At 29.9% G+C, this 144,179-nt stretch overlaps 8 protein-coding genes and 1 non-coding gene across 10 annotated transcripts; 5 read left to right on the forward strand and 4 right to left on the reverse strand.

The window, feature by feature from the left end:
- Nucleotides 1–11,692: 11,692 nt before the first annotated feature.
- Nucleotides 11,693–11,765, reverse strand: TRNAA-AGC (transfer RNA alanine (anticodon AGC)). Its single transcript has one exon. It is a non-coding gene; the product is annotated as a tRNA-Ala (tRNA).
- A 12,859-nt stretch (nt 11,766–24,624) lies between these two features.
- Nucleotides 24,625–28,782, reverse strand: LOC109816353 (inositol-3-phosphate synthase). Its single transcript, XM_020381334.3, has 10 exons — nt 28,508–28,782; nt 28,350–28,418; nt 28,118–28,253; nt 26,470–26,717; nt 26,157–26,383; nt 25,954–26,069; nt 25,496–25,672; nt 25,217–25,405; nt 25,058–25,120; nt 24,625–24,965 (listed from the first exon to the last, which is right to left on the reverse strand). The coding sequence occupies exons 1-10, from the start codon at nt 28,693–28,695 to the stop codon at nt 24,846–24,848; spliced, it is 1,533 nt and encodes a 510-aa protein (XP_020236923.1). The 5' UTR covers nt 28,696–28,782; the 3' UTR covers nt 24,625–24,845.
- An 18,697-nt stretch (nt 28,783–47,479) lies between these two features.
- LOC109816372 (2,3-bisphosphoglycerate-dependent phosphoglycerate mutase 1) lies at nt 47,480–51,731 on the forward strand. Its single transcript, XM_020381362.3, has 8 exons — nt 47,480–47,940; nt 48,210–48,439; nt 48,808–48,926; nt 49,028–49,184; nt 49,315–49,416; nt 49,524–49,643; nt 51,037–51,111; nt 51,235–51,731. The coding sequence occupies exons 1-7, from the start codon at nt 47,736–47,738 to the stop codon at nt 51,085–51,087; spliced, it is 984 nt and encodes a 327-aa protein (XP_020236951.1). The 5' UTR covers nt 47,480–47,735; the 3' UTR covers nt 51,088–51,111; nt 51,235–51,731.
- A 2,050-nt stretch (nt 51,732–53,781) lies between these two features.
- BST1 (DNAse I-like superfamily protein) lies at nt 53,782–58,298 on the forward strand. The gene is made up of 10 exons (XM_020381335.3): nt 53,782–54,247; nt 54,351–54,453; nt 54,562–54,636; nt 55,123–55,210; nt 55,337–55,441; nt 55,897–56,455; nt 56,830–57,023; nt 57,138–57,246; nt 57,471–57,619; nt 57,780–58,298. The coding sequence occupies exons 1-10, from the start codon at nt 54,095–54,097 to the stop codon at nt 57,997–57,999; spliced, it is 1,755 nt and encodes a 584-aa protein (XP_020236924.1). The 5' UTR covers nt 53,782–54,094; the 3' UTR covers nt 58,000–58,298.
- A 112-nt stretch (nt 58,299–58,410) lies between these two features.
- On the reverse strand, nt 58,411–59,805 carry LOC109816348 (putative ETHYLENE INSENSITIVE 3-like 4 protein). Its single transcript, XM_020381327.3, has one exon. The coding sequence runs from the start codon at nt 59,803–59,805 to the stop codon at nt 58,411–58,413; it is 1,395 nt and encodes a 464-aa protein (XP_020236916.1).
- Nucleotides 59,806–67,575: 7,770 nt separating this feature from the next.
- LOC109816361 (uncharacterized) lies at nt 67,576–72,386 on the forward strand. The gene is made up of 5 exons (XM_020381344.3): nt 67,576–69,275; nt 69,410–69,487; nt 70,029–70,234; nt 71,094–71,317; nt 71,450–72,386. Exons 1-5 carry the CDS (start codon nt 68,258–68,260, stop codon nt 72,114–72,116), a joined length of 2,193 nt encoding a protein of 730 aa, XP_020236933.1. The 5' UTR covers nt 67,576–68,257; the 3' UTR covers nt 72,117–72,386.
- A 626-nt stretch (nt 72,387–73,012) lies between these two features.
- ACX2 (acyl-CoA oxidase 2) lies at nt 73,013–78,008 on the reverse strand. The gene is made up of 7 exons (XM_020381338.3): nt 77,419–78,008; nt 76,773–76,888; nt 75,164–76,044; nt 74,337–74,516; nt 74,078–74,244; nt 73,866–73,989; nt 73,013–73,371 (listed from the first exon to the last, which is right to left on the reverse strand). The coding sequence occupies exons 1-7, from the start codon at nt 77,847–77,849 to the stop codon at nt 73,216–73,218; spliced, it is 2,055 nt and encodes a 684-aa protein (XP_020236927.1). The 5' UTR covers nt 77,850–78,008; the 3' UTR covers nt 73,013–73,215.
- A 3,453-nt stretch (nt 78,009–81,461) lies between these two features.
- LOC109816370 (DNA-directed RNA polymerase subunit beta) lies at nt 81,462–84,198 on the forward strand. Of its 2 annotated transcripts, XM_020381359.3 has the most exons (5): nt 81,462–81,647; nt 81,820–82,423; nt 82,703–82,756; nt 82,878–83,062; nt 83,616–84,198. In XM_020381359.3, exons 2-5 carry the CDS (start codon nt 81,847–81,849, stop codon nt 83,703–83,705), a joined length of 906 nt encoding a protein of 301 aa, XP_020236948.1. In that variant the 5' UTR covers nt 81,462–81,647; nt 81,820–81,846; the 3' UTR covers nt 83,706–84,198. The 2 variants fall into 2 exon arrangements, with proteins under 2 accessions (XP_020236948.1, XP_082925383.1); XM_083069257.1 differs by having other exon boundaries at nt 81,462–82,423.
- A 23,071-nt stretch (nt 84,199–107,269) lies between these two features.
- Nucleotides 107,270–108,538, forward strand: LOC109793444 (Integrase-type DNA-binding superfamily protein). The gene has a single exon (XM_020352916.3). The coding sequence runs from the start codon at nt 107,462–107,464 to the stop codon at nt 108,206–108,208; it is 747 nt and encodes a 248-aa protein (XP_020208505.1). The 5' UTR covers nt 107,270–107,461; the 3' UTR covers nt 108,209–108,538.
- Nucleotides 108,539–144,179: the final 35,641 nt, after the last annotated feature.

A 144,179-nucleotide genomic window follows, 5' to 3' on the forward strand; every position in this document is an offset into this window, starting at 1 on the left:
TTCTCTCTAAAACTTCTCTCTAGAACCATAACTCCTCACGGCCCCCCCTTCACCCCTATTTATAGGCAATCCGGAGTGGCCAAAACGGCCCGTACCGATACCGGAACGGCCCGTTCTGAACTCCCAGATCACGCACAAAATCCACGCCCAGAACGGCCCGTTCTGAAAATAGAACGGCCCGTTCCGGGACTCATCCAGAACGGCCCGTTCTCCCTCAGGAACAGCCCGTTCTCCCTCCGGAACGGCCCATTCTCCCTCCGGAACGGCCCGTTCTCCTTCCTAGAACGGCCCGTTCTCCTTGCCGAAACGGCCCGTTCTCAACTACAATATGTAGTTCAATTCAGTAGTGTGGAACGGCCCGTTCCAGTTTGGGAACGGCCCGTTCTGGGCTACTGAATCAGCCTCTTTTTTTTTTTTTTTTTTTTTTTACAATGTTACAATACTCCCCAACAAATAAGAATTTTCGTCCCCGAAAATAGGCTTACCTGAAAAGAGGAATGGATACTGTTCCTTGAACCGACTCTCTTCTTCCCAGGTTGCCTCACTAGTAGCTGCATCCCAAAGAATCTTCACTAAGCTAATAGACTTGCCTCGAAGCTCTTTCAACTTGTGATCAATTACAGCTACCGGTCTCTTCTCGTAAGTCAAGTTTTCTCTAACTTGCACCTCATCCATCTCTATCACGTGACTCGGGTCTCTGATGTACTTCCTCAACTGTGAAACGTGAAACACATCATGCAGGTTGGACAGAATCGGAGGTAACGCCAACTGATAAGCTACTGGACCTACACGACGAAGGATCTGATAAGGACCAATGAACTTCGGTGTGAGTTTCTTGACCCTTACAGCCCTTCCCACTCCAGTAGTGGGTGTCACCCTGAGAAACACATGCTCTCCCTCCTCAAACTCTAGAGGTCTCCTCCTCTTATCAGCATAAGACTTTTGTCGATTCTGAGTAGCTCTCAACCTCTCCTGAATCTGTCTCACCATCTCAGTAGTCTGAAGAACTAACTCTGGACCAACCACTACTGACTCACCCTCCTGATACCAACATAATGGAGTCCTACACCTCCTGCCATATAGAGCCTCAAAAGGTGCCATGCCAATACTCGCATGATAACTATTATTATAGGTAAACTCTACCAATGGCAACACCTCCTCCCAGCTACCCAGATGGTCCAACACACAAGCTCTCAGAAGATCCTCTAGTGACTGAATTGTCCTTTCCGACTGACCATCTGTCTGTGGATGATAGGCGGAACTCAACCTCAATCTCGTTCCCAACGCCTGATGTAGAGTCTGCCAAAACCTTGAAGTAAACCTTGGATCTCTGTCAGAAATAATACTGGAAGGCACTCCATGCAGCCGTACTATCTCTCGGATATATAACTGTGCAAGCCTCTCCAAGGACCACCTCTTGTTGACAGGAAGAAAATGAGCACACTTTGTCAACCTATCAACAATCACCCAGATAGAGTCACTGTTCCTAGTTGTCCTAGGCAATCCAACCACAAAGTCCATAGTGACACTATCCCACTTCCACTCAGGAATCTCCATCAACTGTAAAACCCCTCCGGGCCTCTGATGCTCAATCTTCGCCTTCTGACAAGTCAAACAAGCGGCTACAAACTCTGCTATCTCCTTCTTCATACCAGGCCACCAAAAACTTTTCTTGATGTCTTGATACATCTTAGTCATACCAGGATGTATGCTAAGACGACTCATGTGTCCCTCCTCTAGAACAACTCTCCTCAACTCTGAATCACAAGGCAGACAAATTCTACCTCTGAATCTTAGAATCCCATCAGTACCAAGCTCAAAACCAGCTGCCCTCTCAGTACCAAGTAATCCCAAAGTCCTTAACAACTCTGGATCCTGTAACTGTTTAGTTCCCACCTGCTTCAAGAACTCATTAGTTATGGTGATCATACCACAGCTAATGTGATCCTGAACAACCTCCACCTCTAGTCTCAAATCTCGGAACTGTTCAATCAACTCCAACTCCCTAATCATCATAGCCGACATGTGAATGGATTTCCTACTCAATGCATCAGCTACCACATTCGCCTTTCCAGGATGATACATCAACTGGAAATCGAAGTCCTTTAGAAATTCCATCCACCTCCTCTGCCTCATATTCAACTCTTTCTGATCAAACAGATATTTCAAACTCTTGTGATCACTGTATACACTGAATCTCGCACCATACAGATAGTGCCTCCACGACTTCAAGGCAAATACCACAGCTGCAAGCTCCAAATCATGAGTAGGATAATTTCTCTCATGGGTCTTCAGTTGCCTCGAAGCATATGCCACTACTCTCCCTCCCTGCATCAACACACAACCTAACCCCTGGTGAGAAGCATCACAGAACACATCAAAATGCTCACCAGTGTTAGGTAACACCAAAACTGGAGAAGTGGTTAACCGTCTCTTTAGTTCCTGAAAACTCTGCTCACAAGCGTCCGTCCAAACAAAAGGTTGATCTTTTCGAGTCAGTTGAGTCAAAGGCATTACTATTCGAGAAAAACCCTCAATGAACCTCCGATAGTAACCCGCCAACCCAAGAAAACTCCTAATCTCTGTAGCAGTCATCGGACGCTCCCACTGAATCACAGCCTCCACCTTGGCTGGATCTACTGCAATCCCCTCTGTCGATATCACATGCCCCAAAAATCTCACCTCGGACAACCAAAACTCACACTTGGACAGTTTGGCATACAACTGTCTCTCTCTTAACACCTCCAAAACCGACCTCAAATGCTCACGGTGATCCTCCAATGATCTAGAATACACCAAAATATCATCAATGAAGACCACCACAAATCTGTCCAAGAACGGTCTAAAGATCCTGTTCATGTAATCCATGAACACTGCTGGAGCATTAGTGACACCAAAAGGCATCACCACATACTCATAGTGACCATACCTAGTCCTAAAGGCAGTCTTCGGTATGTCACTCTCCTTCACCCTAATCTGGTGATATCCGGATCTCAAATCAATCTTTGAAAACACTGAAGCTCCCCTCAGCTGATCCATCAAATCATCAATCCTTGGAAGGGGATATTTATTCTTTATCGTTAATTTATTCAGCTGCCGATAATCAACACACAAACGGGCCCCACCATCTTTCTTCTTCACTAACAGTACCGGAGCACCCCAAGGAGAAACACTGGGCCTCACCATCTGTTTCTCCAACAAATCCTCAATTTGTGTCTTCAGCTCTACCAACTCAGCTGGAGCCATCCTATAAGGAGCCACTGATACCGGTCCTGCACCTGGTACCAGATCAATGCTAAACTCAACATCACGCCTGGGTGGCAATCCTGGCACATCATCTGGAAACACCTCAGGAAATTCACTGACAATCTCGATCCCAGCGATAGCTCTCTCTGTCTCAATACTCAAAGTTGCAAACAACATGAAGCACTCAGCTCCATCCCTCATCAACTGCTCAGCCTGACCCGCTGATACCAACACCTCATCCTCCAACTGAGGAAACATCAACTCTCTCCGAGCACAATCTATAAGGATGTGATGGGCAGATAACCAATCCATCCCTAAGATTATGTCGATATCCACCATGGGCAACACAATCAGGTTCACTCGGAACCTCCTACCAGACACCTCTATCGGGCATCTCACACACATCTCCGACGTCACCACAGAAACTGAAGCCGGAGTAGACACAAACAAATCAACATGCAAGGAAGATACTGACAAACCCAATCTCTTCATACAATCAACAGAAATAAAAGAATGTGTGGCTCCAGAATCGAATAAAAATAAAACATCCTCACCTGCTGCCTTCCCCTTTCCCTTCACTAAGTCTGATGAAGTAGAAGCCTCTGCACCTGACAATGCAAACACTCTCCCCGCAGCTGTAGGTCTGGGTGGCCTCGGGGCACTCCCAGATGAAGTCGCCGGTGTCTGACAATCTCTAGAGATGTGGCCTGGCCTACCACATCTGAAGCAAACATTCCCCGGAAGGGAACAATCTCTCACCATATGTGCTCCTCCACATCGATAACACCGTATCGACTGTGCTCCGCCCTGAGGAGTAACAGGTCGAGGTCCCCTACTAACAGCTCCTCTCTGAGACTGTACAGGTCTGTCATAAGGTCCCCTCTGCTGGCCTCCCCTCCTGGACCCAGATGATCCCTCCTGAACTCTAGCAGCCTTACCGCTGCTACCACCACTCTCCAAACTCTCAACAGTCTTTGCCTTCTCAACCAAGGCAGGAAACTCTACTATGGACATGGGGACTATAACCCTCTTCAGCTCGTGCCTCAATCCCTCCGCAAACTTTCTACATCTCCAAGCCTCAGATATGGCCTGAGAGTAGAAACGAGCTAGATGCTCAAACCTCATAGCATACTCAGAAACAGACAAGCTCCCCTGATGTAATCTCGTGAACTCTGCCTCCTTAGCGTATCTAACGCTATCCGGGAAATATTTCTCCAAAAAGACCCTCCTGAAGCAATCCCAGTCAACAGGCACACCCCTGCTCTCTAACATCTGCCTGGTGCCTCTCCACCAGTACTCAGCCTCGCCCCCCAGCATGTAAACTGCATAAGCCAACTTTCTCTCATCAGAAGATCCTAAAACACTAAAAATCTTCTCCATATCCCTCAACCACTGATCCGCCACATCAGGATCTGAATCCCCTCTGAACTGAGGAGGCTGACATCCCCTGAACTCTGCTAAATCTCTCCCCTCCTGAGAGACCACCGGTCTAGCTGCATCAGCCGCAGCTCTAGCTGCCTCAGCCGCAGCTCTACCTGCCTCCATATGAGCAAAGTGAGCACTCTGCTGCTGCATCGCCATGGCTATCATCTCCATGGCCCTAGCAATCTGGTCATACTGGGGTCTCACCATACTACAAGAATTCAAACATCCTATTAGTAACATAATACCCCCACAATTCACCAAAGGCTAACACATATCAGAGATATGACACAACAGAAACCTAGAAGGATCACTCCCCACATAGTATCCTAAAAGACTCGACCGGCTCTGATACCATAAAAGTGTAACGACCCGCCACGGTCTCTACACTTAGTGGAATCGTACTACAACTAGTTAACTAAGAGAATATTAAACTGGATAACACATACATACAGGTATAAATATAAAGATCGAAATAATTAAGTTTCTGTATATAAAATATAGCACCATATATGTACAGTCATCCCAAAATATTCCTTAGTGTCGGTCAAGCACTGACAAAAAAAATGTTACCCAGAATGGTAACTCAAAACACGAGACTCAGCTCCTCGTCTCACAACGATCATCTCTACTCCCAAGCTATCCCTGACCTGCTCCCATACCAAGTATGATCATCGCAGTTCCACCACATGGAAAACAGAAGGGTAAGCTAGAATTCAAAGATCAATAATACAAGTACAGAATAAAAATTCTATACTACACATGCATCCCAAATCCTGTCCCTAAGGAACCTTTCATCTCAATCAATCATTCATTCACCAAACATGAAGTCAAACACCACACTTCATCATATTAATAATCATGCAATGAATGCAACTCATGACAGATAGGCATACATATCAATCATCTAATGCGTCGTCACGCATACACCTAGGAGATCTCCATAACAATAGAGCTGTATAAGTGACATTCCATCCTACCGAAACCACCCCAACCGTTTTCACGCCCAATGCGCCCGCTCGGTCACAGCTAAACAGGATATATAATCCTCACTCGGGTTTACTCGGATGATGTCACTTACACACTTGGAAGTCCAGATCCACCGTCAGGTATAGCACAGCTGGGTACGGGCTTACCACGACCTTGGCATGCATTAACCAAGTCAATTGTGGAGTTCGCCCACCGACTATCCGCAAGGATCCACGCACCTTCCCGAGTACTTGGTTAAGGGAATAACCCTCGACCTCATACCCCGCTCCAACACTAGCTAAGGACTTAGAGGAGACTCACCCAACCCAGTGGCCTATCTGAGCACCACTCTCCCAAATCCAGTGGCCTCCCAGAGCACCACTCTCATATATTAGTGGCCTATCCAAGCACCACTCTCAAGAGACTCTATGTGAGCTCTTCCAGTTCGAAATATTTTTCCTCTCCTCAAGTCCTAGGCTAGACTCATGCCATAGGCATCACATGAAATCATGCATCATACATCATAATGGTCTGCCCACCATCATGATCAACAACCATACACATGTCATAAGACATCACATGCAATAATGCATCATACATCATAAATGGTCTACCTACCATTATGATCAATACATACCATATGAACGTATCATATTCAAACATTCATATATATCATCACAAAGCATACATATGAATCACACCTCACCATACATCATATATCATACATACATGATCTAAAACTTCAACTTTAAACATGCATAAGCATCAATTCATTCATAAATATATTCAAGCACAGTGCCGTCAACTCGCGCCTGGCCTAACACCAACCCAAGAGCTCTAAGCTCTTCCACGCCTGATACGCTCAACCTGCGCCCAGCCTAAAACTATTCAGAGAGTTCAAAATTCTCATCCAAACTAACAAATTCAGCCACATGCAAACAATCTAGCTTCCCTTACCTGAAGATTGGCTCAGATAGCCAAAGACTGAATCAAAAGTATAATTTCCCCTCGAGGCTCAACTCGAAACTTCAGTCCTCCCAAAACAAGCTTTCTAATCTGAAATTCAAGAAAAGACAGAAGGAGTTATTGATCTAGAGGAGAAAAGGAGTTAAACAGAGAAATTTGGGAGAGAAAGGAGCTCACTGACCCAGAGACCTTCTCTCTAAAACTTCTCTCTAGAACCATAACTCCTCACGGCCCCCCCTTCACCCCTATTTATAGGCAATCCGGAGTGGCCAGAACGGCCCGTACCGATACCGGAACGGCCCGTTCTGAACTCCCAGATCACGCACAAAATCCACGCCCAGAACGGCCCGTTCTGAAAACAGAACGGCCCGTTCCGGGACTCATCCAGAACGGCCCGTTCTCCCTCAGGAACAGCCCGTTCTCCCTCCGGAACGGCCCATTCTCCCTCCGGAACGGCCCGTTCTCCTTCCTAGAACGGCCCGTTCTCCTTGCCGGAACGGCCCGTTCTCAACTACAATATGTAGTTCAATTCAGTAGTGTGGAACGGCTCGTTCCAGTTTGGGAACGGCCCGTTCTGGGCTACTGAATCAGCCTCTTTTTTTTTTTTTTTTTTTTTTTTTACAATGTTACAAGCACAAGCACGGAAATCTAGAGTAATTAATGAACAGTGACGTTACCTTTTGACCTGAGCTATTTATACTGACAATCGTGGGCCCTTGACCTTATGGGCTCTGTAACATACTTACCGTATTAGGTAATACTTCTTAATCAGCTAATTTAACCCTTAATCATTTATTAAAGATAATTAATAAAGATAAGCCGAACCAGGTGACTGATTGACAATCGGCCACCTGGTTCGGCCATTCGGCGGCCGATAAGAGGGTGGCTGAACGCCAAGCGAGAACGGTTGTGATGGACTAGTTTGAAGTTTGAACTGGATACCATTAATGTAACATGCTTATAAAGAAAATATTCAATTATCTCGCAGAATTGTGCTCTACAGATTCAACACTTTTATTCCCTTCAAAGTTCAAATTTTGTATTAAACCTCCTCGATTCATGAGGGTACAATTATAATTACGGTCATAGTATTCTATACATTTCTTTTATAAGAAAAAAAATCACTTATTTTTCATTTCCTCCTTTTTTTACGAATTAAAAAAAGGCATAAATAAAAGCATTAATAATGTGGCAATAGAAAAATAAAATATTTGTTACTATTAGTCATTCAATTATTCTGTATGAAATTTGAAATCCTTCCAAAAATTCTACACAAATTAGTGTCAATATCATGGATGGAGTTAGGATCTTCTCCATTTTCTTTTCTCTTTATTTCTTTTATTATTAATATTTTAAAAGTATAAATGTAGTTCATTCTAAAGTATGCATCAAATTCATCAATTTTATTTTATTAATTTTTTCAAACAGTTTAAGAAATGGAAGAAATACAAAGAAAAATAAATGGAGAAGATTCATTTTTATGTGTTGTAATTGGTGATAAGTTAAAATTCCATTGAGAGATAGTTGTTGTTGTTTAAGTTATTTATGTTGTCATATGTATGTTGAATTCTTTTTACAAACTTAACATTTCTTTTCTTTGTAGTTAAAACTGTAATTATCATATTTTATATGAAGAAAGAATGAGATTAGTAGGATAATTTAGATAATAGTGAATATTGATGCAACATGAGCAAACTTTGCAACTCACATATGTGAGGCAGAAATATATATTTTAATGTTATATCTATAGAATGTTGACACTTTATGAAAATCTCCAAAAGGTAAAGGATGCTTCATCAATTTGTTTTAGCAGAATAAAAATAAAAGGTTGAGATTATTTATATGTGAGGCACCGCATTTTTATGATTTAAGTTTCATTTTCTTTGAAAATTCAAAAACGATAATATTTCATCTTCAAATTTGGAATCTTTTTGAAAATGTTTTTTTTTTATATTTTATAATAAAAATTAAAAGCATTTTCACCCAAAGATTTTTATTTTCAGTGAAATGAAAATAGAAAAAAGGCATTACCAATTAGGCCCTTGATATTTTAGGATTTAAACACATTATTATGTAATAATTTTTTTCCAAACCAATATTGGTAGATACAAATCATAACGACTTGTGTCTCATAATTAAGATATTTAAGATTTGAATCTTGATATTAAATATGCAATAGATTATTTTAAGAAGAAAATACTCATTTTATATGACCTCACGATTCCCAAAATAAAGTAGTCACTATTTCTGAAGGTGAATATTCCATACTAATATCATGATTATAAAATAAATATATATAAATTTTTCCAATTATACTTTTATGTGTAATTAAGGCTAATTTAAGTGGAACATTAATGTTGTTTTGAGTGAAACATTATATTATATAGAAATATAAATAAAGTAATTGAAAATATTGCAAACATTTGTAAATTAATAAATGAGAGTAATTTAATGTAGATATATATAAATTAAATATTTATTAATTTGTTTGCAAAAGACTTGAAGAAACCAGAGTTTTGAAATGGAGAGAGTAAGATTCGACAACGTTTATTATTTTTTGCACCAGTGCTGATTGAGTTCTTAAATGATCATATAGTGGGCTCCATAACTCACACACACACTCTCTTTGTTGTTATTCTTTTAAAAGAAAATTATAAAAAAAACGGCTTTTTTATACCAAAACTCTTTCTTCACCTAATTGTTGCCTCATTCCCCTCCGATAGGAGAAAGAGTTAAAAATAGATTCTTAACTTAACAACTTGCATAAAAATCATCCGTTGAAGATGGTCTAACTAGCTAATAGTAGTGCCATTTCTGGCAAATAATTTTTTAACAGAGTTTTTTTTTTTATTTTGTACAATAAATAATTATTTCTTTAAAATAAACCGAAACAAACATTAATTGTTGTTTAATTAGAAGATGACAAAATACATACTGTTATATATTATATATTAAAATATGATAAATGATTATGTCGTTTGGATTTTAAATTTTATATGTGAATAAAAAAATTAATTAAAAATATTATTTTGATAATTGAAAAAAAAAAGTATTTGAGAAATCAACCCCTCTTGTCAACAAAGAGAGTGACCAAAGCTGCCTAAGCCCAACACGAAGTTGTCGTTATGTCCCTTTTGAGTGGGATAGTTAGACTACAAAAATTTGGGCCTACTTCAAGAATAAGGCCGACTAAATGACTTATTGATTTGGGTGTGATCAATCATCAAAGTGGTTGATTTTTCACCATTTTCTTAAATTAACTAATATTTTAACTTGTTTGTTGTATAATTTTTTTTTGTATAATTCAAATTTATAATAAATCAATATATATTTAAATATATAAATTATATTTTAAATTTATAATAAATGATTTAAATGGTGATATTAAATTATTTTTAATTATTGACATTTTTTTTTCTAAAATTATTAAAATATAATTAAAATAAAGATAAAAGACAGGGTTACCATCCCAATTTTTTACCAACTAGTGTACCATTCTTGTAGTTTTTGACTAATGTACTATTTAGGTACTTTACGGACGAGTGTACCATCTAGGGATTATTGATTAAGTATCATGTTAATAAAATGTTAAGTTAAGATATACTCAAATTATAACCAAGGAATACTTCATCCGACTTGATGACTCAAGCAAAAATTAAGGAGCTCTATTAGTAAAATATGGATCCGGAGAATCATGCAACAGTTACGATAATGATAATAATGACTAATTCATTACCAATAAGAACATTAATGATATGATACCATTTCGGGATTGAGACATAAAAATAAGATTTTTTGTGCAAGAAGGTTGGCCCTAATATGTAGATGTTTTCCAACAAAGAGGAGGGGAGATTAACTAGTGTTCTAGGCTTGGATAGTCGCTAAGTTTTTTGATGATCGTCCTCCACTCCTCCATAACGAAATAACAATATATCGAATAAAATAATATTCATAAGATTCATTTTTTCATCAAAATCATGCAATCACAATTTGACTACAATTCAACAATTCTCTCAACATGTTCAAGGACCATCAAAACTTACCATACACAAGCTCTACCTTAAGGTTCATTAATATAGTCATGAATTTAATGAAATCAAACAACATTCAACTTTACTCGATCAATAAAGAATCAGGTTTTATCTTCCCTTACTTCTAAACTCACAAGAATCAAATGAAGAAGAAAAAGAACTAAGTTCCCAAAAAAACTCCACACAAACATCGCACTCACGTCAATTCTCAACTTCAAGGGCATCGAATCACTACTATGCTACTCAATCACAATTCCCTACCCCCTTGAGAAGGCTAGTAAGAGAAAGGAAAAATTCAAGATCTAGAATTATTCTTTATAAAATTTTTCTAAACTTTCTAACGAAATGAATTTATGAAGCTCACTTCTAATGAAAAATCTTAAGTACCTTACTCTAATAATTCAAACTTGACCTCTATAACTTTACTTAGAAAAATTTCTAAATGACTAAAACTCATGAGAATTCTCAAAATTTCAAAGTTTCTCAACAATTAAACAATATCACTACAACACATAATAACTTAATAAAATCAACAATTATTAAGAAAATGCACAATGTCACATTACACTAACTAAACAAAATTTAATAAATAGATAAAATAATAAAATAAAATTTTACAAAATTAGTCCTATAATTAAATTTTTTACTAAAAATAATGTAACACAATAATCACTTTCTAAAAATATATTATAAATATATATATATATATATATAATTAATATTACGTCAAAAAATTAACACATTGTTTATTTTTGAAAATTATATTTTTTTTTAATATGACATTTATTAATGAGACGGATGAAGTACATTAATTAATAAGTGTTCATTTAAAAAAAAAAAGTAAATAAAAATGTACTCTTTTATGAAAAAGCCTGATCCATGACGACATGTGGGTCCTAATCCTAAGTTCACGTAAATTTAAGACCTTTGACAATATCATTTGTAACGATGACTTATACAAAATTCCATTCAAAATGTCATGGATTTTTCAAAAATAAATTCTTCATCATTTTTTCAGCAAAAAAGGAAATATAGAGCAATAAAGGTAAAAAATTTGATGGAGATGCAGGGTATCGATCCCCGTACCTCTCGCATGCTAAGCGAGCGCTCTACCATCTGAGCTACATCCCCGCAGTTGCAAATATGCATAACATATAAAACTTGTAATATATTTTACTCTAGTGCATGAAAAGATATCGTCCTCTCAACTCTGGCCGAAAATAAAAATAATGTTTTGATGTATGATTGTATGTTACTTGTTGGGGGGTTAGGGATGGCACAAATACTCACACTTGTAAGTATTTGTGAATAAAATTCGTTACGAATAATAAATAAATAGGTTAATTGGGTATCTACAGATAATGAGGACAGATAATTTTTATCTATTTATAAACGGGACAAGGACGGGTATGATGATATATATATTCACGGATATCCATTTAATAATATTTCTTAAATATCCTAATTATCTTTGTACCATATAACCCTAAAATTACACTCTTTTATCTTATTTTTTTTTCTATAGCTGCATAGTCCACACATTAGTCATTATAATAAGATTTATGTATTTTAAGTTGTTTACTTTTGTTTGGAATTATGAGATTAAATTATTGTAATGTGTTCTCACATAAGACTTTCACTTGTAAGATTGATGTATTTTAAGTTATTGATTATCTTGCATTTTTATTATTATTTCAACAAAATTAACGTTAAATACAAGTTTAAAATTAACATTAAATTTTTATTTTTAATATTTTAATGACATTAAATATAAACTTAAAATTATTTCTAATATAATTTTTTTAATTTCTTAAAAATTTTATAAATATCCATGAATATTCACGAGTATTCAAAAAATTTATAGATACTCACTTAATAAATACTCGCACGAATATAAAATAAATATGAGACCAATTTTTATTTTGTAGGACGGAGACGAATTTACTATTACCCAACCCGACGTCCCCATTGCCATCCCTATTGGAGGCAGAGAATGTGAGTTTAATTTTAATTAAATTAATTGTGCCATTCTTTCACGTGCAACAGAATAAAAAGACATAGTAATGACTAAGGCCATGTAAATTTCAGGCTACAATATGAACGGTGGTAACCTTGAGTATACAAAATATCAGGATGATGTCGTTTCTTAGATGGGAAATAAATCTGACACATTATAAAATATATAAAAAAAAACTCATCTTTTTCAACTTTAGTGTAAACATCGTACTAAAGAAAAGAGAAAATAAAATATAAAAAATAAAAAAATCAGATGATCAATGAATCCTTTAAGAAAAATTGGAAAATAACTTCATCACCGACAATTTTTTTTACTTTTATTTATTAAAGTATTATAATAAATTAATTTAATAGATTATTGTAAAAAAATTAAAAATTCTTCCTAATTAATATTGATCTATATATGGTGATGACTATTTTAAGATATTTTAAACTTTAAAAAATTTATAGATAAGATGTTATAAAGTGAAAAAATAACAATATTATCTATATTAAAACTAATTATCACTTTATAAAATTTACAAAAAATTTAATATTATTAAAATTTTATAAAATTTTATTTTGCAAATATTTTTAAAATATCATTGATGTATAAAATATTATTAAAAATCTTTAATAACAAATTAAATGTTAATATATCACAAAATTAAATTAAAAACATTGACACATAATAAAATAATATTTTTTAAATGTTGTGAAAAGCTGTTTTATTGATATGAAAAAAAAAATTGAGAATATTATAGTTGTTCTTAACATCTTTCTTCACAATAGTTTCAAATCGAGTCGGATCTCTAACATGGAAGAAAATCAGATAGTTTCATGGTTTCATTGTGACTTAAATTTTCTCCTGCTTGAGTTGCTGCAAATTGAAAAGAGTGTAACTTAATTTTATGTACCATAATATTACAAATAAATTACTCTGTTAATAAATAAAATTTTATGTTAGGTATAACTTTTAAAATTAGTATAAAATCAAACTTATCATAAAGACAATATCTGATTAATAATGCATAAAAGCTTTTCGCATTGTAGTTGCATTTAAACTAAATTCAACTGGTTGAAAAAGCTCTAAATATTTATTTTTATTGATAAGTAGAACACACAAATATCGTCTCTCTTCGTTAAAAAATATTTTTGTTGCTACTAAAATTGTTTTGGAATGTGGTTCTTTCGGTTCGGCAATTTTGTTCCACACAATTAATCTAATAAGTTGACATATATTGAGGGAGGAACAAATCATATTTAAAATAGTAGGGTAATTGATTGATCTGTTAAATTCCGACTGGGCGAGTATAAATAATTCGAAGACCAAACTCGTGATTGATCGGTTAAATTCCGACTGGGCGAGTATAAATAACTCGAAGAACTCGTGATTGATCGGTAAAGTTCTGACTGGGCGAGTATAAATAACTCGAAGACCAAACTCGTGATTGATCAGTTAAATTCCGACTAGGCGAGTATAAATAACTCGAAGAACTCGTGATTGATCGGTTAAATTCCGACTAGGCGAGTATAAATAACTCGAAGACCAAACTCGTGATTGATCGGTTAAATTCTGACTGGGCGAGTATAAATAACTCGAAGACCAAACTCGTGATTGATCGGTTAAATTCTGACTGGGCGAGTATAAATAACTCGAAGAACTCGTGATTGATCGGTTAAATTCCGACTGGGCGAGTATAAATAACTCGAAAACCAAACTCGTGATTGATCGGTTAAATTCCGACTGGGCGAGTATAAATAACTCGAAGACCAAACTTGTGATTGATCGGTTAAATTCCGACTGGGCGAGTATAAATAACTCGAAGAACTCGTGATTGATCGGTTAAATTCCGACTGGGCGAGTATAAATAACTCGAATACCAAACTCGTGATTGATCGGTAAAATTCTGACTGGGCGAGTATAAATAACTCGAAGACCAAACTCGTGATTGATCGGTAAAATTCCGACTGGGCGAGTATAAATAACTCGAAGACCAAACTCGTGATTGATCAGTTAAATTCTGATTGGGCGAGTATAAATAGCTTGAAGACACCAGAATTTGAATGATATGTTTCTATCAATCCACTTAAAATATAACTCAGTTTATTTTTTCCCATTTTCCTTGAGATCGGAATTTGGATGATCACCCTTTACAAGACATGGATTATAATTTTTAGTTTATTTTTTCTCATTTTTCTGAGATCGGAATAGGTATTTTTCCGGTACCATGGTTAGCTGAGCCCCTACGCCTTACAGGCTCGGGGCTGGAAGGCAAGTGTACCTTCCCGGTCAGAATCCGATCTGACCTCACAATAGGTATTTTTCCGATTCCATGGCTAGTTAAGCCCCTACACCTTACAGGCTTGGGACTAGAAGGCAAGTGTACCTTCCCGATCAGAATCTGATCCGACCCCTCTACATGGGTGCACTCGGTCAGAATCCGACCTGTCTGCTCTACAGGGGTAACTCGGCCAAAATCTGATCTGACCCTCCCACATAGATACTAATCCGATATCAGGGATAAAATCTCATCTTTAATGACAAAATATTTTCCAAATATTAACGGTTATGAAAATCTCTGCACTCACAGGGCCCATGAGGCCCATAAACAAGAAAGTATAAGACCTAAAACCCTAGAGCTAAGCGGACAGATTACACTTTTGAATGCTCTGACTGGGAGGCTGAACCTAGGAAAAAACCCTAGTCCATCCTTTGGCCGGAACAATAATGAAACATTTTCTATCTAGGGACAATACTTTAATTTAGATTGTTCTTGTTAGAAGAAAAAAAAACTTCTTTTCTTTTACACACAATAATGATGATGAGAAATATATTAAAATAACATTATAAAAGAAATAGGAAAATATCACATAAATTTATTTAATGTGTTTCAGTCCCTCATGCCTACGTTCATATTAATGTTCATTATTTATTTCAAAATATGTTACATATATCTTGAAAATCCTCCCTTCAAGTTTTGTAGATTAAACTTAAAAATCCTTCCTCACAAGTTTTATGGGTGAAACTTGAAAATTCCTTCCTCACAAGTTTTCTGGCAAAACTTGAAAGCCTTCATTCACAAGTTTTCTAGCGAAACTTGGAAACCCTCCTTCATATGATCTCCTCTCTCATTTAAGGTAGTAACTCCCGCTACAGGTGAATGGTTCTTCTCATCTAAAGAGTCTCTATTTATTGACCTTACATCACTATTTTAAAAAAGAAAACAAGTCTTTAAAATAAATACAATATATTTTAATTCTAAATAATATTATAAAAGAATCAATATTTTTTAAAATCTAAATAATATATTAGAGATTTGAATTTAAAAATTTAAATTATTTTTCCAACAGTTCTATACTAATCTTCTTATTTTAATTTATTGTTACTTATTTTCTTATATTGATAAAAAAAATTATATTTCTGTTTTCCAACAAAGATTACTAATCAGATGAGGGCACGAGGTTATATGCCAAAAATTGTTGTAGCTGAATTATTATCTGGCATGATAGTTAAAGACTTTAAAGCAAAATGTTATTTGCATAAATTTGTTTATATTATCCACTTGTTCTATTAATGATGGTAACAGACATGCATTGATTTGTTAAAAATAAGTTTTGTTGATCATTTTGAAAATATGTAATTAAGTTTTATCCTGATAAAAAGATATTAATACCCAAAAGGTTGTTAGTAATCAAAAGACAATTCACATAATATAGAGAAAAAAGTGAGCAACATATTGATGTGAAGAAAAAAGCAACCAAACAGAGCAGAAAAGCAATTCTTTTGCACCCTTAAATAGTTAAATATCTATGACATATTGTACCCATATTAAAAATTTCAGAATATTGTCCATAAGTGAAGTGAAGGGGATATCCATGTGTGATGCCTTTAGAAATGGGCCACGTGGTCCAATTGTATCATCTCTATATATGCTCTTGACGCGTTTCAACTTAGAAGGACAGTGATGTTGAAACCAGGGATTAGGGCATAATGGTGTCTACTGTCTCCCGTGTATTATTGTTGTTAGCGCAGCACTGGGTTATTTGCTTCTTATACTGCTCATCGCGATAACGTTGTTTGGCATTACCTTCTAACATTAACGGAAAATCATAATGGTGTAAATTATTGTTTTTTTTACATTGAAATTTAATCATAATATGTGACTCAGATAATAATCAATCTTAAAAAATTGCAACATTGTATTTTGTTTCGTAAATTATTGTATTTTATCAATACTTATGTGTTATAGTGTTTATTATTAAAAGACTTTTAAGATTTAATGAATTCTATTGAATTTTAAATTTAGAGAATTTCTCTAGATAGAAATCCAATTTGACTATGAGAAAAATATATATAATATTTTTTTTTAAACTTGAGTCTCAAAAATTTATTTCTCTGAAGAAACTTAAAAGGAAAGTAGTGAGAGGCATTATGGAAATCAAAAGTGACATTTATTTCTTGTCTCAATCCTTCCTTAGGAATCTTAAGTTGCTTTGGCATATTCAAGCTCAAAGAGTTGAGAATCCATGTCAATGAGGAGTGTTCGGAGTTGCTGGAAGTCATATTCTTCTTCTCTTTTTCTCTTAAATTTTTTACACTTTGAGATAAAGGAAGTTAAATTTCAAAACTTTGTGGATTTGTGAAGCTAACTACATGATGCTTGATTCTACTCAATTCGTGACTGTGTTGGTTAATTTTGTTTAGATTGAATATTGATATTAAGGTATTATTGCTTATGAAGTATGTTGAGGAAGACTTGATGAATTGATGTTATTAATTGGTTGCATGTTGAAGTTTGTGTCATTTATAAGTTGGTGTTGATATATAGATGAGTTTTCTTGCATTGTATGTTGGGATTTTCTAGATTTTAGGTGGATTGAACCAAAAAACATTGAATTTGTTAAGTGTTGAATTCACATTGCATCGGACGAAGCTTCAAGATGCTAGGCGTGACTCATGTTAGAGGCTTCTACCTCACTTATGTCAGACTCATGATTGGTGGCGATGGACATGAGATAGAGGGAGGTCCTTGACTTGGTAACGTTGAATGTGGTTTGAATGGTTAAGTGGTGTCCAACATGGCCAAGATAAAACTATTTACCTAAACATTGTCAAGTGTTGGTGTAGTGACATCGAGTGTGAGTCATGTAAAAACTCTTTACTTGAAATGAGGTCGGGCGTGAGATTAAACCATGTCAGGCGTGAGAGTAACATGGGCTCTCTATCTTATCCACATTGAGCGTGGGTAGATTAGTGTCAAGCATGGGCAAGGTAGGGATTATCTGCCTCATGTCACGTCAAGCGCGGGAAGTGTGATGTCAAACATGGACTACTTTATGGATATGTGTTATTTGTGTTGTTACAAGTTGAATATGTATAGGTTTATGGAATCTATTACACGTTATATGTTGATTAAGTTGTACTATATACCTTATGTTGATGTTTGATGTAGAACCTTTATACATTGATCTAGTGTATAAATGATTAAATGGTTGGAAGTTGTAAGTGAGGTGCAAGTTGAAATGTTGAGTAGTTGTATTGAGAATGTTATGGCAATAAAGTTGTACTATGTTGATCGACCTAGGACTAAAAGATAAGTTTTTGTCAAATTTGCATATCTCTTTTATGATAATATTGTGTTGTGATGATCCAAAAGCCTAGTTTGTCAAAAACCCTTATTGGAAAGTTGACCCTTGAAGTAGATAGTTGAGTTTTCTCTAGAGCCTTAGTTGATGAGGTATTTACAAGCGACCATTATTAATCTGTATGTGGGCAAGGTCAACACATAAGTGTATAAAGCGACTAAATTAAAGTGAAGTACAATATTAGGTGTCAAAATCCCTAACTAAGTATTGGAAGAGCATAGTATTTAGATGGTAATCGATGGACTAATCCCATAGATAGTTTAGTTATGTTAGCTAATGATGTGGTAAACTCATACCCAAGTTGTTTAACTACTACAAGAATACTAGACTTTCTAGTTTAAATGGCAAAATTTGAGAAACTACGTTATGTTGTGGATTTTGACAAAATTGATTATTGATTTAGTTGGATTGAAAAGATCACGTTGTTGATTTAGTAAGAACAAGCCACTTAGACTGCTCACTTATATTGTAAGAAATCTCTTTATTGAAATACATGAAAACACATAAAGTTGATTAGTTGTGCATATGCGGTTCATACTGTTGAGTTGTGTCATGCTTATGTTTAGTTGTGGTTTTGTATATATTTTGTTAAGTTGATAAACTACGTTGTGAACATGATGTGTTGATTATGCAGTGTTGTTCATACATTGTATTGTTAAGTTGTAGGTTAATATTATGTTGAAGCATGTTGAGTTGATTATGTTGGTAGTATAGTAGGATTTACTTTTATACTATTTATGTTGATTTCTTTTGAATATTAACTTACTCTTACATGTTTTCATGTAAATCAACCGTAAAGATAGGCATGTGGAGGAGTTTTCTTTTGAGGCCATATGAGAGGATGTTGGAGTTTACCTTTTTGAGCTACGTACTCTAATGTACCAACTGTAATATGTTGCTTGACAGACCAATATGATTTCTCTCCATAGTGTATTCAAGATTATTGTAGATATATATACTTGTTATATGATTTAATAGTTGATAAACTTTTGTTGTGTATATATTATGATATGTATATCCAAGTTTTGTAAGTATGTGAATTCTAGATAATTTTTTTTTGTTACTTATAGTTGAACCATTAAATGTAAAGATCATGATGGATCATTACAAAAATTATATCAAAATTATTTTTTAATTAATTGATAGAGTAAAATATTTGACACTAATAGTATGTCTATTAAATTCATTATAATACGCGTTTAAACATCAACTCCTACCACTGAACCACACACTTGAGGTTATCAATAACGGCTACTTTAATAATGAGTAGATGTAAAAATAATTAAAATTATTTGACATAGTCATACTTTATATTAGGCTATGCCATGCTAGACTTTTTTAAAAAGGAAGTTCAAGGCAAGACTATTGTTGACCCTATTCACTTATTTAATTAAAAAAATATATTTAAGTCGATTAAAAAGCTTATTTGACCTAACAAATTATTATATTTAAATAAAAATAAATAAATAAATAAATATTATTATTATCATTATTATATCAAATTTGTTATCATATATTAAAACCATATATTTATTTATTTTAAATGCAAAGCTTGTTAACTTACGTAAAAAAGTAAAATTTATAAGTTTAGGATTTAAATTTAAACGATATATTTATTTATTTGACCTAAAAAATTATTATATTTAAATAAAAATAAATATTTGTTATTATTATTATTATTATATCAATTTTGTTATAATATTTTAAAACCATATATTTATTTATTTTAAATGTAAAGCATGTGAACTTACGTAAAAAAGTAAAATTTATAAGTTTATAACTTTCTATATATATTTAGATATCTTGTTACATAAATATGCTTTTAAATAAATTATTCTTATGAATATCATATTAAATCTTATTTTATATCATTCACACAAATTAACTTGATGTTTATAAAACTAAAAAAAAAATTATACTCTTTTCTATATATTAAATTATTAGAAAACAAGTCCTTCATAAATGGATTTGTAAATCAAACCAAATTTTTAATGTTAAGTAAAACCTTTAATAAAGGGAAAAAAAACTTTTAACAGATAAATAAATTAGACTTAAATTATATATTTTTAAATTAGCGTCACACTTATACCTAATAAAATTTAGTCGAACTTAATCTATTCTCTCTTAATAATGAAGAACTTTGAATCTTATTATCCTACATTATTACATTTTTTGTAATATGACAAAGTGGAAGGAAAGGAGAGGGAAAAAGAATGAAAAAAAATCATATATTTAAAAAAGAATAAAAAAACTTTTCTTTCTTTCATACTTTTAAAAACAAGAAAGCAAAAGAAGTAAAACAAAATCATGGGACCTACACTTATATTTTTGGCTAAAAACTTAATTTGGTCCTTATAATCTTTTTTTGTTTCAATTTAGTCCCTCATTAATTTTTAGTCTCAATTTGGTCCCAAACTAATTAATTGGTTTCAATTTAGTCCCATATTAATTAATTGGTTTCAATGTGGGACTTTCCGTCCAAATTGCTTTAACGGTGTTAACTTTTGGCCACGTGGACGCCACGTAGATGCATACGTGGATGCCACGTGGATCAAATTTTTTTTTAAAACACCTGGACCCGGAACGGCCCGTTCTGAAACCGGAAAGGGCCGTTCTGGGTGCACTTTTGGTGTGTTAATTTTGCATCCGGAACGGCCCGTTCCAGGTGCAAAATTAACACAACGAAAATGCAACCAGAACGGCCCGTTCCAGTTTCAGAACGGGGCGTTCCGGTTTTATTTTATTTTATTTATATATAAAATATTAATAATTTTATAAAATATATATTATTAATTATATTTTAATTATGTTATTATATCTAATAAAATAAATATATTAATATTTTTTATATTTTATTTTATTATGTTTATTTTATTAATTTTTATCATTTTATTCTTTTAATCTTAAATAAGTTGCAAAAAATTATAAAGTGATATTTAAATATTTCTTCAAACAGAAAGAGAAAGAAAAAATTATTACTCTATTTATAAGATAATTATATTTTATAAAAATAAGTAATTTTAAAATTTTTACCATAAAAAAATATTTTTCAAAATTATTATATTTTTTAATAAAATTAATCAAGAATATTGGTTTAATTGCATTTTATATCTCTCAAACAATTGTGCAGTTTTGTGATCTCCAAGATTTTAATTGCATAATTTTAGTGCTTAAAGAATTACAATTGCGCGATTTTGGTCCTTCAATTTTTAATTGAACAATTTTAGTCCCTCGAATATCATAATAGTATGATTTTTGTTTCTCCCATTAAAAATTAATAATTTTAATATATATATATAATGTTTTAAAATTAAATAATTATTTATCTATTCAAATTAACATATATTATAATTTTTTGTAATGTATCAAATGATATATATTTATTATTACTAAATAAATAAAATTTATATATTATTAATATTTTAATATTACTAATAAATTAATATCAGCACATATCAATCAGAATCTGTTGGAAATCAGCATATATCAATCAGAATATTCAATTCTTATTTGTAAAGATTTAATGCTAATAAGATCAATTTTATTTCCCCTCCTTTAATTATTTAGATACAGCATTTATAGGGAGAATTATTTCCCAGATTTTTAGGGATAGATTAGTGTGCAGATTTATTCCCTTGTATTCTATTTATACCACTTTTGTATTTTTACCAAATCAGAGAAATATACATTGTATTTTTCCGCAATATATATATATATATATATATATTAAAATTATTAATTTTTAATGGGAGAAACTAAAATCGTATTGTTATGATATTCTTTATTAATTTTATTAAAAAATATAATAATTTTGAAAAATATTTTTTTATGGTAAAATTTTAAAATTACTTATTTTTATTAAATATAACAACATAATTAAAATATAATTAATAATATATATTTTGTAAAATTATTAATATTTATATTTTTTTTAAAAAAAAAGATTAAACCGGAACGTCCCGTTCTGAGACCGGAACGGGCCGTTCTGGTTTCACTTTTTGTGTGTTATTTTTGCATTCGGAACGGGCCGTTCTGAATGCAAAATTAATACACCAAAAAAGAAACCAGAACGGCCCGTTCCGGTTTCAGAACGGGCCGTTCTGGGTCCAGGTATTTTAAAAAAAAAATTTATCCACGTGGCATCCACGTGGTATCCACATATGTATCTACGTGGCATCCACGTGGGCAAAAGTTAACTCCTTTTAAATAATTTGGACGGAAGTCCTAAATTGAAACCAATTAATTTTTATAGGACCAAATTGAAACCAATTAATTAGTTTGGGACCAAATTGAAACCAAAAATTAAAATGAGACTAAATTGAAACAAACAATTAATATAAGGGACGAAATTAGTATTTTAGCCTATATTTTTTTATGAGTTGCATATTTCTTTTCTCTCATTCTTTTTTCTTTCCTACTAAACAATTATGTCCTTCTTTACTTTTTCTTTAAAAAAGCAAACAAAGCGGAACGAGATTGGTTCACTTTAAAACAGCATTCAATGTCAGGCGATTGGTAGCTACACTGTGGACACAAACGTTCTACACACTTCAAATGATGGAATAGCTGGTCCCAAAATTTAACTCGGCTGCACAAAATAGAATTCGAACCGTGACCTTGCTTAGAGATGAATTAACCCTTACCGTTAAACTACTTGAGATTTAAGTATGCGTATTCTGAATAGCCATCGCCCTTAATTTCTTTTTCTTTTTATGGGAATTTTTATTTCATTATCATACGACGCTGCAATAAACCAAATTCGCTGTAGGCAAATTTGCGTGAACAATTGGATCTCTAAATCTCTAATGGTAGTGAGGTTAATTACACTTTATTATTTCTTTTATCAATAAAAGTTACAACTCAAACGAAAATTAAATTTACGATGGCGTTTGAGTCGCTTTTCACTTTTCAGTTGTTTGATTTTGGTTTTTTTTTTTTTTTACTTATGTAATTTTGATTTATCTGTTAACTTTAACATTTTTTGTTGTGCAAATTTTACTTTTTATTGTCAAATCATGTAATTTTGATTTATAAGTTATAATTCAATATTTGATGAAAATATTAATATTGTTGGATAATGAAAGGTTTTAACAATTTTGATTGTTGGATTTTGGTTGGGTTGGCTCAATCCTAAAGCTAAGAGAACTCTTACTTCAAGTCTCGTTCAAAATAAATATTTTATATTAATAATTTATATAATATTTTTAAAATTCTATAACTTAAAAGCTACTTTAAGCCTCATTTTAAAAGATATACACATATAAAAAAAACTCATTTTTAGATTTATTTTAGGTCCTTTCAAAAAAAATAATAATAATAAAATATATATATATATATATATATATATATATATATATATATATATATATTAAATCTAATAGTATGTTAGACCCACGTAATGTTAAATAATGCAACTTTAATCATTATATTAATTTGACATCTAATATTTAAAAAATTTCAATTCTTTGGTTTGAACTCATTACCACGTAAGTGAAGACAAGCAATAATTCGTTCAGTTTTTAGGGTGTAAACACCAAAAAGCTTTTGCTGTTGTTGTTTGTATACATAATAACTAATAAGAAATTCTTTTAATCCTAACTTAAAAATATTTTTATACTTAATATTATTTGTAAATTGTTTAAATGAGTTAAATAAAAAATAGGCTTAAATATGTTTTTAGTCCCTCAAATTTAGGGTAATTCTGTTTTTGTCCTTCAAATTTAAAATATTATTTTTAGTCCTTATAATTTCAAAAAATCTTATTTTAGTTCTTATATTCAAATTTTGTTAAAAAATTTATCAAATATTTTGCATAAAATCTACCTATTAATGTCCTTATTAGTGAAAATATCACATTAAATCTGGTTGATATTGCATAACTGTCTTAATTAATCACTTTCAAATATGTTATTGATAATCTAAAGGATTAAGAAAAGACACTTGTAAATTACAAGGACTAAAAATAATAATTTTAAATTTGAGAAATCAAAAATAAATTTATTTTAAATTTGAGGGATTAAAAATATATCTAAACCTAAAAAAAATATAGAGATGGGCAATGCGCATAGTGGTGGGAACATTCTCTAGTTTGAAAAATATTTTTGGTTTTTTGGGCAGTAAGGCAGTAACTGCCATAAACGGCCGTAACTAAGTCACATACCAAAAAAAAAAAAAAATGTTAACGATCCTTACATGTAAAGTATAAACTCAATTATTTAGCTTTGTGTGGGACTCTTATTGGTTATTGGAGTATATTTTAATTTAATATGTGGTCCTTGAGAAGTGGTGCCCAAATTCTTCAAAATACAGAAAATAAAAAGGGTAAGGAAGAGAAACAAGAATATACTAAGCACAAAACACTTGGTATTATTTTACATGCATAGATAAGCCACAGCCTGCTATCAAATAAGCTGGCAGGAACAAAACGAGACAGATCCTACGATCTGTAATTTAACATTTGCTTGCAATACATAACAATAACACAAAAGAGGGGTTTGGAATATGAGTTAATTTTGGACACGTTCAACTTCACTATCCCAAACCCAAACCATTACTCTTTCTCGTACTTCACTTGTATTCAAGGATCATGTTGTTCTCTGGAGCTAATCCAACACAAGCTCTCATGATGTTTTCCAGCATAGCTCGCTGCTTTGACAATGCATTCACCACTGGGGTACCAGGTGGAACCTGTAATATTTGTTGCCCTCACAAGTTATGGAATCAACCTTTCACAAATTTATAGTAAAATAGAGAATTCATTAGTTAGTTGCTAAACTTACAAGAGGGGCCTTGGACAGGTAACTGAGGATGGTCGCAACTGGGTGGAATGAGTGGAACTTACCCTGTTAATTAAAGCCACAACTCTTTGAGTCTTACAAAGCTGAAAATAACATACATACATGCAAAGATTGGAATGATTAAAGCAACCTATAACAAACCTCATCCTCAGCTTTAAACTGGATTCGAGTGCTAAGCTCAGCAAGAAGGACAAGGTCCAAGATGATAGGAGCAGCTAAAAGTGAATCCTCACACGTGTTGTGTAACACAATTGTGTTCTTTCCACCCATGAATATTTCTGAAGTGTACTCATCCATGGCCCTCTTGCTGTCCCCAACATAAGGCACATACTACAAAACAAACAAACAAACCAAAGACTCAAATAAACAACCAATTAATTATATTCGAAAGAGAGGAAGAGAGAGTAAAAATAAAATTACCTTAATAACAACAACATGGTCTGGGTGTTCGCCAGGCTCATAGAGAATGGCATTGCTGTTAACCATATCATCAACAACGTTGCTCTTTGAGATTTCCTTAGAGCGGAAGGTTTGAGGAGCCGAAAGATTCATACCATCATTGTTTCCCAGATGGTTGTAACTCACTATTGATGTTGGCTGTTACTCATCACCAAGACAATTCAAACATCAATTTTACTTCCTCTTTAGCCACAGCCCACACAACATATATATATATATATATATATATATATATATATATATATATATATATATATATATATATATATATATATATATATATATATATATATATATATATATATATATATATATTATATTAATTAAAGTTTAATTATACAAACACTTAACAAATGTACTTAACTAATAAAAGTAGCACTCGTGACACGACATTAGTAAGTAAAACAACAAATTTGTACCTTGATACCAGCCCCCACAAGGAAATCCACCAACACAGACTTCATTTTGGTCTGACCACTCTTAAAGTCATCTCCTCCAATCAAACTGTTCCTCTTGATGGCCAGATCGATCAGGCCTGGTGACAACACAAGCAAAGTTCACAAATTTTGCAGAAATAAAATGAAATTAATAAGCCACATGAAAATAGTAATTAATAATAAACCTGGGACAAAGGTGTTCTGGGGGCTTCCGTTGATGAAAGGAACATTTTCCATGACACAAGCAATGGCATACAAGGTGGAAGGGGAAATCTCAGCCTCGTTCCTGTCCAATGAAGCCAAGAGGTTCTCCACGGTGTCGTTTAGTCCCACAACGACGTTGCTGTACCTCTCTGTGTTGGCTGTCCACAGGACAACCACCCTGTCAACCTTGCTTGTCTCCTTAAACTCCCTAAATTTTCATCACACACGTAGGGGAACAGATTCAGATTTTGTAGATAGGATATATTATTATTTTTATATTAAGGTTGGACCTACTTAATGTCTTTTATGATTTGTTGAACTTGTTCTTTCTTCGTGCCCTTGATAACGTTGTTAGCACGGTCTCCTTGGTTGGCAGCAATGAAATCTGGGTCATAGATTCCGGGGAGTGGAACCATGGATTCCATGTAAGGCCTCAATTGTTTCTGGAGGTCGATATCAAAAACCTTGGCCCTGGCCATGGCATCAGCCAGGTTCAAGTTACTGATATCCCATCCCCCAAACACAATATCATCAGGGTTTACCTGCATCAATTATGACATATCAACAAGTATAATTAATTAAAGAATTTTTATGTTTTTGGACATGTTAGAAATCACTAGAGTTCATGTCACTAATGTTCCATCTTATGTGAAACCCACATGTTAGATGTGGGACTCACCGACCATACGTGTATCTTGTCCGGAATAATCCAAGTTTCCTGTTGATTATGAAAGTATCGTCCATATAAAGGTGGTTCTAAGCAAGTCCTTATTCTTAATCATTACTTCTATATCATCATAATTATAACATGTTGGTTTTAATATTTAATCTATTTTATTTATAATATTTTTATATTTTATATTATTTAGTAATAAATTTAAGATATAATTTTTTTGAATATTTTTTATTATTAATAATTGCATCAAAAGTAATAAGATTCGAACGAGAATCATGTCATGTTATCTCAACCCACTATATAATCATAATAAATAATAAATAAAGGTTTTCATGTACATATTTTATACTTAATTTTATCCTTGATATTATTCTTTTATAAATCACTTTTTTTTAATTTTTTTAATGTAAATTTAACTCAACAAATCACTTACATATATACCTTTTAATTAACCATCCATTATTATATTTTGTTTTTATTTTTTATTTTAAATAAATTAGAAATCATCTTCAATATATTTTTTTAAAACAAATAATATGAATTTAAATGCCTTGCCCTACATGAAAATCTTTGTCTAGATGGCATACAAAAAAAAAATTTAACGATCAATATTATAATTAAATTCTAAATTTAATAATAAATATTTTTATGTTCTTAAATATTATTTAATACTTACTTTATTAAGTATTAAAGAACTAAAAATAATTGGCAATATTCATCTCCATTTATAAGGCATTATTTGTTTTTGTCTTCAGTGACCCACACCTCACTTTGTGGGTCATGTGAGACTCTTTTCTCCGGAAAGAATGACAATTAGACTCACGGGACAAAGCAAAATAAACATTTTAAAATAAATACATGTGAGTCTAAATCAAAAAAAAAAAAAAAAAAAAAAAAAAAAAAAAAAAAGAGATTCAAATATGCTGATCTACAATACCAAAAAAATATATAATGTATTTTTTTTTCCGGGCTTCTCTTTTTAATCAAGCAATAATAATTTAACAAAAAATCATTTAATAATATTTTTAATTCAAAATTTAACTGTAGCATTATGAATTATTTTGATATTTTGTTCAATAATTAAGTTAGATTGAACTGATTCTTAATATGTAAGTTGTACTAATGAAATTTTAATTAAAGAATACAAAAGGAGTTATAATAATATACTTTAATCTAGTTATATTTTTATGAGTGAGAGTTATTGAATTAAAAGTAGAAAAAAAGAGAGTGATTTCATTCAAAAGAGTTGGTACTTGGTATATATACCATTGGAAGCAGGCTCTTGAATGGGGCATATATTTCCTCTCCTTGGAAAGACCCCACTCTGATAGCTGATGCTTGGGTCAGCGACCCAAAGTAATTGGCTTGTTGAATCTTGTCCTTAGTTGCCCATGAAATACCCCTGATATTCATAACATTATATCAATATATCATAGCCACAAATAATAATAATAACAAAGAACAAAGTAATGGTAATAATTAGGAAGATGAAACTAACTCTCGGTTAGCAATAACACCACCAGTGAGGGTTGAACCATTGTTTCCACCCCACCCCACAAGCATTACCCTAACATCCAACAAAAAAAATTAACCATATCAACAAAAAGAAAAATAATCTAAATCAAAAGGGGAGAACATGCTCGAGAAGTAACTAACCCTAGTTTAGGGACATGGGTGTTGGTTTTAAACTCATATTTAACAGTTTTGGGTTTGACAACCCACTGATAAGCGCCATTCTTGTTCTGGTGAACAAGTTCAGTGGTTTCATAGTTGTACACGGACTGAATCTCAGTCTCTGTGTACTTCACGTTAGGACTCTCAACCTTGAAACTCTCGACGAACATTTTTGTTACTAAGTAAGGCAAAAAGAAAGAAAAGCTTTTCTTTTTTTTCCTAGAGAAGAAGAGTGGTTGTGTTGTGCAGTTTGACGTAGAAGCAGCCTGAATATATAGACGAACCGCGATTGTATGGTACTGCACGTGTCTCCAAATGAGTGGTTGTGCGTCCCAAGCTCATACAATAATTGTAAAAAATAAAACTACTCTGAACTCTGAAGGCAGTGGTTGAGGGACCCGGTGAGCGGTGAGGTGACCCATGGTAATAACGTAAAATATAGCGGTATAAATTCCGGTGAGTCCATGAATTGTATAGTGGCACGCGTTTCAATGCTTCACACCATCAGATTGCAACGTTCCATAGTCTGCCTCCTTCACATGTTACCAATAACTTATTACCTTCCATTGTTCACTTCGTAAAATCAAAATAATTTACAACTCGACAAAACTCAGGTTTCAGCCTTACACACCCCGATCATCTTTCTTCAACTTATCACAAAACCAAATGCATTTTTCTGTAGCTTCATTTCAAGTAAATATTCTACATATCTGTTTTTCAACAAAAACAAAACATTAAATAACATGAAATTTGAATTTTCATAAACATAATTATTTAAAACATTAATAACTAATAAACATGTTATATATATAGTTGACTATAATAATAATAATTTATATAGTATTTTTTAATTTAAAATTATATATTTAATTATATAATTTAACCAATCTACAAATTAATTGTTCTGTTTAATTATATTAATTTTTTTTAAATTTCTTTAAGGCATGATATTATTTTTCATTGAAATTTATAGGTATAATATATATATATATATATATATATATATATTATAATATGATTATTTTTTAAAAAAATAATTAAAATCAAATTATGTGACTTAGTTAATGACCTATTAATTCAATATTCTAATCATTTTGAATTTGATCAATTCAATTTTTAAAACATTCTTAACGTATTTTTAAGATGGAGAATATTAAGTCTTGTATTTTACTTCCTATCCAAAATTAAAATAAAGTGTAGTATTTTACAAAAAAATTTCGCACATGCTATAGTTATCCTTAACAATAATGAAACTACATATATAAAAATGGAACTCAAAATTACTTATTAAGCTATGTACTATATGATTTACGCACTATTATAGTATTTACAAATTTATAATATTTTTTCTAAAATCTTTTTTAATTTAATTTAAACATTTATAGAGTGCCAATTAATTTTTTTATACTGTTATTGAATCAAATATAATAATGTATTATAGCATTATTGGCTTTTATAGTAATTGTATTATTTTAGAAGTTATGTTTCGTGTAATTTATAATTTATTAATTGTGAAAATATAATAATTAATGAAAATTAAACACTTTATTTTCGAATGCAAGACATTTATATAATAAAAAACTCATATTTTATTATTAAAAATAAAATTTACTTAATTTGATAAATCACACATTAGTGACTGACATTAAAAATCGATACTGAATGTTGGTGAGTTATCAAAGTAAAGTTTGCTTTATATTAAAAAAAAAAAAGTTTGATTTTCATTTATACACAAGTTTTGTCTTTTCACAGTAAAATTTTAAATATTTTATAAAAAAGATCAAATATTATATATTTTAAATATTTAAAAAAAGTTAACAAGATTTTGCGTATTTTAATATTATGTTTGCTAACCCATTTATATCATTAGTTCTATAATATGTAAAGCAACTCATTTCTCTCAACCTTAGCTTTAAAAAGCATCTCCCTCTTTTTTCTCCCTTGTTCAAGAGGCTCCTTTCCCAAAAGGATAGGCCATTTTGCCTATCGTCCAGTCTTCCATTGAAAGCTTCCCCATATCAAGACCTTTAAACTCCAACACCTTTATTGGTCTAACTCCCATTTCACTTCATCCTTTTCAACCCAATGTAAGATGTTTCTCTCATTCCTCTACTTATTGGGATGCACAAAATCTCGCTCAAGTCCTCATTCTCTTTTCATTATTTTATTCATTCTCTAGATCAAAATGGTTGGTTCTATTGGCGAGATTGGAGATTTTTGGTCACCATTATTTAAGAATATTTGGAGAAAGACTCAACATTCAAGGCTTTGGCTAAGGGAACTTCTTGATCCAAGTCAATAGGGACTTTTGGGATATTTATCTTCTTTTCTTGTTGAAAAGTTGGTTGATGAACTTTTTCTAAAGAGATTGAGCCCTTGAAATTGTGTTTTGGATGAAAGTCGGTTGCTTGATTTTTAAAGATTAATTCTTTATGTTTTGCCTCATTATATCACGAAATATGACACTATTTTATGTGCTTTATGGCTAATTTATATGACGTCCTTTGTGTTAGTATGGTTTCTTGATAATTTGACGAAGTAGAAAACTTGAATTTTTACAATTTTATAAGCTTTAATGGGCAAAAATGAAACATTGACCACATGACACTAACTTTTATGCCTGTGGTCAACCACCAAATAGTTCCTAACATTTCAAGTTTAAGTGTTATTAGTAAATAAAGAATATTAACATTAAAAGGAAAATATTAAATAAGGACACATATTTTATAATAATACAATATTTATTAATAAAAAAATATTTTTATTAACATTATAAATATAATATATATTAATATATTATTAAAATATGTAGATATATGATATAATGACACATAATATATATTATTTAATCTCATTCAAAATCAAAATTAAAATTATGTGTAATTATATGTTAAATGAATATATATATATATATTAATTGGATATATTATATCTATAATAATAATTTTTTTATGTTATTGTATATAATTTTTTTAATATAATCACGATCCTATGGAGTATGCTAGGTTAAGTTTATATTGAAAAAATTGTTAAAAATGTAAGATTTAATGAATAAAAAAAGTAGCTAAAATAGGTTATTATATATATATATATATATATCTCAATACAATATGATTAACTTAATAAATTTGATTAAGAGCCATTAAAAACTAAAATAATGAATAAACAACACATTATTTTTAATATTAATAAGAATTAATCTTAAAAGTATCAAATATACCCTTCATATTTTAAGATAGATCTCATAATTATTTGGATAAAATATCAAATATATCCTTCATATATTTTAAGATAGACCTTATAACTACTTAGATAAAAGGTTCAGAATTTTTAATCAATTTTATCATATATATATATATATATATATATATCCTTCATATAATTATTTGGGATTTAATCAAGTGAGAGAAAATTAATTTAAGGGTTATATTTCCACCTTCTCACCTTCTCACAATAAAAATTTCTCATTTGATACGCTCCCTATATATATATATATATATATATATATATATATAACTTTATAATGCACATATTACGCATATCAATCGATAAATAGCGTGATGTAAAATAAATTAAATAATGCTTGAGGGGGATTAATCCCTTGTCGAGGAGTGTCACGTGCGTGAATGTGGTTGTATTATTGGAACCCGTAGTGGCATGTACTACGTTGTTCGAGTTACTCTACACAAAAAGGTTGAAGAATGTGGAGATTTTATAATAGTTCTTAAGACTAATAAAGAATTAATAATAACTAGATCTAAGAGGAGAACCACATGTAAAGTGAAACGATAATAAATAAATAAATAAATAACTATTTTATTGGTAAACTGTAATAAGAATATAAAAATATGTATTCAATTTTAAAATTCCATTTCAAATAATATAGTATTATTTCAATGGTTAGTATAGATATTTCATAATATTTAATGTTAATTTTAATTAAAATTTAAGTATTGAAAAAATAACTAAAGAAACTAAAAGCTTATTTTTTCAAGGACAACATATTTAAAAATATTGGTTTAATTTAATATAAAATTCATAAAAATACGTGTTGTAAAATACAAAAAGTACATGATTGCATGATAACATATACATGTATGTATAAGGTCTCTTCTATTTTCAAAGAAGGAATTTATATTTATATTATAAGAATTAATTGGATGGAGGCACTTTATATATCTAATAATTATAAATAAAATATTAGAAGATTATATACATAAAAAAAATTACGTATAATTATTTAGAGTTGATATAATAATTTCTTTATATATTTGAGAGATATAATATTTCTTTAAAAAATAGAGACTAAAAAATGAAAACCGGAAACAATTATATATATCTTAATATTTTCTTTATAATAAGTATAAATAAATTAAATTATTATGATATTTTGATTTTTAAACTACATACAATTTTTTATTAAGGACAATTTTATTTCAATTAAATAAAAATAAATTTAAACAATTACACACCAATTTCAACTTGTTCCATGCCATTCTAATTACTTATTACCAAACTTGTTTTTGAGAACTAATTTATTGACATGATTGAAAAGTGGCTTTATTCTTTAAATTACAGTGAGAAGGTTAATTACCATATATACGTATTATATAAATAAATTATTTTCTTGGGTAATTTTTAATATTTTAAAAATTTATTATTTAACTTTCTTGTCATCAACCGACCATAAAGAAAGTTATTTTACATATAGCACTTTCTAATGTTTTTAAAGACTCTTAAATATCTCTCTATATATTTTATATCCATTTTTTTAAAGATAGTTATATTCTTATATTATGATTTAATTTTTTATTAATATATATTTAAGGATAAAATAAAAATATATATTAAGAGAAAAATATCCACTTATTCTATTCAATAATTTATGTTTTATATCAAATTTTAATGATTCAACCATTGAATTAAAAATATTTAATATATATATCAAGTATGTAAATTTTAAAAATTATTTAATACTTAATTTTATTAGTTCAAGTTGTCGAATAATCACAAATGCATTTTATGCATTAATTTGAATTAATGAAATATAATATCAAATAGTTTTCAAACTCTTTAAAAATTTGCAAACTTTATATATGCATTAAAAAAATTAATTCAGCAATTGAATATTACAACAAAATGGACTTTTAGTAACAATAAAAATTGCTGTAAAATTTTTTACCAGCATTTTCACATTAGTCATTGTATGCAGTACTTGTACGATGAGTACAAGTACAAATACTCTTTAATTACCTTATATATAATCGATATGGGGCTTATAAGACGAGGTTGTTATCTACTTATATATTCTTTAATTTCCTTATTTTTTAATTGTCTCATCTCCTAATTAATTATTTTATAATCGATGTAGGATTTGAATTTTTCCCAATACATCCCCTAAAGTTTAGCACTATTGAGTTTGGTAATGGTAAGTAATATGATACTCCCTCTGTTCCTATACATAAGAAACATAGGATGAAAATCACACAAACCAAGGAAATGTCATTTTAGCTATTAATCGTAATTAATATAAAATTTAAATTTTATTACTAAAATATCCATACAATTAAATACTTTAATGACACTAATATGGAAAATTGACCGGTGTCTCTCTCTTAATAAATTGAGGGTATAAAAAGATTTATTGATTAATACAAATGAAAATATGACTATGTTTCTTATATTTAGGAACAAAAAAAATTATATTTTTGCTTCTCATATAGGAACAGAGATAGTACTCCCTCCGTTTTTTTTTTCATAGTCGTTTTGACAGTATTTTTTTTGTTTTTGTTCATTGTCACTTTTCTAAAATCAATGACTTATTAATTTTTTTCTCATTTTTACCCTTGATGATTAATGTATGTACTATTATTTATTCTTCAACCACCTATGTGAAGTTAATGTTGCATGAGGGTAACATATTTTCAACAATATTATTCATCCATGATTTTTTTTTCTTTCCACAATATTCATTATGGAATTAGGATACCAAAAGACACAATTTACTTAAAAGTGTAATTAAATGGAGTAGGTTACAATGTAGTATATTCTAATGATCAATGCATTAATTCATGGACTTCTAAAAAAGTGCATAACGACAATAAATGTACACAAATCAACAGTCTCAAGACTTGAATGCAAAAAATAAATAAATAAAGGGTATAACAAGAAAGTAAGTAATAAATATTTTTGAAAATTAAAATATTAATCATTTCCTTAAGTCTCGTGCAAAAACCTTAAACGACTATGAAAAAAAACGAAGAGAGTACCAACTTATAATAGTTAGTTATAAGTCTAACTTCATCCTACAAAATAAATATGTAGTGAAAATTATCATCATTTATATACTATTTAATTATTTTATTTTTAATCGATGTAAGACCTAAGTTTTTCTCAAAAAATAATTGTTACTAATAGTAAATTCTGGTGTAATATAAATACATTTTTAGTAATTATTATATATTAGTTATTAATATTTTTATTAGATAATAAAATATAAATAATTAATTTATTATCGTTAAATAATTATCGATAATAATAAATTATTTGATATAAAATATAAATTATTAAAGTAAAATAAATTTGAATAAATTTATTCTTAAAATAAATAAATCTCTCATTTTATTTATATATATATATATATATATATATATTTATTTATTGAGGTTGTTATAATAGTTTAATAAAAGAAGTTTTGTGTAATTTCATGAAACATGATGGATGTGGATCTAATTAATTTGAAGAGTTAAGTTCATATCATCTATCGCAAAAGGAAAAAAAGGGTTTAAGAAGGGATGGAAAAGAAAATAGTTGAGAAATAATTAATGAGAAAAGAAAAAGGAAAATGTATGTAGGAAATAATTGATTGATTGATAAATTAAAATGTATTATTAATGAATATTGAATATTGATCGATTGAATGAAAAGAAAAGTGTATGTAGTCGTGGCAGCAGAATAGGGTGTCCAAGTATGCGTTTGGGTGGGGTCCAATTGTGAAAAGAAGAGCCTGGAATTAGACAAAGACAAAAACAGTGAGCGTGACTGTTGAGTGGACTCAGTAAAATAGCAACATGTATTTTGGACTACTCTGGTGCACGCTCCATTAGAGGGCGCGTGTTGGACACTCGTAAAATGTTGGTGGGTCACGGACTGACAAGTGTCCTACGGACACGTGGTTCAAAGTTAATACGAGCGTGAGTGGGACTGCGTGAAAGGAACGTTGGAATGTGACACCTGTGGAGAAATGCAAGGTGGGACCTCCACCTTCTCACACTTTTTAACCGTTCTTTGTTTTCTTTCGGGGAAAAATAACCGTTTCCTTTCCTAGGACCACTTTAGTATTATCTGTTTCCCTAATTAAATTCATTCAAATTAACTCCTTTTGCGTTAAATACTCTAAAATAAATAAATAAATTATAACTCCTTCTCATCCAATCTTGCTCCAATACAAAATTCCCAATACATTTCAAACAAAATTCCCACGCACAAAAAATATACATAAATTATAATAGGGACTTTTATGTTATTTTCAAAGAATTTAGTTTCATTATTCATTTTTTGAATTTAATTAAATTTGACCATTCTAAAATAAATATTATTTTTATTTCCTGACACAATTTTGAGTCATTTTTCATTGATCCAATATTTATCTACATGAAAATTATTTAAACAAGTGATGTTTGAAAAAAAAACTACAAGTATGATTTTTAAAATAACAAATATTTTAGCATGTGAAATGGGAAAGATACATTTTTATTTTATACAACTAAAACTATAATAAATAAATATTTTAGATATATAAGTTATACTATAGTTATATTTTATAATAAATAAATAATTCTGATAAAATAAAATTAATTTTAAGTTTATGATAATATATTTATATTGCGATGTAAGGGTATAATAAATATTGATATTTTTTTAAATATTAAAAAACTAATTTTAAATACAAGTGATGGATTGAAAATATAAAAAATAAAAATAAAATTCTTAAAAACATTGTTGATAACAAAATAACTAAGAACATGCTTACTAAATCATATATATAACTAAAAATTATATTTGAATATAAAAATATGTTCAAAAATTTATATAAATAAATATTTTAAATAGATAAAAATATATTTTAAATTTTTAATAAATAATTTATATAATGATATGAGATGACACCCCATAACCATTAACGAATAAGGAGTTAATGTTATGCTGGGAATCCTCAAACTAAATATCATTGTCTACTCAGTAGTTAGTCAAAATTTAGTAGTACTTGATTAAATTTAATATTTTACTTTTTGAATTAAAAGTCAACAAAAATACATAAAATCTTTTTTACCATAAGAAGAAAGATAAACACGTATAAAAAACATATTAAGTTATTAAGTTAAAGACACTTATATTTTTAATTTTAAAATATATAATAATAAATTTAATAATATGTCATGTATATTTATTATTTGAGATTTAAAAATTAAATCTCATTATTAGTTAAGTTTAATTTGATTCAAATATTAAAAATTTAAAATTAAAATAATTATGTCAGGTTGTGTTACTTTAAGTTCATGTACGAATATCTGTAATTCAGTTGTTTAACTTACAATTTTTATTTTTTAATTTGTTTTGTAGGAAATACTCACGTAAAGATCGATGAATTGTAATATTTTTACATATTTTTTTATTATAAAATTATGGACTAATTTTGTCCGGTCAACTCTTATGAATTGGAGACTTTAATAAGAAAAAAAAATAAAACATATAACAAATTGGGCATTTTAAGCAGTCAAAAAAAATTAATGAACCCATTATCAGGTCATAATTAAGTTTAGACACCTTAGAAAAATATTGAAGGAAAATTTCAGAGACACCATTATAGATTTAACATTTCAGTGTTATTTTTTTTATCACATAAATATATTATACTGTCATTTTATATTAATACGAAATTTTATCTATTTCATCATTTAATATACTATACAACACATACATTATTTAATCACGGATCAGTACATCCACAAATTCAACAACTAATGTAATTTTTAAAATATTAATTCAGTCAATGGCCCTTCTAAAATAGATATTTTATAAATATCTTTTTCTCAACCAGATATATTTTAGAGAAAAATGTATTGAAATCCATCTTAAAGGATTACGTGGCAATTGACGTTACTGAATTGTATACATGAAAATCTTGAATTTTTATTATGTGGTATCTAAACTAGTATGGGAATTACATGTACATCCTTCTGAATCTAAGGATTACGAGCCTATTTATTTGTTTTTATCATTTTAAAAAGTTATTTTAAGAATGCCGACTTATATAAATTATTTTTTGATTTGGTTATGATTAAAAAATATTTTGAAAAAAATGATCATTACAACTTTTTAGAAATTGTTTACATAAATTTATTAAACTAATGAAACCTAATTTTTTTAAAAATTAAACAACTCTTTTAAAAAAAACTTAAAAGTATTACCTGAAGTAAAAGGTGTTTTTCCGTAGGAAACAATTATCTTGTTGAATTTTGAAAATGCTTTAGAAAGGTGAACGTGGGGTGGGGCTACGGGGAAGATACTGGTGGGACAAACAAAATCTGTTGGATAAGATGTAAGGTATGGAATAATTGTAACGCAATGGTTGCAAAACAAAAGAAAATTAAAAAAAATTATATAAATTTTCATTTTAATCCATAGCGACTAATTTCCTCGTTGGAAGCACCTCAAAAGATAGGATAGCTAGTCCCAAGATTTAATACGGCTGCATACCTAAGACAGGATTCAAACTCTTGATCTTGCTTAAGCGTGGATCAATCTCTACTGCTGAATTAAACGTTTAATTTTTTTTTTAAGTTAAATTAGGCTCGAAGAAATAAATACATAAAAGAAAAGTTAGGATAAAAAGATAATTTTCACACATCATATATACATCAATTTTTACAATATTATTTTGTATATTTATCTCTTTCCATTATTAATAAATAACTCCTTTATAATAAATAAAATAATAAAAATAAATAAATACAAAAAGATTATTATTGTAGAAATTATTGTACAATTTTATTATCCAGTGTGATTTGTGATGGCAAGTAATTTATTTTTGAAAAAAGAAAAAAAGAAAAAATTAGGGAGTTTGACATGGTGATTGATATGGTTTAACGTCTGTTGTGTCCGCACACAGAGTGCACCGAACTTGAGAACCTCATTCAACTTCCGAATGTCGACCACATGAATCATCCGCTAACTAATAACCAATAGACAAAAACTTCTCGAAAACTGATTTTGGCGCCACCTACACGTACATCCCTTACTCATCGCTTATCAATACTTTAACCACCACTTATATTCAAATTATATACTCCATGCAAATAATTTCTCCTAAAATCAAATTACAAAGATCAACTCACTCAACTTTTTCATTTATCTTCTTCTATTGACGATCCAAGATCCTACTGGGACAATTTATTTTTCAAAATAAATATTTTTAATCATTATTGTCATGAAAAATAATAAAATGTGAGAAATATCTACTTGAATAAAGCATAAAGTATTAAAAAGCTAAAAATAGAACAAAGGATAAGAAAGATACCGGTTAATGAAAGACAAATTTTGACAACGAAATAACAAATTGGATTCGGATGTTCAAATACATAAAATTAAGGTGCAAAATAAAATAACTCTCTATATATATATATTAATAGGGTAAAAGTCTTTTATTTATTATATATAATAAATTTATTAATTTTATCACAATTATTTTTAAAAATTATATAAAAATAATTTATATAAGGGTTAATATTTAACTCATGTTGTATTGAAGTTTGAAAGCGAAAGATAAATATAAATAAAATTAGACTAGATATTGACAATGAAAAGGTACGTAGAGAGTAATTAACTATGTATAAAAATTTAAATTTAGTTAATTTATTTAATTTCATGGATCGAAGTATCTTCCCTTTTTAGTGTTTTTGTTTTTCAGAGATCAATAACATACATGCTTGGAAAAGTTTTTTTTTCTCCATAATTTAAGTTGTTTTTTTTAAAGAAAAAGTTTTATTTAAATACACCTAACCTTAAAATTCAAGGTCTTAATTTAGTCTATTATCTGGTACAGACTTTTTAATGGTTGACATGACTCATTAATCTACTTAGGAAAATATTCTTATTAAAAGAGTTAAAATATTTTTTTAAAAAAGTGATAATTATTATTAACAAGGATTAAATGGAACAAAATGAGTTAGTTTTTTTTTGTCCTTTTACATGTCTTTCTTAACTCATTTAATTAAAGACTAATCTTATTCTTCATACTGTAATTTTCATTTGTTCATCAACTTTTTGCACAAGATAAAAATTGAACACGGGTTTTTAGATAAATAAATCATCTATACAATGTGTAATTACATACATAATATTTAACAATTACACAAATGATTAGACGAGTTTTTTCTATGAATTAATATTTGATTTATTTGCTAAAATAAGTATATATATATATATACATTTAATATCTAACTACTTTTAATAAAATTGTTTCCTAAACAAAATTTATGTAGAGAAAAAATAATAATTTAACATTTGAATTTGAACGAAAATGTCTTTTCACGACAAAGAAATATCTGCGTATAATGCAAGCTACAGGGCCCCAAGCCCGTGAGCCCAAAATAATTTCTGACGTTAGGTCATAATTCATGAATTGCCAATGTCGACTGGACTATGTTCCACTTTTTTGTCCATCAAGAAAAAAAGAAGAAGAAGGAAGTTTTAGTACACAATTTCCAAAAAAAGAAATATCTCGTATCTATACTAATATATAAAAAAGGATATCCTTTTCGCTAACTACCTTGGTCTCCACTTTTTTTTTACTATTATACCCTTTTAATTTAAAAAGTTAGAAAAAAATATTTTTTAATCAAATTTAAGAACTTTAAACTAATAAATATATACTAATATATAAAAAGGGATACTACTTTCAATAATTATTTTTGTTTCCATTTTTATATGGATCATTTTATCCTTTATTTATTTCTCAATAACTACTTTTTTTATGAGTAACATCTAAATTTTCCTTTTTTATTTATTTATTTTTTAAAATATAATCCAGGCACGAAGTGCCTTTTTCTTGCTAGTATATAATAGAAGAATTGAGAGTCTGAGACACTTCGTGCCTCTAATAATTGCACACGGATAAATATTAAAAGTTGTAGATAATTATTTAGAGAAGATATAAGAACTTTTTTTAATTCAAGAGGTATAATGATTTACTAAAAAGGAAATCAAAATAGTGATTACCAAAATATATCCCCTATATATATATAATTTTATGAATTTATGTTTTTTAATCTAGTATATATAAATTAAAATAGTTATTATGAACAATAGTATTTTTAGGAAAAAAGTTATGAAAAATATATTTATTATAAATTGTAATTATATAAAATATATATTTATTATGTACATTCCAAAAATTTAAATATTTAAATATCTTTTTAGTTTAAATTTATGAATACAATTCATTAATACAAAATTAACACACAATTTATTTTTATAATTTCTTCTACATTTCAACTAATATTAAATGATGTTTAAAGTAATCATTAAAGTGCATTTTTTTTACATTTCTGGTAACACTACACATTTTTACTTATTATTAGTGATTTTATTAAATGTGTATTGAGATTATTTGTTGTTTAATTCTTGAGAAAACTCTAGAATTAAGAAATATCTAAGGAGTTTTAGTCGTTCTAGAGTGTCTCTAAGTAGAAGTCAAGTTGGATGTATAGGAGGAGGATGTATAGGGTTTCTTTTAAGACTTTGGTTTCATAAGTTTATTCTAAAATAAACTTAAAGAGATAGTATATCGAGAAGGACTCTAGAGTATGAGAAAGCTTTTTCTTCCCTATACCTTTTTAGGAGTGTTATGATCCTTCCTTGAAGATCTTAAGTAGTTGTGTTGTTGATTTAGAATCGTAGTGTTGTGAGTCAAAGTAGCTTCACAGAGCTAGCTCGAAAACTGTCTTCTTCTTCCTTTTTTTCTTTGATTTTGGTAATTTTAAAGGTAAGGGAAGCTAGACTTGATCTTTGTTGATTGTGGAGTCTTGTGTTAATAAAGTTGTGTTGTATATTTCTCTTATGAATTGTGGTTGAGTTGAATCGTGTAAAAAGATATGATTTGTTGAGTTCTTGCATGTTTACGACTCTTCACTTTGCCTTGAATTGTGGTTGCATGTTGTATTTTTGGTGGGAATTGAATTACTTATGTTGTATACACATATGAATTGGTGCAATACATGTTAGTGTTGTTTGAGTTTCAGATGGTCTTAAACCAATTCATGATTCTTCGAAATCACCATCATGTTGGGCGTGCATTAATGGCATTGAGCGTGGCTAAAATCAAAAGCTCTCTATTATGATAACATTAGGTGCATGAATGGTGGTGTCGGATGTGAGGAGAGATAAATGTCTCTAACTTGCTCACGTCAGACTTGGGTTGAATGGTGCTGAGCATGAAAAAAGGGAAATGTCTATAACTTGATGATGTTAGATCTTTATTTGATAGGTGTCTGGCGTGTGATCAAGATAAAGACTATCTACTAGACAATGTTGAACGCCAATTCAGTGATGTTGAACATGAGTTAGACATGAACTTTTTCTCTAAAATGGGGTCGGGCATGAATTTTGGCCACGTCAAGCGTAAGAGCGACGAGAACTCTCTGTCTCATCTATATTGAGTGCATGTAGTTTGACATTGGGCATGGGCAAGTCCGAAAGCTCTTTGTCTTAATGACACTGAACACTGGAAAAATGGCATCAGGCGTTGGTTGCCTATTTAAGTTATGTTATTTTTTGTTAAGTGTTAAACATTGTATGAGAACTTACATGTTGTATGATATTATTTATTTATACATTGATGTATATATAATTGATTAAATCATTGGAGTATAACATGAGTTGTATGTTATATTGTGTTGAGTAGTTGTGTTGAGGATGCTTAAGGAATGGAGTTGTGTTGAGTAGATAGGCTTAGAGTTATAAGAGAGGTTGTTTAAAAGTTGGATATTCCATTTTGAGGATATTATTGTGGTGCTCTACAAGGTCAATTGTTGAAAAACTCTTCTTAGGAAGTTGACCCTTAAAGTGAATTGTTGAGTGTCCTCTAGGACTTTAGCTGATGTGGTATGTGTGCAAGGTCAAGGAATATATGTATGAAGTGACCAATCGAGTAACTTACAAGGTTAGGGACCAAAATCCCTAACTAAATACTAAAAAGGCGTAGTATTTAGAGGATAGCCGAAGAGTTAATCTCATATGTGGCTTAATTATGCAAGCTAGTATCGTGATGTACTCACACCCAAGTTGTTCTATCTTGACAAAAATATTAGAATTATTAATTTAAATAATAAAATTCGAGAAATCATGTTGTTGTAGATTTTTTTATCCAAATTGGCTGTTGATCTAACTAGATCGAAAAGATCGCGCTTTGTTGGTTTAATAAAGTCAAATCACTTAAATTGTTAACTTGTATTGTAGGATATCTCTTAGTTAAAATGTGTGATAACACATATAATTGATTTGTTGTACATATGTGGTTGAGTTGATGAGTCGTGTGATACATATGCCATGTTGTAATAATGCTCGAGTTGAATAATAAGTTGTGCATGTGGTGTATTGATGTTTTTGTTATCCACATGCTATGTTGAATTATGATGAGTTGGATTATTGTGTTGTTCTAATCAAGAATCACATTGTATTGTGTTGATAGTTTGTAGATTGATTTTATGTTAAAACATGTTAAGTTTGTTTATGTTGATAGTATAATAGTTTCAATCTTATACTAGTTTTGTTGATTATTTTGAATATTACTTTATCCTTACATGTTTCCATGTAATTGAACTATGATGATCATACTTGATATGAGAGCAAAATAAAAATAGATTATTGATGAAGTTAATTTGAGGCCATGCCAGTGATAATGGTATTGATATTTTGAGTTACTCTAGTGTAAATAAATGTTAGTAGCATTGCTTGACTGTCAATTATGATTTTTTTTTTTATATTTTAGTGCAAGATTATTATGTGTATGTGTTGTGTGTAAATATATTATGATATGTATATTCAGGTGTTATAAGTATGTTGATTCTAGATAATTATATTTATATTATCTATTGTTAATAGTTGAATTATTAAGTATAATAACCTATTAAATTAGTATATTATTCATTAAAGTATATCATAGATGATTTTCACAAGGATAAAAAAAAAGTGGTTATTATTTTTTTTTATGAAATCCATTTAAATGAAATATAAAACTAATAACTGTTTTGGTTATGTAATATCAAACTTTTTTTCTAAGAAAACTGATATTTTATAATTTAGTTTGAATTAATTATTTGATTTTTTCAAATTTATTTCATGACTTTCAAAATTATTTTTATTTTATAACTAGAATCTAATAATTAAGTTTTGCTTAGTTTTTTTTATATATAATATTAATATAATATGAACACAATTATAAGTTTGAATCGTAAGTTTCAACATGATGTTGTAATTATATTTCATAAAAAATATTAACTTTGTCACAAACAATAAAATTAAAAATTAAAAATAAACCCAATAATGATATGTTTCATCAAAACTATTTTCAATTGCATTATTGTCCCACCTACATAAATAAATTCAATTGTTACGAAAAAAATCAGATTTTTTTATAAAGATACAATAAAGAAATAATATATATATAGAGAGATAATGTGATTTAATTTATTTAATTTTAGTTTTAATAATAACTAAAAAATTCAAAGTAAGAAATGTAATTTTTAATCTTTTATGTTTGATGGCCTTTTATTATTTCATGGTGACTTAAAACAAGTCACTGTTTTCACATTTTTTAACTATTAGCGGAGGAAACACTCCATACTTTTTAATTATATTTGAAAAATTAGAATTAAAATAAAAAATAATAAAGTGAATAGTGAATAGTTATGAAAAAGTATGAGAAAGTTACTGATTTAATGGGGTTTTAAAAATAAGAAAAAAATAAAAGAAGAAATGATGAAATGAGTTGTTATCGAAATGTGAGGATTAAAGAGATTATTAATCATGTGAGAAAATACATTAAAAGCTTTTTTTTTAATAATTTTTTTCTAAGCAATTGAAGAAATTTAATGGTCTAATTGAAAATAAATAAAAAAATTTAAAAAGAAGTATCCATTTATATGTTGATATAAATGATTTGGATGTGTTGGTAACTTAAAATCATTCAATGTAATAATGAGTGAGTTTTAAAATAAAATTTAAGAGATTTTTTTATATTTTAACTGAGAAAATTATATGTTAGATTCTGTTTAACATATACAACTCTTTTTATAAAAATTAAAACAAATATCTGTTTAGTTGAACTGTTGAAGTTCAAATTTTAACAGCCTCATCCTGTGTTAAACTTAAAAACAGAGAGAAATTTAAGCAAATAAGTACAATAATAAATATTAAATGGTGATAATATAAAAGAGAGATATAAAAATTATGAAGGGTAATGAGATGTTTGTAACATTTTTTTTGTTCGTCCCTTGAGTATCCTAACGCGGCTGCATACACAAGGCAGGATTCGAACCCTGACCTTGCTTAAGCGTGAATCAACCCTTACCGCTTGGAGTTACGTGATATTTGTTTTTGTCACATCACAATTATCATTTGAATTAAATTAATCCTAATATTCTATTGACTCCACTATATTCCTGGCTCCCCCCACGTTGTTCTGCTTTCCTTGTTGACAGGACACATTTTACTCTCTGCCATCAATTGAACTTTCTTGGGGTATTAATTCTTTCTGACAACCATAGTTACGTACCAAAAAGGAAAAAAAGATAGTTACAAACCTCAAGTCCTCAACCTTCTCCTAAGATTTAATTAGGACTTGTATTTGGCCAACCTGAACCGGATGAATCACAGGCATAGCATAGCATACCCGATAGCTTTGATCATCAAATCCATGCACTATGGTTTAGGAATGGAACAACAAATTATAATAGAATGATTTGCAGTACGATAAACGGCAATGGCATAGAACCTGCTAAAGAATGGCGTTGGGCGTAAGAAATAATGGAGGTGAGGGACCTGGAGGAGAGAAATAAAATATTAAGGAGTTAGAATTTGTGTTTAATTAAAAGAGGAGAGGAAAATGATGTAACTATTGTTTTTCTTAACAAGGGAATAAGAAAGATTTTTTAAAAATAATTTATTTTTATATTTTTATAATTTTAAAATTAAAATATTTTAGATATTATGTTTAAAATATTTTAAAATTTCATATTTTTCTTCTAAATCTCTCGACATCAAATGGAAATTAAAATTATGAGTTATTTTATTTATTTTTATTTTCTTTTTTTTTTCGTCTCTTAAAAATTAAACTAAACAAAAAGATATATAAAAAACTTTCATCTCTCTTCCCTTTCTCTCAAACCAAATAGTATGTAAAAAATTTCAAATGGAAACTTTCCATAGGTGTCAACCTCCTACAACATTACATATCTCAAACCTCACCCATTTTTGCATATTTAAGTAGAGTAATTTGATTTCTCACACACAAAAAAAAAAAATCATTTTCTCTATCAAATTAATGTTGTTTGATTCTGGATTTGATCGAGCTCCTTCATATTTTGAGTTTCAATAATCTATATATATTTTGTTTTAATTGATTTAACCAATTAAAGTGCTTATGAAAATAAACCAAAAAAATTTGAAAAATTTGTCAACTGAGTTAGGACTTAATTTTGACAATCAATCAACACTTTTGTTTCCCTCCTTATAAGTGTATTTAAAAGAGATATCTTACAAGAGATCAAGAAGGACTTTAATTTTGGAAATTAGAGGAGCATACATATGAAAAAAAAATAACTCTTCATTGATGAGTAACAACACATATATCAAGTTTGACTCACACATAACATAAATGTAGTTGAAATATGAAGATCATGGTAAACATTTAACAGTTATACATACATATTAATTGAAACATCATAATAACCTATAAATCCTTGAATTATAATTGTCATGTTCATATTGCAAGATTCATAAATATTGCATTATCTAAAAGTTGAATTGGAATAATCAATTTAACTTATATAAATAACTTTTAATGAAAGTTTTAAATATCTTAAAGAAATATGTTTTTAATATCCAATTCATCTTTATCTTGGATAAGGTAATTATTTCAATGATCACTCTTGATATCTATTTAAACATTTATTCATCATACTATAAAAACAGTAAATTAACAAACACTTCTAGAGATTTTGTAAAAATACATATAACCTATCTATCTATCTATCTATCTATATATATATATATATATATATATATATATATATTATTTTATTTTTTTACTTTTACAATAGCATTTTTTACAAGGTGACATAGTGCTGTGTTTTCAAACAATTAAGAGATCAATATAATATATAAGTAATTTCATATTGCCTAAATGATTAACGAGAGTCAATATATAAAAAAAAAATCTACAATATCATGAAATCTAAGAAATGTCAATTTAATTTATTATATAAAAAGTTTAACTTACCATTGTAATTGATTCTTATAATTATTATTATTTTATTCAAATTAGATAGGTCCAGACACTTCGTGCCTCTAATAGTTATACACAGACAAATATTATAAATTATGGATAGTTATTTAGAAATAATATAAGAGTTTTTTTTTTTTTATTCAAGGAGTATAACCATCCACTAAAAATTGAAAACCTTAAGAGGTGACTACCAAAATATATTCCTTGTATAATATGTATAGATTAGTTTACAACATTAGAAAAAATTAAGAAAAAATAATAATATAAGTTTTTGATTATTTATAAAAAATAATAAAAATGAAAAACTAGATTCTTTTTCCCTCTAAGTTTTTTTTTTTGCTCATCTATTTATCTTTCAATAACTTTTGTTTTGGCTGAAAGGAAAGGATATGGCATATAATTTTTGATTCGCATTAACAACACGGAACGGCGTCGTACATCCCCAACCCTTGCCGAGACTTTCTGACTATCACGCTATCAATCAATTTCTTCACATTCTTGTCTTCTTGTCCAACCCTTGTCACTATCTTTCTCTTCTGCATTTCTTTCTCAAATATACACTGCATACTCACATGCTTCAAAATTTTCAATTCCACGTGTGCAAATAGGGTTTTTCACTTACGATTTCGCCATTAGCAAGACGTGATGGCTGCTGCAACTTTTAAATACCAACCTACGAGACTTCTTGGTTCCGACGTTCACGTGTTCGCGCCTCCATCTTCTACAAACTTCGGAAGGTTCTTCTCAACGCGCAATACTCGCCACCCTAAATTGAATCTCATTCATGCTTCCATTTCTCACGCCTCCCTCGTTGACCCTGCTCCACTCTCCATTTCTAATGACTCATCAAGTAAGGAATTATTTTCTTCATAACTCTTGATGCATGCATAATACAACTATCCAATCATGAGTTTTATTGAGGAGAGTGACCACCTAGTAACTCAACAAACTAATATAAATAATGCTAACTTTAGCTACGTTATTGATATTACAGCGTATATGTGATTCATGTTATTCAATTTGTGAGCTATGTGTTTTGATTTGATTACGAAAAATCCGGATGGTCACGGTGCTCTGCTTTATCTTATTAGTGGTGGGTGTTGTGACCTTGTTTATTAGCCGAGACTGAGAGTACTTTGATATTGATTCGTCATGGGGAGTCTTTGTGGAATGAGAAGAACTTGTTCACGGGATGTTGTGACGTGCCTTTGACCACGAGAGGTGTAGAGGAAGCCATTGAAGCTGGTAAGAGGATTAGCCATATACCGGTTGATATCATTTTTACGTCTAAGCTGATTCGAGCACAGATGACGGCTATGCTTGCAATGACTCAGCACCACCAAAAGAAGGTATCTTCAAGTAGTTCACTGGTTTTTTCACTCATTTGGTGCTTCCATTTCTAATTTGTTCATTTCCTCTATTTTAAGTAATCGGAAAACAAACTTAATTGTGTTTTCTATGACCAACATAGTTGGTATAGGTTTAATCAATATATGCTATAGTTTTTAAGCAAAGCTTTGTTTGTGATCTACTTGTAGGGAAAACCATTATCTGTACAACATATTACAATTCTCTAATCTTTAAAAAACAAAAAGGCTTATTTTCCTGAACTATTAAGATTTAAGAAAGTATGGTATTCATAAAAATACTGGTATTTTGTACAGCTGTTAAATATTTTTAGAACCTGGATTTTTTTAACTAAATGTTTACTTTATAGGTTCCTATTATCATCCATAATGAGAGTGAACAGGCAACAACTTGGACTCAAGTTTACAGTGAAAAAACCAGAAAGCAATCTATTCCAGTTATTACAGCTTGGCAGTTGAATGAAAGAATGTATGAAGATATTAATCTTTGCCTATGTTTCCTGTTCATATGATATGTTCAATGATTTTTAGAAGAACAGAATTACCCTTCTTTATTCTCCACTTCTTAAGGTACGGGGAGTTACAGGGTCTTAATAAGGAGGAGACTGCAGAAAGATACGGGAAAGAGACGGTGCACGAGTGGCGTCGGAGTTTTGATATTCCTCCTCCCAAGGGTGAGAGCCTGGAAATGTGTTCACGGAGAGCTGTTGCCTATTTTGAAGATTCTGTAAGGGTGTTATTTTTCTTATTCGCTAATGTAAATGTTTCTATTGGATTTGTATGACATTGATATCTTGCTTGGGGTTGAAACATTTTAAATTTCTATGAGAATTGATACCGAAAAGCATGTGTTGTAGATTGAACCCCAACTAAAGTCAGGAAAGCACGTGATGGTTGCTGCTCATGGAAACTCATTGAGGTCTATCATCATGTATCTTGAAAAATTAACCTCTCAAGAGGTAGCATCCTGCAGTTCTTATTAGTGCCACCATCTCAATTATGTAAATTTTTCTTTGGCATTAAATAAAATAGGACTGGGTTTAACTTTAACTCTGTCAACAAACAGGTCATTAGTTTAGAATTATCAACTGGGATACCGTTGCTTTACATATATAAAGGGGGGAATTTTATCAGTAGAGGAAGTCCTGTGGGGCCTACAGAAGCTGGTGTTTATGCATACAGTCAGGTATGATCCCTTTGCCTGGTATTTAATTTACCTAGTCTTATTGTTGAGCTGAAATTATCCCTGAATACTTGTCAAATTAATGAAGGATCAATGCTATGTGAGGAGGGTTGGTGATATTTGGGAAACATGAAAGGACCACATGCTTCTACGTATGTGATGGGGTCATGTGGCTTAGTTTGTTGCAGCTTTTGGTCTTTTTTACTTTTTCCTGTTGGCTAATAATCACCTGTATTTATGATCTGCGGAATTGCCTAAATTTTGTAGTTATATTATTATTTAATTTTCATAAATATAAGAACTAAGTTATGTGCTAATGCACAACATCTAACAAAAAGCTTATAGCTTAATTTCCGTTGGTGGCAATACCTTTAAGATTTGGTATTTGGATGTTATATGATCATTATGATGACATCAGAGGTTCAATCGTCCACCAGGTCTCCCATCTCCCTCGGCTACCTAGGTTCAATCTTACCAAAAAAATATATACCATGTCTCGTTTAAGAAGTGGGAATCATCTTCATGTATATAATTAAGTCAAGTATTTTTCATTTCAAGTAAAAAATCAATGTCACAACAAATGGGGATGGATCTAGAAAACATGTATGGAGGGCCAAAAGTAACAAAGTTGACAAGCATAGTTGTATTAATGGGTCACAAAACTACAATATTTCTTTTTAATATATAAAAAACCGCAGTCTGTATATAAAATTGAAAAGCCAGAAGTCCTTTGACTCCCCCTTCAATCCATCCCTGATAATTTTTTTTTTTATTGGTGGTTTTCAAAAGCAAGCTTGAAACTTTACACATCCTAGCAATGTGAAATTTTAATTAAATAATTGAACATGTTCTCAAATGGAAAACAATAATCTTTTCCATTACCACCGAGCACCTAGATTTGATTGTGGGTGGTTGTTCTAGCTCAACTAGGGTCTTGAGTTTGAGTCCCTAGGAATGCTGCTGATTTGAAAACATGGAGGGAGAGTTTGTTGTCCGTGGCCCTACCCAGCTCAACCTAGATTAGGCTAATGCCTAATGCGATGTCCTGATATGAGTGGTCCTATTTTCGTTAGATGCCTACCGGAGGCAATGTATTATGTAATGTACTGCAGTCCATTTGCTGACAGATTTTCCCCGGATGCCTCTTGAGATGAGATATATAACCGTGGACCTATTTGTTGAGTCTAACAGAGATTATAGCCTAATGGAAAACCATATAATCCATTTCCTTCGGGGTTCAGTGAGATTTTTTTACTGATGTTTGGTTTGGGATATATAAGATATTATCATGCTTTTTCTGAATAGTTGGCAGATTGCGTCTTATTTATTTGTTATATTCATTTTGTTGAACATATATGATAATACCCTTGTTGTATGTTGCTATTTGTACCTACAGAGTTTAGCTGTTTACAGAGAGCAGTTGGATGAAATGTCTCATTGTTATTGATCTTGCATGTGAAAGATCAGAAAGGTATTCTACAATACCCGGTGATGATTTATACTTCTAATGTCCACTTTAGTCAATATCTTAAATTCCCGTATAAGCTGGATTATACTGAATGTTGATCACTGAGCATGCTCATTATATCTGCAGGTATACTTGTCGATATTCATTTTTGGTGGATGGCTTTCTGGTTTGGGTATGGCCTTTCCTATTATTGACCAAAATCCGTGACAGTTTCAAATATGCGAACTTCATGGCAAAACATGGGAACTCTGAAAAATTTTCTGCATTGTAGCAACGCGATAGCCTCGAAACAATTCGGGTTATAGCGTGTTTGCTTCCGAGTCTAAACGTGAAAATTCACGTTTTCAGGAAGTAAAAAATTTCAACTTCCACGTAAATTTAATTCAAAACGTGGAGAGAGAGTCAAGAATTACGTTTACAAATTCAAACCAAACACACACTTAGAGAAAGTGAAAAACAGGATTAGTAAATGTAACACTAGTCTTGAACTTGCTTGTGTCTGAATGGAAGTGAGCTTATAGGCTATACGTTATAGGTATAACTGCCATGTTTTAGAACTTACTGGGAAATGAATTCACGGTAAAGGAATGAAAACTGTATAAATGAATTGAAGTATTTTGTGACCATTATTCTATATTTTCTCAAAACAATTTTCCATATATTTCCTTTAAGCATTGCGTGGCGAAATTATAGTTGGGAAGAAGAAAATATTTGAAAAGGAAAATAACAATGATGGAAAAACGATCTAATTTGAAAACCAACAAAGAATAAGTTAAAACCAGTCAAAACTCAACAATTGGTGATGGAGAACTTATTCGAATCGTTCAATTTTTACTTTAAATGTGTTTAGTCTCGGTGAAGTTTATGAAATTTGTTTTTTTTTTCCTTTCCCTTTTTTATATTGGTGAAGTGATATTTTCTTTTAATTCAAACAGTTATAATAATAATGGTACTAAAATTCGAGCTTAGAATTTATATTACTTCAAATTTCATTAATATACTAACTCTAGTGATTATATAAGTGAAGTAACATATATCTAGTGATGATGATTTTAATGTTATCAGAGATTCACTTATTTTAAAAGTAAGTTTATTTAAATTTATTCTATTTAATAACTCATATTTTACATTAAATTTTAATGATTTAATTATTGAATTAAAATTTTTTTAATACATAAATCAAGTTAGTAAATTTTTAAAGAATTTGAAATTTTTTTGATATTCTGTTTCATTAATTTAAATTAATATATAAAGTATTTTATGATTGTCTGTCAATTTAAATTAATGAAGCGAAATATCAAATAATTTTTAAAATTTCTAAAACTTTGCAGACATAATTTATGTATTAATAATTTTTAATTTAACGGTTGAATTATTAAAATTTGATATAAAACGTGAGTTATTAAGTAAAATAATTTTAAATAAACTTTTTTTTGGAAAGAATGAATCTCTTCATATATATATATATATATATATATATATAACACTACTTTACAATAAGAAATAAAAATAATCTCTCAACACATGATAGAAGAATATAATTTATCCAAATTATATTAAACAATTATATATGTTATAATTTTAATAATATTATTATTTTTGAATAATTATATTATTATATAAAGTTGTAGCTTCAAGGCTGCAAGTAGTGAAGATATTACATATAGTGGATTCAAATATATAAAATTAAGAATAAAATATAAAAATCTAAGATATGTATTTGTAATGAGTAAAAATTTAAAAGTGTAAGTTCAAAGATATAAAATGAGAATACAAAATATATAAATATTAAAATATTTGTAAATATATATATTTTTAAATTGAGAAAGTTCACTTGTACACTTTGATGAATATGTAAGTCTGTCACTCATTATATATCATTATATATAACAATTCTTTAGAATTATATTATTTATATAATATAATAATTCTTTAGAATCATATTATACATCAAAACTGAAAAAGTATCATTCACATGTCATTGTATTTGGTGAAACACTATAAATTGAAAATTTAAGCAATAGGTCTATTTTCGAGGCAAAACAGTTCTAAAATGCTCACGTGGCATTGTATGTCTTCAATTTTGGCTTACAAGGCTTACCGCCGAAGCACGTCAAAATGTTACTGATATTTCACGATGTCGTTGTTCCAAGGGGATTGAAAATAAACAACACATGCATTTTTTTAATTGAGTTGAGTATTAAATCGCAATTAAAAGTAATATTATCTTACATTTAATTTAGACCCCATTCAGAAGAAAATTGTATTTATATTAATCTATATTAATATATCTATACTCTTTTTAATAATTATCTTGATTTTTATATTTAATAAATTATTATATATTTTTATTATTAAAAAATTAAAAAAATATTTTTATCAAATCTAAAATTTAAATTCAAGATCTTAAAGTCAAAAGATTAATTATAATATCAATTGAATTAATATATTTTTATTATATAATTTTTTATTATTTTTAATAAAGACACGTACTCTCTTGTCTCTTATAAAAAAAGCACATTTTATTTTCAAATAAAATACTTTTTTTCTCCCCCTAATTAATTTTTGTTTTTTCCCCTTGAGGGTTGCGAAACTGGCAAACTGCGCAACAGAATTGTACAACATAAGGGGGTATGGTACCCTGTATTGCTACTACATCTAATTTTTGGCTTATTTTGTGAACCATTATCCAACCGTTTCATGCCTCTTTTTGGCTCCCTATCGCCCTCAACCTTAAGTGCTCCGAAAGCCCTGCCACCAATATCTCATCCTTTCAAAACCCAAAAAAAAACAATGACAACATAGAATATCTCGATTCATTAGTCACATCCAATTAGCAAACCAAAAATACATTCAATAGAAACTTTGATAAGAAGGAAACAAAACTTTGTGTTCGCTTTATTTTTTTTTTTCTCAATGTTGGACTCGTGGATGTGATGAACTAAATATATCATATTAAGGGCATGTTGCAAACACGAATGAATGAATGTCTTCGTTTACGGGTGCACGTTCAAAATCAAATGCTAACTCTAACTCTGAAATGACCAAAGCCAACGACGTTACCCTCAGCCCCGTCAACTCAAGCGTTTCATCAAACTCGCAAGACACTAGTGCCAATAAGAATGAGAAGAAAAAGAAGGTTTTATTATTATTATTATTATTATTATTATTATTATCATTCATTTCTTCCATGCATTGCAACGGTGCATTCTTCTTGACACTGTTTTTTGTTTTGGATCAAGTCTATCCTTCCAAAGATTTTCGGATCAAAGCGAAATGGGAGAGGCTCGGAAGAAGATGCACTCAAACCATCAAGTGCAGAAGAAGGAGATGGATTTACTCTTGGTATTCATCACAATATGATTTTTTTTTAATCTTCCTATAGAAAATCTAAATTTCCATGTCGCAAGGGTTGGCCGTACCTTTCTTTTTATAAATGTTTCATGTGATAAGATTTGGAGAAGAAGATCGAGACGAGAAGAAAAGCATTTATGGAAGCCTCCCCCATCATGAGAAAAAGTTTCTCAGGTACGATTTATATATATGCATGCATTAAGTTGTGTGGCACAAACACAATTTTCACATTCTCTAAAAACTGAATAACATAATTGCTCTAATCACAATTTTTTTCTATATAATATTATTAATATCAATATCAATATATCCAACATTGCGCCTTTATTTACATTAATAAAAAAAATGGTGGGTCAACTCTAGATTCTGGATCCAACTTGTACCTATCAAACAAGACGAAGTTTTCGTCATGTCATCATGTATTATTTTGGTAGCTTACCTAACAACAATGAAATTTTGGTTATTGGTAAGATGTTTTGTAATCAAGGGGAAGATCGTAACGGAGAAAAATCAAAATTTTATTGTTTGACATGGACTTAAACTCAAACTCTCCTTGTCTCATCTTAAAAATTGTACACCCACTGCAATTATAGATTGATTTGTCAGAACGTGACAACATTATAAAGTAAACCATGATATTAATTTCTTATCTACTCGCAGAAAGGGAGACTAGCCCTGGGATTGAAGGCCTAAACTTGTCCAATTTTGAACGCCCTATGGCTCCGGAAACTGAACTTCAGAGTTTCAGGTACGTGGGATTTCATTTTCAGTTCAAGGCTTCAAGCACATTTTTATTGTTGTTTGTTGCATATTGTAGTCAGACTCCATGCAATCTTCTTTTTCATGTTTTGCTCTTTTATTACGTGGATGGCAGGATCTTTGTTGCGACGTGGAATGTGGGAGGAAAGTCACCAAATTATGACCTCAACCTCCAAGATTTCTTGCTAGTGGAGGGCTCCGCAGATATTTATGTCTTGGGGTACGAACATGCAATAAGGAACATTTTAACTCAAGCATTACAGTTTAAATATATGGTTGTTATTAATGGAGAAAATTCTAATTTTATCTTAATTATTGTAACATTATACTCGGAATCACTAACCTTATCAATTTATGGTACCTAGTTAGACGTTAGGAAAACTAATAATTACAGTACATAATGAAAACAAATCACTCCTGATACGATCAAACAAAGGTACAATTAAAGATACAATCAGAATTTTCTCATCGGTTATGATCAAGACATAAATCCAACCAAGAAGTGATGCAAAGATGTTATTCTACCAACAGCAATGGAGATAAAGAAAAGAAAGTTGTACTTGAAAATTCATAAATCCTTATGTCCTGTCTGTTTGAATGCTTTTGTTTCTTTCCATTGGTTTCTTTTCAAATTATTACAAATTAATGTTACCTGAAATACTTTGTATCTTTCAGTTTTCAGGAAATTGTTCCTCTGAGTGCTGGGAATGTTTTAGTAATAGAAGACAATGAACCTGCTGCAAAGTGGCTAGCATTGATACATCAAGCACTAAACAGACCAAGAAATGAGTATAGTGATTCTTCTGACTCGGGAAGTGGCTCCAAAGCGCATAGTAGCTCGAAGGAGACGAAGTCCCCTGCAAGTTTGAATTTCTTTCAGAAGCCTTCTCTTAAAGTTATCAGTAGGAACTTCAGGGCAGAGGGTAGCAGCCTCCTTAAGGCTTGCAATTGTCCTGTGGAATCTCCATCAAGGGAGCGACGGAGAATAAGAAAGTTTAGTGACCCTATGAACAAGTTAGATAATGAGATTCGTGGTGAGGACACCGTGGAAGAGTTGCTTTCAATTGCGGAAATACCCTCTTCTCCTAGCCAAAGCAGATACTCCCTTATATCAAGTAAGCAAATGGTTGGGATTTTTCTCACCATTTGGACTAAGAAGGAGTTAGTGCCACACATCGGACATCTTAGAACAGATTCTGTTGGGAGAGGAATCATGGGTTGCTTAGGTAACAAGGTAAGCACAATCATATTATATTTAGTAAATATATATAGAAAAACACTATAAACACACTTTTTAATGCATTCTTTACGATACAACCCTTTATTATTGACCAAAATATATTGAACATCATAAAATTGCAGGTCTCAATCTCATTTTTTATTTAATGAGTATGTAATTTTGTAACTTTTAATAAATTTTAATTATTAATAAATAGTGTATTAAAAATAATGTGTCAGATAGTGTATTAGTAGTCCTTATGTGTGTATAACATGTCACTCAACATATTACATAGTTCACTAATTAATAACAATGAAAGTATGATTTGCTATTTTGGTCGCGAACTACGAAGGCTAATAGTGAAATATGGAATCAATAATTGATTGCAGGGGTGTATATCAATGAGCATGTCATTACATCAAACGAGTTTTTGTTTCGTCTGTAGTCACTTGGCTTCTGGGGAGAAAGAGGGCGATGAGCTCAAGAGAAATGCTGATGTGTCTGAGATCCTCAAAAGCACACAATTCCCTAGGATTTGCAAGAATCCTTGCCGTCGAGCGCCTGATAAGATCGTTGACCATGAGTAAGTTATTATCGCATTAATATTTGACTTATGAGTTAATAGAATCTTCTCTTATACAGCACATAATTTGCACTAGCCATCATGAATTCTAATCACTCTTAGCCTGTTGTGCAGTCGGATAATATGGCTGGGAGATTTGAATTACCGAGTGGCTTTGACTTATGAAGAAACAAGGGTTCTGTTGGAGGATAACGACTGGGACACTTTGTTAGAGAAAGATCAAGTGTGTCCCTGCATTCATATACTATCATATTATTAGTACAAATCTACAATGGTTATATTAATATAATTTAATTTTTATTAAACAAGGCATACATTCAAATCAAGACAAGTCTAACAACTAGCTTTATTTTGTGTTTGTTAATATATGAATTTTTTTTTAGTACTGTGTACTTTCTTTGTCACATAGGTAGGTAAATTGATTGAGTTGTATTTCATTTTGTTCAGTTGAACTTGGAAAGAGACGCAGGAAGGGTTTTTAACGGTTTCAAAGAGGGTAGGATTGTTTTTGCTCCCACTTACAAGTATTCACATAATTCAGACTCTTATGCTGGTGAGACTGTCAAGTCAAAGAAAAAACGCCGAACACCCGCATGGTATTGCACTTCTCTTGACTCTTATTAATAATATATATAATATGATGTATACGTATAATATAAGGTCAATTAAATATGAAGTGCTAGCTAGCTGGCTTTTCAATACAGATAAACCAAAACGGTTGACATTAATTACTCTCTTCAATTGAATAATTTTCAGGTGTGATAGGATATTGTGGCGTGGCAACGGCATTGAACAATTATCATACATCCGTGGAGAATCAAGATTTTCTGACCACAGACCTGTTTGTGCTGTCTTTTCTGTGGATGTGGAAGTAAGAAGCAGAAACAACAGGTTCAGGAAGGGCTATTCCTACACAAGCCCAAGGCTTGAATACGAAGACTTCATACCTCAAAGGCATAGTTTTTATGATTATTAATTAAAGCCTCAAATCAAACTTGTATATTTCCTTAGGGTCTATAGAAGAATGATTTGTCACCTCTCTTTTATTTCCTTCCTATTTTATCCCGCACTCACCAAGGTGACCAGAGCTAGTTATTAGAATCTAACAATATAAGAGCAAAAGATAAATTTACACAAGTGGCTAAGGAATGACTCCAATTTGTTATTACTCGTAGAGGTCGATGTAAATAGAGTTGAACTATTTATTATGGGAGAAAAACATGAAATTAAGAAAAAACAGTTACAGTATTTGTACAAGCTAAAGACTATCTTGTGTTACATTAGGAGACCGTGCCTTATTAATTAATATTTAATTAGTCATTGATCTCTAATTAATTAGTACCAACATATATAGCAGTGAACGATCCAAAAGGAAGAAGCGAGGAGCTTATTTGTAAGTTAAGTCCCAAATTGAGGTTAGTTCTTGGCCTTGTAGGGTATCTTGCTCATGATTATGATTCAAGTCTATTTCCATCTGATCCAGTGCAGCTTGAAACTCGAGATCTTCAAGGGCATTTAGCCATAAGCCTCCATAATCTTCGGGTGTCTTTCCTGCAATCTCTCTCAACTGATCATTCAGATACCCAACAATGTTGTTCTCATTCTGATTACCTCTTGCTACCATGTTCATCCAATCGTCCACACTTGGAAGTTGTGTTTCATTGTTAGGATGATCATGAAGGAGAAAAGGACTTTGGTTATTGCGGTAAGCACAAAGGGATTCATGGTTCATCCTTGAGTTTTTGTCAGGAAATCCCATATCCAATTCACTTTGTGGACACTGAGAGTATTGACAAGCATATAGCTTATCAAAAGCGGCATCTAAGTCAAACACACTCTTCCTTTTCTCATTGCTGCCGCCTAAATTGGGGCCATCATTCAACTCAACTACACAACTCCCTTCATGTGAAGTACCAGTAGAGCTTTCACGCTCGCTCTCATCTTCATCAGATGGAGATATCTTGAGGCACTTATTGGTAAGTTGTAGCAAAGCTTCTTCTTGGTTCATAACCTTGGACCAAGTTGCTGTGTCCTTGGCTGTCATCTTATCTTGCAAAGTCTTGGACTGAGTCACCAACCTTTTAAGTTTGTCCACATCAGGAGACATGTGTTTGATGACTGCAGCCAAGAGAGAGACTTTCCAAGCCTTCTTGAGGTCATGGGGCTTCTTGTAGGGAGGTGGGCCATGTTCTTGGGCCAGAAGGCCTTGTTGACCCCACCAACTTTCTGTCCCTGTGGGCCACCAAGGTGGAGCCAAGCCTCTCTCAAGAGGGAACCTTCTTTGGGGTGGCATGCAATGTTGCATGAGAGCAGAAAGAAGTGAACTCAAAGTAGTGTCTTGCAAGTCATTAAGGAGGTGTATATAGGAAGACGGATCCAACTCATTCGTCTCAAGGAGTGGCATGTATTTCTCAATGGCAGTTGGAGCATTCTGATCAAATTTGACTTTTTCTTTCCACCACTCACGCAAGCTGTCAGAAGAACCGGTCACTGGCTTACCCTTCTCGGGGACAATTCCATACACAAAACCTTGAGCATTGCAAACTTCCATTATCTTCACCATGTACTTGAGGATTGAATCTTGTGCTCTTGACATCTTCTTCCGCCTAGATGCTTCTTGTTTTGCTTCTTGGTCTGGCTCTTCTTTGGGGCGTTTTCCCTTTAGCTTCTGCAGCAGGATCCGATCCTTCCACATGCGCTTCTTAAGCTGGTCGTAGTCGATTTCTTCCTCTTCATTTTCTTCTTCATCGAAGGGGTTGATTTCTTCGTGAATCTCCACCATGATTTCTGTGAATATATTCCTCCTTGCTTCTTCAAAAGTCGGTATGAGAAAAAGGTGTTTTGGTCGTGCTGGAAAAAAAAAAAAAAGAAATTGAGAAGAATGCAAGATGTGCACAAATGTTGATAAAATATGTGTAGTTATTTATATGCGTGCATGAAGGTACTAGAATGGCGGTGGTAGAAGGGTAAGATGGAATCGGAAACTTAAGCTTAGGAAGTTCAACTAATAAATGCATGAACAAGTCAAAGTAAGTTCAATTCAATCCACCCCACTCATGCTTTTTCTTTTTCGTTTGAGTGTATGGGAATGTGTGTGAATGAGTATTCAAACACACCCTAAATACAATAAGGGATGAGGACAAGGAAGGGAGTTTCGAAGGTTGTAAGTGTTGCAGTGTGGACAATTACCTGAGGAAATGGAACTGTGAGTGCTGTGAGTGCCGCGTGTTGGCCATGCGAGGTTGTGTTGGAGGGTACTATTAATGCACATTTTGAATGCAACTTCTTCTATATCTAAGAAGTGTATATATAATATAAGTGACGTCATAATAGCATATGCGTAACTGCATGGAAAATTTGCATGATGTTGATGGTGGTGGCCATGGAATGTTTATCATCAAATAGATCATCATCATAATCACCATGAGCTGGGTACACTAGAGGTCTGATTCGTGTGCAATATGATATGAGCTGTTTTTTTTATACCAAATCTTCCTTGGTCTTTTATGAGACCTGCATGTGTGTTTTGAATGATGTAATCTCCAACGAATAGTTATTATTATCACTTTGCAATAAATAACTATGGCTCTTAGATTTCGCGGGGGGACACAACTTAACTGGCGAGGGAGAGAAAATAACAGAATTAAGTAAGGAAGATGGTGTAACATCATAACGCAAAAAATAATTTTCTTTTCTCTTCTTTTGACAACATGTTTATAGCGTGTTTGGTTACAATTTTTGTCATCCAACTGTGTAAAAAAAATAAACACACGATTTAATACGCACGTCATCAAATGAAAGTTCAGTCTTCCTTCACTCCATCTGTTGTATGTGCTAAGATTCTGATAGCTGAACCTTTCGGCCCAATCGATGAGCAAGCTCGCGAATCACTAATTATCAGCCCAAGAGAAAGGATCCAAAACCCATTTGGGTTAATGACTAGTTGTCAACCCACAGCTATTAAATTTGAAAAATTCTACACTACCATTCTTAATTGAGGGTGTTAAAATTATCAATTTCATTCTAAATTTGTTATTTTAATGATTTATTTATATAATATTATTATATTTTTGAATTATTTTTATATTGTTTTTGGTATTTTATATTTTCATTTTCTTTTTAAATTATTTAGTCGTGTTATTCTCATTCTCTAATTTTTTTAATAGTATCATTATATACTTAAATGGTTTATTTTTTAGCATATTTTTGCCTTTTCACTTTAAGTTTTTGAATTTTTGTAGTGTAAATTAATTTTTCACTTCTATTATTTGTTAATTATTTTCTTTATTTTAGTATTTTTATAGTATTATTGCAAGCTTATAATTTTAATTTCTATAATTTTGTCCTACTTTTTATTATATAAACACAATCTAGATTATTCATTTTGTAACAACTCACATTAAATTTTGTTAGCAATATTATCTTTTATGTTATGTTATTATAATTTTCAAAAATTTCTTATGAAGGGGGATTACAAGTTTACTACACCAGTACATTGCTCCTAGAATGTAGGTAACCACTTTGTATATTTAATCAGGAAAATATATATATTGAAATGGATATCAAGAATTTTTTTTATTTTTTTTTACCAATTGTAGTGTTTGGAGACTCATTCTCTCAAATTAAAATATTATTTTTACAAGGAGGTTTTTCTCTCTATTATTGTACTTTATCACTTACTCACTCACTCATGAATCACTATAGACAATTTACTGGTGAAAAAGTTTGTGTAGTATACATAAAGTCATATATTTAAGCTCTATTGTGATCAATTAATTTTTATAGATAAAAAAATAGATAAAAGAGTAAATAGAGCCTTTGGAGTACAAATAGTACCCATGAACCATGAGTTCATTCCTTGCTACTACATAATGTGTATATTTATAGGTAGCGTAATTATTATTTCAATATAAGACCAAAATCTTGCGATATGAGATTTAATAATAATAAAAAAATCGGTTGATAACAATCTAAGTGATTGCCAACAATCCTTTGGAATATAACTAGAAAAAATTTACTAAAATCAATTCTTACCTTGTGCCTATAACCAAGAGAGAAGACAAAAAAAGCCTCACCCTTAATTTCATGCAAGCCTAAAGCAATAAACTTGAGAAGAAGAAAAAATCCAAGCTTCTCAACAAAATTTCAATGTTGAGTTATCTCATAAATTTTCAAAATACAATCTAATATTGTTTCTACATTATTATTATTTTCTCAAACTATTTAAGTAGAGGAGAAGACATTTATTATAATATTTTTTTAAAAAGTATAACGATGAGTACATATGGTAGGATGTTGTTAATCCCATTTTATTTAATTTATTCTCTCAAACTTAATTAATATAATTTTACTTATTTTTATTTTATTGTTTTATAATTCCTTGTTAATTTATTATTATGATGTTATTATTACAAATCATTCACTCAACATTCTCGATGATAATTGTTAAATATGTTCATATTTGTTATCTAATTTAGATAATTATTTGGTATATTTTATACTTAGAGTCCTATTTTTGTCAAAGATTTGTATTCTAATTATGTTCAATTAATTAGTAGTGTTCTCTTAGTTTTAGGTCTTTTTGATATTTTTTCTATTAAATTTTGAGGTATAGGAAAGAAGAGTTAATGACAAAAAATCACATTTTAAATGACTTCATGTTCGCTTAAAGCAAGTCATTTAGACTCTCAAAGCGAGCCAACTTAGAAGACACCTTGAAATAACATGAAGAGTTCTCTCAAGCGAGTCATTTGTGCATTGTAAGTGAGCTAATATAACAATGTAAACGTGATACATTATCAAGTTCACTTAAGTGAGTCAACTTGCGCAGAAAAAAGTCCACTTACGACATTATAAAATGAGTTTGAGGGATGTAGCTACTTACTTTGTTTATTGGTATTATTTATATAGATTGGAGAGAATGAAAGTAATAGCCTTGTATTAAATGAGTTTGTATTTGTGAGTAAATTCTTTAGTCACAAGCAGCTAAATTTTATGTTGTTGGGGATTGAAGTAACTACCTTACTTCATGTAACTCTTTTCTATTCTTATTCAATAAAGGCTTTTATTTAGTTAATTGTTGTTCTTCTATTGTTAAAGCATGTCTTGACTTAACTACCCTTTACATGATCCTATGTAATTAATTGATGTTTGAGAAATCCCTTTAAAATTACAATTTGAAGAATATCACTAATAACACTTATTATAAGGAATAGAATAAGTCTTATTAGTCAATTTTTTTGCCTTAGATCTTAATATGGTTATTTAACAAACTTCGCCAAGGAATCGAAATCAATTATTGACATCTTTTATTCATTAATTTTTAATTCTTATTTTTAATTAATCTTTTTATTGCTTGAAACCCTAAAAACACGTTTTTAATCAATTTGTGGTATAAAATATTTTTATGATTATTCGTCAATTTAAATTTAATGAAACAAAAAATCAAATAGCTTTCAAATTTTAAAAAATTTACATACTTAATCTATGCATCAATAATTTAAAATTTAATGGTTGAATCATTGAAATTCGATGTATAACATCGGTCATTAACACAAAGTAAGTTTAGGTAGATTTACTCTTAGAGTAAACGGATTTTTCTTCATATATAAATATATAAATATATATATATATAAACTAATATAAAAATATAATTACTTAATAATAATTTATTTAATTATTTATTTAAATTGTATTATGGTATTATAACTAAAACTCTATCTAGCCTCATTTTTTCTTCTTACAATATTGCATCTTGCCATCTTCACCCATCCACCGTGTCGTCGTATTGTCGCTTGTGTCTCCACCTTGTGTTATCGCTTGTGTCTTCGTCGCTCACATCTCCAGCCCGCATCTCTGTCTTGCATCTTCACTCGCATCACCTCGCATTTTACTTATATCAATGAGTCAAACATGAATAATTTAAATATTATCAATTTTCTTAGTAACTATGACTTATTTATGAATGATACAATTGAAACACAAACAAAGTCTAAAATAGAGTTATACTTGAAAAAAAAGTTTTGCCTGAGAGTATTACTTTTGACATTCTTGGATGGTGGAAAACAAATGAGATTAAGTATCCAATTTTGTAAAAAATTACTAAGGATGTTTTGGCAATCTTAATTTGTACAGTAGCTTTAGAATCTACATTTAGTATAAAAAGTTAATTTTTTAATTTTCATCATTTTAGACTCCATGAATTTACCTTTACATATTTGTTTTTTTGAAATTTATAGTATAAAATTTAGTCTATAATTTTAATCTAACTAATTTTTGTATAATTTTTTCATAGGTCTCGGAGAATATTGTTGACATGATCATGATGTTGAAAATTTAACTACTTTTATTATGTTGATTTTTTTAAAGTTTATTTACAAAAATTGGATGTTTTATAATTTTTATTTATAAAAATTGTTATATTAGAATTTTGTAATATTAAAGACCTAATAAATTAATATTATGTTTGCTTGTATAAAATGTTATGCCTAGTAATTTATTCACCTTATATATAAGTAAAATACAAGTCGTGGGTGTCAATATGGGTACACATGTATTCAATGGATACGGGGATGAGAATTAAAATTACTACCCGCGTGGGAATGAGATTCGATATGATTATTATCTTTAAACACAAATTTGAGGATGAATATTATATGATCCTACCAAAACCCTATCTATTGTCATTCTCTTTCTTATTTGATTTAATTTTTATTTATCATAATTATTCATAAATTAAATACTAATATTTTAAAATGATTTATCAATAAATAAAAATAAATTTTTAATTATAATACAAATGATTTATCATAAATATAAAATATAATTTATATATTTAAAAATATTTATCTACACTTATTTTAAATATAATTTATATGTTGAATCATATATATTATATATAATTTATTATAAATTTTAATTAACTTATATAGAGGACTTTTAATTTTTTTAATTTTTATCTAATCCATTTTTTTTACTTTAATTATTTATGAATTAAATTTTAATATTTTAAAATAAATTATCAATATATAAAATTAATATTACATCATAATAAAAGAATTTTATTATAAATTTTAAATATAATTTTTTTATATATTTAAAAATATATATTTATATAAGTTTTAAATAGAATTTATATATTATAACATAATATTTATTTATATATTTAATTTAGCATAAAATTTAGTATATATAATAAATATTTAATCTATATATTGTAGAAATTAAAATATTAGTAATTTTAAAACTAAAAAAATATAAAGAAGTAGGGCAGCGGTGTGTTCCAGAAAGAGAAGCGGATTTTAAGGAGCCGTTGGCAAGCCTCGGAGAAATCCAACTCCAAGGCCATTTTTTCCTTCTGACAACCAACCTTTTTAATCTGCTAACAACTGCTACTTCCTTTTTATTTATATTGTTTTACATGAATTAATAGATTTAATATTTTTTTTATAAAATAATTTTAATGCTTTTTTATTATATATTTTTTTTATTTTTACATCATAATAAATACATATTAATTAGTAATACATAAATTAATTAAAAGTTATATGAGATTTAAAAGCATAATTTATAACATAATGATTAATGTTATTTTCATAATAAATAAATAAATAAATAAAATTTTACTAAAAATCCATCATATAAAAAAAAAGTGTACAAAATAATGCATTAATTAATATTCTTATTCATTGCTTCTCTTTTTTCCCTCTCTCGGTTTTCATCGCACGATTAATTCTGGAGAGTGATGCTATTGCTTCATGTTTGTTTGGACTTTGTCACTTTTTATTTTATGTATGCGTTGTGGTGGTTGGATGAGAGTGAAGTGAATGCTTCCTTCTTTGGACTTCTCACTTTTTAAATTTTATGTGTGCTTCCTTCCACTTTCTCACTCATACATTCACCCCTTTACTTTTTTTTATTTATTTATAATTTTCTTTTCAATTTTAATAATAAGTACTTTTTAAGATTGAGTTGAGATCAACTATATATATATATATCATCCATTTTTAAACTTTTACTTCCTAATTAATAATCGATTTGAATTTGAATTTTAACATAAAATGCTATTTTATTCTATTAGGACTAACTTGATAGGATCTGAGAAAATTAGTTATCATTTTTTATGAATTAAAAAACACCGCATTTTTACCATAATAAAGTCTTAGTCATAGCGCTTATTTATTTTATTTTGTATAAATATTATAAATTTGTCTTTAAATAATATGAATGAATACGATAAACACTTTACTCTCATGTTAAATTTTAATAGAGAAAATTTATTCCTACCTTTTCTTATTTTTATAAGTTCTAAATAAGGATCACTGTTTCATTTTACTAATTAAATTAAAAAACATTTTTCACGTATTTTAGTTTAAAAATTAAAGTTGGTGTATTTTTTATGACAAGTTTAAATTATATTTATTATTATTTTAATCTAATTTAGTATTTTATTTTTAATTATATTTTAATAATTATTTATTAATAATAAAATCACTGAACAAATAACATTTTATAATATAATATAATATTTTTATTAACATTACTTGATTTAAAATATAAAAGATAGGTTTGATAACAACTCGACAGATCGGTACATTTACTACTAAACAACTATTACATAACGGAAGATAAGCTATATGTATCAAAATAAGAATTTATAATATAATTAATGACTAATATCATATACATAGAAATCATATACAAAATATAGTATTAAGAGTAAAATAAATCTAAATGCCAATTAATTTATTTTAACCAAAAATTATACAAGGAGGTATTTTTTAATAATATACTGAAATAATTATGAGTGTCAATTAATTCTTTTAAAAATATAAAATTATTTAATTAATTTTAAAATTGATAAACTGATGTGACTTTAAATATTATCCAACGACAATAATTTTAACCAATAATTTAGTTTATGTAATGCATAAACTAAATAATTATTATAAGTAATTAAAAAAATTATAATACATTATATATATGAATAAATATTATATTTGAATATATAAATTATATTTAAATTTTGTATAAATAAATATTTTAAAATATTTAAATTATATTTTAAATTTATAATAAATAATTTATATTATAATATATTTAATTCATAAATAATTATGATAAATAAAATTTGAATTAGTTAAAGAATTAAAAAAATTTAATAGCCCATTCATTGGATAATTTTTTAAGAAAATATTTATAGATGTTTGTTTTTAATATATAAAAATTTGTATATAAATTATAGAATAAAATACTAGAAATTTAGAATGAGTGATTAATTATTTTAAAAATAAATAATATTTTTATAATTTTATAAACTAAATTGATTTACATTTATAATTTTAGAAGTTAATTAAATATACTGTTTTTCTTCCTCAGTGTCAATGCAATGAATGAAAAAGTAAAGGAAAGCAAAGCTAACACACAAAATTAACCACAAGCGTGTGGGGTTGATTTAAGCAAGAAAGTTCGAATCCTGCATCAGTCCCGTTAAATTTTGGAGTCAACTATCCCATTCTTTAAGCTACTTCTAACTTAGCGAGGAGATTAGTCACTGCTATCAACGATGGATATTGCATAACGGAGAAAAAAAGTAAAAGCTAACACACAAAACGAGGTTCACCAGTATAGTAAGTAAGTAGTAACTGCTTCAGAATCACTGGAAGCGGTTCACGTTTTTTTTGTTTGTTTCTCTCTTTGCACCTTTTTTCCATCTCTGCACAACGCTCATTGCCGCAGAATCTCTGTAACAAGGCCATTCCATACACACACTCTTAAATCATAACCACACTTTTACGCTTATTGATGCCTTTGATTTCATGGCGTTTACCTACCCTTATTGCTTCCCCTTTCCCTCTTTGTTCTCCGTGATACCAACTCAATAACTCACCACCACCAATTGTGTTTCTTTTCCCTACCTAGCTCTAACAAAGGGTCTTGTCCCTTTCCTACTAACCTAAAGTCTCTCATTTTTCACTGCATCACCATGCAACTTGGGTGGCTACTGTAGCTCTGTTCTCCACAATAAAGTTCACATTTTGACCAAGGAGGTTTTGCTTTTCCAGCTGTCAACTTTAAGGTTTTATGACATTTTAGCTTTCCTCTTGGGATGTTGTGTGTGATTTTGTGAATGTGAAGCTCTGAAGAAACAGTAATGGGGTGGAGCGAGGGGTATAAAAATAGAGTCTTTTCTATGAATACTTGGTGAATGGATGTAATTTTGTAAAAGGGGGGAAATGGGTGCTACGAACTCAAGAGCAGAAAAAAATGAGGCTTTGAGTTTGTGCAGGGAAAGAAAGCGGTTCATCAAGGTGGCTATTGATTCAAGATATGCTTTAGCTGCTGCACACGTTTCGTACATTCAATCTCTTCGAAATGTTGGCATTGCTCTCCGCAGGTATGCTGAGGCTGAGGTAGTGATGGAGTCATCTCTGTCTATATCTGACAAAACCCCATCTCAAACTAGTTACCCTTCTCCATCATCACCTTCACATGTTGCTGAGGTTGAGGTTTCGGAGTCACCTTTTCACAATGAGAGTCCTCGTTCGCCACCTGTGGCCACCACTCTTAGTTACATGAGATCAGGGGGTAATTCTGCTGTCACTGTTAAGATCAATGCTTATGGCAACAACAACTATTTGGAGGATGAATCCACGGTGGTTCCAATGCCTCCTCCTCCACCACCTCCTCATGAGTCGGGTGCATCTTGGGACTTCTTTGACCCTGGGGAGGACAGTGAGAGCTTCAGATTTGCAGTGCATTGTAGCGAGTCCAGAGGGTGTAATGATGATGAAAAGGGTGATCAGTGGTTCAATGTTGGTTCAGATGGGCATAGCATGATGCAGCCCAACCTGGATGAGAAGTTTGGTGGAAACTTCAGTAGTGCTGCAATGGGAAATGAGTGTGGCAATTCTTATGCACACTGTGTTGATCACTCAACTTTTTCTAGAGGAGTTGAAGGTGGCAAACAAATGGTTGATGGAGAAGTGAGAGAACTAGAGTTGGCAAATGCTGTAAGTGATGTAAAGGGTGTTGGTGGAAGATCCAGTTCAAAGAGGGAGAAGAACATGGCTGGGAAGAATGTGTGCACAGAAAGAGAGGATCCTTCAGAGTACATTACTCACAGAGCTAAAGATTTTCTCTCTAGCATAAAGGATATAGAGCATAGGTTCGTTCGAGCTTCTGAATCTGGTAGGGAGGTCTTGAGGTTGTTAGAGGCAAATAAAATCAAGGTTGGATATTCTGAGGCAAAAGGTAATTGCTTGAAACCAGATTCTTTTTTCCAGATGCTAAACTTCATGTGAATTTTGTATGTAATAACGCAACTTAAAGCTGGTTAGTCTTTTTTCAAGCATTACTACTAATCTGCTTCTGACTTCTACTTATAGGAAAGTCTTCTACCATGGCTTTGTTGTCGACTTTCCAGCCTGTATGTTGTGGTGGAAAGGCTTCACCTGTTTTCCAGGGTAAGTTGCTTGAATTCTTTAAATAGCCATTGGTTACTAACTAATTTAATCTGAATGATAGATTTACCATTAAATATTACATCCTTGATTCTTTGAATTAGGCTTGTTACTCTTGAAGATTTCTAATATTTCATTAGCTCTTGTTTGATTCTCCATTTTTTGACAAATGAAATGAAACTGTTCTGGACATGGCACAAGCTTAAAACTTTAAGCTGGTATCATGAGGTTGGAGTTTTCGTTTGGTTAATAAATAATGGTTAGCAGTACAGTAAAGGTGAGCTATGCGGACATAAGCTTTTACGGTGTAATGAGTTTGGAAATATAGAGGTATATGTTGTTGTTTTGTATTTGATGTAGTTTGGTCTACCTGTAAGTTCTTTAGCTAGAGCTACGGGGTGTCAATATTTCTAAACTTTTTTTCTTGGTTAGTCTTTACTCTCTAACATTCAACTACGAGGTCACTATTTTGTTTGCTGATCAAAGCTATGTTTCTTGAAAGATGAATATTTAGGATGGACTAATTTGTCACCTTTTTGTGCAGAACCTGCTCAAAAAATTATTAGTTGGAAAAGGACAACATCTTCTCGATCATCCTCATCCAGGAATGCTTTGGCGGCAAAAACAAAGGAAAATATTGACGACAGTGGAAGTGACTTTGTTGAAGAGTCCTGTATGATTGCTGGAAGCCATTCATCCACCCTTGACAGACTATATGCATGGGAACGAAAACTCTACGATGAAGTAAAGGTATCTCAATTAGCATTTAAATTAAAAAAGTAAAGGGTTTATGATGAAAACATTGAAGTATTTAAATTAAACCATGTTTTAAATGAATGAACCTGTCATTGCCTGATATCTGAGTATGCTAATTTACATATTAAGCCATTGATATCTATTATGTTCAGAATATCCAGTCAATCACGATCTGAGTTCGTTGGACATTTTCCTATAGTAGTTGCCACATTGAAATCATAAATCTTGAATGGGTATAAGATGTATGAAAAACTATTATTCCTTGGGCAACCAATGCCTTATCGACTTTGAAAATGCACAACCAACTGTGTTCATTTGTAGTGCTTATTTGCATTAAGGCTAATTTGTTATCTATCTTACGGTGTTGTAGAGAATACTTGATACTAAAGAAGTAGTTTCAGGCTTTATTTTTTCATTCATTATTCATAGGGAATCTGGAGTAAAAAATAAAATGAGGTTGACTAAACTTTTCTTGCATTGATTTACTGCACACTCCATTTTGATCAAATCTTAGTGGAATTTACCTTCAATACCTCTATACTTTAATTCAAGCTCTGGAGGCTTTCATGCAATTTGTCAATAATAATTTAAAGTAAGTGATACCTCTTAAGTTACTTGAACGGATGGGCACAGGACACAAATAACTGTTACTTATGGAAAAGAAAAACTTAAAAGTCAAAAATATCTACCTATAATATGCAATTATTCCGTTCTCTCCAATTTTAATTCCTTTAGAAGGGACTCAAGGTATTCTTTTATTATCAATTTGTATGGTTAAATGTATTGCATTTGCATCTCCAACTTTGTGTTTTCAATCCTTGATCCTTTTGACCGTCTATTGGGCTATCTGTAGGCTAGTGAATCCATCAGGAAGGACTATGATCGAAAATGTCACCAGCTTAGGCATCAATTTGCAAAAGATCAAGGCACTCATGTGATTGACAAGACCCGATCAGTTGTGAAGGATCTGCATTCACGGTTAAGAGTGGCTATATATTCCGTCGATTCAATATCTAAAAGAATTGAGAGAATGAGGGATGAAGAGTTGCTCCCACAACTTCTGGAATTAACAGAAGGGTAAGTGAGGGATTCTGGGTTTTATATTTTTGTTCTTGTTACCTTGAAGCTTTACAACTATTCCTTCCTAGTTGAGTGTCAAAGCTATAAACCTATTACTACTATTGACTAATGGAACTATTGGTTGTGCAGATTGATCCGGATGTGGAAGGCTATGCTTGAATGTCATCATGCACAGTACATCACCATCTCCTTGGCATATCATTCAAGGAGCTCAACAGGAGCCTCACAGGGAGATGGGTGCCGAGAGATAATGAATCGGCTGCTAGAAGAAGTTGAGTTCTTTGGTCTGAGTTTTGCTAACTGGATGAACAGCCTCACATCATATGTGGAAGCTCTCAACGCGTGGCTGCAAAACTGTATACTGCAACCAAGGGAGCGTTCCAAGAGCAGAAGGCCATTCTCCCCGCGCCGAGTTCTGGCACCGCCTATATTTGTTCTTTGCCGTGACTGGTCTGCTGGGATCAAAGCTTTACCCTCTGAGGAATTAAGTCAGGCAATCAAAAACTTTTTGTCTGATCTTCACCTGCGGACGGAGCAGCAGAATGACCATCTTCTCAAGAAACAGAATTCTGTCAATGAAAGTACTGCTGAAACTGAGAGTAAAACTAATGAAGACAATGAAGATGACGAATCCACGAATTTGAGCTGCATACATGCAAGGTTAACAAAGGTTCTTGATCGACTGACCAAATTTTCTGAAGCTTCATTGAAGATGTATGAAGATATCAAGCAAAAAAGTGAAGCAGCTCGAACTGCGTATCATAATTGCAGAACTATCAGGGGTGAAAATTTTTAATCTTCGAGTATATGAAATTTCTGTTGTGCATGCTTGGCGTTGATTTATTTGTGAAACACCCCCACCCCACCCCCAAAAAAAAACTACAAACACATGGTCGTGGTCCTTGGTGGAAAAAGAAATTTATAAGATGAAAAATGTGGTGTCAGTAAATGGATGTGTTATGTGATGACTAGCAAAGACCGTCTTACTTTGTTAGTATAATCTTACTTCACTGGTGGTTTGTTGGAGACAATGTCACTGTCAACCATTTTTAGTTTTCTGAACGTATATGTGGGCGTTAAAACAGTGTCCATTGGCACGACAGCATCCAAGGTTCTCTAGCGTTAACTTGTAAACTACTCTTAAATCTTAGATAGAGAAAACAAGTTAACTCTGAAATTGTTTTGGATAAAGTCGAACAAATTCTTGAAATTCGCGTGAACTCTTGTAAGCTCTTAGGTTAAGTAGGTTAACAAATTTGAAGTTAAATCCATACATAAGAGTTTTATTATGATTTAAAGAAATCTAACTCTTGAAATATTTTCATTTTAAGAACTTATATTTTATAAGTCTATATATAATTTGATTATTAATGTAATTTAATCTTACTCGATAATAAAGTTGAAATATTGAATTATTATTGTATTTAATCTAGAGAAGCTTCTCGATTTTATGTAAACTCCAGAGTTTTACAACCTTGAGAGCAGCAAAGGCTAATTGATTATTTTCTAATTACTTTTGTGGCCAATGTTAGATTTCATTGCAAGAAAATAATATATGTAATAAACTGCTGCCACGAAATTAATACTATTATTCCTTTATATGCCGAAGCTGAGCATATAGTTTCCGATCAATGTTAAAGAATACCTCGTGGCTTCAAAAAAAAAAAAAAAAAACTTGGTATACATGATATATTTTCACACAAACTATTTTTCTTTTCCACCAATAATCTTAAAACTGAAACATAATTACATCATTATTCATTTATGGTTCTGGCCGAGTGTGATTTTTTCGGACAGGTGCAACCTCGTATACTGCAATTTTAACAGAACTAAGAGAATAATCTCTCAGGTTAATTCCCCCGAATACATATCAATTTTCCTTGCGACCCCTTTTATTAAAATCCCACATATTGTGTGTATTGTGAGTAAGCTTGTGACCGCATGGCAATAGGGGCACGTGTAACATGATCCGGAAGATCAAATGCATCAACAAGTTCCCTTGCAATATTCCTCACTTGGAAACTAAGATACTCCGTGAGCTTGTGGATTGCCTGTCAAATCGAAAATTTTCAATATTCAATAATGAAAAGATTATAATAATGCATAAAAAAGAAAGATCCAAGCTTATCCAATTATGCATCCTCATCTCAGACAAACTCGGTACTACTGTTTTCTTCTTACAACTAAAAAGTGATTGCCAAAACCAATATTTTCAAAAGCCAACTCATGCTCATAATCAATACGTTTTGTCGAGAGGAATAAATAGTGTAAAGAATATGCTTACGTAGCTAAATAATGAGTGACATTGTCCCTTGGATAAAAACTTCATTTACCTAAGGTCCAAAACTTTTATGAAATCCATCATAATTGTCCGTCGCAGACCTATTATCTCGTCCTGGTTTTTACTAGCTATTCTTGGCTTTTTTAGATCGGTCCCTTGTGGTAGTTGTTAACCCATTGGTAATTAAAGATTTCTGTGAGGTGTTAGGAAAGCTAGAAACAGCTCATTAATTTTTTGTATTCACTTGTGCATTAATTTCTTTACCTTAGCTTTATTAGGAGCCACATAGTCAACATTTCGGTAGGTTCCAATGTCATTCCATATTCGATCCAGAGCATAAAGATCACAGACGAGTTTCAGAGCAGCTTGTGAGCTTGGGTCGGGACAGCTGATGCATAGATAGGTCAAGTTAAAATTGGATAAAATTTTAAAATTATGCAAATAAAGATGTACAAATACTAAGAACTACGAAGCACCTCTCCACGGCTTCAATGAATTTAGCAAGGATGACTGACTCAATATGTGACTCTGCAAGTGTCAAAAGGTGGTTTAAACATCTATTCCATGCACCAAAGTCCCCAAGAGATTTAGAATGCTTTTGAAGTCGTACAGCAACACTTTGAAGTAATCTAGACGTTCGGTACTGTAGAGTGAAAATCAGAATAAATTGTTGATTTATTCATGTCAGCATATATTATTTTTAGTCATTAGTCAAGGAATAAAGATAAAACTTACTCTGAAGGCATCCAGTTGAAATTTAGGATCTCGTAAATGGTCTTCACCTTCCCATCGAGCAGTAACCGGATTTGGCTGTGACAGATAAGTATTCATGGATTCTCTCAAGTAGCTCCATGTCACTGCAAAAGCTCCTCCTTTGAACTTCCCCTTGTATTGTTTCAAAAGATCGGCAGCAACCTTCATTTGTAAAGGAAAAAATCCAAACCTATTACTTAACTTGCTTCCATTACAAGAATAATAATAATACCAAACAAAACAATTATGCATAGACTAAAAAGCAGTAAAGCTACAGTTGACATCAAACAAGGGAAGGGTTTGGTTTTCCATGATTCAACATTGTCTTATCTCTATGAAAGCGAGGATGCTAAAATATCAGTGCACCAGCCATCAAATAATTTAATGGATTCTTTTAACAGAATACTTTGCCATTTCATTTGTAGACTAACAAAAGCAAGATCTAAAGAAGCTTTACTTAAAGTTAATATCAGAAAAATGCAAATGACAGAACAAGGTTAAAGAAGTATTTTGAACCAAAGTAACAGCTAACCAGTTGCAGACAGTCGCTAGCTACTTTAGCAAACAGTATTTCAAACCAAAGTATTTTGAACCAAAACAGTAGTAGCTACTCCATGGCTCAGAAGAATGCAAACATATTTTTTATAAGGGAAGCAGAGAACACAGACAGATTTTTAAACAATTGAATTCTGAGGCCCTTCTTTCCTATATCATCATGGTTATCTGATTAAAACCTACCAACAGCCTGGTTATAAAGGTAGATTGGTTATTATATGAGAAGGGATATAATTGGACTTTTGCAAAAAAACCTGTTGAAGCAGAACTGTGTTGTCTCCTTCAAATGTCTGAAAAATGTCATGATCATTCCTCAAAATACCAAATCGATTTACCGCAGCATAACCATGGCCTCCACAAGCTTCCCTACAGATGCTGAGTGACTTTGCAGTATACGCTGTTACATAAGCCTTTAGACCTGCTGAAAGAGCATGGACATCTGCAACTAATTCTTCGTCGTGACTTTTTTTCATTTGAGAGTATTTCTCCACTAAATTTGTGGTTGCAAAATGAAAAGCATAAGTTGAAGCCAGCATTGGCATAAGCTTATGCTGTTGAGACTGGTAGTCAAGAATACTGACTTCGGGTTGGTTTGGAGGTCCAAATTGCTGGCGAAGTAGAGAATATCTGATGGCAATTGTGGAAGCAACCTTCAGGACACTCACTGAAGAATATGCAAGGCCAACCCTACCACCAACAAGTTCCCCTAGAGTAGCAGCAAATCGCTTATTTACTGTAGGAAGGCTACTTGTGTACTTTCCATCACGGGAGACATCTCCGAAACGGTTTAGAAGATTGTCTCTAGGAATTCTAACAGAGCGGAATCTCAATGCTCCATTATCCACACCATTGAGGCCAACTTTATGACCACAATCATGTATCTCAATTCCAGGAAGTGGTTGATGGGTCTCCATATCCCTTATTGGAACTATGAAAGCATGGACACCCATATCAGAAACTCCTTTTGTGTCATAAGTGGGTAATTTCAACCTAGCAAAAACTGTGGCAAACTTTCCATGCACTGCAGCATTGCCAATCCACCATTTGATGGCACCATCATTTGGTGTATCAATGATAAATTCATCAGTGATTGGATCAAAGGTGGCTACAGTTTGGAGACCCTGCACATTTGAACCTTTTAGGCACAAAGAAAAAAAAAATCAGTTTAGAAATGTGCAGCTGGGGAAATGCTATGTGGGAGCATGTTTGAGTGGAAGACACGAGATAAAAATCCCAGGAAAAAAAGACTCTCAAAACCCCCAAACTCGGGGGTAAGTTGGGAATGGAAAACAATCTAATAAAGGAAGCAAGTTGTTGGTTATAGACTTCAGTTACTTCGCTGGAAATTGAACATCAATGGAAACTGCTGTTAGTATTTCTGATGGCAATATCTTACATTTACCGTTTGGTTTGATATGACGTTTTAGTATGAACACCTGTTACAGTGTAAACACTTCATTGACACCTCTCATTTTTTCTCTATTTCTCTCTTCTCACATAATAGTACTATCACATTTATAATTCTCTCTCTCTCTCTCTCTCTGTGTGTATTACCACTACTACACTAGGTGCCCATGCATCATTTATGTTTAGAGATTTATCCAAGAAAACAACAAAACCCCGGTTTTTCACATTTTCCTTGCAAACCCTTACTTAAATTTCAGTACTATAAATCTTTGTAAACAAGTTTTATAATTTTTCATAAAAGTAGAAAACAATTTCTCAAATCAATCAAGCCTCTCTACCCTGCTGCATACATTTCTTTACTACGAATTACAAGTATCAATAAGGATAAGATGAAAACCAAGAAATATACAATTACAATAGTCAACAACTTCAACATGTAACAAGAAAAAAAATTACCATGGTGAAGCTCGGTCATAGCAAAACAACCAGGGTAGTCCAAGTTATCGATCCCATCAAAGTACTTATCCTGATGCTTCTTGGTCCCCAAATTGATAACAGAACCACCCCAAAGACTGAACACCACAAAAGTAGTTAACATAACATATGTGAAAATTAGAAAGTAGTAAATTCAGTTAAAGTAAATACTCAGTTTAGTCCTTAAAATTAAAAGATAGTATCATATTAATCCCTTAAACTAATAAAATGTCAAATAAATCCTGAATGTTGCAAATCAATCATATTAATCAAAAATTCAAAAATAAAAAAAATCATGTAACTCAAATGATAATACATTAACATATATTCAGAGACTAAAATGACAGTAAGTAATTAAACTTAGAAAGTTATTTGATATTTCAAATACTTAATGCGACATTTATTAATTTAAGGGTCTAAGGCTTTTTATTTCCTTCAATTTCATTTTGGACAAAACTTAGATATATACGTGTTATACTGATACTGATCTTGGAGCAATCAATGAAATGCTTTAATACGCATATTATTATTATCATTATTGAAGTGAAATTCCAATTCAGATTTTTTTTGTGTACATGGTCAAGTTTATTCGTTTCATGTTTAGTGGTAAAGTTAATAGGTTAGGTACCTATACTGGACTCCCATCTTGATACCAAGCGACATGTCAACGCTGCCAACGGCTTCCAATATTGCGAAGTACTTGGAGGGTTCGTGGGCGACGTAACGGAGGGGTCGAATCCCTGCTTCTCTGACAAGTCCAATTAACTGCTTCATGCAAAGGTCGCGATGCTCGTCCTTCGAGATCTCAACGGGCGTTTGAAGATGCGGATTCGCGTTAAAGTAAGCGAACACCTTCTCCTGAACGTCTCGGTGTTTCCCCCGCATGTAACTCGACAGAGATGACGTGTCCACGCTCAGCTTCCCGCGACCGCAAGTTGCCATCTCCAACTGCTTCGCCGCCACGCCCACCACGGGGCTTAGGTGCAGACTCAGCCTCCGGATTCGCCTCTCGGCTTCCGAGGCCGATTCCGCATTGGATTTGGAGTTTGGAGTTTGCATTTTTTTTTTCCGAATTAGAGTGGAAGCAAAGGAAGTCGGTGTTGTGGTTGATATAAGGGGGAGTTTGGTGTTGGCGATACGGCATTGCTAAGGGTCGTTTTCATAATGTGGATTTGATCACTCGTGGCGGCTGTGGATAGGCTCCAAATTTGTCAGATCATTTTTCCGGCGCGCCTTCCAGCGTCTTTCTTTTGATTCACTTTTTATACAAGTAATCGATAATAATATAAAACATGCTGACCGGTCTTAGAAAAAAAATATCTCAAATTTATAGAAATAAATAATGACTTTTGAAATTTTCAAAAATTATAAATGAGATTTTGTAAATTAAATTTGACATGTAAAAAATATATATCATTAGATCTAAAAAATAATCAATTTTAAAACATAATAAATTAATAAAAAGAATAACATAAATGATAAAATTTGAATATATTGTAAAACAAATTTAAAATTTGTTTAATTTTTCTTTTAATAAGTAATTAATTTAGTTTTATGCCCTCTTAAATGATATTTATTTGTATAGAACTTATCATAAGTTAACGTCTTTTTCAAGTTCTTAAATTTGAACAATATATTTCAAGTTATTGTATTTTTAACTAGTAATACTAAAGATGAAAATTTGTTTGCTACTTTAATTGAAAATTTTTCAAAACGATAACTTCTGCAATATAAAAATACTATTACATATATACTATTACAAGTTAAACTCGTGTCTTGAATAAAGATGGAAGTACAATCTAAAAAAATTGTGAAATATTAATTAAAAATATTAAATATTCATTTGATCGTATTTTTAAGAATGGATGACAAATATTTTAATTTATTTTCATTATAAAAGTCATTCTTGTGAAAAATTATAAAATTTTTATTAATAATATTACCATGACAATATATATGTGTTTGCGTACACGTGTGTGAAAGAGGGAAAATTATGTATTATGAGAAGTCATTTTTATCTAAGAATGATAATACTTAATTTCAACCCTAAAATTATAATAAATAACTTAAATTAAAAAATTATAAATTAAGTTACCGCATATTACCACCATCACAATTGCCTTTATTGTTGTTGTTGACATTAGTGCTATTTGAATCATCATTATCATTACCATCGTCATTGTATCATCATTGTTGCCTCCACCATTGGCGAGTGTCAATGATGGTGATAATGGTAGTGATGATGTTTCATATAATATCTCATAATTATTAATATAAATGGTACTTCTTTTTGTCACAAAATAACTAAACTCCTACATTATTTTATACATACAAGAAAAAAAAACTAATAGGTACCTCTTTCGTCGTATAATGACAACAATTTTAAAATTTAGAAAAGGACAATATTTAGTTATAATTCTTATGATTAGTGTTATTCTCTAATTAAATTTAAAGTTTTATCTTGATAATTGAGTGATTTACTTAACCTGAAGTGTGTAAATCACAACAATTATCTTTCTTTTCCCTTATTTATAGTAATGTCAACCTTTTTTAGCATGAATTAGTTGGTTTTGCAGTTCTTGTAAACCCTTAGAAGTTCTAGACAAAATATCATGAGTGAAACTCTTTTTGTAGAAAAATGAGAATGAAGAACGTGGTGGGCTCCAACACTTAATGATCAATAAAAAGAAAAGGAGTGACTCACTTGAATTTTTGCTTTGTGAGTCAATCTAGTCGTTGAGTGAAATTGTCAAATGGGAAAACAAAGTCATAGAAGTTTTCTCTTGTTGAGCGAGACATAGACGTTAAGTGAGAAACCCTTATAAGCAAATGAGATGTTTCCTCACTCAGCGAGACATTGTGGTATTTGAGTGGAAATTAGTGGACAGTTGGATATTTGAGACAAAGAGAAGATTCTTTTTTAGACAAACTGGGGGATTTGAGAACATCATTGAATACATTGTTGGCAAGACCCCTAATGACCGGAAGAATCCTAGAGCTTCAGTTCTTCATCTTTGCCATTTCTTCTTCAATTTTTGTGTTTCCCATGACTATGAGTAGCTAGTTTTTCTTTCATTGGAATTAAGTATAACTAGATGAACCTCATCTATTAACTTTGCTTCATTGATCGATGTTTTTATTCCATTATTTAGTGTTTTGTTTTTCTCTTAATGCTCTATTGATTATTATTACCTTGAGTTTATGATTTTACTTAAATAGTCATTGAGAAATGCTTCTTGAGTTATGTACGAGCCAAGAGAGACCCATTGAATATTTTGTTTAAGGACAAAAATGAGTTCAATGGACATTTTATATATATCCATGCTTATGATACTTATATTTCTCTCAATTTAGTTGAATGATGGGTGATTTGGGTGAAATACATGATTTCAAGCTACTAAGGGACAACAGTTTGGAGATTCCATTGATAATGTTGAGTAATGGTGTAAAATATTATTGAAAACCCTTTATTAAACTAATACATAATGGTGAACTAGTAAAATTCAATCTCAATGGTCCTTTCCATTAAATTCTCTTAATATTTTGGTGTCAACTATTTGATAAAATTTCCAAAAACATTTTTACATTTAATTGCATCGCTTTATTGTGTTTAAGTTTATTTATGCAAAAACCAACATCAACAAACTAAAATTTTATTCGGTTGAGCTATAGTATAATGTATTGAATTATAATTGTCATATATTGCATAAGTTTATTTGAGAGAAAATCTTATCTCAAAAACATTACACGTGATTTGATACATTTGCCAAAATGATCAACATACATGGGTAATAAGTATTTATATTCAATTAAAACTTCATAAAACTCTAATTTTGATTGAAGAACAACATCAATCATACCTAAAAATTTGTATCTAAGTTTTGTTTTTTGAAAAATGTCCCAAAAAGAATTATGATTTTACTTTTTAATATAATATTAATTAATTTTTTTCTTATTTTATCCTTTAATAAATTATTTAACCACCACAATTAAAAATAATGCATTTATTTGCAGAGTGAGTTATCTTAATAAAATTATATAAAAAAGTTATACATTTATTGTATTCCTTAATCTGTATATAGAAACCTTATAGGTTTGATAGAATAGATAAATTTTTTTTTATTTTATAGAATTAATCTTATAATTAATTTTTTTAATTATAAATAATGCAATACAACAACTATTTTTCAAATATTGTTATGAGATGTATAAATGCAAAAAAGATAATTAAAACTACATTAAAAAATTAACACAACTATTTGAAACTTTTTTTGTTTAACATGATACTTATCACGAGACCAAAAGAGTACACTTATACACCATAGAAAATATTTTTCTTAATATTTAAATATTTTATAACAGGGTTATTTTAAAATAAAAAAAATATTTATTTATTATTATTAATTAAAGAGATAAAAAAAGATTTCAAATAAATTAATAAAAATATAAATATAAAAAATTAAAAATTTAATAATATATTTTATTCATCAAAATTATAATGATAATTTCGTGATTTATACCTAAAATTATATTCATTTTATCTTAAACCTTGTTAGCAGGTAGATCCTAATAAGTTAAAAATTTTATAAATTATAGATTATTTTTATAATTAGAATAAATAAGAATGAGAAAATGAAAAGGTTGACAGAGTCACGTGGTTACCAGTAGCAGATATAGCCCTCCTGCGCCGCGCCTGTCGAATTGGGCCGATGTGGGCCTGGAGCTGAGATTGCCATTTGCCGCGCCGTATTTTTCGAAAGGCTCACAATTCAAAGTTGAAAACCCGCTTTTACCCGCCCTTCATTCTTTCCTCCTGCTCTTTCACAACTCATTCACTCACTCTCCCAAATCCATAAGGTCAATTCATCTTAACCATTTCTTTTTTCTTCTCTATATTATTTCTGCTTATTTTCGTTCCTTTATTCCGCCTACTAATAATTGCTACATCCGAAGCCGGTGAACTTAGGGTTTCAAATCCGCAAATTCGCCGATTCCTTTTTGTTTTCTGATTAACATTTTTCCGATTCAGTTAAACATTTGCAAAATCAAATTTTCCATGGGAAGCAAAGATGGGATGTTCAAACCCCGTCCCCATCTGGCCGACGTCACGAATCGTCCGGCGAAAAGGCCGTTTTCTTTAGTTTCCGGCGACGACGGTGGGGCCTCGCTGTTCGCAAAGCAAACGTGCTTTGGGGTAGAAAGTTTAGCTAAAAACAAGAGCCAATTGCAATTCGGAGCACCGGCTCACCTTAACAACGAGGACACTGTCTCGTTACAAGCGAAAGAAAAACGCCCAATTTTGTTGCCGTTTTGCGATGATGCTTCTCAGAAACCCAACGAGGGAAGGGAGGAGCAGAATGCCTTGTTATTGGAGAATTTTAAATTTGGAGAGAATGGTGAAGAAATAGTCCCAACTGATCGTGCTGTTGAAAGTGGCGACAAAGATGTTTGTGCTGTTGATAATTTGGGATCACCCAAGTGTGGGACAGTGCAAATGCCAACAATCTCTGCCTCTCATGATTCTCAATTTCTAGGACTGAAACCGTGCTCGGTACATAAGGGTGACGGTGGTGCGAATTCCGCTACTGATGCTGTGGATATCAAATCTTGCACTTGTAACTTTTGCTCCAAAGGTGGGTACACGTTTAATTGTTGCATTTTTGTTATAATGTTATTCACAGAACTTAAATGCAATTCTATAAGTACTATTCTTCTATCCAAATTTTACCATAATAAAGATTTGCATCAAAGATCAAGATTATTGAGGTGAAACTTTAAATTCTGATTGAAAAACAATATCAGTAATACTTAAGTAGTTGTATCTAAGCTTTTTCTTTCTTTCTTTTTGTTATGGGAAATTTGTGTTTTCTCTTAGCATGTAATAAATGGGTGTTGCTTATGTTGGTCACTAGCTGCTTATATCTGGTCGGATCTCCATTACCAGGATGCCAAGGGAAGGTTAAGTGGTAAGTTCTACTTCTACAGATGATTTTATGGTTTTTGTCTTGCTACATTCTAGTATCATAGTATTTTTCTGCTGCCACTTAGCTTCATTTTTTTTTTAAAAGCGCTCTTCCTTTTTGCTAGCTATAAAGAAGAGTCAGAAAGAAGTGAAAACGATCATTCAGAAAATTTCTGGATTAGAGGATACGGTCGTGCGTGGCCAGCACCAAAGTGAGGAGTCATCAAAGTTAGAATTGTCCCTTGTGAATCAGTGGAAGTCTCTCTTTGTTCAAATGCAAAATATTTATGCTCAAGAAAGTAGCCAGCTTGTGAGTTTCAATGCTATCACTTGCCTAGACTTTGTATTTCGGTCCTACTGGAAATGTTAACTTCCATCGCCATTTCTGTTTCTGAATTGAATTTTCTTTGTTTTTGCACTATCCATTTTCTTTTATGGAGAGTGCATGCTGATCTGGATCTTTCGGCTATCTAAATTTTAACTTTTTGTTGCATATGGTGGCCAGCGTTCGAGGTTTAGAGTGCTAGTTAGCTTGATTGGCTAATTTGTTAATCGTTAGTTATTAATAAGTTCTATACATGGGACATGTATCACACAATGTTATATATCTTCCTCATTTTCTAGTTAGCTTGATTGGCCAATTTATTGTTTTTCTCATTCTTTATTTTCTTTTTGGGCTCAACTATTTTTAGTATAGTCAGCTTCTGTAATAGCCATTTGTTAATATTTTTGGCAATATCTATTTAGTTATTGCTATGCTATGTTGTGACTCGTGAAGGTTTACTTCTCAGTTTGAATGATTTGATTGAATGCTATGTTAATTTTCCCCCCCAACGCATTTAATGATTTGATTTTGCTTTCAGGAATCAAGCTTTGGAACACTAAAAGATTTGAGAGAGAACTGCAAGAACGATCTAGAGTTGAATGATGACAGCCATCGTGAAAATCAATAGTGTTCCAATCTGGGTTTTTTGGTTGTAAGATTGTTTCGCATCAGTTTTTTAGCTTCAAATTTCAATCAATATGCATATGCTCACCTGAGATTTTACCTGTACATTTTTGAGAATTCGGTGTGTATAGAGTACCTGCAAGTATATGTGTACATTTGCCTCATCATCTGTTTCCGCCGACTCTATTATGATCTGAATCAACCTGCTTTGGAGGATAATAACTATTCTGCGTTTTTTTTGGGATGCCCCTGAGGGAACTGAAAGATGATAATGCTGCTTGCTATTCAAAGTTATTTAGCACAGTTTTTTCAATCGAAATACTGGTTCCAATGTATGTTTGGCAACAACGATTTTAGGGGCTTTCTTCAATGATGTGCGACTCTAGCTTGAATAGGAAGAGTTGTGGGTATGTTATTTCGTCTTTGACCGTCTTAAGCTGCGAAACGCATGGAATTTATGGGTCGGCCATATTCAAAAGAAACATTTTATATTAACATTTATATAATTTTTAAAGATTCCTTAACTAAAAAAAGCCACTTTTTACGTTATTAAAAATTTACTTAAAAATTTTTATCTCTAAAAGATATACAAATATAATTATGCTTTCAAAAAATATTTTTATTTTTTATTAAAATATATTATTATTAATTTTAAAAAGTCTCATTTAAGTTTTTTGATCTAGTTAAAATAGAAGGTTGTTATTAGGTTTTGTTGGAATTTTTTATAGTTAAATTTTTCTATTTTAGTCATTATTAATTTCTTTGTTTATTTTGGTTATATGTTTAAGATTGTTAATCCTAAATTATTGAATTTGGAATTTAGTAAAATGAACAATTGTTTTGAAAGATCTCAAGCTAAAATGTGTAATTCAAATATGAATATTTTTACTATGTTTAATAAAATTCAAAACTCTTGGTAGAAGTGAAGAAAAGTTTAGTGATAATGATCTTTTCTGTTTCGATGAATTTTGTCGAGGGTTTCACGAATAATTAGAAACCTAGATAAATTTTTCCTTTTTCACTTATCCTCTATTACTCTAACATTGTTAGCTAGCATTCATCTTTAATAATGTCTCAAATTCTTATCCTATAAAAATGAGTTTTCCGTTTCACATATATTAGTTTCGCGAGTAAAATAAAATACAATAATTAGACTAAATGGGAAGAACTACGTTATTTAAACGTCAATTCAATCATTTTTAAATTAAATTAAAAATTAAATTTTATGTAACTATGTATCTAAACCCTAAACCTTAATTTATAACCGTTATATATCAACTGGAAAAAAAAATATTAATATGATAATTAACTATTAACTAATTATAATATTAACAATGTTAATAATTAAATATAACAAGACTAACTTGTACAACAAAATTAAAATTTAAAGAGTCAAATTTCATAAAAGAAAATCTTTTATGAAATTATCAACCACCTTTATCATTTTTAAAGATCAAATTGGATATTTACGCTGTATACCGTCCATCCGCACCACTTAAAAGGAATTCAATAACTGATGAAGACTTTGGAAGATGCCCAATTAATCATGACTTGACACTTTAGTCTTTTTCTGAACATTGTACATGCTCTTGAGAGCTTCGTTCAACACGTAGACCCTCACCTTAACCACTGACATGCAAATATTTCAAAAGGAAAATAATGTATCCTCCGAAACCGAGCCAAAAAATTATCCAAATAATTGAAAATTTATTATTTTTTAATAAATTTATTAAAAAATAATAATTTTATAATAAATTTATTAAAAAATAATAATTTTTCAATCATTCAGAACGTTTTCGTTTCTATTTTCGGCAGCTGTAACAATGCTCATTTCAAAAAAATCAAACAACTATAATGGTCTAAACTAAATCACTCGAATGTGTCCGAAAAAAAACAAAGTCCCTTCCACGCATCAATGAAAATCAAAGGATAAAAACACCAAGTTACACCCTATACAAAAATAGCCAAGGACACAAATATAGCTTGCTCAACATTTCTTGTCTACGTCTATGCCACAAATATTCATCATTTCAAATAAAATTATAATTATTTTAATAAACATGAGAAAACTCCCTCCATTAAAAGACTCTCCCTTTCATTTGGAGTGGTATATTCTCTCTTTATTAAGACCCCCCCCCCCCCCCTTTTTTTTATAGCAGCACTTAATAGCTCCATTCATGACTGTGATTTAATAAACTTTAATCATCCCACCTCTCTACTTTACCCTCTCATATGATAGTAGACTTCTCAAAGAGTTAAGATATATTCAATTACCTATTGGGATCCATTTCTTAAAATTTTCACTCTCCATCATTAATATTATTAGAAATTTAGACTAATTTCGAAACCAACATAGAACCATTCTTTTAAGAAGCAAAAAAACAACTTATCGACAGAGGAAGAAAGCTTCAGGTAGTCAAGTCAATATACTTGGTGACTAAGCTTTTAAAAGTATTTTGAAGGAACCTTACTTTTTTATTTGTGCTTAATATATTACGCATCATTAAAAATATGTGAAACTCATAAATTGTTTATATCCAACAAGAATTGTTCTCATGAAAGATGAGTTGCTTTCCAGTAAAATCGTATTATAATCTTTTTAGAATTAAGAATCATAAAAATTATGATTATAAGGAATATTTTAGTCGATGATAAATATTTTTAAAATTATTTATACGTGCTATTTGACGATAAAATATTTTTATTTTATTAAATTAGCAAATAAAGAGAGTGAAATATTAATGGAGTAAAATTTTCCTTTTTATTTAAAAAAAACTTAAGATTCTCATCTTTCTATAGAAATAATTTAGTAAAAAATTATGTACTTTCTTTCGTTTTTATTGTAAAACGCTTTAAACTTCATTACATATATTAGTATAAATAGTTATGTTAGTTGATTTTATTGAGTTTATAAAACAAAACTATGATATACCAATTTTACTTTTTTTACATATTATTAAAATTTTCATGAGACGTGTAGGTATTACTTTAAATCAATGTTTATATACCAGTGCTAATATAATTGATAATAAATGACAATTGAAGAGTTCAAAAGGTGAGAGAACATTTATTTATCAAATTTTCTTTTCATTGTCCCACTATAAGAAACTTATTCTATCCAACTATAAGAAACTTATTCTCATGCTATCCAGCTATAATAAAAAATAAAATCAATGCTTATAAAAATTATAAAGTATCTTATAAAAAAAACTATTGTTTCTTTCATAATTATAGTTTATTATAAGGAACAAAAGAAGAAAAAATATTCTTAAGAAATGTTTCTAAGTAATAGTATTTCTTAAATAATAAATCACATTATAAATTAACATTCTCAACTTCAAATTCTTAAAAAATTGAAAATTTTCATAATAACAAATGCCCAAACAATTAATATAAAATTTGACTCTTATAATGTAAACAAGAGTACAATAAATAATTTCAATTATGAATAAGAAAATAAATTCACATTCTATTATATATTAATATTTTAAAGTTTATACATGTAAATATTAATCAGTAATATTTTATTAATAACGGAGTTTATTTGCTTTATAAAAAGTTTGACCATTACACACGAAATTGCAAAAAATTATTTACAATAACAGTAATGAAATTTAAATTCGTTTTACTTAACAAATAACTCGAATAATTCACTATAAGCCCAATCCTAATGCCATCAAATAACTCGAACAATTCACCATTCAACCTGGTGTTAATTTGCCAACAAACTTATAGGTTGAACCCTACTTCTCGTGGCTTGTTCTTCCCTTGCTTCAAAGCTTCGTGGAAAAATGCATCTCGAGCATTGAATACTAAATATTTGATACCTCATCCTCTTTCTCTCGAGGCCTTTTTTTCTTGTATGAGATCAAGGCCTGATTGAATACAGCTTTTCAAGGGTTTAATCGACATTTATGGAGCTAAAAAAAAGGGTCAAACTGATATTTGATTATTGGACCATGTAAAAATTTAAAAATAAAATTTTTTTTGCCCATTTTAATAGAGATACGGACTTGCCATAAAGCCGACATCAAAAAAGGAAAGCATAAAGTACACGAGGCCCAACAATTGTAATTTACTCTTTTTGTTGATTTATTTCTTCTATTTTGGTCTTTTTTTAATTCACTTTTAATTTTTAATAAGTATTTTTATATAATATTTATGTCTTAATTTACACACACACATATAGATATATAATTTTTTATTATTATTTTAAATAAATTATCTTCACTAACTGTAAGTTCGTTCCAGACTAAAAATACTACATCCCATCCCAATGCTACACTCTATGTTGATAAAGTATTAATGGTAAAGCTTTCTCCAAAGATCAAGAGGAAATATGCTGTTAACCGTCACTTTTATATCTATAAATTATCTTTTGCCTATAACAAAATTCGGCCATGAGCTTATGACTTACGGGTATTTTTTTTATTTTTATTTTATAATTTAATCTTATACTTGTATTAAAAACTTCATGAGTTGTAGTAGTCTTATACTTGTATTAGGTTTTGAAATTTTATTCGTGACTTGACACATATTGTTTTAATATAGATTGACATTGTCCAATATTAATTATGACATGTCTAGAAAATAAAGGTTTGTAGGTCAATGATGCAAGTTTTACATGCTCTTTGCCAGACTTGACTCAATTGATTTAATGCTATAAATTATATCTTGGGTGCCATTATATTCTCATGTAAGTGAATATTATCTTTTTTAATCAAATCTTACTATTATGCTTTGATTGAATAAGAAAAATAAAGCAGAGAAAACATGTTTACAGATATAACATCTTCGTTTTTTTTAAAAATAAATTTCGTTTATAATTATCTAAACTGACGTTTCAATTGTTTAATGGGTGTGATGAGTTGATAAAGAACAATTTATCCAAATGATTAGACAATATTATCTAAACACCCACATAGCCCATAATTGAACAAGCACAATGTCAGGGAAATATAAAATTAATGCACATTAAACGTTTGTTTATTTAGGATTAGTTTAGGTAGAGATGACTTCGTCTTGGTGTGGGAGTGCTCTACCTCTAGGCACCTACTTCCCATTTATTTATTGGGTCTATGCATGAAACTAAAATAGAAACATCCCCCAACCAAGGCCCATGGCCCATGTGATTAACTCCTCATTGTATTTTTAATCCATAAGTTCTCCTATGTTTGGAAGCATCTCAAAAGAAGAAGTGTTGAAGAAAACTGTGAGGATATTAGAAATCATACATCCATTAGTGCTATAATCAAAATAGAATATATATATATATATATATATATATATATATATATATAAAAGAATATTCTTTATGCTATATATAAAATTTATAAGGTGTGATTAGACTCAATTTCACATCATGCATTTGCAAATAACTTGAATTAGTAAAATTTTCCTTCATCAAACTCCTCAAAGAATTAGATGGTAGAGTGACATCTTCCATTTTATTTCATTTGTTGACTTTCAATTTCTTTTCATTATGTGCCATTTTCCTCCAACTTCCTAGAAATTTTAAAAGTTTCCTTTATTTGCTCCAACCAAATAGAGCTTAATAATTGGTAAAGACTTGGAAATATAATTTAAAAAATGCTCATTATTAGCACTTAATGGAGATAAATTATTATAAATGATCGATTTCAATGTTGACAATTTAGAAGATCCAAAATTATAAGTTAGATAATTTATTAACATCATTATTTGTTAACGAGGACTGAATATGATTCAAGTCGACATGTAATTATATATAGTTGAAGATTTTTTTTTTAAAAGAGGAAATAGGAAGAATAATTGTTCCTATTCTGGCAATTTAATGTTTATACTTTATCGTGTGTAATAGAAGAAAATAAATTTAAATCCAAACTAAAAAATGGAGTCTAAATAGTATGATGGTCAACGAAGAGTGCATAGACTCTAACTTTGGTGTAGCCTTGAATATTTCATGAAACATTAATGGGGCTTTTTGCTTTGCAGTATATTTCTCATTCGTGTGAATTTGTAAGTGGGAATATTACTTGGTATAATATTTATTAAAAAAAACGAAATATTTTCCTTCAAAATTGATTCTCAAATACTACTTACCAGATATTTCTAAACTTTCCTTCATGAAGGGGAGGGGTTTATTATGCTCTTATGACATGAAAATATTTTTTACATGTGAAGGTATATTAGTCGTAATACTTTTTCGTCATAGCTTTCTAATTTTTTAATTTTTATTTCTTAACTAGTATCCTTAACCTAATTTGCTATTATTTATAAAAAAACATTAATTTATATATATTATTAGTATAAAATAGATTTTGCTATTGTCTTCTAATACCGTCTTGTCATGTATTATTTGATAATTAAATTTGACATTTTAGGTATTATTAGATATAGTTAATAATATGATAATATTATTAAATAAAAATATTTTTTATGCTTACATGTTGTCATAATTAAAATTATTTTTTTCATGTGAATGATTTCTAATTTTTATATATAATATGATTTTATATAAAGCATGGTTATCAACTATCAAGACAATTGAAGACTAAAATTAGTGGGGACTACCCAATATATATTATTTTTCCATAATTAAAAAAAAAACATTTGTTGTCCTGCATGCACTAAGTGACTTTGCATTTCTTTGAATTAAATAAGTAGTTATAGGTTTGATTAGTCGATAAAAGAGTTGGGGATTTGGCATTTTCTGTTAGAAAAGCTCTTTCATTGGGCTGATATATTATCTGGCACACATGTCAAGGTCGCTTTCTCTGCCTTATTCTTAAAAACAAATGTCGTTGTCAGCTTCGCAAAATTGTGGTAGACGACGCACATGATAATGAAATGGTTTTATGAATGTATCAAAAAAGAAATTAAAAAAAAAAAAAAAAAAGTTGTGAAGAGTGCAATAGGGAAGGAATGGACTTGCATCTCATGACAACTTGAGTTTGGTTTTTGTTCTTCGTAGAACTAAAACATATTATGATGTGAAGTTTTTATAAAATTAATAAAATAATTTTAGACTTTTATGAAAATTAAAATAGATTTTCTTTTACTTTAATAATATTCAAATTCTATTTATTAAGGAAAAATATATCTTAATTATGTTGAGGTCAATCCTGAGAAAATTTTGTCTGATATTATATTTTTGAATATTTTTTTAGTCTAGAAGTTTGTTGTCTTGAATTCCGAGATGCAATTGACCTAATTTTTTCGTAAAGATAAATTTGCGAACTGCTAAAGTGTGAGATATTTATAATATGTTTTGATAAATTTTCTATATAAGTATTTATGAAAGAAAAAAAGTAGATGTTTTGATAAATTAAAATTAGAAATTAATTTATAAATTAATTTGTGAAAGTTTTTTTTTTTCATATTTACTTCTTTAATATGTAGGAATTATAATGATAATGATATGAAAAAAAATATTTATATTAATTTGTTCGTAAAAATGAAAAAAAATAATAATTTGCGAATAAATAGAAAATAAGTATATTCTTTATATTCAATCTTTTGAGATTTGAAAGTGAATATTTTATTACTATTCTTATAAGCCATCTTAGAAAACTTATAAAAATATAGGTAAAAAGTCTTATGAATTGAGATTTTTATAAACTCTCCTAGACTTCATAAAATAAATTTAAATAAGTTATTTTAAATATAGGTTTTAATTTGTTTTCTTCTTTTTCTTATAAGTAATTATGTGGTATTATTAGAGTATCTCTAATGGTAATTTTTTATAATTTATTAAGGTTTTATTTTAATTTAAATAGATCTATCATGTCACATCGTTTAGTCAACGCACACTATATATATATATATATATATATATATATTAAAATTTTTGTTAATATATATATATATATATATTATATATTACAATTTTTGTTCTAATAGAAGGATCTTATAAATAACAACCTATAGTTTTATAATTTTTTATTTATATTTTATTTTATTTGACAATTTAAAAAATTAATGTAATTATTATAATTAAATATAATAGATAATATTTTAACATATATAAAAATTAATAACAAAATTTAAAAATTAATTTAATGTGTATAAAAATTATTAAATATTTAAAATAAAGAAATTACATGATCATGAGAAATATATAATAATAATGGGTGACTAGTTTTTGATTCGTGAATCGTGAGTAATGAAGAGGTAATAATGCATTACTCCGAACCCAAAATTTTTTCTCCCTTTTTCTGACCGAAAACTCTTTCCTTCTTTTGTCCTACAGTTAATCTGCTTGACTAAGTTGAAGATTCAAGGTTTGTAATTGAGAATCTTAGTTAGTGAAAGTTGTACAGTGACTCAAAGTTCTTCTTCTTCTTTTTCTTCTTCTTTTTCTCCTTTTTCTCTTGTGCTTAGAGTTGAGTTAAGGGAAACTTCATGTTTGATAATTTGTTGTATTTTGTTGGTTGTTGTTATTAAATTCATCTATTTGTTGGTTGTCATGAGGATAGAGAATCGTCTCTACCTAGATTGATGTTGGGTGTGAATTGAGTAGAGGTCCTCTGTAATATCCCAAATTTTATTAAATAAAATAGGTTATTTTGATTTTAAATATTTAGTTTATCATATTTTTATATACGTATTTTACTATTTATATATACGTATTTTACTATTCACATATACGTATTTACGTATTTATAAATAGTAAATATATTATTATTTTAATGAATAGTAATTTCCAAAAACAAGAACGTAAGCACTTACGTTTGTTTCAAATTATTATATTATTTTTTTAATGAATAGTAATCCTAATATAATATTATTTTATGAATAGTAATCCTAATATAATATTATATAAATAGTACTTTTCAATTGTTATAAATAGGAAGCTGGAGGTTTTGAAGAATCATACGGCCGAAGTAGAAATTTAGAAGAAAAAAAAAAAAAAAATAGAGAGAGAGAGAAAGTAAGAGGGAAAGAGAGGGAATTCAAAAGAGGAGGTTCTGCTCAAGTTGTAGCTCTTGTTTATCTAGGTAAGGGGGAGGAGAACCTTATCTTTTTAAAATTTTATATACTATTATGTATATTTATTTATGTCATTTACTTGATTATATTTATTTAGTGGGGTGTTCCTAACCTCATTATTGTTATATTTATTCAGTGAGGTGTTACTAACTTCATCTAACTCCTTAACTTTTAATTACCCTGTTTATTTATTTATGTTATTTCTATTATTTAGTGGGGTGACCCTAACCTCACTATATTTATATATTTATTCAGTGAGGTGTTCCTAACCTCATCTAACTACTTAACTTTTAATTACTATATTATTGTTATAATTATTCAGTGAGGTGTTCTTAACCTCATTTAACTACTTAACTTTTAATTACAATGTTTATTTATGTTATTATTATATTTATTCAGTGAGGTGTTCCTAACCTCATCTAACTACTTAACTTTTAATTATTATATTTATTTATTTACGTTATTATTTAGTGGGGTGTTTCTAACCTCATATATTTGTTTAACCTTTAATTACTATTACTTATTCTATGATTATTCTTATCTATAATAATTATTAATATATTCACATTTTATATTGTTTAATTATTTTATAATAATTGTCATTGTCATTTAATTAATTAGTGCTCTTAATATATTTTATTTAAATTTGTGTTATTTAATTAAAGCTTAAATAATGATTATTCTTAAATCTATTTTGAGTAATTTTTTTTATGATTAATATAATTTGTTAAAATATCTTTTACTCATTTTAAAGATAATTAATACTCTATGGCCATAGACGATAAAGTTTGAATTATTTGTAGCTGGAGGTTTAACCTTGGGGATTTAAATGAGTAAGAAATGGAGGTGAAATAATTTTTGGTTGGTGTTATAATGATGCTCATTTATCCTGACTAGTCACTACAAGTATAATTCAAATTTTATTGTATCAAGAAAATCTAATATTTAATCTGTATAAATATATATTTATATATATATATATATGTTAAAATTTTATACATAAATAATTATGTTTATTCGTTCGAATTATTGTATTTATTGGATATTGTTCTTACTCCTTTCTTTTCTTTGTTTTTTTTTAATTAAATATATTATAAATAGATGGATCAACTTGAGATTCCAGATCATTTTGCTGTTATTGTTACTGTTGTCCTACATGGAAGAAAATTGGAATACGGAGGCTATTTGATGGATCTGTTATAACTTTACTTGTCAATCATATTATTTTAATTGTAATTTTCTTTCCGTTATGAATATATATATTGTATTAATAGAGTAAGGAAAATGAATAATGTGTAAAATAATACGTTATTCTAAATATTTTAGAACGATATGTTATGTATTAAATTCACAAGATATTCTTTTCTTTACTTTTATTTTTATTAAATAAATATATAGATATTGTTAATGATATAATTATAAAATATTATAAAATTTTATAATTTTATATTGTATAATTTGGGTATTAGAATTAGGCGTTACATTTAATGGTATCAAAGCAACGTTCCATGTGTAACTTGGGGAAATGTGCTAACCATGTTTCTATTATAAGCTAATCTATAAAATTACAGATGGCAGGAAGAAGGAATACCGAACTAACAGAGGCTGTACAAGCTATTAGGGACATGGCTGCCGCCTTGTTAAGGAATCAACCACCAGGAAGAACAGGAGAGTCACAAGGACTTGTAGAATTCAGAAGCAATAACCCTTCCCAATTTGATGGAGGATACAATCCTGAAAAAGCTGAATTATGGATTAAAGAAATAGAAAAAATATTTCGAGCTATGAACTGTCCTGACAACCAAAAAGTAAATTATGCAGTATTTATGTTAGTAGGAGAAGCAGAATATTGGTGGGATAGTACCAGGAGATTATTAGAAGGAGGGGGAATAATCATTACATGGGAAGTATTTAAAACCAAATTTTTTGAAAAATATTTTCCTAATGATGTTAGGAGGGCTAAAGAAATAGAATTTATGCAGTTAAAACAAGGGAATATGACAGTGGGAGAATATGCTTCTAAGTTTGAGGAATTGGGAAAATACTCTACTTTCTTTTATCACCCTGATGAGAGGATGAAGTGTATTAAATTCGAGGATGGACTTAGATCAGAATTAAGAAAGGCAGTAGGGATATTGGAAATCTCTGATTTTCCCACATTAATACACAAGTGTCGATTTTTGGAAGGTTTTGATCATAATAAGGATAATAGACCAAAATCTTTTGGCCCTCAATTTAGTAAGAAAAGGGATAATGAAAGAAAACCTTATGTTCGACCACAATGGAAACCCCAATCTTCTCAATTTGCAGGAAATTCCAGTAGGTCCATTAATAATCAAGCCAAGTGTTTTAAGTGTGGACAGGGTCATTATACTAAAGATTGTCATCTCAAAGGACCTGTTTGTTTCAAGTGTGGAAAGCCTGGTCATGTATTTTCTGAGTGTGGACAACCAAAGACGCACGTGAATATTTCCGGATCCAAACCAAGACCTTCTACAACTGGAAGAGTTTACACCATGACCGGAACTGAAGCTGCTCAAAACAACGATCTAATACAAGGTAAATGTTTCATTAAAGGCAAAACTTTAAATGTACTGTATGATTCAGGCGCAACTCATTCTTTTATCTCCAATAATTGTGTTCAATACCTCCAATTACCAATTTCTTCTTTAGAGAATAATTTGATTGTTTCAACCCCTACAAACAAATCTGTAATTGCCAATAAGGTTTGTTCAGACTGTCCTATTTTTATTGGCGATAAAAAATTTCTTGTAAATTTGATCTGCTTACCTTTATCACAATTAGATGTGATTTTAGGTATGAACTGGTTATCTTCCAACCACGTTCTTCTTAATTGTGCAGAAAAGTCTATAATATTTTCTGATCCTAAGGACCTATCGATTTCATTATCGAAACCAATAAACAAGTTTCCTTGGGGTAAAGTTCAAGGATATTTAATCTTATCCTCTATGGAAGCTAAAGAGGAAGTCAACTTGAAAGATATAGCTGTCGTTCAAAATTTTCCTGAAGTCTTTCCTAATGATATTCCTGGTTTGCCACCTGACAGAGAGATTGAATTTTCGATTGATTTAATACCTGGAACTGGACCAATTTCAATGGCACCCTATAGGATGTCACCTTCTGAATTAGCTGAGTTGAAGAAACAATTAGAGGAGTTACTTGAAAAACAATTCATACGCCCTAGTGTATCACCTTGGGGGGCTCCTGTTTTGTTAGTCAAAAAGAAAGATGGAAGCTTTAGACTGTGTGTGGACTATCGGCAATTAAATAAGTTTACCATAAAGAATAAATACCCTCTTCCTAGGATAGATGATTTGATGGATCAATTAAAAGGAGCCACTGTATTTTCTAAGATAGATCTAAGATCAGGATACCATCAAATCAAAGTGAAAGCTGAAGACATACAGAAAACTGCATTTAGAACAAGGTATGGTCATTATGAATATCAAGTAATGCCTTTTGGAGTAACCAATGCACCTGCAGTGTTCATGGATTATATGAATAGGATTTTTCGTCCGTATTTAGACCATTTTGTGGTGGTCTTTATAGATGATATCCTCATATATTCTCGAACTCATGAAGAGCATGAAGAACACCTTCAAACTGTTCTCCAAATCCTGAAAGACAAACAACTGTATGCCAAACTTTCTAAGTGTGAATTTTGGTTAGAGGAGGTTAAGTTTTTAGGACATGTGATTTCCAAAGATGGAGTGTCTGTGGATCCATCTAAGGTAGAAGCAGTTCTACTATGGGAACCTCCAAAGACGGTAACAGAAATCCGTAGTTTTTTGGGTTTGGCAGGATATTACAGGAGATTCATTGAGGGATTTTCTAAAATAGCTATGCCTTTAACTCAACTCACCAAGAAAGGACAACCCTTTGAGTGGACAGAAAAATGTGAGAATAGTTTTCAGGAGCTTAAGAAAAGATTAACTACTGCACCAGTCTTAGCCTTACCCAATCCTAATGGACAATTTGTCATATTTTGTGATGCCTCAAAAATGGGATTAGGGTGTGTTCTTATGCAAGATAGAAGGGTAGTAGCATATGCTTCTAGACAATTGAGAGCTCATGAAAGGAATTACCCAACCCATGATCTAGAATTAGCTGCCATTGTTTTTGCACTCAAAATATGGAGACATTATGTGTATGGTGGTAAGTTTGATGTTTTTAGTGATCATAAAAGTTTAAAATATTTGTTTGATCAAAAGGAACTGAATATGAGACAAAGAAGGTGGATGGAATTTTTGAAAGATTATGATTTTGAATTACATTACCATCCAGGGAAAGCCAATGTTGTGGCTGATGCACTGAGTAGAAAATCCTTACATGTCTCCTCATTAATGATTCAAGAGATGAATTTGATAGAAAAATTTAGAGACATGAGTTTATCAACTACGGTAAGTCAAGATAAAATACAATTGCATGCGGTTCAAATTACTAGTGACTTACATGGACAAATTGGTGAGGCTCAGGTAGTTGATAAATTCATTCAGAAGAAAAAGAGGTTGATAAGTCAAAAGGATGGTGAAAAGTTCGATTTAGATCAAAGAGGAGTTTTGAGATTTAATAATAGGATATGTGTACCAAATGATTCAGAAATTAAGAAAATAATTTTAGGTGAGGCACATAAGAGCAAGCTGAGCATACACCCTGGGGCAACAAAGATGTATCAAGATCTCAAAAGAATGTTTTGGTGGCCCAAAATGAAAAAGGAAATAGCACAATATGTGGCTACATGTTTGATTTGTCAAAAAGCTAAGATAGAACACCAAAAGCCAGCAGGAATGTTACAACCCTTAGATATACCTGAATGGAAATGGGACAGTATAGCAATGGATTTTGTAGTTGGTTTACCACGAACAATTCATAAGTTTGATTCCATATGGGTTATTGTGGATAGACTAACAAAATCTGCTCATTTCTTACCCATCAACATTAGGTATTCTCTAGAAAAATTGACTGAACTGTATATAAGAGAGATTGTAAGGTTGCATGGGGTACCATCTAGCATAATATCTGATAGGGATCCTAGATTCACTTCTAGATTTTGGGGAAGTTTACATCAAGCATTAGGAACTAAGCTTCGTCTTAGCTCTGCATATCATCCTCAAACAGATGGACAATCAGAAAGAACCATACAATCCCTAGAAGATTTATTGAGAGCTTGTGTGCTAGAGAATTCTGGTAGTTGGGACAAATACTTGCCTCTGATTGAATTCACTTATAACAACAGTTTCCATTCTAGCATAGGTATGGCACCCTATGAAGCTTTATATGGAAGAAGGTGTAGAACTCCTTTGTGCTGGTTTGAGACAGGAGAGAATTTAATCTTGGGTCCTGAATTGGTGCAACAAACCACGGAAAAGATCAAAATGATTCAAGAAAAATTGAGAATGACTCAAAGCAGACAAAAAAGTTATGCTGATAAAAGAAGACGACCTCTTGAATTCCAGGAAGGTGATCATGTATTTTTGAAAGTTACACCAACAGCTGGTATTGGTAGGGTAATGAAATCAAAGAAACTCACTCCTCGATTTATTGGTCCTTATCAAATCCTTAGAAAAATAGGTCCTGTTGCTTACCAAATTTCTCTACCACCTTTTCTTTCTAATCTCCATAATGTTTTCCATGTGTCTCAGTTAAGAAAATATATTTCTGACCCTTCTCATATAATAATGCCTGATACAGTACAATTAAAGGATAACCTTACATTTGAAACAATGCCTGTACAGATCGTAGACAGGAGGATCAAGCAGTTAAGAGGCAAACAGATTGCATTGGTAAAAGTCATTTGGAATAAAGACACTGGAGATGCTACTTGGGAACTCGAAGAAGAAGTTAGAAAAAATTATCCTTATCTATTTTAAGCAATAAAAAATTTCGAGGACGAAATTTCTGTTAGTAGGGGAGAATTGTAATATCCCAAATTTTATTAAATAAAATAGGTTATTTTGATTTTAAATATTTAGTTTATCATATTTTTATATACGTATTTTACTATTTATATATACGTATTTTACTATTCACATATACGTATTTACGTATTTATAAATAGTAAATATATTATTATTTTAATGAATAGTAATTTCCAAAAACAAGAACGTAAGCACTTACGTTTGTTTCAAATTATTATATTATTTTTTTAATGAATAGTAATCCTAATATAATATTATTTTATGAATAGTAATCCTAATATAATATTATATAAATAGTACTTTTCAATTGTTATAAATAGGAAGCTGGAGGTTTTGAAGAATCATACGGCCGAAGTAGAAATTTAGAAGAAAAAAAAAAAAAAAATAGAGAGAGAGAGAAAGTAAGAGGGAAAGAGAGGGAATTCAAAAGAGGAGGTTCTGCTCAAGTTGTAGCTCTTGTTTATCTAGGTAAGGGGGAGGAGAACCTTATCTTTTTAAAATTTTATATACTATTATGTATATTTATTTATGTCATTTACTTGATTATATTTATTTAGTGGGGTGTTCCTAACCTCATTATTGTTATATTTATTCAGTGAGGTGTTACTAACTTCATCTAACTCCTTAACTTTTAATTACCCTGTTTATTTATTTATGTTATTTCTATTATTTAGTGGGGTGACCCTAACCTCACTATATTTATATATTTATTCAGTGAGGTGTTCCTAACCTCATCTAACTACTTAACTTTTAATTACTATATTATTGTTATAATTATTCAGTGAGGTGTTCTTAACCTCATTTAACTACTTAACTTTTAATTACAATGTTTATTTATGTTATTATTATATTTATTCAGTGAGGTGTTCCTAACCTCATCTAACTACTTAACTTTTAATTATTATATTTATTTATTTACGTTATTATTTAGTGGGGTGTTTCTAACCTCATATATTTGTTTAACCTTTAATTACTATTACTTATTCTATGATTATTCTTATCTATAATAATTATTAATATATTCACATTTTATATTGTTTAATTATTTTATAATAATTGTCATTGTCATTTAATTAATTAGTGCTCTTAATATATTTTATTTAAATTTGTGTTATTTAATTAAAGCTTAAATAATGATTATTCTTAAATCTATTTTGAGTAATTTTTTTTATGATTAATATAATTTGTTAAAATGTCTTTTACTCATTTTAAAGATAATTAATACTCTATGGCCATAGACGATAAAGTTTGAATTATTTGTAGCTGGAGGTTTAACCTTGGGGATTTAAATGAGTAAGAAATGGAGGTGGAATAATTTTTGGTTGGTGTTATAATGATGCTCATTTATCCTGACTAGTCACTACAAGTATAATTCAAATTTTATTGTATCAAGAAAATCTAATATTTAATCTGTATAAATATATATTTATATATATATATATATGTTAAAATTTTATACATAAATAATTATGTTTATTCGTTCGAATTATTGTATTTATTGGATATTGTTCTTACTCCTTTCTTTTCTTTGTTTTTTTTTAATTAAATATATTATAAATAGATGGATCAACTTGAGATTCCAGATCATTTTGCTGTTATTGTTACTGTTGTCCTACATGGAAGAAAATTGGAATACGGAGGCTATTTGATGGATCTGTTATAACTTTACTTGTCAATCATATTATTTTAATTGTAATTTTCTTTCCGTTATGAATATATATATTGTATTAATAGAGTAAGGAAAATGAATAATGTGTAAAATAATACGTTATTCTAAATATTTTAGAACGATATGTTATGTATTAAATTCACAAGATATTCTTTTCTTTACTTTTATTTTTATTAAATAAATATATAGATATTGTTAATGATATAATTATAAAATATTATAAAATTTTATAATTTTATATTGTATAATTTGGGTATTAGAATTAGGCGTTACATCCTCTACTTGATTGGAGTCAAGTGTGAGTTTTTCCACACTGGAAACGAGAAAGTGGGAGGCTCTCTGCCTCGTCCAGGCTGAACACGGGTAGTTTGACCCCTTATCCTAATGACATTGGGCACCTAAGGGATAGCGTCAGGCGCGAGTTGCATGATTATAATGTGATGTTTTAAGTTTTTTTGTGATTGAAAAATGATGATTAAATTGCATGATGAAGTTGGTATGATGTTACTCATTATGTTTTGAGTTGATAGACTATTTGATGATGTTTATGTTGTTAAGTAAGTTGATAGATGATGATGTTGTATAGTTGTATATGATGTTATAGTTGATTAAATTGTTAAGTTGTTAGGCATGTAGTGTAGATACATGTATGTATTAGGATGCATAAAAGTTAGATGAGATTAAAAATTGTTTTAAAAATCAAAATATCCCATGGTATGGATATAAGTTATAGTGCTTCGAGAACTTAATTGAGAACTCCTTAGTAAGTAAGTTAGCTTCTGAATGAATTGTTGTTTTAAGTTGTCTCCGAAAGATTTTATGTGCAATCCATGTGTGATAAGGTCGAGACATACGTGTATAAAGTAATCAATTAAGTAAAGTACAAGGTCAAGGACTTAGTAGTCCCGAATTGAGTATTAGAAGAGCATAATATTTTAAGGATAGTTGGTGGACTAATCTATAAGGGTTTAGTGTTGCAAGTTAATTTCATGGTAGACTCGTACTCAAATTATTTTATGCTTATAAGAATACTAGGTTTCCTAGTTTAAGTAACAAAATCTGACAAATCAAATTAAGTTATATGCATGACATTCTTTAGGCCTAACATTGTTTATACTTGACCTAGTTGTAATAGGCCAAACATTGTGATTTAATAAGTCTAACAACTTAAATTGTCTACCTCTATTATAAGGGTTCTTTGTAGTTGATATGCGTGATGAAGCATTAGATGTTTTACATTTGTTTATGTTGAGTACGTTGATTGAGCTGAAGTTGATAAGTTGTGTTATGTATAAAGTTGTATGCGTTGTATTGATGATATGTTGAAATTGTGTTGTTGAGATAATTGCTATCAATTATATTGTTATGCTGCGTCTTTATATTGTTGTTTTATATTGATTTTTTTCATAAGTTTACATTTCTTTTCCTTGTGATAAGAATTGTAATGCTTAACAAGTCGATTTGTTTAGTTAATAAAGATTATTTCGGTAATGATTTCTTTTGATGTCACTTTTTGTGACTTAATAATTGTATAAATGTTTGGTCAACAATTAAGATTATTTTGTGTACAATTATGTAAGTGATGTATATTTTGTAAGTATAAAAGATATGTATATAACTCCAAAAAAAAATTATGATTTTAATTATTTTATCCTGTGTCTTATAAATTGTATGATGTTCGGATAGTTGTCACAATGATAACCTTAAATTAATTAATTATTGTTTTATCTTACTACTGTATAATTAAATTATAATAAATGTAATAATTTATGGACCGAATACAACAGTATTATTTATTAATAAAATATACCACTTACATTAGCCTTAGTTTATGACCAAGGCTCTTATAACAGCAGAAAAGAACAAGCAGGTCGCATTTTTAGACGTCGCAGTAGTTGGTGCGATTCGAGAGAGTTGTGTTTGCGTTCCTTGAAAGTGATATCCACGTAGGAATCGACGTGTGAACGCGTCAATCAAGGTCCCGCATTCAATGGATCAGGCCCCACAAACGCTGGATTCGAAATTCGAATACAATGTCTACACTGTGCACTCTGATTCTTTTCTAAATTCAATTTCCAATTATCCCTCACTTGAAATATTCATACCTATTATTCTGTGAAAAACGTTAATTACTTTTATGCCGTGATAATTTTTAGCTATTTAATTAGTCACTATAATTAACTTATATCTATACCTTTATACTCCCAACTAAATATCCCTGGTCTCTTCTTTAAGTCTTTTAATAAAGAGTTAATCATCTATACACTATTAGTATAAAAATAACTAATTATATATTTTAATTATACGATATCATTATTAAAAATAAATATATTTATAGTGACATGACACAATTAAAAAATATAATTAATTATCAAAATAAATTTTTTTCACTAATAATATATAAGTAATTAACTCTTTAACTAGACTCTCTGACAAAAATAAATTATGGACTGCATGCATGGCTAAAGGTGCCAGAGTTTTTTTAAGTAACAATATAAGACCTTATGGAATATTTTTAAGATTTTTGTTATAGAATATTATGATTAGGAGATATTACTTTTTGAAAAAATTTAAAACATGTTTATTTAATATATAATATTTTTGAAATTCAAATAATAACAAATAAAAAGGAGAGGTAGCGTAAGTTAAAGTTTGAATTTTAAGATAATTTCATGAAAACTAAATATTTGCCTCTTGTAAAAATTTAAATAAAATAGGAGAATTTATTTTAAAAAACAATATTATTATTTGAAATTTTCTTAAAACTATATTAAATATGAAAATATCAAATTCTATATTTTACCTTTTAAAAAACATTGATATCCACACAATCCGACTCACTTGGTGTCTAAGATAGAGTAATTATTTTAATTTATTGTAATTAGTTATTTATCGTGATAATAAAATATAAAAGTACTTAATTAATTGAAAACGATATATTAGCACTTAAGATATATTAGTCCTATCAATCAACATATGAAAACTTAAATAATTATTATGCAAAATATTTTTAAATTAATTATTTAATAATATATTATATAATTTTAAGAAAAACAACTACAAGAACAAAAAACGACAAGAATAACTTCCCCAAACTTAAGTTAAAGCAATTTTTTCTATCAAATTTGAGTCGAATCGTAATTAAATTTCATATTCAAAAATATATTTAAATGGAAAATATTATTCATACATACATCTTGTTTTTCATTCCATTTTCTCCTTTTATCTGTCTTCACTTTTATCCTATTATTTTATCACGTCTATTTTTTTTTTTTCACCATAACTCACCAAAAAATGGTGTGTATGAATATCATTACTAAATTCAAATAGTTGAAATTATAAAATGCGACATAATTAAATGTATAATGTACTTACATGAAGGAAGTTGGGTGGTGCCTGGTGCCCACGTGCATTTGTCAACGCGTTGACTATAAATAATATTTATTTTTATAGGCATGGTTATTCCCTGTCGTTACATTGAAATTTTTTTTATAAGCAAACAATATTTAAATTATAAGGAGTACAAGGGGTATTCCAACCCGTTACAATAGAGTTCAAAATCAAAGCAAAAATTATAAGATACACAAACCCGGGTTATAATACCAACTAATGTAACTAAAAAAACAATTGAGGACAGAACTGGTAATCCACTTCCATGAACTCAGTTTTATGCTGTCCAACAACTCCTTGCAATCCATAACACCTTGCTGAAAGATAATAATATTCCGATGAAGCCATAGTGACTAGATTACAGACACCCAAACCACTTGAAAACACTGAGAGCGTTTTTTAAATATATCAAGATTCGTCCAATATAGATAGAGAAATTAAAGAATTTGGAAGGACCACCGCAACCTCCAACCAATTAGCAACGGCTAACCAAGTATTAAAAGTCATTGGACACATTAGAAAGAGATGGAGAGGGTCTTCGACAAACAGAGAGCAAAGAGAACATAAATTGTTATCCAACTCCACACCACGTACTTGTAACAATGATTTACACAAGAATGCATTCATGAACACCTGCCAACAGAACACCAAACACTTGATCGGAGCCTTGCATTTCCAAAGACTTTTTATGACTAGATGAAAATCTAAGGAATGTCTAAGTTCTCCACCCAGCGAGCGCTGCAACCAAAGGTACGCACTTTTCACTGAGAATACACCATCCTTATCACAAATCCATCTCCAATGGTCTTGCTTAGAAGATAAAATTTGCAGACCCTGAAGCATTTCCAACAAGGTATTCACACTCCTTACTTCATGGACAAAAGGTTCTCTTCTCCAATTAACCTGCCACACCCACCTAGATCCCTCCCAAGTTCCATTATGCCCCACCATTGACAACGGATCAAAGGCAAAGGAGTACAAACGAGGAAAGACATCCAACAAGCGCAAACCACCTATCCACTTATCCTCCCAAAATCGGGTTGTAGTGCCATCGCCAATACAACGTTCAATCTTTTCATCCAACCAAAAATTTCCTTGTTGTAGCACCCACACTATATCCTTCCACCACCAAGAAGCCCTCCTATCCACATTTGAGCACTTATCACGTTGAGCCATCCTTGACACCTCTCCACAAGAAATCACGTTGGATGACCACAATTTCCTTAATCACCGAGTTTGGTGCTTTAAAAAATGACAGAAAATGGATGGGCATTGCATTCAAAACTGAATTAATTAAGGTCACCCTCCCCCCAATGGACAAATGCCTATGCTTCCAAGAGGATAGACGCTTACGTAAGCCATCAAGTATTGGTCTCCAAGTAGCCAACTTCCTAGGATTTGCACCAAGAGGTAAGCCCAAATGCTTAAACGGTAGTTGACCCACCTTACAATGCAAAAAAGAAGCCGACAAATCAATAAAATCTACCCCTGAGTGAATGCCAACCACGCAACTCTTGTGAAAGTTAATTTTCATATATGAAATTAACTCAAAACAACGCAATATGGCCTTTAAGCACCACAAATTCTGCATAGTAGCTTCTCCAATTATCAAAGTATCATCAACGAACTGCAAAAGAGAAATTGGTGGACTTTCACCACCCAAGTGTACTCCCGTAAATAGATTCATATCTAAGGTCTTGGTCATCAACAATCTGAGACCTTCTGCAGCAATTAGGAACAAAGATGGTGCTAATGGATCTCCCTGCAACAATTAGGAACATTGAAATTGATACTCATGTTCGACGCTCTTACAAAGAATAATATTTATATTTCAATATTATTAAAACGTGCATTAAAAATTTGTTATGTTAAGAGAAAATAGAATTATTTTTTAAATATTTTTTTGAGAATATAATTTATAAACGTTGTTGAGAGGAGATATTTCATTAAAATTAAAATACACCATCATTTATTTTTTCAATTCAAAGACGCTAGTATTTATGTATTGGTTCCATCGAAACAAAAAAGGTGTGAAAAGAGTGTTGCGTTTAGAAAATTGAGCGATGGAGATGAGTCCATGATGACCTTTGGCGAAGACGAAGGGAATAGGATCCAAAAGTCACTTGCCCTCTCCACAAACGTTTGCAAACTGTGTGGGATTCGTCAACATTTTTGTTGTGGCGCCGCAATTCATCACACCATATATCCTCCACTGTCTTTTTATTCCGTTAACTACCTGTCACGTTTTATTCCACTTAATCCATGCAAATGTGTAAATCTTTCTTTCCTTTTAACCTTTTATTTTACGAAACACGTTAGGTGTAATTCTTATTTTAAAAAATTATATATTTTTATAAATTTTGTAGACCTAAAGTGATTCGATTAATAAAAATTATTTATGTTTAAGTATTATGTAATGTAAAAATATATTTTATTGTAATTATATTAAAATTGTATGCTTTATTACATACAAAATATTTTTCCTATTAATAAAAATGTTTCTAATCACTTACAAAATAAAATACATAAATATACACAAATTCTCTTAATTTATTAATATATAATAATTTAACTTCTTTAAATTAATTAAAGTTCAAAATACTTTGAAATATCTTTAATTGTGCTTAATTAATGAATTTAGAAAAATCGTAAATGGTTCAAAAAAAATTATAATTTTTTTTCTTCATAAACATGATCCATGTATTATTTCAAAATTAATAATAAAAAATTAATATGTATTCATGAATGTAACTTCTATATATATATAGAAATAAAAATATGTTTCATTCTAAAGTAAATTAAACTAGCATGATTGCTCCAGTAAAAAAAATGATATAAACTACAGCTTCAAATTTTCGTCAGGAGAGGGATTTATATTTATTGTTTGATAATACTCGAGGTAAATATTTACTGTTTGATAGTATATTAGTTAAGATTGTTTTTTAGTTAAAATTATTTATAAAATAAATAATTTGAATATATATAATAAAATATATTTTATTAATCAAATAAGATGTTCATTTTTATTGTATTTAAATAAAATAAGTTTTAATTTAAATTTAAAATACTTATATTTTAAATCTTAATTTCCTCTCTTAAATATAAATTATTTATATTTTTATCATTTAAATTTATAATTTTAACATTTTACTTAAATTGAAAAAATATCATGAAATATTCATTATTCAATGAAATCAAGTGTTATTGTACTTGTATTTTTTTTTTAATATTGTGTTACACAGATACAAATAATTAATGTTGTTTCTCTTGATTGAATAAAATAAGAAAATATTACATGTCTTTTTTATAAATTAAAGGACGAAACAAAATAAGAAAATAATAATTTAATCTCAGAGCGGTATTATTAATAGAGTTAATTACTTATACATTATTAGTGTAAAAAAATTTTATACTGGAAACCAATCATATATTTTAATAGTTTATGTCATTTATTTATTTAATAAAATAAAAATAAAATAAAATAAAATAAAATATATAATTAATTGCTGATATAAAAAAGTTTAGGGTGTTATTTTAGAAAGTGAGGGAAAGAAGCAGTATTATTATTAAAGTGATAGAAGGGGTATATAATTGAGACGTGTAAGGTAGGTGTAAGGGGTGGGCATTTGGCAATTGGCAGTGAGGAATGAGGTATTTTGGAATAGGATACAATGCTTATGCAACCAACTATATAAACATTGAAATGCAAAGTGAGTGTGAGGTAACACAAGAATTCCTCCTCCTTCCTCTTTCGTGTTGTCTTGTTACATACATACCGCTATAGATAGCAACATGGGAGCGGATAGTGGAGAGCTGATGAAAGCGCTTAAGCCTTTTATGAAAACTCATTATCTGTCTTCCGCATCTCCCTCATCATTATCACTGTCAGTGTCACAATCTCTCCCCAACCAACTCAGCCCACACCAAATACGTCAGATTCAGCAGCAGCAGCAGCAACCCACAAGACTCGTGGGCCCAAAGCGCGTCCCCATGAAACACACAGCCACAGCGAAGCTCTACCGCGGGGTGCGACAGCGGCATTGGGGGAAGTGGGTGGCCGAGATCAGACTCCCGAAGAACCGCACGCGCCTCTGGCTGGGAACCTTCGACACCGCAGAGGAAGCAGCCTTGGCATACGACAACGCAGCGTTTAAGCTCAGGGGCGACTTGGCACGCCTCAATTTCCCTCATTTACGACACAACGGACCCTTGGTTCTCGGCGACTTCGGCGATTACAAGCCCCTCCCTTCCTCCGTCCACTCCAAGCTCCAAGCTATTTGCGAAGCCTTGCCCCTTTCCCTTTCCCACAAACCACAGCCCAAGCCCTCTGTCCAAGACGTCAAGCCCGTCATACGCGCTGCTCAGCTCCCACTGTTGGAGGATTTTAAGGTCAACCCCATGCTGTCTGCCGAATCTTCTTCTTCGCCTGAATCCGGTGTTTCTTTCTTGAATTTCTCCGATTCTAGTGAGTGGGATGAAATACACAACTTTGGGTTGGAGAAGTACCCTTCCGTGGAGATTGATTGGGCGGCTATATAAAATGCTTGCTTTACCTTTCCTCTGCTTTGGTTTTACTATATACTATGTACCATGTCTATGTCTATGTCTATGTCTATGTACTTTTACGTTTATGTTTTGGTGTCTTTAGCTGCTTCCGCGATGGAATTTTTAACATTTGCGGATGTTTTGCTCGGACACAGCTTGCAAGTTTTAGGCAGAGAGGGTCCTAGTCCTAGTAGTGGTTGGTTATGGTCTTTTACTCTTTTTGGTCTGCTGGTGTTTTTTATTCCTTGCATGACCCTGCCCTTTCTACTTCTTCTTCAACTGTAATTAAACCGTCCTTCCAATATATCACAAATTTTACATGTTCTTGTAAGCATCCAGACCTATATGCTCTTATCAATTTTCGTTTTAAGCTACGTTATTCTAGTATGCTAATTCCTTTGCTGACTTATAACGGTCATTCAGTCTGACTCTGACTATTGTCAATTCTGAGTGCTGTCAAATTGTTGCTGCAACCTTTCTTTCTCATCCATACAAGACTTTTGCTTCTGTTTTTATTTTTTATTGGATCTTGTTCGCTAATGCTTGGAGGAGTATTAATTAAGGAGAATCAAATATAATTTCATTAATAGTTTAATCATTTAAAAAATACTTTTTCTAGGAATTTAATTGACCCGTACACGTGAAAGATATATTTTACCACTATTAGTTAACAAAATTTATTCTTATATAATTTTAAAATAATTATTATAATAGTCAATCAATTTATCACATGTGAAAAAAATTATACTTGTATTCATAAATTTACTATTTCCTTTTTAAAGGAAATACATGTTATCTAGTGGGTGGTCAGAGAGATTTAAATAACTTATCCTTTTAATCTCATTATATTCTTACAAGCAAAAAAGTAACATTTCATGATTTTTTCATTAAATAGAAACACTAATTTTGTAGTTATTTTTAATTAAATGTCCCTTTTAAATGAAAGGTTGAGTATCTAAGCAAAAAAAAAAAAAAGTGTTTTTGATGCTCCATATATTGTTTTACTGCATCCACATGATGCAATGTGACCGATAGATAATGTTATTTCTTAAGAATGTGATTAGAATCAAATCTTAAACGGTAAAAAATATTTTTAAAAATACCATCTCTTGAAATAAAATTAGTATTTCAAAAGATCTTTATCTTAAGTCTGGAGCAAGGAATCGAGCAGCCGTGAGTTAAAAAAGAATGTTATCTTTCCTTGTGGATCAAGTTATGAACCTCCTAAGATCACCCCATTCATGCAGTCAAAGGGGAACTAATCAAAAGTTTCAGATTCATTTCATTCGCGCAGAGAGAGAGAGAGAGAGAAAAGAAAAGCAAACGTATATATTATTAAATAAAATTATTGGTGTCAACGGTTTTATTTCAAAGTATAACTATTCCATTCAAATTTCAATAGTTGGGACTTGAGATTCCCAGCATACATGTTGCGACGTGGAACAAGAAAGGATCAGAATACGAAGCGCTAGCTCAATAGATATATACAAAATTTAATTTAATATAGATAGATCTAGAACTGGATAACCAACCTTCGTGATGATGATGATCTGCAGTTGGAAGAATATTAAGAGATTAACCAAGGATTTCTTCAACAGCATTCCACTAGTGATAAAAAGATAAATTAATTAAGATTAATTCAAGTGATTAGGCAGTTGTTTTTATCTCGTTAAAATAAATTATTTCTTAATAGTTGCAATATTTTATATTTAAAGTTTATAATAAATAAATAAATAAATATATGTGAATATATAAATTATATTTACATTTATATTAAAAAGTTTAAACTGTGATATGAAGTTATTGTTAATTATTAACGTATTTTAAAATATTAAAATTTAATTTAGAAAAGATAAAAAAATAAATTCAGAGGGATAAGGAGTTAAAATATGAAACATACAAATAAATATGAAATGAGGGTAGCTTCAAATGGTTGAAAAACTTTTTGGTTAGTATTTGAGGTTGAGTGTGAAAAGTACATTCAAACGAGTGAGCAAAGAGATAAAATATAGAACAACAAGTCTCTTCAAATTATACACTTTTTTTTGTTTGTATAAAATTAAAAAAATAGATATAATTGTTTGTGCAAGAACTCAATTAACTTAAAATTTATGAATAAATTAGACAATTATATAAAAGTGATTTTTGTTGAATCACCGTGATCAGTCTAATATGGTAAGAAGTTGAAGGTAATATATACAAGTTCTTATATTTGAATATTATTATATTCATTATACACATAAAAAAGTGATTTTTTTAACATCAATCCTTATTTAAGTAAAAGTGTGAATATTAAAAAATCTGATGTAACAAATATTTTTAATAAAAAATAGTTATGGTCTAACGTCTAAGTACTTAAAATAAAGTTTTGGGAGAAAATTTAAAATAATAATAGTGTAAGGGTAGGAAGTAGAAAGGGGAATTTTGATGGGCAGCTTAATGGGGTTGAGACAAGGAATTTAGAAGGGCTCCCTTCTTCATCCAAAAGGTGCAATTGCAATCAATAAAGAAAGAAGAATGGAAAGATGCATCAAATTCAAAATCACAATCAAATACATATTCTTATTCCTCACCAAGACAAAGTTAAAACGGACGTAACTTCAATACAAAGGCCCACAATGATACTTGTATAATGAATTATGCAATTTGTGGATTAAATAAAATAAATATCTATGATTGTGGCCAATGGCCATGGCATGGGCATCGGGAATCCTTCCAGAGGCTACAAAATTATGCCCTTTTTGAATTGGTGACTTTAATATAAAATTGTGTCTTTTTGAATAGCGTTGAAAAGGAATGTGAAGGAGATCAGAAATTTGCATTGCATCTTCCATCAAGTTGGTAAAAGGATTCCGTGATGAGGGGATAAAGCTCATAAACTATCACCTTATTTGCTCTTTACAGGCTTTAATGATGTGGCTTAGCACGCCTCCTTCCAATCTTCAAGTTAAGAATCTTCTTTCTTTCCACGCCCTCAGATAAACGTTTTCAGGGTTTTAATTCAGAGATTCTCCTCCTACGTGCCATCCCCCAAAAGAAATCAGCATCGTATAGACACAAGAAAAATCAAAAGATGATTTCTACACTTTCTTTGACCAAAGCCTGCAATGTGATGTGATCAACCACAAGTGCCAATTCAATAATTAAAACATTATCAACTACTCCTGCACTATAATTTTTTTGACAGTTTGGGAGGTTGCGAATTAGATTCGTCTAATACCAACGGATGATCAGGAATTTAAATTGCTTAATTTCCTCTTATTCGCTAATTTTTATCAACTATCCAACTATGAAATAGGACTTATACATCCACTTGCATTCACACAGGGATGACAAAAATATTCGCACCTGCAGGTATCTGCAGGTAAAATTTGCTATGGATAATAAATGAATAGATGAATTGGGTATCTGCAGATAATAGAGACGGATAATTTTTTACTCATTTATAAATGAGGCGGGGGCAGATATGATGATATTCATACCCGCGGGTACCCGTTTAATAATATTTATTAAATATCTTAGTTATCCTTGTACCACATAACCCTAAAATTATACTCTCTCATCTTTGTGATATTATTTTAAATTATTGATTATATTGCATTTTTATTATTATTTCAACAAAATTAACGTTAAATACAAGTTCAAAATTAACATTGAATTTTTACTTTTAATATTTCAATGACATTAAATATAAATTTAAAATTATTTGTAATATAATTTTTTACATTTTTAAAAAAATTTATAAATATCCATGGATATCCGTGAATATTCAAGAAATTCGTGGATACCCGCTTAATAGATACCTGCGCAAATATGGGATGGGTATGAGGTCAATTTTCATTCAGTGGGGCGAGACAAATTTACTATTACCCGCCCCATGGGATCCCATTGGCATCCCTATATTCACCCCTTCATTAAACATTTAAAGCTATTTAGCCATTTAATTTTTCTTTTTAGGACACTCGTTAATTCTCTTATAAAACGTATATTCTTTTGGAAAAAAAATATAGATGTCAATATTTATTTACATAATTATTAGAGTTAACTTAATGATGAGAAGATGAAATAATAAACACAAATTTTAAGTTTAAATTATAATATCGTGATTGTAAATTTTATTAATAAATAAATTATTTATCCATAATGTTAGGGTAATTATTATTGTCATAAACTTTATGTAAAATGTCACTTCTAGCATGATTTTTGTTTTTGTTTTTTAAAGGTAGTATAAAATTTTTCGTTTAAATATTTACTCTTCTTTTTCTTTTCTCTCTTAAGTGGGTTTTTCATATCTCCTGTCACGATTTTTTTAAACGGATACATGTAACAACATGATTTTTTATTTATGTAACAATATGAGGTAATAATATGTAGCTCTTCTAATAATTTTTTTTAACAATTTTTTTTTAAATTTTACATATAATAATTAAGAATACAATCTAGAAAACTAAGAAGAAGAGGAAAAACCTTTTACTATTTTAAAAAATAATGCATGAAGAGTTTTAATGAGTAGTGTTCCGGTCCGAAGGACTTCTAGGGTTTTTGCTAGCCCTCAAAGCCAGAACATTCAAGAATGAAAGTTTGCCTTCTTAGATCTAGGGTTCAAGGTTTTATAGTTACTTCTTTGCGGGCCTCATAGGCCCGTAAGTTTCGGGATCCTTCATGATAATTTTTACGTTCCAAATATTTGATCATTATTCATGAGATTTTATTCCTAATATTATCGGGGGGGTTATTCCATAATTTATCTCGCATGTGGGGGTGTACGCTAGGTTATTGATTCATTACTGATCCATCCTTATTTCCCCTAGCCAAGGTCTTGACGTTCTCGGCTAAGGATCTTGTCTCTAGATGCCTGGCAAAATCATCTCGGAACGTACCTGAGATGATAACTAAGGTTCTCGTCCCACGATCCTTGGAGTACCCCTCCTCGACGAAGACATCTCGACATTTCTTTGAGATGTATTTGGAATCTTGACTCAAACCCTGTTGATAAAGTCATCTCAGGATTCATCTGGAATGGTACAAGTAGCAATAAAATACAATTTTTCTAGAAGAAAGAGGTTAAGTAAATATGAGTGAAAAATTTGTATTTTTTTTCAAAGCCTTGGAATTAATTAGGTAGAGAAAATGTTTTGAAAGTAGGTATTAATACTCTTTAACATGTGCAAAGTTGCAAAGGATAAAAATTTGTATTATAAATTAACATTTTAACATATATTATTTATTTGTCAGAAAAATTTTAAGTGTAACATTTTAAAATTATTTTGAGAGACCTTGATTAAACAGTAAAATATGGAGAGGGTTGCTTAAAATATTTATGTACCTAGTGTTTAATGTTGAGGAGAACTCGTCATCTTATCCGACTTTTATTGTTTACTCATTTTATAATTAACTTTCAAATTAACGGTCCAAATTTAGGAATTGTTAGATATTTATAGAACTAATAGATTTAATATGAAGATTAACACCATTAATATACATATTAAATATTATAATATAATGCTAAACATCAAGAAATTTTAGAAGGAAAATTACAAAAATTGGAAGATTTATAAATACCGGATAAATGAATATAAGACTTGAGTGTTAGGCAACTGGCATTAAAAGAGAGAATAAAAGGATAGAAGAGAGAAATAAACAATACTAAGAGTATTTGTTTTTGGTGTGTCTTAAACCTTACAAGGTGCCTCTATATATATAGCATAAGGAAGAGGCAAGCATTACAAACTAAGTGATGTGGGACTTAATAAGTAAGTTAAACTAAACAATGTGGGACTACTTCAATTTTAGAACTTAGACTACACACTTAACAATTCTCCCACTTGGAGTCTGAGTTCTAGTTAGCTTCCTTGTAAGCATCGAGTTCATATGCTCCTTCGCCTAGTGCAGCTTTCTTTATCTTCAATTATCCCTGAAGACCAGCTGAGGTAATGCAGAGCCTCAGTTTGTCAGTTGTAACAGTCTTAGTTAGCATATCTGCTGGATTTTCTGATCCTGAAATCTTCAGCAGAGATAATTCTTCATCATTTATCAATTCTCTAATGAAATGATATCTTAATTGAATGTGCTTGCATCTAGAATGGAAGACAGGATTCTTCGCAAGACATATAGCACTCTGACTGTCACTGAACAATGGAGCGTTCTTTTGTTCTTTCCCTAATTCACTGAGAAAGTTCTTTAGCCAGATCATCTCCTTGGCTGCTTCTGAGATAGCTATGTACTCAGCTTCGGTAGTTGAGAGAGCAACTCTATTCTGAAGCTTAGACTTCCAACTCACTGCAGTTCTCCCCAAGGTGAAAATGTAACCAGTGGTGCTTTTTCTAGTGTCCAAATCTCCTCCCAAATCTGCATCAGAGAACCCTTGTAAAGTGAAATTACCTCTTTTGAAGAGCAAATTTATTCCTGAAGTACCCTTCAGATATCTTAATATCCACTTTACACCTTCCCAATGCTTCTTCCCGGGATTCGATAGGAATCGACTGACAACTCCAACAGCATGTGCTATGTCAGGTCTGGTGCACACCATGGCATACATTAAGCTCCCAACTGCTGATGCATATGGTACTCTTGACATGTGGTCCTTTTCTTCAACTGTCTCTGGAGATTGCTTCTTTGAGAGCTTCATGTGAGTTCCCAAAGGGGTGTTCCTGATTTTGGCATCTCCAACATTAAATCTGTCAAGAAGCTTTTCTATGTATTTCTCTTGAGACAACTTCAAGACTCCTTCTAGTCTGTTTCTAGAAATCCTCATGCCAAGAATTTGTTTAGCTGGACCAAGATCCTTCATCTCGAAGTGGTCTGTCAATTGCTGCTTTAGCCTGTTAATTTCTGTCATATTTGGCCCTGCAATTAGCATGTCATCAACATATAGAGCAAGGATAATATAACTGTTAACATATTTCTTAACATAACAGCAATGATCCATGTCACATCTGCTAAATCCTGAGTTTTGCATAAACTCATTAAATTTTTTGTACCACTGCCTTGGTGCTTGTTTCAAGCCATACAAGCTTTTATGAAGCTTGCATACAAGATTTTCCTTGCCTGAAACTTTAAAACCTTCTGGCTGAGTCATATAAATATCTTCATCTAAATCTCCATGCAAGAATGCAGTTTTAACATCTAACTGCTCCAAATGAAGATTCTCTGCAGCAACAATGCTCAGTATGACTCTGATGGTAGTCATTTTTACAACTGGAGAGAAAATTTCTGTGAAGTCAATTCCTGGTTTCTGCTGAAATCCTTTGACCACAAGTCTCGCCTTGTATCTTTTTCTGCCATCAGATTCTTCCTTCAGCCTGTAAACCCACTTGTTTTGTAGAGCCATCTTTCCTTCTGGCAATTCAGTTAACGACCAAGTACCATTCTTTTGAAGAGATGTCATCTCATCCTTCATTGCTAACTCCCACTTGACAGAATCATTCCCTTGTATAGCCTCATCGAAGTATTCTGGCTCACCAGCATCAGTCAACAATAAATAGTGCAATGAAGGATAATACCTTTCTGGTGCAACTGAAACTCTGCAGGATCTTCTCAAAGGAGGAGATGCTGGTTCTGATTCAACCTCTATATTTGTACTCTGGCTTCTGTTGGTTATGTCGCTTTCTGAAATTTCTTCAAGTTCTACTTTCTCAGAAGGCTCTGGCAACTTGTCTGTATCAATAGATTCTGCAGAAAATCTATCCTTATAAAATAGATTCTCATTAAAAGTGACATTCCTGCTTCTGATGATTTTCTTGTTTTGGTCATCCCAAAATCTGTAGCCATACATGTCAGAACCATAACCAATAAAATAACACTTTTTGGCCTTGGGATCCAATTTGTCTCTACTATCAGAGTCTATCAAAACATATGACACGCAGCCAAATACTCTTAAATGTGAAAGATTTACCTCCTTCCCAGACCATACCTCTTCAGGCAATTGATAACCCAAAGGAACTGATGGTCCTCTATTTATGAGATATGCTGCTGTGTTGATTGCATCTGCCCAAAACACCTTAGGCAAGCCCGATTGGATCCGCATGCACCTAGCCCTCTCGTTCAATGTTCTATTCATTCTTTCTGCAACACCGTTTTGTTCTGGTGTTCCTGGTATTGTCTTGATCATTCTGATCCCATGTTCTGAACAGAAGTTCTTGAATTCGTGGCTATTATACTCTCCACCATTGTCAGATTTCAGACTTTTCAACTTTAAACCTGTCTGATTTTCAACTTCTGTTTTCCATCTTTTAAACACAGAAAACACGTCAGATTTATTTTTGAGAAAATAAACCCATACCTTTCTCGTAGCATCATCGATAAAGGTGACATAATAGCATGAGCCTCCAAGAGATTTCACTGGAGCTGGCCCCCAAACATCTGTATGCACCAATTCAAGCCTTTCTGTTTTCAGTGTCTTTCCTTGCCTTGAGAAACTAATTTTTCTCTGTTTTCCCAAGATACAGTGTTCACAAGTGCCGACATCTACGTGCTTTAGTTTTGATAACTTACCCTTTGTCGCCATTAGCTTCATTCCTTTCTCACTCATGTGCCCAAGTCTTTGGTGCCACAAGAATGAATTATTGGCAGCCTCAGTAACTGCTATCATGTTCTCATCTGCAACCATGTAAAGTGACCCTCGCTTCTTTCCACGAGCGACAATGAGATTGCCTTTCTTGACTTTCCATGCTCCATCTCCAAAAGTGGTTTCGTGCCCTTCATCATCCAGCTGCCCTACAGATATTAAATTTCTTTTTAAGGCAGGGATATGTCTGACATTTTTCAGTGTCCAATGGCTCCCACTTGAGGTCCTGATGGCAATATCTCCTTTTCCAACAATATTCAGAGGTTTGCCATCTGCAAGGTAAACCTTTCCAAACCTTCCAGAAACATAGTTAGTCAACAATTCATTAGAAGGAGTGGTGTGGAATGACGCACCTGAGTCCATAATCCATGACTCAATAGGACTATCTAGGCTGCAGATTAATGCATCGTCTATCTCGTCAGTTGCTGCATTTGCTGATTCATCATCGTCACGTTTCTTGTGATTCTTGTTTTTCTTCGGAGCTTTGCATTGATTGGTAAAGTGACCTCTCTTGTCACAATTCCAACAAACAATGTCATTCCGGAATTTTGGTTGACCTTTAGCTCTTGACTTTGATCTTCCTCGGCTGTTGTAACCTTTTTGAGTGGTTCTTCCTCTACTTTCAGTATTTAATGCTGAACTGGAAGTAGAACTGGAAGGTTCCTCGGAATCTCTCCTGCGAACATCTTCGCTCAAGATCAGGTCGCGAATGTCGTTGAGCTTCAACTTGTTATCCCTTGCAGAACTGCTGACTGCAGTAACAGTTGCAGCCCAACTTTCCGGTAATGATGACAATAGTATCAATGCCTTCACCTCATCTTCAAATTTGATTTGTACTGACTCTAACATAGCAAGAATAGTGTTAAAATCATTAATATGATTAATCACAAGGTTACCTTCTCCCATCTTAAGGTTGAACAACCGACGCATTATGTGTACTTTGTTGGCTGCAGATGGTTTCTCATACATGTCTGATAGTGTCTTCATCAGACTTGCAGTTGTCTTTTCATTGACGATGTTGAACGCGACATTCTTGGCCAATGTCAGCCTGATCACGCCAAGAGCCTGTCGATCTAGCAAGTTCCACTCTTCCTGTTTCATATCGTCTGGCTTCTCCCCTATTAAGGGTTGATATAACTTCTTTTGATACAGATAATCCTCTATCTGCATCTTCCAGAAGCCGAAGTCTTTACCATCAAACTTCTCTATCTTCACCTTCCCTTCTTCTAATGCCATTGCTCTGCTGCTGAGAAAAGCTCTTGCTCTCTAAACTGAGACTCTCTCCTCTTAAACTGAGGAATTCTGAGAAAAGCTCTCACTCTCTAAACTGAAGATTATTCTTTTCTGTTGTGGAAGATCAGATAAAACTGCAACCACAGAGCATACTAAGAATACTCTCCTCTCACTCTCTAAACTGAAGATTATTCTTTTCTGTTGTGGAAGATCAGATAAAACTGCAACCACAGAGCATACTAAGAATACTCTCCCGAACCTAGAGCTCTGATACCAGTTGTTAGGCAACTGGCATTAAAAGAGAGAATAAAAGGATAGAAGAGAGAAATAAACAATACTAAGAGTATTTGTTTTTGGTGTGTCTTAAACCTTACAAGGTGCCTCTATATATATAGCATAAGGAAGAGGCAAGCATTACAAACTAAGTGATGTGGGACTTAATAAGTAAGTTAAACTAAACAATGTGGGACTACTTCAATTTTAGAACTTAGACTACACACTTAACATTGAGGAGTAAGACAAAACTATATTACACTCTTTAAATTTTCTATCTTTTAAATTGCATTTAGATTTCTTGGAATTGTTTCTTCGTACCAAAACAATAGATTAGGATGAGTTTTAGTGATCATTAACTTCTTGTTTGCTATATAATTGCCACTAAATGCAAATTTTGTTGTAGTTCTCGAAAGGCATTCATCTAGCTTTGCAACGTACTACACAAGTTGACCTCTCCCTTAACACCACAATGAAGTTCGTTAAGGCATAGGAACCAACAAAGCTTAACCATAAAATTGTTATACCATGATTACTTTAACGATGTAATAGAAACCAAACCACAACCAGCTAAACATTTTAATGTTAGGCTAAAAACTTATTTTATCCCTTATAATAATTGTTTGTTTTAATTTAGTCCTATTTTTATTTTTTGTCTCAATTTGGTCCGTTCCAGATTCAAAATTAACACACAACATGTGCAACCAGAACAGACCGTTCTGGTTTCAGAATGAGCCGTTCTAAATTAATTTATTAAGGACCAAATTGAGACCAAAAATAAAAATGGAACTAAATTGAAACAAATAATTATTATAAGAGACCAAAATAGGTTTTTAGCCTTAATGTTACTACCTCCGGAGACCTTGGATTGCTGTCCACAAGAAGTGGTATCTCCTATGGGTCTCATCGATCCAAACCAACCCTATAAAAAGAATTCTTTTATAAATTTAATTTTAAAGTACTGTATAACGTTAATTTTTTTTTTACACTTATGTTTAATATATTTATCATATTATTAATATATTTGACATCTTATTAAACATAATTACATTGATCAAATGATGTAGCAGTCCTGGAATCATCACAATTCATACAAAAACACACTCAACATGCAACTTCCTTTATCAACGTCAAAATCAAATGTTAAGAATTTATGTCAAAACCAATTGAATTATGCGTTCATTCACAACATTGACCTTTTTGGTCCAGCAAAGCCATTAAACATGACTAGTGTTCCGGGATAATGGGTTTCAATCACTATCGGAACCGGACTAGTGTTTGCAATTATGCTTTTGCACCTCATAATCCATAAACAAGAGATTAGGAGTGGCCCAATAGGGAAATATTACGAAGCTAGTGCGGTTGGCGCACACACAATGTTGGGTTTGCTGTCTGACTGAAACCCATTGTCTCAATCTGATGGAGGCCCACGAAAATGGAAAAATATACCAAATCCAGAATAACTACTCTCCAAATAAAGGGAGAAAAATGGAAAATGTTAACGTAGACATATTTCACTCTTGCTAGCCTGAAAAGAACACCATGAAACTAAAAATACATGTCGTTCTCCTACTTGTGAAAAATTAAACAAGAAAAATGTCTCCAGTAAAAATACTTATTTTATGTTCTAGGAGTGCAAACTTTTATAGCAAAACTTTCAAAATTTCCTTTTATAAGGTAAAAATGCATCTCGTCCCACGTATCAGCATATATATGAAAGTTGAAATGCCTATTTACCAAAACAAAACGATTTTTTTCTTCTATTTCATTGTTATTTATTCCATGAGCTTGAAATATGTCTAAGACTTAAAAGTTGAGGAGAGAAAAGGTTAACTCCAAATTTCATTGTGTTGATAGAATAAAAAATGATATTGTGAATAAATTAAAAAAAAAAAAGAGGAGTATATTATATAAATATAAATATTATGGACAAACAATATTAGATTTATAATTATAAACATTAATTTCTATGCCTCACATGATTTTAATTACTCGATATCCTAATAATTTGGATCAAATATAATAATATATTATAAGAAACTTAATATTATCGCCAACAAGTTATTTTTTAACCGCACTAATACATTATTAATTTAAATAAAATTGAACTTGATCTTTTTAAATAACTCTCAAGATAAGTGAGATTAACAAGAAAGATTAGTTATTGTAATTAGTCACATTCTTTAATAAAAATGAGTTATAATAAAGCAATAATAAGTTTAAAAACAATCTCCTCATTGAAAAAAAAAATTACAAAAGAAGTTAATGTATGAGAGGAAAAAATTGAACGTATGTTTCGTGATAATTACATTATTATAATTATATATAATAACTTTATATATTACTTGAATATATATATATATATATATATATATATATATATATATATATGTATGTATATAGCAATAATAATACAATTGTGAATTTTTAGATTAGAACTTACATAAAATACGTATTTATATATCTTCTTTTACACTATTCCGTAATTTTAATTAAATAATTTGTTTCTAAAATTTTCACGTAAATTTAAAGTTTCTTTCACACAGCTGGATCACATTCAGGGCCAACAAAACAGTTAGTGAGACCTAAAATTAATTTTGAGATTTTTTTTTTACTTTAATCGATAAAATTATACTATCTTATAGAGATGGCAAAGTGGGCCATGGCCCGCGGGCCGGCCCGTTGGCCCGCCAAAAATTGGCGGGCCGGGCCAAGCATTTCAACCCGCCAAGCCCGCCAAGCCCGCCCCGCCAAGCCCGCCAACCCGCCGGGCCAAATAGCGGGCCGGCCCGCCACAACCCGCCGGCCCGCATATATATATATATATTTTAATTTAATTATTTTTATGTTTATTTTATTTTGATGTAGAAGATGAGGATGAAGATGATTAAGAAAAAAAGTAGAGACATCTTCTTTCAAGAGAGCTTCTAATATTCTTAAAATAAAAATTTAAAGTTAATTAATTGTATTTAAACTTGTTTGTGGACTATCAAAAAATTTAGTGTATAAATAATTTGTAAGTTTATAATTTAGTTTTGATTTTGGTGTAAATGGACTAATTTCTATTTGATTTTGTTTTAAGTTTGTAATTTATTTTTGTTGAACATATATTAAGTACAATATGTATGCATTTTTAATTTCATATGATTATATTTATTTATTTGTAGCAAAAAAAATTTTATTTAACCATAAAATAAATTTTTTTTCCTTTTTTTTTATTTTTTATTTTTGTAAGCGGGCTGGCCCGCCAGCCCGCCAGCCCACCCTTAGGCGGGGCGGGCCAGCATCTCCAGCCCGTTTTACATTGGCGGGCCGGGCCGGCCCGCCCCGTTTTTGGCGGGCCAATGGCGGGCCGGGCCAAAACGGGCCGGGCTGGCCCGTTTTGCCATCCCTACTATCTTATATCTTAAGTCTTTTTTATCAACATATTAAACCTTTATACAAATATATATTCCGTCTTTTTGCTTTATTAAAAACTGACATCAAACATTTTTTTTGATAAGTCTAAACTTAAATTTTTATAGTTTTACCCTTGAGTTTCAAATAAATTATATTCAAAATTAATTATATCTGATTCATGTATGTAAAAGCTGACATTTTTTTTAGAAGAATGTAAAAACTAACATAAATATGGTTTTAATTAAATTATGTAAGAATATCATTCATTACACACGCACACCCAGTGTAGAATCTCTTAATGCACATAATTAAAGTACTTCATAACCTGTTACATCCATCGGATGTTATGCCCTCATGAATTAAGATCTCCTCAAGTAATAAAATAAAAATAAAATCTTATCAAGAAGAATAATATAATGATTCAGAATGATTTAGTTGCTGCATATCGTCTACTTTCATGTCATCATCGACGCTACAAATTTACTAATAATTAATGTCCATTGGACTTCAAATGGATAAAAATTAACCTTTTAGAATGCATGTTGTGTATTAATAAATGTATTAAGAATTAATATACTCTCCTTACATATTTAATCCATTTTACATGATCAAAGCGTGGGAACAATGAATCTGTCAATCTTTTTGGCGACCCTTATTGGTATAAGATATTTAACAAAGCTGCGTTATTTATAAATGTTTCTCGTTGCAGATATATAGTAATAGTGGTATGTTCCGTGTGGTGGAATGGAAAGAGATTCGGAAGAGAGAAAAAAGCACAAGCTTGAGTGTCCAACATGCGTTCACCCTAAAAACACAAGCTTGGTATAAGATGTGTTGACTAAAAAGAAGAAGGAAAAAGGTTCCCAAGATGCGCACACATATGTTGCCAGCATGAATTTTGTTAGGCCTCTCAACACGCACGTGGAGCTTTCCATGTGGTTCTTTCGTTCTCATATTTGGCTAAGCTTGCTAACTTGTTCAAATAGGATTCCATGCACGAGAAAGCTGTTTTTATACATTAAGTCAATATTGCACTGATCTCGTTTTCAACATTGAACATTGAACGAAGACATGGAAGTGAAGAAAATGATCACCTACCAAAAGAATCACATATAGCTTTCAAAAGCATATTATTGCAATGTGGTAATGTTTCATTCGAGAGCAAGACGAAAGAGTGATAGGTAAGTGAAGTCTTGTTGGCAACGGAAAATCTTCGAAGATGTGGATTCTTGATTAAGACATCCTATAGCTCAAATTAAGCAGGCATGATGATTAGGGAATTGAGACCATAAATTTCCATTTGTATATACATTGGTCTTTGGGTTTACATATAATATTTTTTATTCATCACATATATTTTCTTTACAAGGTAATTCTGTCATTATGGAATCAATTCTGTCATTGCATTTGTTTATAATTATGGAATCTCTGTTTGGCACCATGAATCAAATTTCAACGTTTTATTTTGCTTAGTAGATAAATTCGCACATAGAATATAAAGTTATGACCAATGACCACCATGCATTACATTTCCGGTAAGGGTATGATTCAATTTTCAAAGTTCAAACCCGACGTTAAAAAAAGGATCGTTTGTTTCATGTTGGTTACATATGGGGCATTTGGTTTAGGAGTGAGAATCACGCTCTTTGAAATGGTATTCTAAGGAAAGGTATTTTTAAGAAATATACCAATCCCTTGTTTGGTTACATTTCATTTCACCATTACGTGTACCGGCCAGAACTGTTACAATAGTTCTAGAGATTATATATTCCCATTTTGACTTGAAGAAAATATTCTAAAAGAATATTTGGTAAGATTTTAAGCAATTCCCATAACTGGTTCAATATTTGTTAAAACAGTGGAGGGTCTCTATTCGCTCTCCTAACGTAAGCACCGGCTCTGCAAACCCTAAAAAGATGTTGAATTAGGTTACGAAATGAAGAATATGCTCCCAAAACAAAATTAACACTGCATTTCTTAATATATGGAATCGTATACGTAATAATTAAAGTAGAATTAAAAGTGTTATTATTATATGTCGAAATTTGAAGTCATCAATTACTGATTTACGGGTGATTAGGAATATTCTGATTTCATTCCTTCTATTAGACTACAGCGAACCCTAGCTTTCTTTTTAAATAACTATCATTCTTTGTATGATTTTGTCTTTAGAAAGAAGTATTTATCAGTTTTGTGGAAAGATTTGTTTGACTATTTTTAATGTGGTTTCGTTTTTTAATTATATTTTTAATTTATAAATTTGATATCTCATTTAAAAAGATTGAATTTAGTATCACTGAAATTAACAATTTTCTAATAAATAACAATTATTTTAATAATAAGAAAAAAAATAGTATTTTAATGTGTATTATTCGTATCAGTGATATTGAGCTAATTGAAAAAGTGAAGGTGTTTATAATATATACTCCTAGATACTGCCATATTTTAAGGAACTAAGTACTAAGTACTGAATGTTATTATTATTATTAGTGATAAAATGAGTTTATATATATATAGAGAGAGAGACAAGCCAATCTTGGAGACAAGAAATTTTTGAAATTAGAAAAATAATTAAAAATAGTGTAAGATTAACTTGGATTTGCATTTTCATTAGGTATAAAAGCATGTTTTAGGACTCAATATTTATTTTTGGAAATGGTCATCAAAGTGGATAATTTTTGTTGACTTATTAGCATCAGAGGAAAAATAATTTAGTTAAAAATTATCACGTTAAGTAGGTCTGATTAAAATTTGTGGAATCTAACATTGTTGGTTTGGGTACTCTAGTGTTGGTGGTTTCAGGTGGACATTGGTGCTGTTTTTTTTTTGTTTGAGGTTGATGAGGCTATAGATATTTGAGGTGAAATATGATCTGCGATTACATGAGTTGATGGTGCTAGCTTAATTAAGAGGCGAACTAAATGCTTAATTACAAGTTTGTGGTGAAGGAAAATAGAAAGGGTAACCATTACATTATACGATCGAGTGGCAGATAATAGACCCATTAACGGTTGAAAGGTGAACTTTAAGTTAAAGTCTTCTGATTATCATGTTCTCATAGATCACTTGTTAATATGTGCTTCATCTCGCCAAAACAAAAAAAGATGTGTGCAACATAATAAAGTTCTGTTCCTTTTTCTTGATTTAGTATATATAAACTAATTTACGGTGCCAAGTTTATGGCACTTAATTAAAAGGAAACGGTTTTCATTTTATAAAAACTTGGAATAAATTTTTCATTTTCAATCTTCAACATATTTTGACATTATGATTCATCTAACCATATATTCCCTCGGTAAAAGAGCACAAATATATGGTCCATGGATAAGCTTATATTAGATTACATAAATATACCCAATTGAATATTACATAAAGATAGTAGGAGAATATAAGAAAAATCAAAGCTTGATAGAATAAGTAAGAATGACTATATCTTTGTCTTTCCTTAATTTAAAACTTTGATAGGATTATTTATCTAGATTTAATCTCTACTTGTTAAAATGATTAGTAATATACAAAATAACTAAGACCGTGTTAAATGGATCTTTTAATGTAGTTAATATTACATCAATATTTATGATATGTACAGTTAATTGTTAAAGTTTAAAAAATGTGTAAAACAAAAATTAAGGTAAACTCTATAATATATTTTAAAATAATATTGCTGTTGATATCACGTCATTTATTTCACGTTAAACTAGCTATAAGTGTAATTTTTTTAATTAAAAAAACCATGGCATCAAATACGTCAATATAAATCAAATGCACAGGGTCGTGTGGCCCAAGACAAATTTTCTTTATAAAGACTTAATATAATACTAAATATTAACTTAAAATTGTCATGTATCTTGTCATTTGATACAGTAATTCCGCATTCTTCTCGTTCTTAAAAGTTTTTTTTTATTTTTCTTTGATTTTTTTTAAGACCGTAAACAATATATTCTTGTTACAAGTTGTTTCCTCGTAGTATAGGGGTTCTTACCCTCATTCAATTTACATCAAGGCACAGTGATCACTTGAGACAAAGTTTAACACATATTTGGGCATACTTTAATGATGACAGCGATGTTAAAGCATGCGGAAGACCATCATTCCGACCTGGACCTTAGTAAGAAAGGTCCCATTTTGTCCCATCTCCAACTGTTTTCAGTTAATTTAAAGATGTTCGAAATTTTATGCAGAGAACCAAGCCAATACCAAGATAAGGTAGAGGGATAGAGGGAATTAAATAATTAATGGTCTTTATCTCTTACACATTCAACATCATCCATCCGCAACAGCATTTAATTAAGCATAAATAAATAGGGGCCAAATCCTATTCATTGCAAACCCAGTTAAGATAACAAATTGGAGACCCATCAAGATAAAAATGTGCGCATAAGAACCAAGTTCCTCAATCTCAACAGTACTCAATGATGATGCTCAATGTGCGACAAAATTTGACGGATTTGCCGACCTTACCCTCAATCCCTTTATTGGTGGTTTAGATAAGGCAAAATCGATGATATGATTGTGGTGGTTGTGAATAAAATCTAGTTATAATTTGCGAATGAATTGTAAGATAACAAATTGAACACTGCATATGCATGCAAGAGGATAAGAATTGAGCTTTGGGCTACTAAAGGCGAAGAGGATAAATTCATGTTACAAATAAAGGAATGAAGTGTAGACGATATCCCTTTTGCTAAAAAGTACAAACTGTGCATTCAAAATGGATTCACAATCCATTCATCAACTTGTGCTTCCATATTATTTATTTATAAAGATTCTTAATCTATGGGTCACAAAGTTATAGAAAAAAGAAATGCCATATCCAATTGATGCGGAAACCACTATTTTTTAGTAATATCTTCGGGATTCAAATTTATGCCATTCCTTTCAAAGGAAAAGGTTCCGGGTAAGGAAATATCCTCTTTGTCACTGTCCTTTTTTTTTTTTTTTTTTTTTCTTCAACTTAACTTACAAATCATTTTCATCGCTTATGCTTGTCTTTAATAACGATTGAAGACCCACAACTAAAAAAATTATGTCGATTTATCAAAAGAATACAATCAATTACAGCACTAACAATATGCCCACACATTCTACTACAATATAAGTTGTGTTTAGAAATCAATTGAGTTGAGTTGGATAAAAAACTTATAGTCACAAATTTTCTTTTTCTTTGTGTATTGAAATATGCGTCTTTTAGTTGAACATGATTTTAAATTTATATTCAAATATATACATATAAAATGAAAAATTATGAAAAAAATACATATACTTATAACTAATTTATTAAAATGTGTGTTTTGGTTAGAATATGTTAACAACCTACATCATTAGTGTATTTTAAGATAACTTAGTTATAATTTGCTAACATATTCTAAAAAATACAAAAAATAAGTAAATGTATGTTAACAAACTTTACTAACTAGCATTTTCCTAACATATACTTACTTGTTTTTTAGTTAGAGTATGTTAACAAGTTATATTTTTGGTATGTTTTAATATAATCCTTAATTATAACTTACAAAGTTTTAAGATATGTTACATCCAAATCTCATATATTTTAATCAAATGATTAATATTGATCTTTTTCATTTTCAACTAAAAAAGTCATTCAAATGACACTGATGAAACTTTTATCAACTATTTTACTGCTCAGTAATTTTATATTAGATATAAATTTTGTTGATTAATTTAGTTGTTGAATTATAATTTTATATCATCTTATTTATTTATGTCAAATTTTATTAAAATTGAATAACAACTTGAAAGTAATCAAATTCTTCACATTTTTGTATATTTTGACATGTATATTTTACGTCAATTTATATATATATATATATATATATATATATATATATATATATATATGAGGCACCAAATCATATCTTAAAATAGTATAAAATTTTGTTTATATGATTTAGGAGTAAGAAATTTTCAATTTAACTATTAAGCGATATAATAGTTGGTATAACTCTATACTTTGTATATGGGTTCAGGTACCCCTTGTACCTGTTATATATTAATTTTGCTGTTTTAAAAAAAAAGTTATACAGTTGTCATTTGACCTCTCTCTCTCTTTCTCTCTCTCTCTCTCTCTCTCTCTCTCTCTATATATATATATATATATATATATATATATATATATATACTCACACACACTTTATATATATACACTCATTTGATGTGGCTAACATTGCATGATTCAATAATAAGTTAGTATTTAGATGATCCCTTTAAATCGTTACATTTCTACTCTTGTTGATGATCTTAGAGCATCATTTCGAGGAACATGTTGAACAGAAGTTGAATCATAATGATGAGGTGTCAAAGCATACCGCTACAATGCTTTCATCACTAAGACTTTTCTAAACTTTAACAACATTGAAGACATTGTCACTCACAAAAAGAAGATTGTTATTGTCTTTGGCTAAACTCACAATAGGAGGATTTTTTTTCTTCCATATAATCTTAATTAAGTGCTTATAAAAGATTTGAAATATATTTAATTAATCCGAAAAATGAAGATTATGGATTGGTTGAATGAAATTTATGGCTATCAAAAGCCACAACAAATTGAAAATTTGAGCAATTTTGTGTTTGGTATCAATTATATTTAATTAACTTTTTCTTTTATTATTTTATATGGAGTATAACTCTTTTTATTACGTGCGTTCCTATATATTTTATAGTTTATATTAGTGTGACACATGTGAATACTGAAATGCACACAATTAATGAGGTGTAAACAATGGAACCGTTGATATGGATATCGCAATTCCGATTCATAATGAATTATTGATTCAAATATGGGATAATTCGGTTGGTCCACGTACCTTTACCCTTTAACCGAAAGTGCAACCGACAGTTGATGTAGTTTGTGGTAGTTATTATGGTTTCAAATACTGATGCCATTCCCACTGCATCAAACGAGAATTTTTGTGGATATCAATGTCCTTTGGAATCGAAAGCTAATTTGTATATTTCCTCCATTGCTACCGAATCCCAAATATATACACACAAGAAACCCTACTCCCAATCGTACCTTTTAGGAGTTGATATCATTTTTAATATAGTATCAAAACTTATATGTACGTAGTTCATATGTTGCGCTACTCATATGACGTCTTAAGATATTTTATATTAATTAAAAATATGACTTAACTTATATTATGACACATATTATTTATGTTTTGATCACACATGAGAAAGCCATGTCCCTCACTGCCTTTTTTATATGCTTAAGGATGCTTACATGTGGAGACAATTTCTTGATTGTTTTAGAGAGGGAGCTTGAGTCACCCTTTGTAAATCACTCGACTTTGACATGAAAAAATAGCTAAGGTAAAGAAAAAACAAGGTTCAAAACCTGCTCAAAAGAAGACCCATCACCAAGGTTGAGTATACTCGTTGGATGGTATATTTGAAAAATATAACTTTTCATTTGTTTTTGATAAATATTACATATGCTTTAGTTGAATACAACTACTATTGACAACAAAAATAAAATATATTATCAATCAATTTGAAATCATTTTGGATGTGATTTCTTAATTAGTTATTATAAAATTTAATATTTTACGATAAATATAATACTCTATGGTTAGGTGACTAATTTTTATTTTAGTTTTTCATTCTGTCGTGTACTGTATTTATACTCAATTAAAGTTCAAAAACCAATTATTTTGAATAAACCCGAACCTGATTGTATTTTTTTTAGGTTTAAAACCCGAACCTGATGATAACGCTTCTAATCCATATTGATATATATTCTCCGTTTGTTTGAATTCAGAAAACATTTTTTTTTAACAAAATAAGCAAACTCGATGATTAAAAATCATCTGTATAAGGTTGAAAAATTACTACAACTAATGTTTTATCATGTAGAATATACATATTAAATATTTATTATATATAACTAAATTTTATAATAAATTATATGTAAATAAATACTATATATTTTAATATATAAATTATATTTTAAATTTAAGATAAATAATTTATATTATAACATAAAATTATTTTGCTTATCAATAATTTATTTTAAAAATATTATAATTTAATTCATAAATAACTATGATAAATAAAAATTAAATTAAATAAGTAGTTAAAAAAATTATTAAAATCTTCTCAATTGAAGAAAAACGTTTTTACACAAAAAAGATGTTTAGTTTTAATAATAATAATAATGTCTAAACATAATTATTAAATTGATTGTAAAAGTGTTAGAAATATAATAATATAAATATTATTACGATTAAATATTGAATTAAATAATACAATAATATACGGATGAAATATAACTTTTTTTAATCATACATTATTGATTTAAATGATTTATTTGGATAACTACTTTTTATGAAGCATTTTTTAGAAGTAAAATATGAAATAAAAATTAAATAATTTTTTTCACGAGTTAAAATTAGCCTATACAAAATATATATATATATATATATATATATATATATATATATATATATAAAGTTTATACAAATTAGTTTATTAATTTGAAATAAATTTTATTTTATATGTATTATTTTTCCAAAATGCTTTTGAATTATCAAAATATATCTAAGTCCTAAACTATATAACCATCCTTGTTAAAACTGTCACTAAAAAAAATTATCATGTAATGAGACAAGCTTATTGTGTCACAATATTTATTATTAAAAATTACTTTTATTTATACTATAAATACAATATATATTAGTATATTATTAAAAAATATAGTTATATGTTATGATGACATAAAATATATATTATTGAATTTAATTCAAAATTGATACTAAAATTATATGTAATTATATATCAAATTAATATATATATATATATATATATATATATATATATTTTGTATCTATAATAATACTTTTGTGTGTTACTATATATAACATTTCTTGTAGTGTAACTTGTTGGATTTGGATTTTGGTACAACCATCTCAATGAAATTTTTTCTTGCATTTTTATATTTCTCATGAAATCTCTTCATTGTTTATTTTTAGTCTTACACATGTGGTATAGGTGTACAAGAAAACTCTTAATGTGGCGTGTCTCTTCTAAGTCGAAGACCTTTTATCATAACTTTTGTTTGTTACGTGCCCTAATTTGTTACCGATTGAATAGCACTTCCGTTGCGATTTGAGCAGCAAAAGGCATCCTATGTGTACCCTTAATCCACAAGCACCGGCAAATGACCAGGAAATAACTCGCCTCTTTACTATATCTCTAATTAATCTTCTCCAAATATTTTGATTAAGTTATATTTCGAATAGCAAGGACATTAATATAAAACCAAAATTCTCAAAATGAAGTGATTTTTTATCAAAATATAACATAAAACTATACTTTTCCTTGATGATTACAACACATATAGTACCTATCACTGATTTCCAGAGTTGTTATAATCATTATTCCGTTATTTTAATCACATATATATTAGTAATATATTTTTAAAACACTTCCTCTCAAAAAAAAATATTTTTAACACACTTTTCTTAATATATATTTTTATTAGTTAAAATATATTAAAAATTACAAAATTATGAGAAAGAGAGTCATTAAATAATATGAGACTTATCAATTTTTAAATTTTCAATAAATTTTAAATAAATAAAAATAATGTATTCAAAAAGAATGTGTCAATAAATATATTTTTAAAGTTTTTTACTTATATATATATATATATATATATATATATATATATATATATATATATATATATATACTATTGGTTGTAAATCACTTATATAATTATAATTAAGAAAAATGCTAAGAATACATTGACATGTATTTTTAAAAGCAATTTTTTTAATAGGATGGATGAGTGTCACACTTTATTTAATAATTATCTTTCTTAATTTTATATATTTTATAAATTTTAATCAATAAAAAAATTAATGTATCATGAGAGTGTGTTAGATAAAGACAAAAATAGTTAAATAAATTTTTTAAATTAGCGACCTCTCTTGACAATCGGCTGTCAACCAATTTGATGGGCCACCATTTTCTTCAATCTTCTCATCTTGAAATGTGCATACCAGTTTCGACACTATAGGTATTTTGTTTTTGGTCAAGTATCAAAGATTCAAAGTACTTTGTTTTCACCGACATAAACATAAGCAAGATACGACAGTTAATAGATAATTGAACTTTTAAAATGAAAGATTTTCTTATCTAACCATACTTATAGTAAAAAGACTATATTAAATAGATAAAATTTATTTTAATAATTTATACGTCTTGAATAAATTAATTTTTAACTATGAGCCGAGAGATATTATTGTTTCACAACAAAAATAAGTGTTGAGGTAAATATTTTGGACTCTAATTAACCAGTTCCAGCCATGATGAAGTGAGAGTCATGTTATGGTATCTTAGCCACCAAGTGGGTCTTACTGTGGGCCGACATCACAAAGCGTTGTCGAAAGCTCCCACGCGCAAATTTATATTCCCCCAACGGATCACCGGATGTATCATGTGGAACCAAATTCATCACACTTCACTCACTTTTTCTTCACTATTCACTTATACCATTTTTAGAGTAATTTTTTATTTACATATTTTTTAAGTTATGATAAATATATACACCATATTTTAGGATGTACTGTATATAAGTGGAAGATAGACAAAAAAGAATAAAGAGAGTAATAATTGTGATAAGTAACATTATCAAAAATAAAGAATTTAAGAAAATGAGATGAAAGAGAAAATTAACATATGAATATTGTTATTCATTTTTATTATCACCTTTGATGTTAAATATCTCACCTTAGCACGTGAAAAAATATATATTTATCAACTTCAGTGGTCACGGACAAAGAAGAATCCATGTGTAACACAAGAAAATTAAGTCCATCATGTTTCAAGTTTGACATCATAATGAACTACTCGATCGGCAAATATTATTCCAACCTATAATAATTTTGTTGGATGAAATTATTTTATGAGTTAATTATCATACATTGTCAGTATAATTAGCAACCAATCATATCTTTTAAAGTTATTTATTTTATTATTATTTTATTAAATAAGCAATTGACATGTTACTATTAAAAAATATGATTAGTTGTATTGGGAAAAACCTGAGTCCCACATCGACTAGAGATTAGGCAATTGAATAATATATAAGTGGAAAGCAACCCTCACCTTATAAGCCGGTTTTGTAGGGTTGAGTTAGGCTTAATCTACTATTCTAACAAGTTGTCAAGGCTTAATTCACTATTCTAACAAATTGTTAATGTAAAATTTTTTTACATTAACAGTGTATATGTGATTAACTCTTATTTTATACCCAGACCTTATATCTTGCTTGCTGAAAAAGGAAAAAAGAGAAAGTTATGGCTAATATACAGATTGCACGTGAATTTGAAGATTTGAAAAATTTATACAGTTAGTGTATATATATTAATTATAGTTTTAATTTTTTTATAGTTTTAATTTTTTTTATATCTTAACCATAAATTTAAATTTAAACTACATAAAATATTGGTCATTTTCTTATTCGGACACGTTTAAGGTAACAGAAATTTTCAGGTCATGGTGACACTAATAATGACGGCCGCAATATTTTAGTGCTTCGGTTTCAATTTATAATGGGTGATAACAATAACAATGCAGATAAATATGTAAATCAAAGAGGTACAGTTAATGATATTAGTAATTGACTAATAGTGATAATAATAAAAAAATAATGATATTAGCGATTTACACTACTATAAGAAATTTGATTAATAACGATGAATATAAATTATTATTAAAAATCAAAAATTTGTAGATAGATAATTATTTTATATTTACTTATAGATGATTTATTCGTCAATTATGTGAATTATATAGTAATTATTTTTAAGTTTTATGTACAATAAACTATATTAAATATTTATAAATAAAAATATTTTTTGTTCTTACCAACAGTCACTATGTTATGTAAGAATAAAGCGTTCGTAAACATAAATCTTTTCCTTTTAGTGATGGTGAAGTGATCATAATAGTAATAATGTTTATAGTTGTACACTCCCTTCAGCTAAAATTGATTGTAGTTGTAATATTAGCGTAAATATGATTTTAATTTTTGCAAAAAGAGCAAGCTCCTGTTAAAAAAATAATTTTTATCCCTTTAAAATTTGGAATTATTGTTTTTAATTCTTATTATTTTCTAGTTATTTTAAATTATTTATTTATTAAATTATTAAATACTTATTTTAAGTGTTAATTACAATTGTTAGCATTATTATGTCAACGTGTGATATCTCTAAAAAAAAGTTTATAAATTTTTAAAATAAACATTATTTATTTCTCTTAAAATAATTATTATGGATAAAAAATAGTGACTTTAAATTTTAAAAGGATGAAAAGAGTTACAGGAACAAAAATTAAAAGGTACTCGTTTTAAAATGACAAAAAAAAAATAATATTTACAAATTTTAGAGAGATAAAAAATTAAAAAAAAAATTACAGAACCATTTTACATAAACTAAAAATATATTTAATTTATATATATATATATATAATTATTTATATTTTTATTCTTAAATGTAATGTTATTTTTTTCCTATTTTGTCCCTTCATATTCAACAACCATAGAAAAAATGTATTTATTGATAGAATGGAAAATACTAACTAATTCCTTGAGAACACTGGTTAAAGAATTATAAGTATATTTTTTTATTTTATATGCACATTCTCATGTATAACTTTATTGTAGTTTTTAATAAAATCTTTATATATGTTGATTCTTTAATCAATGCCTTTGGGACACTCTTTCGTAAAACACCTTTTAGTTAAAATGTATAAAAAGAAAAGTTATAAAAAATTATTATTATTCTTTATTTACGTATAAAAATATTAAACTGCACAGTGTAGTATATTAACAATAATTATATATTGCTGCCAAAAATTTTTAATTTAAGTTGTTCAACACTTGTACTCGTTAACTAAGGACCTATATATGTTCGATCACTTTACCCTATAGGAGTTTTGCCAGTAATGATGGTGGTTGTTTAGGGTCCTATTTTATAAAAGTATTAGTAACACTTAGCAAGAGGTGAATATACAAATAAAACTTGCAGGCAATTCGTTTGACTTGCAATCTTTTGATCGAGAAACAATACCTTAAGTTAATAGGTTGGTATGTGAAGATTCACTTTTCTTTTTTCATATAAAACCTTTTCTTTACTAGAGTTTGAATAGGTTAGATTTTGTTAGTTATTTGCTTGAATATTGCATGGTTGGTGTGCTTTAAAAAACGCTCTTCTCTATACTCTTGAATAAGTAAAAAAAAAAAAAAAAAAGTACCTAATGTTTTTTCATAAGTATAAATAAATTTTAATTAATTTTTAAAATAATTCTTGAATTAATTATCATTACTATTTTCAATAAATATTTAAGAGTAGTTTAGGAAGTAAAGTTTACTTCCTCTGTCCTACAATAATTGCAATTATAACATGAACAATATTTCAAAAAAATGGTTCTCACTTTAATTTAATGGAATAGTTTTGGTCTAAATTATAATCAACAAAATGGATTTTTTTTTATCTTAATTATAAATAATAATTGTTAGTCTTTAAAAATTTAAATCTTTTTTATACCTTTTATTTACTATATTCTATGTATTTATTTGTAACTATCATTAAATATGACGACCACTTAAAGTAGATGGTACTCTTATATTTAAAATAAAACTTGAATTTATGATATAACTAATTAAAAGTAATCATATTAATTTTTTATTGGTCTAAATAATTTGTCATATATATTACTCATAATCAAGATCACGGGTGTTATTAATTATTTTTTCTTAATTACACGTACTCTATAAATTATTCAACTACTACAATTAAAAATAATATATTTATTAATCATGTAAATTATTTTAATAAAATTATACTTCTATCAAAAGTAATACATTTATTCTACTCTTTATTTATTATACTCTCGTCGAAAAGTGATAATAAAACGTTTATATCGGGGGAAGATCATCCATCTCAGCGATGACTTATAGTGAAATTTATATATTATGTACCAATAAAGAAATTTGAGAATCAAACCTAAATTACAAGCGGTGTACGAGGAAAAGATTCGATTAGATGTTTCTAATAAGATAGATTAAAAATAATAATTTTAAATTTTAAAAATATAAAAAATAATAATAATTTTTTTACTGCGAAAAAAATTAAAATTCGTTTATTTTATAAGATCGAAAATATATTTAAATTACACTTTATTCAGTTATTAGGTTTTGCTTTCTCATAATTGTCTGAAACTTGATACCCTCCTTTAAAGGAGTTGGGAAGGCAACACATGTTGATCGATCTAGGATTCTAGGTAGTTCTGGAACGAACGCTTTTGTTGATTGAATGAGCTCCAGAAGTAATTGAATTTATATATATAGTTAAAGAATTGGGTTTCCTTAGATGTGAAAATATGTCCCATCACTCTGAGAAAGTCGGTACAAGCAGGTGACTGGAATCTGTGTCAACAAATCAATTAAAACCTAATTTATTGGGTGCGTGCTTTAGTTTACCACTCATTCATTCGTGAAAATAATAAAAAGGAAAAGAGGAAAAGCTAGCTAGCCAGTTTGGTACGTTGACACATATATAAAGTTAAAGACGATGTGTTTTGTTTTCTGGTGTTGACAATTCAGGTCATGCAATAAGTTCCACCATTAAGGCCCATGTGCTAATCTTAATTAATTAATTAACAGCCAACAGAATCAAATCAAATGCCATATGATATTCAAATAACACTAATCACTAATTAAAAACTCTAATCAGCCTGAACGTATAGATACGAATCCGATATATCCATCTCAATTGGCCTCGAACTGCATGAAACATTTCATTTGTATGCTATTGGAAATGCTAATGCTAAATATGCTACCTACGTAGCAAACTAGACACGTACATAGAAACGAGACATTGAATATATGAAAATGAGAATATGATATGACTAAACTCTGACTCGCGTCCAATTATAGTGAACTCAAAGTACACGTTACACACCATGTGATTTTTGGTTTATGTTCAGCTTCTGAGTGTGAGAATCAGCATCCATCAACCGACCACCACATAGTTTTTGTTCTTAAACGATACATCCATCATATCATTTCATCAAGTTGGCACATGTGCTGTGGCTTAATTCCTCCTCTGAATACCATTCATTCATCCTTATGCCCCGTCAACATTTGTTTTCTTCTTTGGCTACGTGTTTGATAATTACCTAGGCAGAGGGGGAAAAAGGAGAACAAATTAAAAGTCATGCTTTCATGCCCTAACAAAACACACGTGTAGTGTCTGGTATGGGGTTATTCATTATAGCAATGTGAGTGGGTCCATGTTGAGTAACCCTTACTATAGGTGAGACAACGAAAAAATTATTAGATATAGTTCTAAATTACAAATTTTTTAACTAGTCTCTCTGTAAAATGTAATTAAATGTACTTTATTTTTTAACTTAAGTTAAAATATTTAAATATATATATGTCATGTAGGGATCAATTGAGATGATATGACCTAGATAACACGAAGGGATCCTTGACAAAGAGACACGTTGACGGCACGTCCTCATTGACTTGGGGATCTGTGGATGTTTCTTGTTGGGTTTCGGGCTTGAAACCCTTCACTGTCTTTCTACATTAGAACAAACACAAAAGGACACAAAATGCTAGGCACTACTTTGTAGGGTTGCTACTGGCTGTGTCAAATAAATTAAAATATCGTACACTGTATTCAGAAACGGTAACAGGAAAATGAACCAAACAGGACTTCTGATTCACCTTGTATCTGGACACCATGTTGTATATGTTACTTGCTTTCAAAGTGAATGGTTAGGTAACACACAAAAATATTATTTTAATAATGAAGTAAAAGGGTGCAAAAGTACACTACAAGTCTACAATAATGGTTGGCAGCAGAAACTAATTTTTTGTATTAATATGGAGGCCCAAAAATAGATAATAATGCAGTAATTATTATTGTATACATTAAATTTATAATAAAATATTTTCAATTCAACTAATTATTTGTCAATCAATTTTAAAAAATTATAAATTAAGTCAATGATTTACAGATAAGTTTAGGTCTATTAGTTTTTTTCTTAAATGTTTTTTTAAATATTTAAGAAGCTAGCCTTACAGTTAATTCGGATTTTAGTTACATTTTCAAGTCACATCAAACTTTTAATAATGTTAAACTTTTTTGGTACAAGAAAAGTTTAGGTGAGTTGGAAATTTTTTAATTAGGAAAAGTTTTTTAATAATGTTAAACTAACGCTTATCATTGAATTTTGAAAATATAATTCTCAACACCTACCCATTGTTCGAATAAAGAAAAAAAATCTTATTAATAGCGGAAATTTTGGATATACCTTACCCAAAATCTTAAATTCAAACTATTACTAATACAAAGAATATAAAGATAAAAAAGAAAATTTTATAGAAGAAAAAAAGAGAAGAATAATGCGAGAAGTACATATTTGACTTAATTACAAGTTAAGTCCTCTTACTTTAATTTATATATTTCGCTTTCCCTTATTATTCAATTGGACCTCATCGTCCTTTATTTGCTATATAAAATCAAGTTTGTGACCCCAACTTTCATCAAATAATTAACGGGAAACGTTAGATATGTATATATAGATTTAATGATTGAAGAAAAAAAAGAGTTATGTATAGGTTTTTTATGACAAAAGATGTATAAAATATTTAAATAAAAAATAAGAAAAAGACAAAAAAGAAAAGAAGGGCACTGTTTTGTTTTTGTTTTTTGTTTTTTTTTTTTTTTACCGAAATATAGGGAAAATTGATCTGTATATATGACGGAAACTAAAGTTTTATACACATAAATGAGGAAAAGGATTAAAAGCAACTAAGAGCTGAAAAATCCTTTTAGTATTTTCACAAAAACTTTTAGAAATTTCACGAAAAACACTTGAAGTGTTTGGTAAAAACTACTTTATAATAAGTTATAAGAACCAAAAAACTAAAAATTTATAAGCTAATTAATTAAATTGAAAGTGTTTAATAAGATAAGTTGATAAATATAAAATGTTATGTTTATCTGATAATAAGGGTGAAAGAATGAAAGGATAGGTAAAATAATTTTTAAAATTAAAGCTGATAAACAAAAATTAAATAAACTAATGAATATAAAAAATAGGGGGAAAAACTAAGAATTTATAAGTTATATAGTGTTTTTGGTAAAATTAACTCATAAATTAGTTAAAAATTTATAACCAATTGAAAAAAAAAATGAAAGTTTATAAACAGTTGAAAAGTTGAAAATTTTATAAGCTAATTAATTGAATTGAGAATGTTTGGTAAAATAAAGCATGAAAAATTATCTATCTAATAATGAAAGCAAGATAATGACAATATATATAAAAGAAATGTTTCTAAATTAAAAGTGTAAAAAACATATTTCAACTTAATCAATAAGGGTAAAAAAGAAAAGAGAGGAAAAAAAAACTAAGACTTTCTAAATTATAAGTTATATTAATCATCTTACAAAAATAAGTTATAAACACCTAAAATAAGTTTTTTGTATAATAACAAATTTATTATGATTAAACTAGTTTATATGGCAGTTAAATGATCTTATAAGCTCCTCAAACATGTTTCAAAACACACTTAGAGGATGTATTTAGTAAAACTAGCTAATAAGTAGTTGGTTTAAACTTATAACTTAACTAAAAGCTTACAAAAAGTTATAACATTAAAGGCTATAAGCTTATTATAAGCTAATGGATTGAATAAAAATATTTATTAAGATTGGCTAATAATAGGCTAACTAATAATTAATATAAAATGACATATTTATAAAGTTATAACATTAAAGGCTATAAGCTTATTATAAGCTAATGGATTGAATAAAAATATTTATTAAGATTGGCTAATAATAGGCTAACTAATAATTAATATAAAATGACATATTTATTTATTTGATATAGAGAGTGAGAGAGTAATATGTGGATAAAATGTTTTTAAATTAAAAGGGATAAAAAAATAATTTTAAATAAACTAATAAGGATAAAAAGGAAAGAGGAAAAAAATTAAGAGCTTAAAAATAACAAACTACTTTAATTAGCTTATGAAAATAAATTATAAATCCTTAAAATGAGCTCTTATACCAAATAAGTTAAATGAACTTATAAACTCTTCAAATATCTTATCAATTATAATTTTACTAAATAAAAAATGATAAATTTTACAATAATGATAAAAACCATTAGGGTTTAAAGATCCATCCATTTTAAAGTTTCATTATTGTTAACAACCTAAAAAAGTGAACCTACATTCCTTGAGTAAATTATCATGTCCCTTGAATAATTTAGCCAAATAACTCGCTTTAAGAAAAGAAGTTAGATGACTAATAGTTAGGTCTTGTTCAATTTCCCATATACATATTAGGTACTCTACTTTAGTTCAATGTTTAAAAAATATTTTCCAACAACATTTAAACTAATAACCAAATTGTGGTAAATTTAGCCAAAACAAGCCAGTATAATGAGGAAAATATTAACGATATAGAATGGTAATCTTGTCAAATATAATTATATATTTTTTAAAAAAGTTTTAATTCTTATTCAAACATCAAACGATGGATATTTTGATAAGAGAAAGCTAGTATTTAGATATCCACTAATTTTAATATAAAAAGAAAAAAAAATGGTTGGGAGTATAGGGTCAATTACATGTCCGATTGAATTCGTCATTGAAGAACACCAATTGAATGAATAGAACAAAAATCTAAATAACTTTAACTATTACTTGATCATATGTAAAAACAGAAAAAAGAGGGAAGGAAAGAAAGCCAATGATTTTATTCTTTTATGTCATTTTTCTTGACGAATCTAATTTTATGCTCATGCATTTAGAACTTTAAGACCTCCAATTTTGACTTTTATATATATATATATATATATTTATTTATTTATATATATGGTTTTTAATAAGGGAATAGATCTTCTACACTAGCTTCTTCGATTCCTCGGTCTTCGTTTCTTGTCTCCTAATATGTGTGCTTAATCTGAAATTATTATAAAAAAGAAACTTTTCTCTGCTGTTTATTTTTCTTTTTACTAAACTAATTAAACATTAGTTTTCAGTTAAAGAGATCGTGGCAGAGATAAGAAATGGAGGTGGGTGATTTGAGACCCCTACACGTGGCTGGAAATTTAAAAAAAGGGGTTTTCAAAGATACCGCGAAAAGCATATACAAAGATATGAACTTTTAAAAGACCAGAGAAGAATTAAGAAAGCATAAACCTACGTTACGCTCCCATGTGATGTAGTATGAACAAGACGACCATATATCTAGTAACTAGAAATGGAATCTCGTGCTTTTAATTAGGTCGTTCAGCACGCAAATAAATTAACATTCAAAATTCAAATTTGATATACCAAGAATTCCCTATCAGTTTTTTAGTTCATTAAGAAATATTTGCTCAGCAACTTGACATGCAAGGAACAGCATTTGTCAACAAATTCCTTGACATTTCTCGTAATAACTATATATATAGCTATCTATAGGCTGTATAAACTACGCATGCGTTTTAGTTAATAAAGAAACATATATATGCGTTCAGAAACTTGACACGCAAGGAAACAGCATTGGTCAACAAATTCCTTGGCTTTTCTCATTTTTAACTATATAGCTACTTTGTATAACTACATATGCATGCGTTCTGCGTATAGTGCCCTGAACGTTTCGAAGTTTCCTTTTTCAGACACCAACTCATTAGAAGGATAAGAAAGATTCATCTGAAAATGAAAATTGTTTGTCTAGATGTATATGTATATAAAAATAAGTTAAAAAAAAACATGAATAATATTTCATATGATGTGAATTTTTTAATAATATTTAAATAATAAACTGTAATGCTCCTTTGCTTTGAAGAATTATATAGGACTACACATAATTATATATACCAATTATTGCACTACTCCATTCCATTAATGGAGTAGTTTCAAGACCAGGTAAAGAGAACGGATGCAACGACGTACTTGAGAACGAATCGTAAATTATTTAAACATGTTCTCTCTCTATTTTGATCTTTGACTGATGATGATACACAATGGCGATGACAGAAGAGAACGAAACGAATTTCGAAACATTCAATAATGCTATTGTGAAGGACGCAAAGAATAATAAATAAATAAATAAAAAATAGAGAGAGAGAGAGAGAGAGGAAAGAAGTGTCCATGGAACAGGTGCATCTTTCTCTTCATTTGACCTGAATTTGGATTTCAAACTCGAATATTAAGACTCGATATAATATATGACATAAGATGAAATATTATTTTAATTTATTGCTATGATGCATTGCATATGTATAATTAAATTATAAATTAATTTCAATTTTATTGTATATTTTAAAAAAACAATGCCAACATAACATAATGTCAATTTATTTATTAAGCTAATAAATATTATTAATAAATAATTATTTAAATATATACTTTTTAAAAAATATAAGATGTTAATATGGGTCAAGACAATATAAAATACTAAAAATAGGATTTGAATTAATCCTAAAAATGTATAGCTTTCTTTTAAGATACACCAGTTTTTTCATTGATTAATAGTATAAAACTTTACGACAATAATGCATATCAATTAATTAAACTCTTAAAATTATACATAAGAAAAAAAAATTTAAATACTAAATGAGTTGATTAAATGATACGGGGTTGTTTCAATATAACATGTGGTATCATATTCGAATATTAAATATACAATTTAGTTAAATACTGAAAAGAAAATAATTTCTCATCCATAATGATTTTCTTTAATTAATCCTACCCAAATAATGCATAGCTATCTTCTTTAAAAATACTTATGATTTTGTATCAAAATCTAAAATTAATTTTCAGATAACTATATATGTTCTGTAATTTGTATATATGGAAGAAGATTTGTCAGAACTTGTAGAGATGTGAGTTCATTCTTTAAAAAATAGTTTTCAGCTCTGGACCGAAAGCTACTCTAGATAAAAAATATATATATATAGTAACGAATCCTATTGATACGAGTGTTGGTAATTTAAGCATGCAAGGTGGCTGCTACATAGTGGTTTGGGAGTTGCCAAAGTGGAAGGGCACAATGCAGCTTTTTTGTTTCACCCCATGCGTTCCTAGCCTCTTCTTTTATTTAATATTTTTTTTAATGATTTAAATATATTTTTAGTTTTTTTAATTTAAAATAAATTTACATTTGACTTCTTAAATTTAAAATCATTATTTTTAACTTTTATAATTTTTAAAATATTATTTTAATCTCTCATATAATTAAGAATATATGAAAATGACATATTGAGATAATTGTACAGTATCAATTAGATTTAATGTGATATTTTTATTAATAAAAAAATTAATAAATAAATTTTATATAATAATATTTAATAGATTTTTTTAATAATATTTAAGTATAAGAACTAAAGAAAATTAAAATTATAAAAAAAAATTAAAAGATTAATTTTTAATTTAAAAGACTGAAAAATATATTTAAATCTTCCTTTATTTCATTTGATTCATGTGATAGTGCTAATGTAACCAATGCCAGAATAATACAGACCAATGCTGTGTTCTCGCTGGCTTCGATACCTCTTCTAATTATTTTCTTTCGGTGGTGCATTATGCACTTATAATATAAAATACATGCATGAATAATTGTATTTATTATCACGTTAAGTTTATTTTTATTATAAAATATTTTACTATACATCAATCTTTAGGTTATTTTAATTTAACACCCAAAAAATTATATATTTATTTGTTAATATTAACTTTCGCATAACTTTATGAAGATTTAGTTGGTTACCAATATGTATTTTTTGAAACAGATTGTAAAGGAGTTGCTGATAGTATTAATTATATATGTAGAAGATTATCCTTCTGAATATGGTGCTATTCTGCTTCAAATTCAGAACATTATGAGAGTTAATACAAGATTTAAAGTCAATTATATTAGAAGAATGTCAAATGAGGTTGCTCATAGATTAGCTAGATTATCTACTGTGTTCATGTTCGCAATCAGATTTTATATTCTATTCCTCCTTGTATTCAAAGCTCTATTGAGATAGAAATGATGAGTTTATTTTATATCTGCCATTAATGGCACCTTTATTCTATCAATTTCTCGTTGAATTAAGATAAATTAAGATTAAAATATTTTTTTAGTTGTTATAGTTTTACTAACTTTACATTTTAGTCTTTTTATAATTAAAAATAAATATTTTTTAATATCATTAATTTATTTATAAAGTTATTTATTGTGAGTGGTGTGAATTTATTAAATTTATGTGAAAATGATGTATTTAATGTTTTACACAATAATATGTTATTTAATGGTTTACTATATAATCATCAGTAATTTAATCACTCATTTAGATCATATTCAATCATAATAAATATTTATTGTCCACAAAATTACTAAGACTCTTTATTTTCTTTTTCAAGCCATTAAGTAATATATCATCATCTATAAAATCAAATATATTATTGACACG

This window comes from Cajanus cajan, chromosome 2 (genome assembly GCF_000230855.2).
Source record: "Cajanus cajan strain Asha chromosome 2, NIPB_CcT2T_4, whole genome shotgun sequence".
Taxonomy (NCBI): domain Eukaryota; kingdom Viridiplantae; phylum Streptophyta; class Magnoliopsida; order Fabales; family Fabaceae; genus Cajanus; species Cajanus cajan.

Bases quoted from the DNA above. Each gene is read 5' to 3' on its own strand.
- LOC109816353 (XM_020381334.3), bottom strand. From the start codon at position 28,695: ATGTTCGTCGAGAGTTTCAAGGTTGAGAGTCCTAACGTGAAGTACACA. The intron at 26,718-28,117 runs GTATATATACCA...TAATTGATGCAG, and splicing joins TCAAGAGCCTGCTTCCAATG to GTAAACCCTGATGATATTGT. The intron at 26,384-26,469 runs GTAGGTCCAACC...ATGAAAATTTAG, and splicing joins CAAATCATAAAAGACATTAA to GGAGTTTAAGGAGACAAGCA.
- LOC109816372 (XM_020381362.3), top strand. From the start codon at position 47,736: ATGGCTGCTGCAACTTTTAAATACCAACCTACGAGACTTCTTGGTTCC. The intron at 49,417-49,523 runs GTAGCATCCTGC...GTCAACAAACAG, and splicing joins AAAAATTAACCTCTCAAGAG to GTCATTAGTTTAGAATTATC. The intron at 49,644-51,036 runs GTATGATCCCTT...TTGTACCTACAG, and splicing joins GTGTTTATGCATACAGTCAG to AGTTTAGCTGTTTACAGAGA.
- BST1 (XM_020381335.3), top strand. From the start codon at position 54,095: ATGTCTTCGTTTACGGGTGCACGTTCAAAATCAAATGCTAACTCTAAC. The intron at 55,442-55,896 runs GTACGAACATGC...TGTATCTTTCAG, and splicing joins GCAGATATTTATGTCTTGGG to TTTTCAGGAAATTGTTCCTC. The intron at 57,024-57,137 runs GTAAGTTATTAT...CCTGTTGTGCAG, and splicing joins GATAAGATCGTTGACCATGA to TCGGATAATATGGCTGGGAG.
- LOC109816348 (XM_020381327.3), bottom strand. From the start codon at position 59,805: ATGGTGGAGATTCACGAAGAAATCAACCCCTTCGATGAAGAAGAAAAT.
- LOC109816361 (XM_020381344.3), top strand. From the start codon at position 68,258: ATGGGTGCTACGAACTCAAGAGCAGAAAAAAATGAGGCTTTGAGTTTG. The intron at 69,488-70,028 runs GTAAGTTGCTTG...CTTTTTGTGCAG, and splicing joins GGCTTCACCTGTTTTCCAGG to AACCTGCTCAAAAAATTATT. The intron at 71,318-71,449 runs GTAAGTGAGGGA...TTGGTTGTGCAG, and splicing joins CTTCTGGAATTAACAGAAGG to ATTGATCCGGATGTGGAAGG.
- ACX2 (XM_020381338.3), bottom strand. From the start codon at position 77,849: ATGCAAACTCCAAACTCCAAATCCAATGCGGAATCGGCCTCGGAAGCC. The intron at 76,889-77,418 runs GTACCTAACCTA...TGTGGTGTTCAG, and splicing joins AAGATGGGAGTCCAGTATAG to TCTTTGGGGTGGTTCTGTTA. The intron at 73,990-74,077 runs GTGCTTCGTAGT...TCTATGCATCAG, and splicing joins TTCATTGAAGCCGTGGAGAG to CTGTCCCGACCCAAGCTCAC.
- LOC109816370 (XM_083069257.1), top strand. From the start codon at position 81,847: ATGGGAAGCAAAGATGGGATGTTCAAACCCCGTCCCCATCTGGCCGAC. The intron at 82,757-82,877 runs GTAAGTTCTACT...CCTTTTTGCTAG, and splicing joins TGCCAAGGGAAGGTTAAGTG to CTATAAAGAAGAGTCAGAAA. The intron at 83,063-83,615 runs GTGAGTTTCAAT...TTTTGCTTTCAG, and splicing joins CTCAAGAAAGTAGCCAGCTT to GAATCAAGCTTTGGAACACT.
- LOC109793444 (XM_020352916.3), top strand. From the start codon at position 107,462: ATGGGAGCGGATAGTGGAGAGCTGATGAAAGCGCTTAAGCCTTTTATG.